General features: G+C 40.9%; 3 protein-coding genes across 8 annotated transcripts; 1 reads left to right on the top strand and 2 right to left on the bottom strand.

The window, feature by feature from the left end:
* Positions 1-2,024: 2,024 nt before the first annotated feature.
* CLTRN (collectrin, amino acid transport regulator) lies at positions 2,025-24,292 on the bottom strand. Its single transcript, XM_042037444.1, has 6 exons — positions 24,112-24,292; positions 23,682-23,740; positions 17,928-18,013; positions 10,131-10,247; positions 6,867-7,061; positions 2,025-2,841 (listed from the first exon to the last, which is right to left on the bottom strand). The coding sequence occupies exons 1-6, from the start codon at positions 24,176-24,178 to the stop codon at positions 2,691-2,693; spliced, it is 675 nt and encodes a 224-aa protein (XP_041893378.1). The 5' UTR covers positions 24,179-24,292; the 3' UTR covers positions 2,025-2,690.
* Positions 24,293-30,775: 6,483 nt separating this feature from the next.
* On the top strand, positions 30,776-49,635 carry ZRSR2 (zinc finger CCCH-type, RNA binding motif and serine/arginine rich 2). Its single transcript, XM_042037431.1, has 11 exons — positions 30,776-30,876; positions 32,649-32,728; positions 32,877-32,973; positions 33,269-33,377; positions 33,687-33,773; positions 36,028-36,066; positions 38,130-38,245; positions 41,090-41,303; positions 43,593-43,648; positions 43,822-43,931; positions 44,562-49,635. Exons 1-11 carry the CDS (start codon positions 30,830-30,832, stop codon positions 45,041-45,043), a joined length of 1,437 nt encoding a protein of 478 aa, XP_041893365.1. The 5' UTR covers positions 30,776-30,829; the 3' UTR covers positions 45,044-49,635.
* Positions 49,636-49,697: 62 nt separating this feature from the next.
* Positions 49,698-80,846, bottom strand: AP1S2 (adaptor related protein complex 1 subunit sigma 2). 6 transcript variants are annotated; one of them, XR_006017587.1, is made up of 7 exons: positions 80,685-80,846; positions 79,518-79,696; positions 72,236-72,344; positions 71,196-71,333; positions 63,400-63,492; positions 52,517-52,525; positions 51,574-51,656 (listed from the first exon to the last, which is right to left on the bottom strand). XR_006017587.1 is itself a non-coding variant. In XM_042037419.1 (7 exons), the coding sequence occupies exons 2-5, from the start codon at positions 79,694-79,696 to the stop codon at positions 70,791-70,793; spliced, it is 447 nt and encodes a 148-aa protein (XP_041893353.1). In that variant the 5' UTR covers positions 80,685-80,846; the 3' UTR covers positions 51,595-51,656; positions 52,517-52,525; positions 70,780-70,790. The 6 variants fall into 6 exon arrangements, 5 of the variants coding, with proteins under 5 accessions (XP_041893330.1, XP_041893316.1, XP_041893326.1 ...); XM_042037419.1 differs by lacking the exon at positions 63,400-63,492 and adding an exon at positions 70,780-70,811 and having other exon boundaries at positions 51,595-51,656; XM_042037396.1 differs by lacking the exon at positions 52,517-52,525 and having other exon boundaries at positions 49,698-51,656.
* Positions 80,847-101,298: the final 20,452 nt, after the last annotated feature.

Raw genomic sequence — 101,298 nt, 5'->3', positions numbered from 1 at the left:
CTCATTTGTGGTATCTATTTCAGTGAAAGAGCTAATACCTACACCGGCTTCAAAGTGTTGCTAAGTGTGGTATATGGCTGCTCATGTATCATTTGGTTCTCTCAAGCCATTTTCTGTCATAAGAGAGGCAAGTTAGATGTATGCTCTGGGTGAATCCCATATCATCAGCAGCAGAATATTAAGCCAAACTGCTGTAAAGTAATGATGCTAAAAGGTGAGCTGTAAGACACTGATTAAATACTTACCACCACAGTTAGCCCACATGGCATAATGTTTTGTTCAGAGGCTTTCAACCTCTTTTCAAACTGGTGGCCAGTGCCATGGGCTGAAACAAACCTTCACTCAGGCCTTAAGAGGTATGCTCAGATAAGCTTGGCCCTGTTTCATCTCAAGTGAATTTTATTTCAGTATCATATAGTAAAATACAGGATAACAGCAATTCTTAATCTGTAGCTTGAGGTTACTCTTGCACCACTAAGCTGTTCTCACCAAAATCTCTCACAGGTTTCTTGCAGAGGTGCTGCAGTCACAGCAATCCATTGTGGTCACACTGAGGTGTAGCTATCTTTCATACCAAGAATGGGAAAAGTGTGAAGGTTTAGAAATGATGGGATCTGAATTACCCCAATAAAACTTTTCCTGCATGAGAGACCTTGGTGCAACCACTGACCAAGTAATAATAACACTGTACTCTATATTCCCCCTCCAGCACTGGCAAGCTTCATCTTTGACATTCCTGTGGGAAATACACCCACATGTTGTGGATGGGAATTTTGATATTATATATTATATTTGATATATTATTACTAATAACCAACTTTATTAGTCCTTTTCAGAATGGAGCAGCACACACTGGGACACAGAGAAGATGCAGTCCTTGTGCAGAGGTACACACCAGCAGGACATCAAAGACAACTGTGACAAATGAGACCACATGATGAGACCAAATGATCAGTGGGTTCCATAGTTTTGTTTTACATTTAGCCTTACTCTCCCCTGCCTCCCCTAGCCTCAGGCTTCCCCTGCTCAGCTTTCCCCCTTCACCCTGCTGCTTTCCCTTCTCCTTCCCATTCCTCCCTGTCTGCTGACACCGGTCCTAAGAGCCAGTAGAGACAAGTCAAAGGTGCTCAATACAGCCAAAAGGCTGAAGGATTTCTACCCTGAGAAACAAGAAACCTTTGTACCTTCAGGACACTGGATGGTCCTTTACAAGCAGCTTTTACTCTGTTTAACCCTGTTCCTGTTGGTGAGGAGTCTGATGAAATAATTCTATTAAGCAAAGAGGTTTTCTAATACTGCCTCTAAACATGACACTGGAAAGAGGATGGCTAATGGTCAAATCCTGCCTCTAGTGATGTGGGCAGATGGTTGGTGACTGCAGATACTGGATTTTGCTTCAATACATTTCCATTCTTTTTTTACAATTACCCACACACAAAACTCCCCTTTTCTGTGGATCCGTACTTCTGAATTTTATCACTTATCCAGGTCAGGTGCACCAAACCCAGCAGCTGGTGTTTCACACCTTGAATCCTTTCAAAAATTATCCACCTGTCACATGAAGGTTCTTTTGACCCCAGACTGGCTATGCTGGAAATCTACTCTAGCTTTATTATTAAAAAATGTAAGGAAGATTTTTCCAGAGAGTTGTGAAAGAATATTTACAAGGGCATGTAGGGGCAGGACAAGGAGGAATGGCTTCAAACTGAAAGAGGGCAGGTTATATTAGATACTAGGAAAAATCCTTTACCATGAGGGTGGTGAGGCACTGGAACAGAGTGCCCAGACAAGCTGTTGAGGCCCCACCCCTGAAAGTGTTCAAGGCTGGACTGGATGGGGCCCTGAGTAACCTGGTCTACTGGAAGGTGCCCCTGCCCATGGCAGGGGGATTGGAACTAGATGATCCTTAAGGTTCCTTCCAACCCAGGCTGTCCTGTAATTCTATGATTTAATGAGAGCTGGGCACTAAACACTGACTACACCTGTGGAAAATCTGCCCTTTGTTGACTTTGAATTTCAACAAATTTCAGAGTTTTGCAACTTTTAATTTCCAGCTCACATGACCTGTAACTTTAACAGTTAAGTGAAAAACACTTCTAAGTACCAGATCTTTGCTAGCCCCAGAGCTATAGATGATCCAGCTATTTTGACCTGGTCTTACAGAGACTGTGAAAGCTTCTTTGTTTCTCAATAAATGAAAACTTTCATGCACTGATCACTGTTCCATCCAAAGGCATACAACATAGCAGCAAACAGAAGTAATTTTACAGAGAAACTTTTGCATATGACTTGAGAGAAAGCCCATCAAGGACTGACAATGATAGATGATCTCCCCTGTGACATTCAGGAATAATGCAGTTTCACATTTACGTCAGGGAAAAACAAGCAATGGACGTATTTAAATAATCATTAAAAATGAGATGCCTGACACAAGGCAGGTTCCAACCCTGTTCTGCCACACATCTTCTGGAGATCTTTTCTGGATATTATCTGAGGCCTTCTCATTTGTGTTGCTCACGAAAAATTGTAATGGAGGTTCAAGTGTATGTGTTATCAGCAAAAGGTTCTCTCAAGGGAAATTAAGTGAAAGGACATTTTTCTTGTCTTCATGTTTGACATTCAGGAGTAGTGATGAGAAAAGGTAGGCACAGGAGTCTTTCAGGAAAACACCAGAGAGCAGTGGCAGCATTTCATAGGGATGTGAACCGTTCATCATCTGCTGCAAAGACTCCATTAATGTGGCTTGCTTTTAAATCCAGTGCTTCACAAGGAATCCCATTTTCTAGTGTCACTTCAACTTTCTCTTCTAAATTTTCTCTCTCTGTTGAGTCTTTATTCTTTCTAAAAACAAGAAAGAAAAGATCATCTTATTCTGTTGACCTGCAGCACTCCACCATGATTCCACAGACAGAAAACTGCATATTTAGTTAGAAGTTTGTCATAGGTTATGCTCATAAAGGCACAATCTGGTGTACTTCCTTGCTGTAGTAAATACACCAGATGGATGTATCTAGATACAATAGCTAGGGAACCCACAGATTGGAAGCCCTTGTTTAGGTGAGCTCACAACTGGAAACCAGAAAATCTGAAGTAGACATGTTGTAAGTATGTTTTAGAAATTATTTACTCTTTTTATTCTGTAAAATGACTGGAAGCTGCAGAAGGAAAAGATGGGGCAAAAAAAAATTGAAAAAATCTCTAAATCTGTTTGGGATTTTTTACATCAAGAAGGACTGCACTAAACATCTAGTCTGACTCTGCAATGTATGTCATAGATTTCACCCCATGATCTGTACAAAAATAAAACACACTTTTTAGAAACAGATCAGTCTTAGACTAACTATAGCCTCCAAATGTGGAGACTTGGGTGCCCTTACATGCCTGATTACCTTCTTCAGAACATTCATGATTACCTTCTTAGGTAATCTCAATGCTGCAAATCTGCATTTTTTTTCTTCAAACTTCATTAGCAGCCACCTTCCTACCCAGTATTTTATACTTTTGTTTTCTAGATCAGATAATTGCATGGCTTTCACTTTTCCAGGCTCCAGTTGTCGCAAAAACATATTATAATAGTGGCTGAATAAAATTATATACATTAAAAAAAAAAACAACCCTAAAATAAATTATCTAAAATAAAATCATGAGAAGATGTAATAAAGAAATATCAGTCAACAGGTCATGATGTTCCTTTAATTCCAGATTTATTCTGACCTTGAGGACAACTAGTTCATAGTTGAAAAACTTGCTGTACTTTACGGCCTGCAGCATCAGCGGTTTCAGAGGATAAGAAACTCAAAGGTCAGCTGCACTGCTTCTTCCTACCCCACAACATGTCCTCTAACAGCCTGACTCAGGACAACCATAAAAATCTGACTCAGTGTAACTGCTAATAACAGAGATATTAACAAGAATAACATTTTATTGGCCTTTGGAAAATTCTTGGCATTACAGACTTGTTAAAACAAACTTGGGGTGTAGTAGCAGAAATCTCTGACCTCCGGCTGCTCTTATGCTGATAAAAAGGAGTGTTCTTTAATACAAAACTGTGGGGACAAAATATAAAAGTTACTAAGAAGGAGGTTCAAACAAAATGAGAGAAGATGTGTGAAACTCATCACCAGAGGAATTCAGAGAAGCTAAAAATTTCCATGAATCCAAGGGGTGACCCAACAAGTTAAGGGAAGAGAAAACATTGTGGGTTTCCCAATACAAGAAGACCAAATCCAGCTCAGGAAGGCCCACAGCTGCAAATTAAATGCTGGGACACGAATAGAGGGAAAGACTGCCTGTCTACTCTGTTTTCACTCTTCCCAAGGCAAATGTTTATGGCCTCTGCTGCAGATGGAATTTTGGGGGATAGGGGGAGACTTTGGACTCGTTCAGGACAGACAGTAGAGGATGGTCCTGCCCTGGGCATGTGGCAAATCTATTGCTGTAGAGGGAGGTGTCCTATTGCTGCAAGGACAGGAGAACAAACATAAGGGAGACAGTGTGTCTGACCCAGATCACTGTAGGCACTGCAAGAAGCAAATCTCAGTTCAATAAATGATGCATGAGTCTAACTCGATAGTGAAACTCCTGTATAGGCCAACTCCCCTTCCCTGACACCCTGAGCACAGACAGCCTGGAGCACGTGCTTTTGGTCTTATCTGAACCAAGGTATTTAAATGATACTTTAAAGAGAGAATGCCAGATTTATGAGAAGTCAACACCATCCTTGGGGCCAGATTTCCAACACAGCTTACTAGGCAACAGAGTTCCCATTATGTAAGCTCTGGACAAGCTCCCAAGAAAACTAATTACTGGACACACTGAAGTCTTTGAAAACCTGGTCACTTACTTCAGTGTCTGAAAAAGAGATCAGTGCTTTTGTAATTCTTTTCTCTGATGTCTGGCTTTTTTTTTTTCCCAAGAAGCCAAATTGCCCAGACCATCCCATTTACCTCTCCAGACCTCATGACAGTAGATAGAAGAAATATATGCTTGGTTTATCCTCTGTCTCACTTCCCTGCCCCTGCCTGCAGATGTTATTGATGTGAAAGGAGGGTTAGAGTTCAGCCACAGATGGACCTGCTCTGAGGAAAGGTTATATGTAATGGTAGAGTAGGGAAACAGAGGGACAAGTGAAAAAAGGAAAAAAGCATAGCAACTAAAAGGACAAGAGCATGAGACAGAGAGGGTGCCAAGTGCACACAGGCAGGCATCAAGAAGCCATATCAATGGCAGTGTGATGATAAAAGCATGGAGCTCACACCATATTGAGGGGAACTGCTCAAGCTCAGCTGAGTTATTTTGGAAATACAGGGGGAAATTCTGTCTTTCAGCGTGATAGGAAGCACAAGTGATTATTTTAGCTAGAAGAATCACAGCTATTTATCATAGTTTACTTATATTACACTTAACGTGAAATGTTTGAAGACTCCCTTTAAGTTAGGCACTATAAAGAAACAGAGAGCCAAGATACTACACAGAGGGCAGGTATGGGCTTCAGGTAGCAACATCATTCAGTTTTACAGAAGAGGTTGCCTATATTTGGGGCATGAAATAATTCAGTCCATACAACATGGTTGTGATAGGGCTTTAACTATCCACAGATTCCAAATACCTTGCCAGACTCTTTCCTCAACAGCATCTTTCATCTATTGTTTGCTGAATTTTGGGGGATTTTTATGAAAACAGAAAAGGGGTTTTGGAAATTCATACAATTCCTCTGAATGCAAAATATAACTGAAGGGATTCTGACTACACTACTAAAGGTTTTCTATGAGAAGCACTTAACCTTCACAAGTGTTGTTCTTCTTAGGTCTTTTAACATTCTTCAAGGTCATAAAAAGGCAGAAAGGAAGTCTCTGCAACATACCACTTTTCATATATTAATTCCCTGTTCTGATATATTTGGGAATACAATCCATCATAGAGTCAGTAATTTTGATATCATCTAGTTATCAGCAGGAATTTACCCTTTTTCAGTTCTTCTGCTGTTCCTGTATGAATCTATTGCTGAAGTCATAATTTTGTGTAAACCTAAACTCTGCGGCAGCCAAAAGCATGGTAGAAGCTGAACTTCTGTGGCAGAATCTCAACACAGCTGAGAAATTTCTATTCCTTATGCTAAACTCCGAGTCAGCAGAGATGGGAGGATCAAAACTCCACCTGCTCCCTGTGCTCCTCCCACATGCTCACACTAGGGAAGCATGAATAGCCTTCTCTTTTTCACCCGTGCCACCAGGGCAGAAACGGAGAAGAAAAGAGAGTCTCCCTCTCCTACCCTACCACCAGAAAAGCTCCTAAGCTCACGGGGAGATCTGCCCATGAACCTGTGAAGGGCTGGGTATTTTGGGCTCATCAAGTCATGAATGGTAGGTGAAACCCTGCACTGTTCCAGTGAGCAGGTCCTCTTCAGCCATACATTAATCATTACTGTGTGCTCTACTGAGTCTTCTCAAGCTGCAGAAGCACAGTTTTTTTAGCCCTGCCAGCTTTTGACACTACTGCCCCGGAAGGGATACAGTCACTGCCAGCTCCCTCTTGGTAGCTATGTGGGTGGTCTGTGGCACAATAAACCTTCACAAGAATGACATCAATTGTCTTTTTAAAGCTCATCTCTAGTTAGGTGGCCTCCAGGATCATATTCTTACACTCTCCATTTCCTCATTACATTCCAAAATTACTAAAGCATCTATACTTCACAGCTAAAAATTTTAAGCCTTTTCCTCAGAAAAGGAGACATGGGTTACCTTTACCTAGTTAGGGAAGGGAGCACAGCATTAATCTGTCTGAGGCTGCTCTGAAACACAAAACCAGCCCAGCTGACCTAACTAGCAAGTATTTCATTAAAACAGAAGAAAGACTAAGCTGCTTACTTCTTGTGTTTCTGAATCCCTGAAATAATGAGGAAAACAATCCCAGCCACAATGAGACAAAGAACAACACCAAATACAATAAGCCAGACAGGTGTAGAGGGTTCAACAGGAGGTGCTAAGGTTGAGGTTATCTTCAGGAACTGCAGTGTTTTGTCACTCAGTAGGAAGGCACTGTTGATTCTGTTCCGGTTCATCCTTCAGGAAAATAAAACAGAAAAACATCACAACTCTTTATAAAGGTATTTTACAAGTTCAAAAGGTAGTAGAAAACAAAAGGATTTTCCATGAATGTGCTGCAAGTTTGGCAGGGCTGAATGTCATCCACCATAATGAAGAAAAGGATGTTGTCTACCTTTAATGGGGGGTCAGCCTCTTTTCTCAGGAAACAGAACAAGAGGACATAGCCTCAAACTGCACCAGGGGAGGTTCAGGTTGGACAACAGAAAGAATGTTCTTCACTGCAAGGGTGGTTAAGCATTGGAAAAGGCTGCCCAGGCAGTGGAGGAGTCACTGTCCCTGGAGGTGTTCCCAATGGCACCCAATGCCATGGTCTGCTTGACACAGTGGTGTTCAGTCAAAGGTTGGACTTGATGACCTTGGAGGTCTTTTCCAACATAAATGATTCTGTGATTCTATGATTTTGTGATTCTGTGATTCTATGATGTTGTCAGGATTACACAGACCTTGGCTATACCAGAGACCTCAGTTAATCCATAGACACCCACACATTCGGAACATTTCGAACACCAGACTTTCCTATGCATTTATCTGAAAAACTGGGAAATACAAATGAGACCTGAAGTACAGTATTATTATTTATTTCTGGTTTGAATCATGTCCTGAAGACATAGTAGCTTGTAAGCAGTAAGGCTGGCTCTGTTACCTTGCTCATGTAGCATTCAAGACTAGCACAGGAGTGGCAGATCTACCCTTCAATGCTCAGAGGATTTACTTACAGTGCCTCCTCAAACTGAACCATCCTGCATGTTATGGGCTGGTACATGTGCCCCTGCTGCTGTAGATTTTCTTAGGTCCATGAGGCACAGGATACAATTCGTTCTGGAAGAATCCACACCTATTGGCAACATGTCCTGCTTCCCTGCAGGATGCAGCTAAAGGGATTTGTACCTTGCATATTTTTCCCATTATGAGAAACTGTAAGTCTGAGAAATATGCTTTTTCACAGAAGTAATACAACTGCTACCCTTCAGTGGATATCTCCACCCATTTTCACTGCCTGTAAGCATTTCACTGCCTGTAAGATATTTCTGGATCTAAATCTAAGCAGGCTTAAGGGGCTTTAGAAGTATCTTTCATTAGCTTTTTCAAAATGTTAAAAATTTTTAAGCAAATGGATTACATATATTGGTCTTGAGAGATTCTTTTTGATAGCCGTTATGTGAATTAATGCAGCTCTTTTTTGTATACAATTCAATTTATTTACCAGAGAGCAAGTATTTCCTAAGAAAAGATGTATGTGAAATACAGGACAAGTTAGCAAATTTCACTTCTTGGAAATCATAATGTTTGGCTGTCCCTTAAACAGGAAGTTCTTAGCCTTAATGGAAAGTCAGCATTCCTGGACAGGACTGAAAGCCATGGCATGTTTTAAGACTCATAATACCGTAAGCTGTCTGCCATTTAGAAAAGATTTCCTTACTGATGTGAAAGGATCATTGTGAACAGCTGAAATAAGCATTGTTTACCCTCATCTAATGGCTTGAGTTTCAGAATTATGTGCTGAAACAGGCAACTACAAGTGCATTTCATGTTTGTATATGCATAGCTACATCTTGTGTATATTTATGCAAAATCTTGAGTATCATACAGAGCTCTGACATGGTTTACCTCCCTCTTTATTCTTACTTTGTAGGAATCTCATACAACAAAATTCTAGTCCATGACTAGTGTTATGTGCTACCATGGTATGAAGAATTATGATAAAGGTTTTGTATGGAAGCCTGCAATCAGAAGCAATTGAACAAAAAGCATTGTAGTTTTATAGACCATTTTATTTCTTGCTTTTAAACTAGGTAGGAATTAAAACTTTTCATAAATAGCATATTCTTTATCAAGTGACAGACAACAGTTAAAAACCAAACAATAACAGCATCCAATTTCTGTGCCAAACAGGGCACATAAAAGACTTAAATAAATCAGCTTATGCTACTGAACGTATCAAAGAATAACAGAAATGCAAAACCCCCGCATTCCAGCACTCTTACAGAGAGCTTCAGTGAATAAATAATCTGTTTGCTCCACTAATGCTATGAAGCTATTGTTTGGTGTCTCTGTAGGAAATAGTTTAATCTGCTCATAAGCTTAAATTAATCTTTCCAAAAGAACGCACACTCATTCATCAGGAATTAGGCATTACACCTCCATAGAGATAACATGAATTTTCAAGACAGAGCACAGAATGCCTGAAAACAAAGAGATCCATTTTCCACTCCATGCTTGAGAAATGTATGTGCATTATGCTGCTTGAGGGACTCATCCCTATAAACCCCTTGTGCAGGTTTTTTTGGACCATTGAAGTCAGATTACCCATTTTTTCTTTCACACCAGAATGTGATGGTAGAAAGTGAAGTGATTTGTAGTGCACTGTACTTTGTACAAGCACTGCTCAGCTGTGATATTAACTGGCATTCTAGAACGAGCTGGTATGAAAAGAATGTGAGCACAAAATTGTTTAAACCAAGCTGGAACACAGCCAGCTCTGCTCATGAGGAGTTCACAGGAGCTCTTCTCATGTGAAAGCTGACTTCTAAATTAAGTCAGATGAAATGTTAGTGAGAAGCACTGAAAGGGAGCCTATGGTCATTAGCCCAGGTGTAGATGTGCATGTAGCATGCAGTGAAAACTAAATTATATTAATCCCACCCAGAAAGTGTGCCCTTCCATCATCTGAGGAAGAAGGCTATCTCACTGGGAAATGCAGCAGCTGGATGAGAGCAATGTACCACACACTGGACAGCACATCACAGGCAGGGCTCTGGAAAGGGACTAAATTTCTTCTGAGTCTCAGCATCAACAGAGATTCTTTCCAAAGTTATAATCCCAAGGCTCACATGCTTTGCATTCTGTGGGACTGGTAAAAATCCTCTTATCTCACATTCATTAAAGAGTACTGATCCCTCAGTATTTTAGCAACTTGGATTAGTTCATCCTTAAAGAGGCAGAGTGCTCACTCATACAAGGCCCAGAGAGAAAAAACATCCCCGGTAAACAAGGAAGAAAGCATTGCAAAAGCAGTGACTGTACCTGATGGCTGCTTCTACCTCGCTTCCAGGAACAGTTGTCACATTTTTGGAAGAATCTGTGACCACGAACCAAAATGACACTCGATCTGTCACATTGCAGAGCAGCACATTGGAAATTCTGCAGATAGTTAAAATAAAAATCATCGTTAAAGAAGCATGGAAGGAATTATTTAAATATTTTAGATTTTCATAAAATATTGCTCTCACCTAAGGGGGGGGGGGATTCTTATTTTTTTTAAAGTTAACAGTTAATACTCAAGAAAGAAATCACTCACTGCATTTCCCATTTCCCAATATGATTTTATAAAAATCAAGCTTATGAAGACCAAACGAGTCTTCAAAAATTTTTCTAAATCTATTACAAACTTGCATGGTCTTGGAAATATATTCAACATAATTAAATGGACAAATACATATTTGAATAACAGTCATCACTGGCTGTGACAAAGGCCATATAATGAAGCAAATGCTTTGGTGAACTAAGAATTCTGGTTTTGACAGCAAATACCACAGGAACCGGTCATGGAGAATTGCACACAGGATTGTCAAGTGAGTGAGTTCTTCTACAAGATACATTTTTTGAAGGGAAGTTGATGTTATTCCTTTTGACATCTTTGTTCACAGAGCCAGGCACAGAGTGGAGGGAACAAGCTAAATTTAGTCCTTCTACTGGCATTGGCCTCTGCCCTTTAGCAGTGTCAAATATTTATATTATGTATTTTAAAGGAAGATTGCTCAGCTTTATGTGAAGTTAAATGTGGAGGGGCATGGGCAGGCAGCTTCTCATGGCATACTACGTAAATAGTGTGAAAAATGCCTTTTAAGCGCCATTTTTTTCATATCTCTCCTAGTAAATGGTGGAAATATCAGAAAACCCTTATGGAATGACACAATCACGGGTATTTAAAGGAAGGGAGGGAAAGCCGATAATGCAGGGCCGCGACAGGGCCCCAGCGCCCCGCGCTCTGCTGGGCAGCGCCACCTGCCGGCCGCCCGCAGCACCGCCCGGGCCCCGCGGGAGCTGGCAGTGGTGCGACTGGGGGCACTGGGGGCACTGCGGGGACTGGGGGGACTGGGGGGACCGGGGGGACTGGAGGGACCGGGGGACTGGTGGCACTGGGGGGACTGGAGGCACTGGTGGCACTGGGGGAACTGGGGGGACTGGAGGGACTGGTGGCACTGGGGGGACTGGGGGGACTGGAGGGACTGATGGCACTGGGGGAACTGGAGGGACTGGGGGGACTGGAGGGACTGGGGAGACTGGACGCACTGGGGGCACTGGGGGGACTGGGGGCACTGGAGGGACTGATGGCACTGGGGGGTCTGGGGGGACTGGAGGGACTAGTGGCACTGGGGGACTGGTGGCACTGGGGGGACTGGGAGGACTGGAGGGACTGGTGGCACTGGGGGGACTGGAGGGACTGGGGGGACTGGTGGCACTGGGGGGACTGGTGCGATTGGTGGGACTGATGGGATTGGGGGTAAGAGGGGCAGGAGGGAACACTAATACCCACCAATATCTTGGCAGTCCCCATCCAGCCAGGGAGTTGCTTGTAAGGCAGATCACAGTACCTCATTACGGGTATTTTCTAGAAATGTTTTACTTGCTGATTAAAGCTTTTTTTGACTGATGTTTCAGGTGCCCTGGGTAGTGCAATACCTCGTTTTACAGAGGTCTATCTATCATCTATCTATCTCATGGAATCATAAAATGGCTTGAGCTGCAAAGAACCTTAGAGATTTGTTCCAACCTTCCTGCCATTGGCAGTGAACCTCCCACTAGACAGGTTGCTCAGAGGTCCATCCAGCCTGGCTTTGCATACTGCCAGGCATGGGGCATTCATAGCTTCTCTGGGCAACCTGTGCCAGTGATTCACCACCAGTAAAGAATTTCTTCCTAACATCTAAACTAAATCTACTCTCAGTTTGAAGACATTCCCCCTTGTCCTGTCACATGCCCCTGTCAAAAGTCTCTTTCCATCTTTCTGATAGGCTCCCTTCAGGTACTGGTAGGTGCTATAAGGTCACACCAGAGCTCTCTCTTCTCCAGGGTGAACAGACCAAATTGTCTCATCTTTTCCTTGCAGGAGAGGTGCTCCAGTCCTCTAATCACAGAATCACAGAATATTCTGAATTGGAAGGGACCCACAAGGATCATTAAGTCCAACTCTTATGGGAGTGATCCATACAGGGATTGAAGCCACAACCTTGGCATTATTAGCACCACGCTCCAACCATCTGAGCTGATTTCATGTTGGCTCTTTAGAGCTCGCTCCAATAGGTCCGTGTCTTTCCTGTGTTGAGGACCCCAGAGCTGGATGCAGCACTGCAGGTGGGGTCTCACCAGAGCAGAGCAGAGGGGCAGAATCCCTTCCCTTGCCCTGCTGGCCACACTGCTCTTGGTGCAGCCCAGGATGCAGTCAGCTTTCTGGGCACATTCCAGAGAGATGTGCAATAAAATGGAAAGCAATGATTTTACTGAGCCAAAATGACCACTTTTACTTCTCTAGAACAGTATCAATTTTGCAAATACAGAGAATTTTTATGCATAAAAGAGGAAAGCCATCCTCTGGAATTTGAAAACATGTTCACATCAGTTTGCTGGCAACAATCAGAAGATGAAAGCAGCTTTATTCTTTGCAAAACAAAAGGAAAGCACAAAACTTACAGAAGAGGGGGAAAAAATGCCTACTTTTGGCTGGTGGCTGACAAACTCTTGCTGACTTCACAGAATATCTAAAATTGTAACTGCAGAGGACGTTTTCTATCTGGGTGTTTATAACAGTAGGACCCAAAACTTCATGTTGCTGAAGTTCCTAAAGCTGCAGTTTCTGTGGTGCAATCAGAAACTGGGCCAGGTGGAAAATCTGAGCCTGGTGTTGCCCTACAGATGTTCTTGAAATGCAGTAAGTGAAGAAAGATTGATCGCCAAAGAGAAAGATAAAGGTAGACAAGGACTGGCAGAAGACCCTGACTTTCATACCCTCATTCAAAGACTCTTCAAGCTAGGGTCTTCTCTAAAGTGCCAAGGTTTTAGCATGAGACAAGGCAGCCAGTCACCATGTGGGTAACATCTGTGTCTAGACCAAACAGCCCTGAAACAAGGGGCAGCGAGGAGTGCACTAAGATACATAAATTTGGCTTCCTTTCTTCTCCCTGTTGTTTCTAAAATCCTTCTCGATTACAAGCCACCACTTTTTCATCAGTGGAATCCAAATGCCATAAACCCTTCCAGGTCCCAAAGAGAATAATCCCACTCATGAGAAGCTCAAAGAAGATGAGTAAACACCAAAACAGACTGGTTCAACAAGCACCAATGTGGCAATTTCTATGCAGTGGTGCACTTTTTTTTCTCCCATGCCACTTGCATTCAGGTTGGATTCACAACATGCAGAACCATTGCAACTATGACATCACACTGTATGGATCTGAGAAACCTGGCTTCTCCAGGCACCAATGAAGTGTATTTGTAAATATATATGTGGACATTTCTTTCTTTCCTTAGCAGCTGATAGACTTTTGACATGGGATTATATCAGACTGTTATCATCAAAATGACAAGATCCTGGTTCAGCCTTATGGCACCATGGCAAAAGTCCAAAACTACATTTCCTTTAATATACACAAACACTGGTGAGCAGAGTACAGGAAACCCTAGCAATTCCTTGGCCTAAAACACCATCATGGTTCCTTCCGGAGATTTAAAGGATTGTTTAGGGGTAAGATAGAGCTGTCAGAGAGTCAAAGGGAGCTGAGTGCCCACAATGGCTGTTAGCTCATGAAAGAACCACAGCCCCAAGTCTCAAGTGCATATCTCCAGCTCTCCCAAAAGCATCACGCCTCTTCCAACACAGGGCTCTGCAGCTGCTCCTGCAAAGGAACATTATTTTCTTCCCAGCAGCCATGGGATCGCCTTGATGTAACAGCTTTACTCCAGAGTCTTATTTTGTTGTTCTAAATGGTCACAATATTTTTAGTATCAAAAAAGCCTGTCTTAGGAAGATGGATAATGTTGATGAATTTTTTTCTGGTCACTTTGTAAGGAAAATTTCAGGGTTTTTTATCTATAAATGGGGGGAAGATGTACCAAAAGTAGATTCTGTTACTTGAATGGAAACAAATGTGTTGACATTCTTTTTGCTCTAAAGATTAACTAGTCTCAGGCCCAAAAGAGATGCATATTATTTCAAATGAGTCACAGATTAGAGAAACCAGGGTTACTAACAAAGGCTACAACAATAATTTTTTAACACTGAGAGACCAAAGGTTGGCTTACGTAGTTCATGACCATATATATTGAGAATCAATTGAAAGGCCACATATAAAGCAGGAAATAAAGGGGTATTAATTTTCCACTGAAAAAGAAGTGTTTCTATCTATATTATTAGTTACTGGGTAATTTGATTGATTGTGCCTTTCTTCTGCTTCACACAAACTTGAACATTTGACAAGCCTTTCAAACATTAAACACTGTTCCATGATTTTTTCAGTTTGGAAATTAACTGCAGAGAACTTGAGATGTAACGTGCAATCCTCCCCAGTCTACGCTGGGTCACTCAGTGGTTACACAAGGGAAACAACAGCATCAACTGCTGTTTGCAGCAGCACATTGAAATGCTTGTCATCACAGGCTGGCTTTTATCCAGCTTCAGAAGCCTAACAAGAGGTGACTTTGAATATCAAAAATGATGGGACAGACTGCAACAATAGTTATCCTGATCCACCAGACAAATTATTTTGGGGCCTGACAGAGCTTGTGGAAGTTAATAGCATTTGGGTCTCATGTGGAAGTTTGTTGTGGCTGTGAGTTACTTCGGGGATGTGGGTGTGTTAGAAATTACTGGGATGTAAAAGGGGAGGTTTGTCACATCCTGGCTATGGCCATGTGCATAATTCATACACTGACAGAACCAGTATTTAATTATGTAAAATAATAGTGATTTTTGACAGGTTCTATTTTGACAAAAAACTTCATTTAATCTGATACAAAATTTCCGTAAGTTTAGATGCTACCAGAATGCAGCCACAGGCAATTTGTTTGTTCTTACATGACAGAATAATTGGTCATTGGTCTTTTACATCTCCTGAAGAAAATCTGTTGGCATTTTCCTGCAAAATCTCCTGTAGTGAAATGTAATTTATTTGCCAGCAGTGCAGTGTAATTTATTTACTACAACCTCCTGCTTGTGCCTCCCTCTTCACCACAGTGAACTCTCTTTCCCAGCTCTGCCAGGGTGCTGTTCCTGTGTGCAGCATGCTGCTGTACCTTCTGGGACGCTGGGTGCTCCCACACCTCCGTGCCCGCTGCAGAAGGAATGCAGCAGGACTACAGTCCTTCCTTACAGCTGCCAGACACATGGGTGGGGAGTGTGTTATTTCCGAGGCATCTAATAGGATGGAGACTTTCACAGCCTGCCATGCAAAAGTCAGATTATTTGAGGTATATTGGGAGGTTTATCTAGCCTTTCCATCACTAAATGGGGACTTCAAGGTCCCTTGGGATTTGGGAGAGATTTATGCATAGGAAACTCCTCAGCCTGTTGCCTAGGAAGTTGTGCCAGAACTCAGAGCTGCAAAGCTCTCCTTCAGGCGACATGCTGTCTGTAATGACCCCAAAGGAGTCTCTAAGTCCTAGATGAGTTATCAGTTATACCTGCAATATACACCCCATGAGGGGGGTACCCAAGTTACACCCCACGAGAAAATCTGATACCATATTAAAAAGAGGTAAAGATGCCCACAGTTGGCTGATTCCAAATATTATACTGACTTTTCTGGCCAACTTAGTAGCAGGGAATTATTGATGTGTGCAACACCACCTCCAAACTGGAGTTGATGCCTTTTCCTGGTCTTAAAATCAAGAGTCAAACACAGTTTGAAGGGAAAAAGGGATTTTACCTTGGTATTTATTTTAAGGATCCTTAGGTGCACTACGTCCGGGTCGAATGCACCTCAATGCACTCCACAATGCACACCCCCAAAAGATCTGGTATAACATTATAGGTCTTACTAATTAGCATATCTATCAAAAATTCCCCAGTGAGAGGCTCGAATGAGCCCCCCTCCCCAAGGAACCTTCCTCTGGATGGTTCTATCTTAGTTTACAGAATGTGTTCTGGAGAAGACCTTGGTGTCTGAGGCATATTGATCCCTAACTACAAAACCTCTAAAATGTTGAGTCTCCTAGCTTTACAAACAAGTCCAAGAATGTAGGCAAAAAACACTAAAGAATACAGAAGTTGTAAAAAGGTATAAAAAGAAAAGGCAAAAAATCATCATGGCATCAGAGTAACACTGACATCATCATATTTGTCCATAGGGCAAATTCTCTTAGCAGGAAACTGAATTAATGAGTATAAATTCTATGATTGCCCAGAGTGGGTACAGATAACTGCCATTAAAACTTCTACTCCTTCCATACCGGCTTGACTTTTTCCCATTCCTGCACCAACCTTATTTTAATCTTCAGAAAACCACAGTGCTTGAAGAGGAAAAAGATCACTGGCTTCTGACACAAGTCTTTTGCTGTATGAAAGTACCATGACTTTGAAGGAAGAGAATAATTTTAAAAAAGGACCCAGGAATAAAATAAGTATACAAAAGTGAATCTTTATGGATCAGATGCTGAATGAAAACTCTGCTCCTTTGAAATCCTGAGAGAAAGTCCTACATAATCATCTCTAATTAGCTTGTATTTTGAACTCATTTTTGAAAGTGTCATTTTAATTGGGTTGAGTAGCACACTTGGCTGTTTTTGTTAAGCTTGACGTAACAGCTCTCTTGCTCAAAGGAGACCACTTCTGAGGAATAAAAATGAAACAGCAGGAATCAAACATTCCTGTCACATGGAGGGGGAAATCCCCTTTTACTTAAGAGAAGTGCAGCAGCCACAATAATCATCATGTTACTAAAGTTAACTAATATCTTTGCAAATGTGGAATATGCTTCACCTGATGCAGTGACTGCCTGAAGCAGTTTTATTTTTAAGTAAATTGAAAACCTTATCCTCATTAGCCTACCAGAACCATCAATCTTTCATTTCAGGTTGAAAAACAATGAAAAAAATAATAGGTCTATGGAAATGCACTTACAAGGTTTTTTATTTAAGAAAGATAAGAACATCCTGAAAATATAGCTTGCTAAATGGTCTGTCTAATCTGGTATCTAATTTCATAGAGTAGCAAGGATCAGAAGCCTGAAAAGAATATTCAATACTTCAGGGTAGATTTAATCCCAAAACCAATTACAGGCTGATTTCTATCTGCACTGCAACATCTGAAACTTCTTGATGGTAGGTAACTCAATCGCTGTGATATCAGGGATAGGAACGCCCAGCAGAGCACAGCACCGGCATACCCACCTCCCAGGGCTCTGAGTCAGCTCATCTTCAGCACATTGCTGAAGCTGAGCTCTAAGGAATCATGCACCAGAGCTGCTTACTCAAAGATCTGTGCTGCCTTTCCTGACCTCCCAGTGTGTCCCTTTGCCTCCTCCCAGTATAGTCTCCAGAAGGTGTCAAATCGTCCTGCCGCATTCTGCTTAAAGTGAACAGGCACCATCCCACTGAGCTCCACAGCTGTGTCACTTCACATCCACAGGGACACTGGTTCAAAGATTGAACATTGCTTAAGACAGAGACAGTGTGATGTTGCATATGTATGTGGGTGTCAGAAGTATACTGCAACAGCCTGGTTTTAGAATCTCTATATAATGATTTCTACAGCTCAGTACAGCAGAGGAAAGGTCACTACATGCAGCATTGTTAATATGTACAAGGCAAATCCAAGCAGATGCTTACTGAGTTGTGCTCTTGCTGGAATATCTTCTCATTGCAAAAGCCACCATTGCTTTGAAGAGGTACTCTTCATTAGCATCCCAGGCATACTGTAAAGGAAGATGGAAAATAATTAGTTTCAGCACCAGTGCTGGCAGTACAGAGAGGGAAAAGAGTTGCTGAACTTGAAATGCTGTATTGATCAAGAAAATGAATAAATTCTCTGGTTGTGCTAAGAAAATAAATGCCCATTGTTTAGTATGGACAAAGGACTTTTTCTAATGGAAAAAAAAAAGTGCAATATAAACTGCAATATAAATAATATAAACTGCAAAGAATGTTTCCAAAAATTGAATTAACTTAATATTTCTGAAAGCTGACCAAACTGGAGATGTAAAGTTTCTTATACCAAAGACTAGAATTCTCCCCACACAGCTGCTTTCATGGCCTTGCCTCATTGCTGGATAAACTCAGTAAAAGGTTTAAAACCACCCTCAAAGACTTTTGGCCCTGCCCAAAAATAACAATAAAAAAACCCCTAATGTTGAATGTGGTCTCTGGGAGCTGGACATCAGGACAGCAGGAAATAAAATGAGATTGCAGCCTTATTGCTGCACACTGTTCTGATTACAAGAAGACTCAACTATATTACAAATTATTATATTGCATGTGAGATAAAAGAAAGAAAATAGCATCCCTACTACTTCAATAAGGAGAACATAGGCTCCAAAAACTGTTCTCTGTTGTCTTGACGAAAAATCATGCTTTCATAATCTAAGTTTTCTGAGACGGCTTCACTGGGTTCCCCTGGGCTTTCACTCACATATGCAATTCTAATGACCTGTAAGAACTGCATCTATTACATTTTTATAACAGGAGCCATGACTGAGGCATACCGATTGAATTTCTTCCCCTTTCAGCAGATTACAGAGATTATTAGTTTCTTGGAATTATATTAAGGGAGGTTAGAAACAGCTGTCTTCAGTCAATCAGAACACAAATCTAATCTTTAACTTTCAGCATTAAAAAAATCTGCTCTGTAATCATCCAAACCAGACACCCAGTGGTGCGGACACTTAACTCTGTTGTCAACTTGGACCTACTTTTTCATAGTCCTTTGTAACACATTCAAAAAACAGCAATGTACATCAAAAAGAAGTAAATAGCATTGCAAATTCGAAATCTTAATTCTGGTCTTTAAATTCTGATTTTGGGTGCATGGAGATGCAACCTCTCCACAAAAAAAGAGAATCCAACTTTCAGGTATCTGCAGCCTTCATGTTGTGCTGGCATCCTGTGGACTGGGAAACTAAACAGGGAAGGAGACAGTCATTTAAAGAGGAGAAAGTGATTTGTTTATCATCCCTAGATGAATGTTGAGTGAAATGGGCTCCCTGAGATGAGACAGGACAGGGTCAGCAAAGCTGAGGCAGCAGTCAACTTGAGCAGCATCGAAGTGCAGCTGCAGTGCTGAGAACCTGGGTTCTGACTCACTACTCTTGCCTCATGAATGAAGAGGGTCGTGAGCATACCGTAATAATGCCTGCCAACCTGGGAACTTCAACTGAAAAAAAAAAAAAAAAAAAAAACAGAAAGAAACTCTTTGGAAAAAATTTATAAAAGCCTGTGTTTTGATCCCACTGCACTGATGAAAATGTGACAGTAATGAGAGCAACTAATACTAAAAGAGATCATGCAGTAAAGGAATTAATACAGATTGGAGCCATAAAACTATTTATCATCATTTTAAAGATATCTATATTTAAACCATGAAGCACAATTTGCAGTACTAACAGGGAAGATCTCTTTTTTTCTGTGTATGGCACTATTGACTGAATCCCTACATGCCATCTGCAGTCTTTGAGAACAGGTCTAAGAGGACAGAAAAAAGTCATTTGTTAGCCAGTGGATTAAGCCAGCTGTAGAGATAATTTAATCAGTTGTCTTGAAAATGGATAATGATGAAGCACACTCCATTTCATGCTTACATGGACACAAATACAATGCAGCAGTACCAAGTACATGTTTATGTTTAGTGCAATGCATATATACATGCACAATTTGTCACAGTTTTCATAAATAATGCAGTAGCCTAGCACTTCTTTAAGTCAGAGTAAAAAAAAGGGTATCTCAAAACAGGGAAAATAATTTGTAGTGAGGAATTCCAGGCCCAGCTGAAAGAGTAAGCACTTTAAAAGAGACAGAATAAACAGAAAGAGGGGGAGAAGGCTGGCAGAGAAAGCTCAGCAGAAGTCAGGGGTCTGCCTGAGTAAGGAGAAGATACTGCAGACAGCCCTCTGGGCCAGAGGGCAAGAAGCCCCAGGAAAATGGAGATTAAACAGGAAGTAGTGGAGATGGAGATTGCTGTGGGCTCCAGGTGAACAAGAACCTCTGTCCATGACTGCATACAGGAATATACAAGGTGAAGGCAACATAATGAGGAGGAAAAGTAAGGCAAGAACTTCAAGCTAAAAAACTGTATGAACCAGGACAGGTGGGCATGAATTTCCAGAAAACAGTTTCTAATCACCAGCTTTCTCCAATCAGAGGGATGGATGCAAAGAAACCTTGAATGATTTGGATTGGAAGGACTCTAAAGATCATCTAGTTCCAACTCTCCTGCCATGGGCAGGGACACTTCCGCTAGACCTGATTCATTCTACTATGGGGCTTTATCAGCTTCATCTTTACCCTCCAAATGCAAAGGCCTGGCGTGCAGCTGATGACTGAGGATGTTCCTATACAGAGCAGCTATTGATGCACACTTTCTGCTGCTGTAGAGGAAACATTAAATATTATTTGCAACCACACACTATAAACATAACTGTTAACAATGAAACACTACATGACGCTATCAGAACTATTAATGTTTACATCTTCCTGGTGCTGCAAAGGAACCAACACAAAGACGTTGGCTCAGTTGCACTCACCATCCTTTATATTTCAAGGAGGAGCAGAATTGGACACAGGTGACTGTGAAAGGCAGTCTTAACTGCCTCTTACTGAACGAAGATGATGAGATAATGCATGAAAGATGATGAATGCAGGTTGCTGATGGGGTGAAATGCTGTAATAGTGCTCTAAATGACAAAATTTAAGATATGAGAATATAATATTACAAGACTGCTCTGACCTGATTTCAGTGTGGACCTGGCTTGGAGCAGCAGAGGACTAGGGACCCTAGAAAATCTTTTCCCTCCTAAATGGTTCTGTGTTTAACTGTACAGCCATTCAGACTGCAGAATGGCTACAGACACACAACACTTCTGGATCCCATCTTGTGGCAAGACACAAGGTGTATGTTAGCATTCCTCCTCTTCATCCTCTACCCTGGAAGCAGCGTGAATACATGAGCCAGAAGCAAGTGCACTTTCGACTTCACCTGGCTGCACCCCTGAGGTGCCAACTCTTTGACTCTTATGGTTAAAATGAGTGGTGACACCAAGTTACATGGACTTGTCAGTGCTCATCACTTCTCACTCTCTAGTTGCCTCTGTTCCTTTTGAATTAACTCTCTACTCCTCTGCTGACTCCATGAACAGAAAGCAACCAGTGACTAGCAGCTATTCCAGAAGCCACTCATGAAGTCAAAACCATCCTTAGAGAGACTCATAAATCACCTTCCATTTAAGGCCTACAGGCACCGTGTTTCCTCCCACGGATCAGCAAACATCTCTGTCAAGTACACCCATTATTTGCAAATAAAATGATAACACCTGAATATCTACTGCATCTGAACTGCTCTGTCCAGCTCCATTGTGATAAGAACTAAATAAATACACTAAATGGAACTCTCTGCCTCAGAGTACAGCTTAGGTGATGAACAAATTAAAAAATGGTGTCCCGTTTTCATCTGCTTCACACACAGTGGATGGCGTGCACTAAACCATGTGAAAAGCTGCACCAACCTATTTCCTATGCCCTTGCATGTACACTGGAATTATCCTGCCACTCCTAGAGGAAAATTCCCACAGTATCAGGGCTTTCTGTTATCATGGAGCTTGAAGTGACTTGGAAATGAACAAAGCTGACCGTCTCCTGCTGTGACACAATGAGAGTATTACACTTTTCTTTGCTAAAATACATAACACAAAAAAGTAAAGTGTCCCAAATCCTTTAACCAAAATGAATTTCAGTTTCATAGTAGTTTCAGTTTTCAATTTCAGTCATTCACAGAGAAGACTGCAATGGCTATGAAAAGTAACTATTACTACCTGTGTACTAAATAAATTGTTTATTATTTGTGGGTGATTTTCTATGGCATCACACCAGTTTCAGCAAGCTGTTGTTCCAAAATGCTGCTCTCAATTGTACCATTCTTTGCGCTTTCACACACTTTGTTATATGAAATAAACGACTACAAAAAACAATAGACTCCTCAGTTGTTGCTTTTATCTTGCAATATAAAGTGCCTTCAATGGTAATGATTTGTTTCATATCCTTTTTGAATGAAAAACAAAAAAAAAAATAAATGATCAAACAAGCTCCCCTTATTTTACTACAGCTGGAGATGGAAAAGGCACTAAAAAAGGTCATTACTGGGAACTGCAATTTTTGTTCTTTGCTACAATGTTGAACCAAGATTAAACCAAAATATTAGCAGTTGTCATCAAGGAGAGATTTAATAATTATTTTGATGTATTTTCAGCCATAGTATTACACTATTTTTAATAATTAAAAAAAAAAAATCTAGGCTCGCACTACTGTTTAATTAAAGTCTCCCACCGAAGAGAATTGACTTCAGTATGAATTCCAGACATTTACTTTAGCTGGTATGTTGAATATTTCTTTGTACTTTGTCTGGTTTACGAAGTTACCAGTGAAATTTAGGTTCCTGCTAACGTTAGTTTAACTTACCTGATCTTTCAGGGTAATTTCAGAACAGCTTCTACACTCACAGGGAGTTTCTCATATCACCAACCTTTTATAACATAATACCGCTTTATTTCCCAGGGCTCATAACACAGTCAGACACCAGACTCACAAGTGGAGATGACTGTCCAGGATGTTTCATACCTAATTTTCTGCTGAGCCCTGTTAACATGCTGCAGATTTGCTCTACGTATTCAAACTAACAAAGTACTGGGCTCTGACATATTAAATAGTGCCTTAGATCAGGAAGGACCACTCAGTCATCTAATGTCCTGATCTCTTAGGTATCTCTCATTGCTCACACCAGTACTTCTACATTAAGCCCAAAGATCTGAATTAAGCCAAAGCATTTCAGTCCTTATGAGACAAGCCTGCGCACCACGAGCAGAGAAGAAAGGCCACTATCTGAAGCCCTCCATTAGCAGGGAATTGATGAGACATGCTTGAATGATCTCTACAGTTAATGCTTGTCTGAAAGCCTGATATAAAGCCCCATTTCATAAAGACCTAAAAATCTTTTCCTGCTTCTCTTTCCCAGACATGCTTGACTTTACAATTAGCACCCTCAAGCAGAAGTGCTTTTCCCAAAATACAGACTTACATTTATGCAGCACTTCTCATGCATAAAGTGTAACATCCCTACTGTTTTTCCAGGGGAAAAAAATCTTTGACAGAAAACTACCTTTATGAAAAAGCAAGCTTTATATTTCTTCTAAAGAATGCTTTTTAAGGAGTGGGCTAGTCAAATGTCAAGAAATGGATGCCTGGATCATGACTTGAGCAAACTATTACAATGAACACTGCAGAACAAATTGCTTCTATTGCCTTCAGAAATTTTACAGTATATATTACTTCTATTTTGGCAGATATTGAGTTAGGAAGAATATGTGAAGATACAGTACTTACTGCATTATCTCCCAAAGCTGTTTTGATACTAATTCGTACTTTGAAAGCATTCTGTGCATCTGGCACAAAGAGAAAAAGCAAACATATACAGATAGTCAGTCAAAATAGGACTTTAAATCATTTACTTCCCTGATTATTTCACAAACATCAGTTTCTAAATGTGTCTTAAGAGATGACCCGCTTAGGAGAACAGAAGTTACTTGCATGAAAAAGCCCTACAGAGTCTCAGTGAGGTTTACCACAACCTCTTTAAGTGACATCAACTTCCATACTTAATTTGCAAACTCATAAAAGATCTGAATGCTCAGTGTTTTAATCTTCAAACTGAAGAAAAACAGTTAAAATAAAAATCTGAGAAGTTGGCAGCTTTGTAATCTAAACTGATAGCTACTTTATTTAAAGAAGGATGGCAATCAGTTCCAAATCTTACCTGGCTTGCAGAGCTCAGCATGAGCAATGGCAACTGCAGAGAGTGTAAGCAGCAAAGCCCGTAACATCCCGTCAGCATGGAAAGGTTGAGGCAAAAAGAAGTGAGTCTCCCCTGCAAAGCACTCTTAAACTTTCTGTGACCCAGGATTAAAGCATCAGGAGCACAAGTGAGCAACCAAGTAAAAGGTTTAATAATTAACCCCCATTATTTTAGCTAAAAACAGGCACTAGAAACAACTGTCTTCTGTTAGTTATTTACTAGTTTTCTCTGTAGTAAAAAAAAAAAAAAAAGCTGCAACAAATATTAATTTTCCTTCTTCCTTTTTAGAAAAATACAAAATTTTACAGAGTGCTCCAGGCCAATCATTTTTTCTCACAGGCGTAGTATCAGACAGACACACGAGGTGTCTGTGGGATGTCACACCAGAGCAGCTGGCAACTGTTACCCACAGCAGGTGAATCTGAAGCTTGGCTGACACTAGATCCCAAAGAAAGCCACCACCTGTCTTCCCTGGGAAACTGTCTGGCCCCACTGAGGGTCCTTGAGGATAAAGGAAGATTGGGCACCCTTTTCACCCCGCCAAAAGAAATGTGTGATGAACACCGAATCCCTGGACCCAAAAAACAGGGCTCAGGTATTGCCCCTCACTTGCCTTTGGACTCACAGCACTTGTGAAGGGCCAGTCTGATGAGCACAGTGCCACGTCCCCTCATCCCCACCCCGGTCCCACTCCCATGTCCTGGCTCAGGAGCTGGTCTGAGCACATCAGAGCAAATGCCTTGTTCTACACAAAAACATCCAACATCTGAGGCATTGCTTTGCATGAAAAGAACTGTTATGTGCATGGAGAAATACTTTTTTCCTGTTAGAGGCTCGTTACGGTAGCAACTAGAATAAGCAGAGGTGCAATAAAAGGATTTAGTAGGAAGCATGTTGTATAGGAACATATTTTTGTTTTGTAGACATGACTCACTGTGTATACATGTACACACACGTGTGGAAATATTTTAATGCACTCTACACTATTAATCAAATGTTTACCAAGACAAATAAATAAATGTGGACAAAAACAATTCCGAAACTGAGATGTATTGCAGGTATTTGAACAGTCTCTGCAATCTAGGCAGCAAGACAGGATTACTTTATTTCATTCTGTTGCTGTACTCCTCCTGTAGCCATTCTGATTAATGGTTAGTTCCTACATTGAAGATCGTTTCAGAATTACTTTCAGTTGGTCCTTTAGCACTACAAAGGGTGTCTTGAGACTGCAAACCCAAAGAGCTTCACACAAATGACAAACAGTGAGAAAATCTGACTTAATTGTTGGACTGAATTTACAAAAAACAATAACCAGTATTTACTACAGTCGATATTTGACTTTGGGGTAACAGAGAACTTACTGTTTCAGTAATTTAAACCATTTTTAGAAGCCAATGTTAAAGGATTTGATATCCCATCTTTGAAAGTCATTCACCAAGCTGATTCCCAGGTACCTCTTTACTCTTACTAGGCAACCCAGTCTGGGTACAAAACTATTGGATACATTATCTGCTTGAATGTTTAATCTCTGCCTATGAAAACAAAAAAGTGATGTATTCATTTCTAAAGACAGCTTAAATTAACCTGCTGTATATATGCACATCAAAAGGAGCGAACTGAAAAATGTACAGATGTATGAAGGACTGTCAGGTTACTGGAACATCTGTAACTTTAAAAAAATCTTAAAACAATGTGAATACAATCAGTTTCGTGGTAAATTCATGTGCATTGCTTCAATAGTGAACACGTGAACTTTTTTGTACCTTAGGGGGAAACACTGAAGAAGTTGGGAAGAGAGGAGAAGAGCCAAGCACTCTTTCCCTGCTGCCAGAAGGCAAATGGAACTGAGTGTGATACGCAGCATCACCACTTCTCCCTGCTGTAAAACACCACAAATCAGTTCTTCCCCTCAGAATTGCACAGGACCGGTGTCAAAGTACATCGAAGGCACACGACACCCAGCAGGAACAAACTCAGAGGACATGACTGGATTCCCTGATCAGAGCTGCTGAATTCCAGCCAGGATGGCTGATTTTCCCCAATTTGTCTTGCTGGCAAGAAGCAAGACAAATGATTTTTTCCAGCAGAGAGGGGAGGAGGCCAGGAGAAGAAGCAGTGTGATAAACACCCCAGCTCACAGCTCACAGGGAGAGCACCGTGCACTTGATATATATGTGCACAGCAACGTGGATGTGTGCCAAATGTATCCAGCTGAAGGCCCACGTGCTTATCCATTTGTACATGCACAAAGTGCTGCACATAAGCAATCAGTTGCTACACATCTATAAATCTTTTTCCAAAGCCAGCACGTTTTTTAAATAAGCCAGGTGGACATGCAAGACTACACCAGGTGTTAGCAGGAAGATAACTTTGCTCCAAATTAATGGTATTTTTAAATACTGTCTTAAAAAGCACTGCAACTTTTCAGTTTACAAATGGGGTATATCTGCATAATCTAAAAAGACAGACAGACATTCTGCCACTCTGTATCTTTTAATAAATCTATATGCATGGATAACTTTCTGTTCCCATTTTGGCCAGATACATAGCACTGTTTAAGCATGTCTGCATTTGTTTACCACTGATTAATCAGTCAGGCATCAGTTTGTTTGAACAAATTACAATCTTCATGCACATATGCAAGGTATGTTTTTAACTGACTACTTTGTGAGGCGTTAGACTTTTAAGTAGCTCCTCTTTTATAGCATCTTTTTTTTTCCTAACTACTGTGGAGCTACAGATCATAGCCATGCAAAATTTCATGCACGATCTGCATTCCAGAAATATCACTGAACTAGTGCAAAGAATTATTTCTCTTATTGCACCAAATGAATTTGTCTGCCTGGTTGAAAATAAGAGTATCTCTGTAATTTTTTTCAATGCTTTTGGTCTACAGAAGCTAATGTATTATCTGTACATATATATTTTAAAATACATCAAATTTTGGACTACCAAAAAAATCAGGAGAGGACTGAAATTTCAAGGAAGCATATGACTTGGTAAAACGAACAAACCCCTTCCATCTTCTCCATGTGATTAGCAATGTACTTTTTCTGCTCCTTTTGATGTCTTTGAAATGGAAAATCCCAGGGAAGTAAAATATTGATAGCTATTGTATAAGTTAATTAACAGCTATGGCTAAACTTAACCTCAGTTTTCAAATTTGACAAATTAACAGTTTTAAACTCTGAGGAAGTTAATCTTTAGTCTTAAATAGTTGTGTCGAACTCTTATGAGGAAAGAGTCAATGTGTGACTGTCAGCATTAGTCACTCATGGAAATGTACCTGGCGAACTCCAGACCCAGTTGTGCACAGCGCTGCACGGTTCCCTGGGTGCAGTGGAAATTACAAACACTGCAGATCTTTACCAGAAGGTTTTGGGGAAACAGGGCGTTGGATGAGGGCTGCCACCACTGTCATCACTGTAACAGTGCAGAACTGACTTGGTTGTCTCCGAGTTTTTATCAGTGCTCACAGAAGCAGACAGTGTGTGAGAAATCATTTAGCTCTCGAGACAGTCATGTAGCTGGGAGAAGGATGCACTCTCCAGCATTCCCATGTATCGCCTTGGAAAGGGCACTTTGCAGTGGAAAGCACCAAGGACAGCCCACAGTGGGGATGGCACTGAGACTGAGAACACAGAGACCTCCAGCATAGAGGGGGTGGGAGGATGGTGCTGCTGCCGGCACTTCATCATCAAACAACAAACAACAGCCCTGAAGTATCAATGAAAACTGACCCATCCCAAGCCCACACCTCCTGGATGTCTCCTACTTAGCATGTATTTTCTGGGTCCAACAAATCCAGGCTAGTGATTGACTGCCATTTCCCTCATGTTCTCTTATGTCCATTTGCATCAACCATGAAAAAAAAAAAATGTACAATTCCATGAGGGAAAGTGCCACTCTTCTCCTGGAGCATATGGCAAATATTATGGTGAGGACAACTTTTACATAATCTGTATGTTTATAAAATGTATCTTTCTTGTTTCCACGGAGGGCTTGGGCATACTACAAAGAGAGTGAACCCTTCTTATCTGCTTGTGTCAGTCTACAATGGCAGAAAATACACGAAATGGAAACCAGAAGAGCCACAGTGAAAGGAAGTTCAAATGTGTGCCAAACAGAGTCACTGCACTTCGACTCAGAGCTGCTCTACTGTGCATGCACAGTTCTGTGCAGACATCTGGAAAGGCACAGAGAGATTTAGAGTGCAACATGGTATGTAACTCATGGTATGTAACTAGAAGTTGTAAGATAAAAGTTTCTCTGTTCTGGGCTATTCCATGAAGTATAATCTGTGCATCCAATACTGACCTTCTCATGATGGGGTTCACATGGCAGTAGACCATGCAGGAGTACTTTTCTTTACAAAATATGGAAAAGTGAGTTCCACAACCTGAAGGTTGACACAAAAATAAACTCTGCTTGTGAAGGCCCACAGTCTATAATTCCAGTGTAAGGACTAACAGCTACTGACTGGAATGCAATATTACTTTGGATATGTGAATGGCTCTTGCCTGGAATGGCCATATTTTTTTCTTTCTGACACTGTATTAATTAAATTGTATGGAAGTCTGCACCCGGACGTGAAGATCAAGTTGCTGTATGTGTATAAATTAATAGGAATAAACAAAACGGAGAAAAACACAACTATTGTATTCCTGCTTTGAAGAGAATGACTGCTTTTTCCAGAATCATTATGGATATCTGTAATAGCTGTTATATTTTGTGTTTTCTTAAAATGAAATCCTACTTTTCATTGCTGAAATAGATAAGCTTAAGATGGTGCCTTCCCTAAGAACATTGGAAAAATACCATGATGAAATGTAGCATACCAAAGAAAGAAATGATTGAATTTCTCAATTTAGACTTATAAATAGTTTAAAGGAAGGTTAATATTATGGCACTTCCTCTCTTGAAGGGAGGATGAAAGTTATAGTTATAATTTCCTAATGAAATAAGATTACAAAACACATTTGGCTGTTTTTTTCAAAACTTTCACAGGTGTCATGGCTCATCAGTTGTTAAATGCACAATACTGCCATCTTCTGTATCCAAGAAACAGCAAATTATGTGTTATTTTACATGTATGTTCTGCACAAGAACAGTGAAAGTACTACTGATGACAACTCCTTCATTTTAAAAGAGAGTCTAGGATCTGGCACATGGTTAAGTAACAGCAGAGAGGTCACGGTCTGAATATTCATTGGTCAAGTGGCAAATGTAACTGCTGACTGTAGCAGTCACATGCTCGCTTTGAATAACTTCACTGAGCTTCAACCTAAGAGGATACTCATTATGCTGTTAACGAACAGCACAGTCAATTAGTCGGATTTTGATGGAGCCTGCTGTGGTGTGCTTCACCGTCAGCAGCTCTGGCTGTTTATGCAGCGTAGTACCTCTAGGATACAGGAAATAAGCTCACACATTGTGGTTTAGGAGAATAATTTAGACCTTAATCAACAATGTACATTATTAATAACTATGCAAAACATGCCCAAATGAAAGCTACAAATACACTGCCTCCGAAGGCTGCACTCTAGCACTCGTGTCGCAGAGGAATTGATTACTGACAACTTGCGTATTTCCATCCATCATACCATGAGGGTCTGTGTGGAGTAGTTTCCTGCCATGAAATGCGTTTATAATCAGGTCAGGTACTATGCCTCAGAGACGATGATGGGAATACATCAGCAGTGTGAGCTAAATTGATCTATGTACCACTCCGGTGTGTTGCTGCTACTGCTGCTGCTGCACTGGAACTGTGACTTCCCTCAACTCTGAGAGGCTGTGGGCCAGGGCAGCCATGCTCACAGCAGCCAAGGGACACACTGATAGCTCACCTCATGGCAGGCACCGAAACCCCCGTTCCCACACACAGTTCCCAACACAACCAAGCCAGCTCCCAGAGCACAGGCTGTGGGCAGCCAGTCACTGCCCGGAGCATCACTCAGGCACTGCCATGAGCAGCAACACCCCAGGCGAGCTGAGACTGCACAGGCACCCAGTTACCCGGCAGGGCTGAGGACATTACACAGAATCAGGAAAGGCCGAGGGAACTGGGCCTGTTCACCCCTGAGAAGAGACAACTGAGAGACCTCATCAACACATTCGAATATCAAAAGCGGGGTGCCAGAGGATGGATCCAGGGGTGGACCATATTCAGGGGGTGCCGAGCAACAGGACAAGAGGCAATGGGCAGAAACTGATGCAAAGAAGTTCCACTTGAACATGAGGAAGAACTTCTTTACTGTGCGTGACCGAGCACTGGAACAGATTGCCCAGACAGGGTGTGGAGTCTCCCTCACTGGAGATATTCAGGAACCGTCTGGACACAGCCCTGTGCCCTCTGATGGCCCTGCCTGAGCACGGAGGTTGGAGCAGATGATCCACTGTGGTTCCTTCCAACCTGGCCAATTCTGCGATTCTGTGACAAAAGAGCGTTCAGTGCACTCCCTCGCTTTTGGTCTTTGAGAGAGTTCGGTAAATGGGACTCCGCAGTGCCGCCTTTCCGTGCCCTCGGTGCCTCGGCAGCGCTCCGGACGGAGCGGCCACACGAGCCCCCCCCCCCCCCCGCCACGCGAACGCGACGCGCGCCCTGCCCGCGCGCGGCTGCCGGAACCGATTGCGCGCCCTTCCGCCGCGGGGTCACGTGACGTCCCGTCGGCACCGCAAGATGGCGGCGCCCATGTTGCTGCCCGAGCCCCCCCTGGGGAAGCCGAGGTGAGGCCGCGGCCGGGCCGGGGCCGGGACCCCCCGGGGCAAGGGGAAGGGCCCGCGGGTCCCTGCGGAGAGTCGCCGCCTCGTCCTGGCTGGGACCGCCCGAGCGCACGGCGGCCGCGGCTGAGGCCGCCCCGTGGCCCGGCCCGGCAGTGGCGCAGCTCCGCGCGGCCGGGGCCCGGTGGGGCGAGGGGAGCCGGGCTCGGAGGTTCGCGGGACGGGAGCGCGGCCGCCCTGGGGGCGGCGAACGGGCCCGGAGGCAGTGGAGCCGCGGGCGGGGGGCGTTGCCGGTCCCGCCCCCGGCCGGAACCGGGGGGAGCGGGGCCGCTGTGCTTGCCCGCCCGAGCTGTGGAGGGGCGGTGCAGCGTCCCGAGCCCGGGAAAGCGGCGGCCGTGGGTGGTGCGGGGAGCGGCGGAGGCCGCGGCGCGGAGCGGCATGTGCGTGCCCGGGCTGAGCCCCGTCCAGCCCCGGCGCGGAGGCTGTGGGCCAGGGCAGCCATGCTCACAGCGGCGTTCCCCGGTCGGGGTGTCCAGGTGTTTGCCAAGGCCTCGCTGCGGTGTCGTGCGGCTGGAGGGAGAGGCGAACCCCGGCACTGCAGCGACTTGGGCTCCGCTGCTCCTCCTCGCGTGCTAGCCTGAGAGTAAGGGGAGTTCCTCCGTCCCTTCCTTGGGTGTCAAGAAAGGGAAGTTCCCAGGGAACTGGGAAGGAGGTTATCGCTTGTCAGCGCCAAGCACCTGCTGAGGGATGCGATCCGTTTCAGGCAGGGACACGAGGTGAGAAGCAGCCGGGCTGGCCGGGTCAGAGGCGGAGGGCACAGGTGGGGACATTGGTCTGTGCGGGCAGGCGCTGCTGCCAGAACACGCACCGTGGTGTCACCTGGGCACGCAGAGGTGTGCAGGTGGTGAGGATGTGAGCAATCCTGAACAGGATTGGAGATGTGGGTGAAGTTCTGAGTTACGCTTGTGGAATCTTTAAAATTATACGCTCCAAAAGGGGAAGGTTTTGATCTCCCGTCAGCATTTGGTGTGGCACAAATAGCAAGAGCTGAAGATCGTCCCTCCCTATTTATCCATTATGAACTGGCTAGGAATAGGAAAAATAGAATGAAACTTGAAAGAAAAGAGCCTGATGTGAAAAGGCTTTTAGACATTAGAGGCATTTTAACCATAGTGAAAACATGGTGCTGCTTGTAGGCAGCTCTTCAAAGCTGTCAGACAAGCAAGGAAGACTCTGGCCAAGCTTCTGTAGCAGAAGAGCAGAGCTGAGCATTGTCTGTGGGGGCTGTGGAGTGTATTTTGTTAGCTGTGCATTGAGACTGCTGCCTGTGGAGAATATCAAAGGAGAAAAGAAAGCACTTGAAATTTCATGTCCTGTAAATAAAAGACTAGAATGTGCTGAAAGGTGTGCCAAAATTGTAGGGTAGGAGATCTCCAAGCTTTTCTCCCTGATCTTATCTAGTGACCAAGTTTTAGAAGCTGAGTGAGATTTCATGGAGTTGGTGATGATGTCAAATACTGCACAACTTAAATAGGATTAGACCCCATGTGCGGTGTCTTCTTGCTGCTGCCCACATGCAAGTCTTAACAGCACAGCCACAGATTTACAGATGTCCTTGTCACGTCAGATGCTGCCGTGGAGTTACTGTTTCATATAAGTGCCTGTTAATTGTGCAGTTTGTGGGATTTTTCTATTGCTGAAGGAAATTAAGTGCACATATGACAGTAAAAATTATTTGTTTGGCTGTTTTAACATAAGGAATGTTCTCTCATCTTCAGCCATCAGAAGTACAGAGCTATTCTAAAGAAGGAGAAGAGGAAAAAAAAGCGGCAGGCACTTGCCAAACTAAGGGACTCAGGTAACTGAATTTGGTACTGTCAGTGGAACTAGAAGTGATTGGGGGTTTTTTGTTTCTTTAAAAGATATCACTTTGTGTATCTTTGTTGGCTGTAGCATCATGTAGATGTTATGTAGATGCATTGAACTTCTCATGCGTTTTTTCTCAGAAGCTGCAGAAAAAGATGAATCTGTGTCAGAGGAGGAAGAGGAGGAAGTGGAAGAAGAGGAGGAAGAAGAGGAAGAAAAAAAACTTGAGGCAGAAAGGTGAGAAATCTAGAAAATGGCATATATGCAGTAAACACTTGTAATCAATTCCATTTTGGTACTTTGAAAAGTTTGAATATATTCCATGAAACACAATCTTTATTGAGTATGTCAGGCTACACCGTCCTTTTCTCTAAAGCCTGAATGATTCCTATGGAATTTTCTCCTTTAAAGAAGATTAGATAAGTTGCAGTTATTACTATAGTAACAAAGTTGAGTTGTATTTATGACAGTTGCATCAGTTATGGGTAGTCATTAAGTGGGTGGTCTAAGTGGTGTCTGGTTTCTTTGGTAGACAAAAACTGCATGAGCAGTGGTTGCTGAGAGAAGAAAAGGCCCAAGAAGAGTTCAAGCTAAAGAAAGAAAAAGAAGAGGCTGCAAGAAAGCGTCAAGAAGAAGAAGAGGTATAAAGATATAAAAACTTAGAGTTGGGCTTGGCAACAAGGTAGACTTAGTACACTACCTTTTATTATTTTGTGATGGACTCACTTTTCTTGATGCTGTTGTGTTTGGAAGCATAGACTCTACTGTCTTTTGTATAGAAAAGCACAATGGAAAAGAAAAGAAAACAACTCCTAAAATGGTTTTTGTCAGAGATTTAGTTGCTTCTGACTGGATGAAAACTTAATGGTCAAGGAGTTGTAATGCAACATGGTAGTTTTGACTTTGACTGATTGTAAAACCTTGTTCCTTAATTTTTTTTTATTACAAAGAGGAAGATCAAAGAAGAATGGGAAGAGCAGCAAAGAAAAGAGAGAGAAGTGGCACAGCAGAAGCAACAGGAGAAGAAAGAGAGAGAGGTGATTCCTGGTGGTGGGAGGATATACATATTATATATCCTGTGACATGATCAGATGCAACAGTTATGCATGTTGAAGAGGGATTTTGTTATAATTAGCAAATGCATTAGTTAACCCATTCTGTCTAAGTTACTAAACTATTGTTCAGTGTTAAAGAGCATCCAGGGGGTCCAGATACCCTGAAGTAACTCTTGGTAATGCATCTGGTTGTTCACAGTATGTAATTGTTTACATCAGGTAAATATGAAGGCACTGTGCCAATGCAGGTTCTGATAAGTGCACTTTCTGCATCATGTGTTAAAGATAATCCTTCCTTAATGTCCCAGTTGAACACAGTCAGTGCTGAAGAAAATGCTCAAAGAGGATATGGAATATGGAAGTACATTGCTGCTGTTCCTTAACACAGTTCTTAATCAAAAGATGTGTTACAGCTCTTCTTTACCTGACTCATCCAACAGGACGTATCTTTTTTTCAGAGCTCCTTGGGTGGAATAAAAAATGATATTGAAGATATAAGTCATTGATAACATTTCTGTTAACAATACATTATTCTTAAACTTAATATTCTAAGTTTTAGAAGTTCAGTGACCTGGATATAAGATGTCCTGTACAGTAATGCAGTGTGAGGACTGGTCTTATTGCCACTGAAGAGTGACTGCAGCTTTCTAGGATCTGGTCATTTTAGATTCTCCACAATCACAAAGTTTCCAGTCATTTCACTGGGAGGTGTGTTGTGGCTGTGTCTGGTAGCCATGGCAGGAGAAGAGCCATGAGCAGACAGTTCTGTCTCTCTGCAGTTAATAGTTGGTTGTGCCACTGATTATGTAACAGTTGAATAAGAGATGCCAAAGAACAGCAGTTGTTGTATTTTCTGTCTTACTCCCTCAGGTACTGAGTGTCCATTTCTCTTTTTGCAGAGTAGGGAGAGAAAATGATGCTCGTGTCCTTTATTTAGGGTTGAGATATAGTTTGAAGAGAGTTGAACCATGATAACAGCAAGATTTTATTCCTCCCCTCTGTCCACGTGTCTGGGTTTGCCAAGCCTTCAGTGGGATAACTTGTGTCCCTGAACTAGATGGATGCAGCTTTCTTTTTTGCTTGGTTGTTGGATTCTTTGCTTTTTGTTTTTCTGGGTTATTATTTACTGGGATAGTGAGTTGTTGGCTCATAGAGGGCATTGACAGGCACCCAGAGGGAAACTGATACCCAGCTAAGAGTGGAGTCACCCATTTTAGCAGCAGAAAGTTAATTGGTTTTGCCTGTGTCTTGAAACAGCAGTTTATTCAAATTGTAACAGTGATAAAAGAAAAAAAACTAATTTTCCTCCCTAAAATGAAGAAATAGATTTTCTGGTTTGATGGATGGTGGTGGTTTGAGGCTTTTTTGGAGAGGGTGAAGGAGTGGTTTTGGCTTTGGATTTTTGTTTGTGTGGTTTGGGGAGTTTGTTTGTTCTGTTTCATTTTTCTTTATTAGGGTGGATAATATCTGACATCCTTGGTGATCAGTACCAGATGCTGTCTGAGTCCTCATCTTGAATTACATTTTTAATTTTTATTTCCTCTTTTTTAATTTAATTAATTCTCTTTCAAATTAAATTGGTCCTAGCATATTTTCTTGTATTGATTATGTTTAAATGTCTTTTTCCTAGGAATTTCATAGAACAATTTGTTAGAAGTAGTGTCCAGCCAGTTTTGGAGAGTGATACTGTTTTACTCAGCCCGCTTAGGAAGAGGAAGGGAAAGAATATCCTCATTGCTTTCCTGTATTTGGAGAGCTAGATGTGGTTAACTTATGATGTTTAAGTTTCTTAAGAGTTGCATCTCTTGTTTCAACAGAGGCTCACTAAGCATTGTGTTTTTCTGTGTGTTCCATAAAATGTGTAAGTTAAAACATTTAGTGCAACTAAACCATTATGGACTTAACTGTAACCAGGCTGTGTACTAGAGCAGGAGACAGATTTAAGCATCGATAGTTCAATGATAGTTTTAAAAAAGAAAATTAAACTTTGACATTGTCTATCATTTAGTTTGGAAAATAATCTCCATGAGGGTCTTGTCTGATGTATCCTTTAACAGCTTTGTAGTACATGAATTGCTACAGAGCCAAAGTAAATCTCTTGTTTTTAAAGCAAACCCCATCACACTTTCATTATACATAATCACTGAGCATTGTAAATTAGGTTCTTAACTAAAGAAACCAGATGTTTTGCGTGTCCTCAGGGTTTTCACTAGTCCTGTGTTTGCACCATTTATAGGCAGCTGTGCAGAGGATGCTGGATCAAGCTGAAAGCCAGGTATGCTCAGAGACTTTTTGAAAAAAGAACTGAAAAGTAATTTAATTTCCATCCGGTGTTTGCCTTCTAGCATGTTGTCCATCTGCTCTCGAAAACCTAAGGGCCTGAATAAATTTAATATATAGTGGCTTGCATGAGCTGTAAACAATTATTTACTGGGTGGAACATAATTAAGCATATTTCTGGCTGGTTGGTGGCAGTGCAGTTGTGCATGCTGATGACTGTTCAGGAGGTCTGAGTCAAAATGAACCTGGAAATACTGCTGGGTGCTATTAAAAAACACTATGCATGATGGTTTATTTGTGAATTGTAATTCTAAATAAATCTGTCTGTCCTGGGTGGCCAGATAAACTTGTCTTTTTAAGCAGATGTCAGGCTGTAAATAAGAGGATTCAGTGGTAGAGGAGGGCACAGATCTTTAAGGAAAAGATAAAAAGGTGGGGGAGGGAGAAGCTTGACTGCTTGGATGTCTGGAAGAGCATGGATCTCAAGCTGGCAGTGTGTAGCAAAAAAACCTGCAGTTTTCATTTGAATCTTAGAGATTGCCTTAAAGAATAATATGGCTTTTATCCCTGTCATGTGGTTAAACTTGTGAAGATTCTTGCTCTGTTTAAACCACTGCATGAATCTGAAAAAATGTTTTAACTTAGTTATCCATTGCTTATTGACTGCCATAGCTACACTGGAGTTACATTTGGTTCCAAATCATGTTTAAACAGTTCTTTAGGGAATCTGTTTCATAAGATGGGTAGGAAAGTGCTCTGAACTGCTGCCTGCCCAGAGCTCAAGATGCATTAGCAGTCATGTCTGTGAAGGAATAGTCAGAAATGTGGTATGTTAGAGACTGCATTAGAGTATCAGTTCAGGGTTCAGTTACTGCTGATATAACAGGGCTGTTCTGGTGATAGAAAATTATGGCTGCAAGTCATGAACAGAACTGGTAGCTAGGTCAAATGCTGCTTGTGAATAAAAAGAGTTCTCAGTTGATTTAAAATGAGAACTTAGGCCAGTCAGCTTTACAGATTATTTGGTTAGAATGAAAATTCCCTTTTTTAAATATGTGTCTGGGTTGTAGTCATTCAAGGCTTGCAACTTGGTAAAGCCATTTTGAATTATAGAAATCTTAATGATCCAAGATGATCAGTGTGGACACTTTTACTTCCAGTTTTAACTATGAATTTAATTTTTTTAAGTTCTGGCCTTTAGCAGGTTACTTTTATTTTAGCCTTTTCTATATGCAGTTATATACTTAACAGTGATAATGCTGAGCTTTGGGCTGTTGCAGAGAAAAATAAGTAAATAGTTGTAGCTTTCTCTCTGCCAGGTTATGGTGGTTTTGGCTGGGGTAGAGTTAATTTTTTTCATGGTGGCTAGTATGGGGCTTCGTTTTGGATTTACACTCAAAATAGGGTTGAGAATGTGGAGATGTTTTTGTTATGGCTGAGCAGGGCTTACACAGAGCCAAGGCCTTTTCTGCTTCTCATACTGCCACGCTGGTGAAGAGGCAGAGGGTGCATGGTAGGTTGGGAGGAGACACAGCCAGGACAGGTGACCCCAACTGACCAAAGGGATATTCCAGACCATTGATATCATGCTCAGTATATAAAGGGGGGAGAAGAAGGAGGAAGGGGGGGGAACATTTGGAGTGATTGAGTTTGTCTTCCCAAGTCACTGTTACACATGGTGGAGCCCTGCTGTCCTGGAGATGGCTGAACACCTGCCAGCCTGTGGGACACAGTGAATGAATTCCTGGGTTTGCTTTGCTTGTGGGCCTGGCTTTTGCTTTCCCTGTTAAATTGTCTTTATCCCAACCCACGAGTTTTCTTTTACCCTTCCATTGTCTCCCTGATCCCACTGGTGGGGCTGTGAACAAGTGGCTGCACGGGGCTTGGCTGCTGGCTGGGATTAAACCACAACACAGGTGTACAAGGCAGAAAAACAATGCTTTAATTAGGTTCAGCCTGCTTTGTAGAAACACAGTGCTCACAACTGCATGTGAATTTAGTTAGTTCTATTTCTTTACTTGTCTCTAACTTCTGTGTACTTTAATGTTTCTTCCACAGTTGGAGAATGGTGTGAGTTGGCACAACCCAGAGCCCCCAGAGAATCTGGGAACAGAGAAGGACAGAGCGAACTGCCCATTCTATATTAAAACAGGTTCCTGCCGATTTGGAGACAGGTAATCCATTGAATATATACCAGGATAGAAGTGTGTTAGGGAGATGAAAGGGAGGCAACTTAGTTAGGTCATAAGCAAACGGAGGAAAAATTGCCACATAAAATACTTCTGTGGATGTGGATTGAGAGCAGAGCATTGCCTGGCTGGAATTGAGCTGTTTATTGTTATGGCATGTTATTGATGGTGCATTCTGGCTGCTTTCTGGTTACACTGGTCAGAATGAGTTTTCCTTAGCTTAAACACCTGCCAGAATGTATATGGTCTGTTATTAGTACAGGTTTGATATGTCATATGTTAGATTTTTTTTATTTTCTAATTTGCATCTGTTCAAATCCCAAATGGACTAAAGTAAATTAAGGTAAATCTGCACAGTTGGGAAAGTTGTCACGTAGCTTCCAGAGTTCTCACTATTTAAATGTGCAATACATTCATTCATGATTCTGGTACGCTGACAGGATGCCCTATCTCAGGAGGGAAGTGTAGTAAAAGGCAAGAACAGAGAAGCTCGTCAGGATGATGGGAGATGAGCAACACCCCTGTAGAAGTGGCTGACAAGTCCAGATTCTGCTTTCAAAGAGGGAGATGGAGGAGGGCTGTGGTAGATGAACAGCAAACTCAGGAGTAGGGTGGGAGTGATTATTTGCAGTTTAGTTAGGTGTCTCTGAATGTTTACCAGCTTTGAAAAAGAAAGGATTTTCTCATATGAAACAAATGGCAAACGTGTTGCCAGAGGACGTAGAGGAAGCCAGAAGTATAAATGAGTTTGTGGAGTACATGTTCATCACCGACCAGAGACAATGATGACCCAAATGCAGCTTCTGGCTGGAAAATCCCTGATTTTTTTTGTGCTAAGGAGAAACAACAGCTTAGCAGAGAAGTACTCTGATATTTATTACATGAATCTTCAGCAAAAACTTCTGAGGTTATTTTACTAACTTGTATCACTGAAACATGTGTGGTCCAGCTATTGTAGTTTTCTTTGTAGTTTTCTTTATCCTAGGAGTAATTTGTTCCAGTGTGATGTATACTGTGGATAATTATAATTCAACTATATGGAAGCTTCAAGTTAACATCTTTTTTTCTATTCTTAAATATGTGTTGAATTCCATAATAAAAATTTCACCAGCTATGTCACTGTAGACAGCATTCTTTTTCAAATGTCTAGGTCTTTGTAATCTTCACAGTGTTTTTGTTTCAGTGGTCTTTAATGGAGATAGCCTCCATGGCTTATTTATGGATTGCATAAAATTCAGTTTTGCTTTGAACTTTGCATTTGAACTATGAATAACCCTTGGAAAATAAATACTGAGAAACATACTCTGCCCTTCTTCTTTTAACCCCTGTTGATCTCAGCTACCTCTCTTTCATCTTCTTTCTTTTTCCTCACATACCTGTTTCCTTCATAATCTGGTCATTGTAATGTCTAGTGCTGTCTGTGAGTTGAAGGACTGGTACAGCTAGGGTAGGACTGGAAGGATGGGTTGGAAGGAGTTGTGCAAAACTAAGAGCCAGTGTTATCAACAAATAACTGCTGAATCTTGTCTAAGTTCACTATGTCTTGAAGAAGCTAAAACCGGCTGAGTTTGCTACTACCAATTTCCCCAGTAATTCAAAACCTAACGTTTTGCAGTAATGTTGGATTCTTGAGTCATTCATTTTCCTTGGGGTTCCTTTTGTTCTGTCATGTGAATGTATCGTTTTATGTACAGACAATATTGGTTGGGTTTGTGTTCTATTGAAATTGAACAGCAAAAGGAGGCAGCTTCTAAAATGTAAAAAAATAATAAGCATCAAATTAATTGTCTTCTGGTTTAGTTTTGGGTTTGGAGATTGGATTTTTTTTTGTTGTTTGCTTTTTGAAGTCTAAGGTGTCAACCAGAAGGTGAGAGTCCACTTCTGACTGACTGGGTGCAGAAAAGCTTCCTAGCTGGAGTCTAGGTTGTAGTTGCCCATTTTGAGACCTGACCTCCCTGCAGTTTGTCTGTGCTGTCCAGTGACATAAAGAGACTACTAGTCTGGATGTTCTTCTGATCATGTCATGACAAGGAGAAATGTGTTGGAGAGTGTATGACCCCGTTGCTTGGGGACATATTGCATGGGAATCATAAAGCACAGTGAAATAAACATGGAGAACATCTGTGTTCTTACTGAATCTAAAGGTGTGTAGGGGAGAACTGTATTTCAGCATGTTGGTAAGGTAGCCTGAATATGATGCATGGTGAGGGAGACCTAATACTTTTATGGCTGCCAAGAAGATGCAGATCAAGATAAGACTGACTTAGAAGAACCTTTGTAATTGTTTCATGTGGTTTCTTGGTTTTTTTTGTTAGAAGTGGAAAAATACCAGTCTTGTACTCATCCAGGTGCAGGTCTAAATGTGCCGTTCTTCCCTCACTCCTGCTTTCCATCCCTATATGATGAAAACAACTTCAGTAAAAGTTGTTCAGTTTGCAAAAAGAAGAGCAGGGACTTGCTTTAAAATCTCTTTATAGAAAGACTCCTGACAATCTTTTAAGCCCTTCAGAAAATGGGGACACATTAACCCTAGTAGCCTAAAAGAAATTACTTCAGTGCTCATTGTGACACTGATATTGATAGCTTTTGTAGTTGTGGTTTCTTAAGCAAGAACGTGTTTGTTAATGGCATTAAGGAAGCATTAAGGTTATGTACAAACTCACTCCAAAAGATTTGGTTTAGTAATTGTAATATCTTGATCTTCCACTAATGGATTTTCTTTTATAGTAACTGTAAGTGAAAATGGCAAATGTTTGAAGCTTTCACAAGTGTTTTTTCTGCTGAAAGTGCCAATCTTTCCACTTCTCTTTCTTCACTACACCTGTCCAGGTGTTCTCGCAAGCATAACTACCCCACATCTAGCAAGACACTGCTCGTGCGAGGGATGTTCATCACTTTTGGCATGGAGCAGTGCCGGAGAGACGACTATGACACAGATGCCAGTCTCGAGTACAGTGATGAGGAGACCTACCAGCAGTTCTTGGAGTTCTATGAGGACGTGCTCCCTGAATTTCAGAATGTGGGGAAGGTGGTTCAGTTCAAGGTATGCATCCAAGTGTGGTTCATGAGCCTTAAGAGAAGTTCTGTCCAGCATGCCCCAGCCAAAGCCTGTGTACACTAGGGAACTATGCAGCATCCTTACAGCAAACTGCATCTCTCATGTCACCTGTAAACTTGTCACTACTCTTACAGAGCACCATCTTACTCTGGGTGAATCTTCTCTCCCATTCCCCTCAACTGTTACAAAAGCTTGCGCTTCTATATCGCAAGTTATTACACTGCTCAACAGTCCACTTATTCCATTGTTCTTTCTTTTCTTACCCTGTGCTAAGCCCCAGAGGGTCCACTAAGACTGTTAGACAATGTAAATACATCTGAGCTACTGTATTTGGGCCTAAGGAATGAAATAGTGGGGTATGAAATGTATTTGGAGTGTACACCCAAACAATGTCATTTTAGGACTGGCTGAATAAAATAAAATCAGATTACAATGAACTGAAAAGATAGCAGATATTTCAGTAGGATGAATTACAGAAAGGTAAGTTACATAAATCGTCTTGAGATTTGTCATCCATCGTTAGTTTGTGCATTTGGTTTGCTGAATGTTTTGTACTGATTTTTTTCCCATTTATATTATGATTTCTTATGGGGAAAAAGAGGGATCTGTAAATGGAGACCTCAGAGATGACAGATGTGTGTTGACAGTCCCATGTTGCCCCAAAATATGCAGCCTGGATGGTGCAATCTCCTTGTATCAGAATCTATTGCAGCATCCCTTTCTGTTTGCCATTGCTGAGTGTTTTCCTGAAGTCACCAGGAGGCACATAGTGCCTTTTCTCCTTTTGTGTTCATCTACTGACAACTGCCTTAGGACTGAGATAGCATTAGCATTTCAAGCAAGATGAAAAGTAGAAAGAGTGAGTTTTCAATAGTTGCATTATGAGCTTCATAGGTAAGAAACCTTCACTTGTTTGGAGGAGTGGAGTATCCCCTCTGTATTTTGACTCATGGGATATTAGCAGGCTGTCCTCTACTAGAACACAGGATGCAGATTTCCTATGGAGCATGGCTTGAAAAGCCTTATCAGCAAAGTCAGGTCCTTGGCTTTGTAGTGGCATTCTGTGCAGCCGTGCTAAGCTGCACCTGCTTGGGTCCCTGTGACTGTTAGTGTGGCATTTCGTGGCTTCTGAGACAATTGTGCAACAGCAAAGTGATTCTCATGGACATTTTAACTACATTAGAGATGCTACGGAATGACATGTTGGCTGCAGGAATCTTAACTGTGACTGAGCTGAGACTCTGTGACCGTTTAGAATCAGATTATACACACCTGTCTTTCAGCTGATTTCCTTTTCCAGTGTAGTCCAAGGTTTTGTTTTGGCTGTTTTTTCTGGGAAGCTGCTCCAGAATCTGGAAGATCCTGATAAAACACTACCCTAGAAGACTAGGGTTCTTCTCCTACCCAGAAATGGCTATGGCAAAATCATTCTCACTTGTTCTTGTCTTGACATTGTTTATCTCAAATAGTTTGACTCCTTACCCTGTAATACTTAATTGTACAACTGCTTGTTATTGTGGCTGAAGCCCTTTCCTGATCCAGCATACAAAGAGGTATTCCCTGAGGGTCAGCCAGGGTTCAGGGATGAAAGGAGCCACTAATCTAGTTTGCTGCGAATATTGGACAAGGCCTGCAGGCAACAGAGGCTGGAATTGCAGTTCTGCCCCGGAGAACTGGGTTCCACCTGCTTGGACGTGCCCATCTCAGAATCTTTTGTAACAAGCAGCAAGCTTTTTCAAAGGTAATTTTTATATTTTTGAGAGCTTTAGATATACTTTGAATGCTAAATCATTACAAAAAAAGGTTTTTCAGAACTGTACAGTGAAGGATGGTGTCTTCAGCTTTTCGAACCCAGTTCACGGGATGCTGTGAAGATACACTCCTCTAGAGTCGCTTACTGTAATGAATCCCTCATTTCCACTTGAGGATACTACTAACTGTTGTCAGAGCAGGATTTGGATGTTGCATAGTAGGGTTGGCCCAGACAAGTGCAAGACAATGGAGTACAAGCTGTCTTGTGGACTAAGTGAAGCCAAGGTCCCAGATTTAATCAAAGCATAGTGCTGGAAACAGTCAAACGTAAGCCAGAAAGGCTTTTTTTCTGGGTTTTTTTTTGTTTTTTTGTTTTTTGGTTAACACTGTATTCAGAAGAAAATCATCTCTAAATTGATATGGATGAACTGTCATAAATGAGAATTGCCCATCTCAGAATGTCTGAGCTGCTGTACAGCATAAACCTTCCACTGCCCTAACTTCCTGTTTCCATCCCCTCAGGTCAGTTGCAACTATGAGCCTCACCTGCGAGGAAATGTGTACGTCCAGTACCAGTCGTAAGTACTCGCAGTCTTACCAAACGTTAGAACTGAACTCCAGAGCTGAGTCATGAATGAGAAGTGTTTGTACTGTCCATCCACTTCATTCTCATAGTGTAATGGGAGCCCAAAATTGGTGTCTGAAATAACTGTGTGATGGTAATGCTGTCTGTTGTTTTTATTTTTTAAAGGGAGAAGGACTGTCAGGCAGCTCTGGCTCTGTTCAGTGGACGATGGTATGCAGGCAGACAGCTTCACTGTGAATTCTGTCCTGTGACGAGGTGGAAAACTGCCATATGTGGTGAGTCTTGGAAAAGAGAATATGTGTTATTGAAAGAGTACTCACTCATGGAAGTGAAAAAGAGGGATTAGTCTGTAGCTTTCAGATCTGCCTAATGTTGTATTCATTTCTGTTTGGAAGACAAAAGTGCTAACTTGCTTGTGTAGGTCCAGGAAAGAAAGGGAGTACTACACCATGTCATGTAAGTGTCTGAATTGTTCTAGTGGATTTACCATGGTCTAGAAATGAAGGTTTGGATTATAACTTTAGAAATAATAATCTTAGGGTGAAACTACAGGAAGTGCTAATTTATCTGTTGAGAAGCAACAGCAGTTTCTGGACTATCAACGGTTCTTAGCAGTAACTATAATATTTGACTTACCTAGATTTACCTTCTTACATTAAGGTATGAAAAATGAAGTTTGTTCTAAACTAAAACCAAATCTTCATAGCTGTTAAAAAGCTAATTCCAAGAAAAGTACACAGTGAAAATTAATCCTGTGTGAATTAAATTGATAGGTGGTCAGATGCATGTTCTTCTGTTTGGAGAAGCAAAAATTCCGATAATTAAGTTTCTTCCAGTAGGTACATAATGAAGAAAGAGATTTAACAGGTCTGGTTCATAAAAAAGCAAACCCTAATCTGTTGCAGGCTTATTTGAAAGGCAGAAGTGTCCGAGAGGGAAACACTGCAACTTTCTTCATGTATTCAAAAATCCAAACAATGAGTTTTGGGAGGCCAATAGAGACATACGTATTTCTCCTGAACGGACTCATCAGTTGTCTAAAAACTCTGAGAGGAGAAACAGATCGAGCCATCGTGACGACTATTACAGCCGGTCCAGGAGAAGGGGCAGCCCCAGCCCCGACCATTCCTACCGGAGAAACGGAGAGTCTGAGAGAAAAAAGAATCGCCGCAAAAACAAGAGGCGGCGCCGGTCGGGGAGGTCGAGAAGTCGAGAAAGGAGGAGGTCTCACAGCAGGGGCAGGAAGAGGAGAGGCCGCAGTCGCAGCAGGAGTCACAGTCGGACACGCAGCAGGAGCAGAAGCAGGAGTTCCTCTCGATCCAGGAGCAGGGGTAAAAAGAGATCAAGCAGCAGAGGAAAAAATAGTGAAACTCCCAAAACAAAGTGAGAATTATTTTCAGAAATCACTAATTGATAAAAATAGAGCTGACAAAGAAATCTTTCCAATAGGGCACCAGATATATTTGAATTTCAAATAAAGTGTTCTTGCACATTAAAATGTTTCTTCCTAATAAAGGAACACAGTTTACTGTGTGCGAAGCTTGAGAAAATTAAAAGTTTTACGTCCTATAGAAGGTGTGAATGTCAAGTACTCTAGCTCCTCTGTCCCTCTGAACTGCTGCAACACCTGGATGCACACTGAGTACAAATAGAGAAGTGAAGCCTCTTTGGTATATGCTTATTTCTGTTATGTGTGTGTTAAGTGTTTACTGTCCCTGTAAGGAGTTAGTACAGATCAGCCAGTGTGCAGTAAATTCACACCCCAGCACACTGCAGATCCAGGTCTGTGTAGATGACTGCCATTTGTATTTTTCATCTGTTTATGGGAAATCTCTTTCTAGACAATCTAATCGTTTTATGAGTTGGAGAAAAGGGATCTCAAAGACATCACTGTTTGATGGTACAATACTTGGCCAGTAGGAGCTTTTTGGTCATGAGTGTTGGATTTTTCTCTGCCCTCACTGAGCTGCTGAGCTGATTGTAGGGATTGCAGTAGACTAAAACCAAGTAGCAAGTACACAGAGAAACAAGCAGTTTATTCAGTACCTTAATCCCCAAATAAGAGTGGAGACCACGGAACTGTAATCCTCGAGTGAGGTTAGAAATACTTTGCATACCTCTTGGTTGCACACCATTTGTAGGTGAAAACAACCTGCCTAACCTGTGCTGGAGGGGTGGAAAGTGTCCATGTGGGAACCAAAGATGTGATTGTGAAGGCTCAATCAAGATGGCTGCAGAGTGGCTGAAGAAACTGAAGGGTTTATACATGAAAGAATACTTTTATGTTTTTGGGAGAGGAGGACTTGACTTAGAGCCTTTTAAAGTTTATTTTACGAACAGTTTAAGGCACTTTACTGCCTTGCTTTCCTACAGCCAAGGTGAAGAGTAGGGTACATAAAAATGAAATTACTGGGACAAAACCCTTTTGAAATGACAGCTATATTAGCAAAGTACCTGCAGTTAGATAAATCCTTACCAGTATTTTTTCACTTTTATTTAAAAGATTTGTGCTGCTAGATGTACTGTATTTCACATGGCTTATCTTCAGGTTTTTAACTTGGGCACCTCAGTGTCCTCAGACACTTGGAGAGAGTTTGTGGCACTGAAGGTGCAAGTGCCCTAATGGTCTGTAGAGATAACTCCCTTTAGCCTCTCCAAAGAACTGGGCTCCTGCCTTTAGAGAATCAATCAGACCCCATGTTAGAAGCCTAAAGCAGGCATGAAGTGCTCCCAAATAGGAATTCATTACAACTCCCAACACTGTAACATAAACTCCCTTAGAAAATCTGGGTATCTGACTTTTACCAGTAGCATTCCTCACAGCAAGAATGTTTTTCCCCAGGATAGTTAAGATTGAGTGAACATTGCTTCTGGATATTATATATATATATTTTTGCTTTTCTAAATGCATACTGCACCTAGCATGCTGATTATACATTTTTCCTTCTTTCTTCATGTGTAACTTGTCCAATATGGAGTAATCCAACAAAAGTGATGTTCAGTTCAAACCCGACTTTCACTATATATTGTCATAACTGTAGGCAGAGCTGTAGCTTAGTTAATTTGATTAAATGTTTTAGTTATTAACAGATGTAGGAGTTGCAATTTAATAGCGTAACTTTTGAAATAATAACTTTTTTGAAAGGCATATTTCAAAGGATAGACAGCACTAAGTTTTTGATTCCATTTGAGAAATTTGTGACCGCCAGTTTCTTACAATGTACCTTTTCTCACTACACCTTAGCAACCAATTTTCCCTAAAGTTTCTTATTTTTTTCATAGATGCTCAGTTATCTCGCTGGGTCACTGGCACAGCATGTAGCAAACTGTGGTTCATTTCGCCACCAGCAGGCTGGTAACATCTTCCATTCCCTGGGGCTGCCCTGCTTCCCACAGCTGTGGTGTGAGAGCTGACTTGTGCCCGTGCAGGTGCTGTGCATCCCGCGTCACAGGGCCGGACGGCACGGAGCATTATCCCAGCAAAATCGGCTGTCACGAAAAGTGCTGGAGGAGGTGGTGGGAACCTGTGACCAGTCAGGTGAAATAAGCAAACCAGGCCTCCGTGGGATTACAAACTAAGTGCCCAGTAACACCAATGTGAGAATGGGTAATTAGGCTCCTTGTCCCCACAGTTTTGTAACAGGATCTGGGAAGCCGAGTGGCTGTATTAAAAAAACAAACAAAAAAAAAAAAATCAAAAAACCAAACTTGCTCAGAAATGCATGTAAAAATTAAAATATACTTTATTTCTGCTACTACAATGGCTGAAGCTTCAGCTTGTTTTTCTTGAGGTCTGGACCCAAACGTGCTGGCTGTATCTGTGCAGTGTAGGACTGGTAGCTGTGATTGCCCTTCACTTTCACACACTGTTTATTACACAGAATTTGAGTGCTGTAGATCTGACATTTAGCTTGCATTTATTAGCATGAAACCTGGGATTCTACCAGTTTCCTAACTTCAGAGTTTGTATTTTTCAGTATTCTCTGCTTCATAACCTTAAGTAGTGTTATATGCATGGTTTTGTGTTTCCTTATTATTATCTGAGTGAGCTATTTTATTCTGGAGAGACAAACAGCCTAGAAGTTTTTTAATGTAAAGATTAATTATTTTCTTTCTCAAAGGGAAGAAGCCCCAGAAGAACACAGAAAGCATTTAAATTTGTAAGGAATAGCCTGTTCCTATTGCGTGTTATTCCACATAGTCACAGAAAAGGACCTTGTAAAGTGAATTAATAGGGGCCAAGTTTTGTTTTGACTTTAATGACTACTTAAAAGCAGCAGCTTTCAAAATACTTTTTTTCAGTTGTGAATTCTGCAGGGATCACAAAGGTGCTTTGGAGTAATTCTGGCATTTACACAGAGGTTCAGGGTGGCAGTGCCAGAGCCTGCCAGATGCCCCATTTCAGTCACGGTGGGGAGCAGGTGCTGCTCCTGCCCTTCAGTGGAGGAGGAACTGCCCAGCCAGGCAGCAACACTACCTTGTTCAGCAGCACAAGGGGAATAGTGGCAGTGCAGTGGGAACCCCTGTAGGCATGGGCACTGCTGCTGCTCAGCAGAATTAAGGCATCAGGGAACTGGGCTTGCCCCCTTGCAGCAGAGTGCCTTCCCTCCAACTATAGCTGGTGGCCACTTCTGTGGGATTTCATTCCCTGTCTGCCTGTCCAGAGTAGCCAACCCCCACCAGGGGTGGAGGAGGGGTGGCACATGTCTGTGTGTTGAATGCAAGGCATTTCTTAGGGACACCCAACAAAGCCTTCCCTCTCTGCCCTAGCCCTTATCTACGGGGTACATTGTCCAAAATGCATCCCAAGTGACTCCTCTCCCAGTTTTATGCCCTGTGATGGCAGCATGGCTGTTTTGCATCCGGTTTTGTATTAGCACGTTCAGTCTATCGGAAACTGCCCTCAGGTTTACCAGTGACATTCCTGTGCACTAAATAACTTGGTTTTTTCTAAAGACATGCAAGAGCCTGCTAAAAGATGCTATTGCTTCCTGTCCTGGATCAGCACTTCTTACAAAACATGAAACATGGACGTCTATGGTAGTTAATAACCTAAAAGCTTCATTTACTTTCTTACATCATCCAAAGAGTGCAGCTCATTTTGCTTTCACTATAAGCTTGCAATTAAAATAAACCCCAATTATTCCACATATACTCCTGCTCAGCACTGATGTATCAGGTGAATTCAGTATCTATGGCTGAAAACCAAAACTGATGTGACACGGACAGGGAATACTTTGTCGAGCCATGGGACAGACTGCAAAGCAAGCTGGACAACCATAACCCATGGTACGTGGGAACTTGACAGAGGCAGCCACAGGGTGACCATCATTGTGGCCTTACCCCAAAAGGAACAGCAGATGTTTCGGAAGGCCGCTTTGAGTTGAAGACTTAAGTCAGTGAAGTTGAAGACACTCAAGACAACAATCAACTTGCCTGAACAATCCAGAAGTTCTCACTTATTATTTAGCTCCCCTCCCCCCACCAAACCCTTCCCCACAAGACCAGAAATTCAAAAACCAGAATTTCATTTCAAATTAATTTCAGAAATGCCCAAAGATGGTAATTTTTCCCCATGCTTTTGCTGATAACATCAAGCAGCAGTTCAGTTCTTTTAGAAAGGTGGAGAACAGATTCATCTGACATATTTTTGGTTGAGACCAGGATTGTAAACGTTGTATTGACTTGCTCAGAATTCTATGAAAATAACTGAATATTCAGTCTGTATTATCTAGAAATCTCTCCCAACATGTGGTTTAATTTTCAAATGAAGTGGTACTACCCCATCAATTTAACATCCACTTAAATAGATTTCATGTTTAATGTGGCAAGCTTTCCAAAAACTTGCTAATTTATTGCTTTCTCTACAATTTAAATGGATGTAAATAACTAAACTTGGACACAGTATTCTCAACATTTTTTAATGAAGTGCTCAAGAACAGGTTAAGCACTGTAATAAAATACCCTTTTTTTAAGCCAGCACTGAGTAGCCTCTTCTTTCCTCTGCAAATACAGGCACTAATTACATATAAACACAGCAATGGTGTAAAAATGGACATTTATTACAACTAAACCAATGTGACAGACAGAGGTCAAACAGTTTGTCACAATCACAACGAAGCTTAATCCAGCCAAGCACATACAAGTGACAGCGTAAACTTTAAAAACGTGTTTAATACATATAAAATTGCTTCTGGTTTGACTTAAATCCATTTTACCACTTTAATCTCACACACAGGGTCCTTTTGCTACCCCTCTACCCTCACCTATCCCTGCCCGCTGTGCACTGGGGAAATGCCCTGGGACAAAAATGGTCTCTGGTCATCTGGCATCTGTGTGCAAATCCCGCAGTGGGCATCCCTGGACAAGTTCTAATGGCTTGAGTTCACAGGTACGGCCCTGGCACTGCCACAGGAGTGGCACACAGAGCCTGGCCCTGGCTGGCCGTTCTGCTGGCACAAGTACTGATGCTGCATCTGGATCAGGGGTCTTAGAAGTGGCAACACCGCACTCTTCCTTTGGCTGGGTGCTACTCAGTTGGCTCTCCAGCTGGCCACAGAAGTGCCAGTGACCACTGCCAGTGCTAAACTTGGTGAAAACATGGCACTAACTCAGGTGAACAAGCCAAAACTCCTAGAGGGAGGGATCTGGGACAGGAGGGCAGGGACGGCAACCCCTCCATGGGGACAGGCAACAGAACTTGGCTACTCCCAGGCCTAGACTCCCACTGTCTCCTCAACACCACATATGGATCATATTTCCACAAGTGAAACAGGCTTAGTTTGTAATTACTGAAAGTCTGCTCAGAAGTGTCAAAATACATTGGATATCAATTTACATGATTTGTAGTGAATATACTATGCAAATCTAATGTTTAAGAGCTCTCACTGCAAATTAGCTGGTTCAACTGTACATCACACAGGAGTTTTGTAAGGAATGTGGCACATATTTAACGTGTTGATCAAGAAAAGCAGTTAAATGACTTTGACACTTGATGTGTCCTAAAGGTACCTATACACCCAATAAAGCATAACTATAAAACACCAATGCATACAAATTAATTGGTAGACTTTGAAAGAAAATAATAAAAGGTTCCTTCTGTAAATCTTCTTCTTTCTCATCTCTGAAAGTATTCAATTTTCATTATGCCTCTCTCTATTCAGTTAGAAAGCTGACATCCTTTCCTGTGTTCATAGTCTAAGCAAGCTAATATCAGACCTAAAAACAGTCTCCTTATTCAGTCTGGGTTGGTTTTCCTTTTCCCCTACATGCACTCCCTTTTGAGTATAGTAACTTGCACAGTTTTGCTCAAGGTAGCTACACTAAAATACACCTTCACGTCTAGTGAGTTGATCAGTTTTCTTTAAAAAGCAGTTATCACCTTAACAGTTTTTCCCAGTTTGATATGCAGATCCTGGCAGGATTCTTTGGTATAATGACAAATTCAGTAGTAAACAGGTATTTCCAATCCTTATGCTACAACTGAAATAAGCAGAATAATCACAAGTGGTGACTAAAATGTAGATGAACAAATTCTTTGGTTGCATGAACAATTTCTACACTGTAATGTTTCATATTTGGAGTTGTCCATGTAGTTTCTTTTCATTTAGATAGACTATGCTTATGTCATAGTAATACATTTATTTCCTGAAGTCAAGTTTACTTATAAAAAACAGTAGACTTACCGAAGTCAAATGCAATTTTCCTATAAATGCAGTGAAGGGAAACACTGAGTCAATTTAAATCTAATTCCCTTTCACTTATAAATTCTGAACTTAGGTTTCTTGTTCCCTTTTCAAAAAAAAGTATTCTTCTTGTAGGCCTGAATGAAGCAGCTTAGCAAAACAGTAATACTGACAAACAGCATCTTACACCATTAGCTAAACATTACAATGAAGGCAGTGAACATTTACAGTATGAAACACTGAGATGGTATCAGCTGAAGAGAAGATTTATGTCAATCCAATTTCTTCAAGTACACTACGTGGGGTCTCTGCTTCCTACGGAGGGAAAATGTGAGACAGCAGTAAATGAACACTGTGTTTGTATTGAGCGGCACCGCACACGAGTTAGTATGGAAGATGCTGAATTGAAAAAGCAAGCTGAAAAGACACGAAAACATGGAAGTACTGCAGTTTGCAAACATGGTATTAGCTGCACTTTTCACAGAGCTGTTAAATAGATTGTCATGGTTCACAGGAATAGCTGGTAGATTTTATTGCCCTTAAGCGTAATAAAAATAAAACAATTCAGATGTACCAGCAGGGAACAAATCACAACCGAGTTAACAGAGATAGGAACTGGGGAGGGACTGGGGAAGGGTCTTGCAATGGAGTCAGTGAATTTTTCAAGGGTCTCAAAAATCTGTTAGGGAAGAACGAATAAATGGGTGAATCAAACTACTGATGCAACTAAGATACAGTATCCCTTCAGATCTTTATAAAAAGTCTTTTTTTTCTTTTTTTTTTTTTTTTTTTTTTTACAGTGATCACATGCTTAATTCATCAAACCAGGTCAAGGTACCTTGGTATGCCTGGTGTCAAATTGATCCCTTTTCAGAGCAGGAGGAGTTTTTTAGAACAGGAATTTTATTATTCCACACCAGGCATAAAGTTTTAGGTTAATTCTAATCTTAGAAAGCTTTCCTTAGATTCAGAGGAAGTTGTTTAGTACCAAATTCCAAAGAATTACCATCAGTTTTGTATTCATTACTTCCATAGCATCTGAAAAGAAATAGTTTAAACTGGAAACATTAGGCTGACCTTTACCATAACTATTAACAATGCCCTACTAAATAAAAGGGGATACTGTGTCCATATCAAAACAAAAGCTTTAATATCAAGAGTATAAATAAACTTACTTTAGCATCCTAAAACAAGACATGTCATGCAGCAGAAAAAAAAAGGCAGATAACAGTTAAGGCAGCCAACTAATTATTTTTCAACTGCTTTGCAAATATTTATTAGAAAAATAATGTTGGTAAAATACAAAATTAAACACCTCAAACCTTGCAAATAACATCAGAACACTGTCTCTATCAACCTTGATTATGTGGCATAAAATTATGAAGTTTACGATCGTCATTCAGCTCATGTATATGGTGATTCAGCAGTGAAGGAACAAGCTATGATACTTTAAGGCAACTTCATTTAGAAGTCAGAGCTTGGAACAGGCCACCTCTCAGCATTTTGAGATGACTTCTAAAATCCAGCAGCAAATAAGAAATTACAACAAAAAAGCAAGTTAAATCTGAAAACAAGATACTTGGTATATTAAAGATGTAGTGTTGGCTTGGCTTTTTTCCCCTCACTGATGCAATATTTAAATATTGTTAGAACTGCACTGACCTTGACAAAGCCAGACAGGATGGCAGGATTAAAGATTTACATGTGTATTTTACCAAATCCCCAAAAGGAGGCACTGACTGAAGAAATGGCTATGTAGCATTTTTAATATAACTTTTTGTGTTATATTCCCAGATTACTTTGTTGCATTCATTTTAGAAGAGACACACCTCCCCTATCCACCAAGGTAAGGCATTTTACTCAAGAAATCCTACACTGTTAACTAACTATGGCACCAGAACTCAAGAGCATTCTAAAAGAATACAACTTCTCAAGCATCTAAGGCTCTTCAAAATATTTGAAATAAATTCCCTTTTCAATTTTAAGTTGATTAGACAGCAGTGGACACTTAAGAGTTACTCAGGAGCGAAACAGGATATTTACAAAGTTACCTGAAAACAAAGTTCTTTATAGCTATGAAGAAATACAGAGCAGTGCTGCCACTGTCTTTAGAGCAGTTTAGTATTCCTGTCTTCACTGCCAATTCAAAGTCTTAGATGATTTTCAGCAGGCATATACTTAAACACTAAATTTCTTCAAGTACATAAAGGTCATTGGCTAACTATTAAAAGCAACCTATTTCAAGGACATTAGCTACTTGTCCACAGATACATCACTCATACAACTCAGACATATTTTAATTTTTTTACTACTAAAGCAGTAACCTTGAGGCAGATGTTCCTTCTTATGTGCTCATCAACAGTATAATCTCAAGGAACACCTAAGGCTAATGTCTTTTGCTAGAGGAATAACTTCACCAATTACTACTTTTAAGAAACAAATAGAATGAATTTTATTATGTTTTGTTCACATTATTTGTTTTAGTAAGTGTCAAACATTTTATGTAATTCTTATGTAAAACACTCTGCGGTGTTATATACTACCTGCAGCTCAGAATCACCCAAGGCAAACAACACAAATTTGAAATATCAGAACACAGATGAGGAAAAAAGTCATTCACATGAGACAGAAGTGCATGCAATACTTTATTTCAAACATGCCAGAAAAGCTAATTCATTACCTAGTCATTTAGAAGCAAGCAGCTGTATACAGATAACAAGAAAAACAGCATCTCATTACAGCTCAATGCACAGCATTTTAAGCCAACAGGCATGAAATAATGCAGGCTAAAGCAGCATTAACCAGACATCCAAACACATTGTTAATGGCTCACAGGAAAAAAAGGCAAACTTGGAAATGGAAAACCACTCCTATGATCTTATTTTCTAAGATTTCAGAATGCTGCAAATCCAATCCAAATCTTTTGTCTAATCCCCTAAATCTCGCACTTTTATGTCAGTTTAACATTTGGAAGGTAGTGCATTACCACATATAGTACATGGAAATAGTTTGTTTGTGGTTCATTTTATAATCACCTCCTTGATAATAATTCATGGAAACAGTTTTCAAAATCAGTATTGGTTTTAGGTTACAAACAGGATGCATTACATGCCCTCTCACTCTGCCCACTTTTCAACTGAATCCACTCACCCTCGTGGCAGTATTCCAATACACAAGGCAGCCTGCACTTAGAACTGGAAATGCCCATTTAAGAAGGCATATTGCAAGTATACTGTTAATGGACTTAGATCTTTCCAACCCTAACCATTAATGGTTGGACTCAATAAGCTTAGAGGTCTTTTCCAACCTTAATGATTCTATTATTCATTTGTAAAGCAATGATCCTGTTCTCGCTTTCAGTGGCAGCAACTGCTAAACTACTCAAGAGAGTGTTCTGAACATCTAAATACAAATGTTTTCATTTCAGATTTACCCATCATTCTCTTTGACCTAATCAATTCTGCCTCCCTCCTTTTTGTAAGGTCAGTCACACTATTGTGCCAGTCTTCAGAAAGGGACAGTGGTATTTGCACCTTTAATTAAGATGCATGGTCTACACAGAATTTCACTCAACATCATTTAATACTTGTGTGTATACACATTTCACATGATACTACTCCTTCACTACTTTCTCTGTAAGTCTTTTAACTTCACCTACAGACTTTAAGTGTATGTTTAAATATTACAACAACCTATTTAAAAGATAAACATGGGTTGAGTAATGTTACACTATAGGTGTTGCAGTATATAGATGTTTAGCTCAGAAAATGCTACAGAACTTTTAAGCATAAGACTTCAAGCTTACACACAATAAAAAAGTTAAACCATATGCCAACAAGCACAAGTTTTGTTGAAATGAGACGTGAAGAGACAACACTGTAAAACAGGGGGAAGAGGAAAGTACAACAGCAGAGAATGGTTGTGGCATTCTATTAGATTCAAGATGACTGGATTCAGCAAGCTGATGATAATGTTCTGTCATGAGTAAGTCACAGGTCTATCTCCTCTGAAATTCTGCATGCATGATGAATGAAGCCATTTAGTACACTGGTACATTAAAGTATTCATGACGTGGCTACAAAAGAAATGTACATATTCTTATACATAATAGAAAGATGGACAGATATGCAAGAAAACAAAAATATTATCTCACTATTGTATCTCTGACATTAAAAGGACATTTGATACAGAAATACAATATTGTATTTTTGACTACTCTAGATTTCCAGGGGGTGAGGGTAGTGGGGAGAATCATCATTTTACCCCCCCATACCTGCATGCTGTGTCCAACACCACACAAAACAACTTCACATCATAAATACTTGATTGCATAAGCTCAGAGTTTCTTCTTAGCCAAAAAATGTTTCAAGCAGAGATACTGTTCCAGAGATGGACCACCCTATCTATTACTTGTCTCTGCATCAAGCATTGACTGTTGGCTTCTGTCAGAGACAGGCACAGGGCTAAGTGGCACCTGACATCACCCACCACATCTGCTCCAATAAAACACACATTTAGAGGTACCAGGCCTCCAGAACACGCCTGTGAGCAGCACTGCACCAGGGTACTACAGCAGTGGCATTACTGGTGACAAAAATTACATTTTGTAGAAAGAGGGTCTGTTTAGAAAAAGGGAGGCATCTGATACACCTCTCAAAGTTTTCTTTGCTTTTGGATTATGCTGCTGAACTCAATACACTCTTGCATGATTGGCATGAATGTCAGTATTCAATTTGCTGAAAGATGAGCTAGAAAGAAAGCAACACTCAATTTTCTTATCAAAATCAGTGCCCTGAAGACAGATGACATTTTTAATGGAGTAACAGCAGTTTTGGAGCATCAGCCCCATATATGCCCATTAAACTTTTCCTGGGATGAAAGCACACAAAATCTACTCTCTGCATGTCAGTTTCCATCTTTGATCCTGTACCAATTACAATCTTCAATCTATTTTAGTATCCCACTTCCCAGAATGACAGAAGTTTTAGAACAGAACTGAGAGAGTTCCCATGGACTTCTAAAACTGTGTCCTCGGTGCCATCTCAGTTTATTCACATGTCCAAGCTTGCATGTTTTTAATTTCTATTCTCAAATTACAAAAAAAGCACAACAAAAATGTCCTAGAAGTTCTACAGTTTTTACACTGTTTTTCAATATCAGTAATCTGAAGATCATGTCACAGTAGTTTAAATTATTCTGACCAAGCTAACTACAAATCCAGTAGTTCACAAAATAATAGCACCTATACAACTCTTTAACATTTGCAAATAAGTTTTATGATGCATGCTATAACTTTTAGAATTCAAAAGAATCTGGTATATAATAAAGAATTACAAATGTGAATTTTAACACTTAACACCTCTTGCACGGCTTAAGTAAAAAGCGTCAGTCTACATTAAAAACAAAATGCTGAGGCATACTCCTAACTGGAAAGGCATTGCATGATGAGAGTGTATGTTATTAGGGAGTAGAAGTCTTGACTAAAAAGAATAAAGTACTAGCTTTAAAATTCCTGGAGCCTCCACAGACAAATATTCCCAGGGAGGTCCCTGCGGAAAACTCCTGCTTTACTTACACTGGTGGACTGTTCATGAAGACAACTGAAAAACAGGCATACTGGAATAATCTAAAATGCCAATTTTTATCTGGGAAATATTTGCATACACGTAATTCCCCTCTTTCTTGAAAAAAACTCATGCCTTCCAGTGTTCACCATTGGAAATGTGGAGCCAACATTTGGCGTTGGTGTCTTCACTGAAATGCCTGTCAAATCTTGCAACAAATTTCTCCCTGATTTTACATTAGATCTCTGGACAGACAGAAGGAAGAGCGAGAGCTGTTCATTTTCTGGCAGTCTTATGCGGCCAATTACAACCCACTGTTGTTGTATTCAAGGATTATGTGTGTACACAATCTTTAGCACCCTCTTTTGCCTGGAAACACTGACCATGTCCCATTTTACATAACTGCAAACATGAACAAATAAGGCCATGAAGTGTTCACATTCATTTCATGTTTATCCACTTATTACCTTTTCAGTACTTTCCACACTTACACAGTCCTGGGGTATTCCTCACCCTGGCTTGTACTTTTAATGATTTACAACTTGAGGAATTCACTATCTTTGATGTTAAAATCACGGTACACAAAATAAGATGATTGACTCAAATTACTGTTGTGGGATTAGTGCCTCATCTTCAAAGAAACTTACTGTTTACTGATAAAGCAAGATAGATTGTCAGGTAACAATAGGAAGAAAGTGGTTATTTCACTCCTGGTGGCTTTTTAGTTTACAGAACTAAACCACTAGTGTGGTAAACACTACCACAACTAGACTAGCAATGAACTGACCTTGTAGAGGTGAAACTAAAGGATTCAATGGAAGACAACAGTAATGGAGATACAAAGTGATAACACAGCAATGTAAGGAAAACAATGGAGTTCCAGTGAGGCCTCTGTACCCCACCAAGGACATCCGGGACCGTCCCACACAGGGCCTGGCACTGTGGGCAGCCTTACAAACAACCAAAAGGAAAATGACGTTTTGACAAATTGTTTGCCATCACAGAACTGCGGTGAACAAGGTTCAACTATGATTGACTTTTTTTTTGTGTTCCCCACTACACTATCTCCAGAGCAGTTGGCCTGCTAGTCTAAATACCAGAAAATACAATATGGGGAAGGAACAGTTGTCAAATTCCACAGTCAATATCTACACTACCTTGCCTTCCTTTGGTGGGAATGTGCAGACCTCAAGGACGTGCTCACAGGCTCAGATGTTGTCTAAGATAACAATCTACATCTAATGAGTTTATAAATTAGTTGATCTAGAAGCTAGGAGGAGGCAGTGATATCCTTACAGCACAATATAATGGCAAACTAACATGAAATACCACCTCTGAAAAATCATCACTGAAAAATTTGGATGTAAACTGGTTATCTGACTTTAACACATAGGTCTTAGATCCTAGTATTGCCAGAAAAGTAACAGCTCTACAACACAAGCTGCACACTGTGGAGTTGCAATATTTTAAAGTTACTAGAATTAATCTTTTTCAAAACGGCATCTGTGTTTACAACTCATTTTTAAAAGCTAATAATACTCTGAAATTGTCAGCCTGAGTCACTGGAGATATTTTAAATCAGAAAAATGGTACAGTTGATCTGAGTAAACAGAACTATTTAGGCAGTCCAACCCAAATGACATCTTCTCAGCCAACTCAGTCATGACCCAAACTAATTAAAAATCATAACCAAAATAAAATTAGAAGGGACTTCATTTAATCCAGTCCCCCAAATAGCATACCTGTAACTTTCCTGAGAGTTATTTCATCTATTAAAGGCATCCAGTAATGCCTTTTTATTGTGCTCCAGGCAATCTTCTAAAATGCTACATTATCATCTCCACTGCAAAATTTGCCTAACATCTACCTTGAATTATTTTCTTGCTGCAATTTGAGGTATTTTATGCCTGTAGTGGACAAGAGAAGTGTGTTATTTCCTCAGGCAAGATAGAGAAATTATTTGTGTCTACACCAAACTGTCTCAAGTTCAGTGTGTTGTAGGGCTGCCGTGTTACTGATGACATCTCATGGCAGTGACATAGACTTCGTGAATTCTTGGCACGACTTTTTTTTCAGGGGAAGTTTGCTTAGGTTATTGTTTTAACTTCTTTCCCATCAAAACCAGCACAAAGCCTATGAAGGCAAGGCATGTTAAACTGCAGACAAAAATTACAGCTGCCACCTTTTGATAAAGAGTTGGCTTTTTTCCTCAGTCAGCATCTAACAAAAGCCTAGCTCAAACAACAGACAAGATGTGGGACCATGGAGTGTACAGAAGTTTGGGAAGAAGCAGGCTATGGGGAAATCAAGAGTGGAGGATGAGGGTTTCCATTTAGAAACATGAAGTTTTTGCAGTAGGAAGAGATTAACATTTAACAAGCACTTCCTAAGCAATGCTTCAGAAGCAATTACTTTTACACTCTACTTCTGAATCGTTATTAGGAAATATTTCTAATGAACGGCTGCTTTAGGACATTGCTGCTGTTCACTTGCCTTTTCAAGGATTTCAAAACAGGAGAGTAACTGTTTCCCAATCTTTGGTTAGCTAACTGTTCAGAAACTTCTATTAGATAGAAGGGTTTGGGTTGGAAGGGATCTTTGAGATCATTTAGTTCCAACACTTGTGCCATGGGCAGAGACACCTTCCAACAGGACAGGTTGCTCAGGGCCCATCCAGCCTGGCCTTGAAATTTCCCACTAAGGCATTTTTGTTGTGAAATTCTATTTGTACTTTCAAAGAAGAGCAAAGTGTTTTCTCACAGAACCTAGAAATGCTTATGAGGTCTTGAACATCTTCAAAGACAAGTATTAACTATGATGCTCTTACAAAAAAAAAGAACAAAAAACCAAAAAAACCACAAGCAAATAAAAAGAACACTGTTTCATCAATGCTAACTCCTAGTCAAGATCTTGTCTGCAGCTTCGTATACAGAGAAAACAAACAATCTTCAAGATGGATGCAAATCGGTCAACACAATTCTCAACTGGAGTATGAAACAGCAAGTTGTCCTGCAAATGTTATTTAGCAAAACGTCCTAGCACATGCAGACTTCGGCTCTAAAACATCACCTCAACAAGGCCAGAGCAGAGGGGTATGACAGAAGGTCAGCAGCAGCCTGCCTGCCTCTCTCCCAAAAGCAGAAGTAGAAAGATCAGCTGAAGCTTTGTGTGCTATAACCGGATAATAGTAGCTGCTTCCTGCCTCTTAGCTGCTACTCTGATCTGCCGGCTCAGAGGTGATAATCGCTCTGGGAGGCTCTGCTTCTCATGTACCAATCAGTTGCTATGCAGCGAGCCAGGAACAATCGACAGCCCAGCCTTTAGCAGTAAGGATGGTTCTAAGAATCCATCAGAGGCTCCATCACCAAAACACAAATGCTTTAAGCACGTATTACAGCTGAGTACTTTGTATTGTGAAGCTAGAGCCAAAATTATTAAAAATCACTGAGTTCTCGAGCAGATAAGCCAACAGCGTCTGTATGTTTGGCAAACTGCCAAACTATGCACATAAGGATTCATTAATGTTTTCTTCCAGCACTGCAGATACAGGTTTGCATTGCTTATTCTCCTTTGCTAAAGGAAGCATTTCCTAAACTGCAGGGCTGTTATCTTTGAAAGGATGACCAGAATATGCTGCTGCAACAAGCCATGTCACATCCAATATTATTCAGCTTCCATGGCAATGGCATTTAAGCATCCCCCTTCCTTCCTGGTCCTGCAGCACTTTTCGTTCTTACAACTGTTTGGACAAATGTTTGCAGGCACAAGTTATAAACATGGAAAAGAAAAGCTGCTGACTTTATGTTTTTAGAAATGAGAAATTTGAATTGGATCAGTTTAAATGGATCTGAAATCCAGTTCTAGAACGATCATAAAAATAGTTTTTCTGGCACACAGGAAAGAGGGAGAAAAAGGACAGCTGAAAACTCCAAAAGTCAATACTGCTGCTGAAAAGCTCCTTGCTACACTCCTATGACTCAGGCCAACAGCAGGGGTGCAGCATATGACAAGCAAATTAGAACCTACCTATGCATGCTGACTTGGGGGTTCACAGCAGACAGTCAGCCAGGACAAGGTGTGTGGAACACTGGCTTTTTAAAACACTTAGATACTGTGATTTTTTAAAAATAGCATGTAATTTAAGCTGCACTATCAGCTTTAGCAAAAGTCCTGGCTTGCCAAAAGCAGCTGCTTTTTACTTCCCTTTTCAATGCCACTTTCTTCCTCCTGGCACTTCCCTCATGCTCCCCTGCATGAGCTCAAGTTTTAGCTAACAACCTAGGAGCCCCAGAACCACAGGGCAAGTGGATCAACACAACACAAAGGTGGCAGTGGGAATGGATTCAGCTTTCTCTACAGGAGTCACTGTCACCATGCATTTGGGTGATGAGCAAACTGTGTCCTGACTCAAGATCATGACTTTACCACTGTAAAATGCTCTCAGTAAAAAGCAGAATTTCTACACAGTACAATTTGAATGTACAATATAAAGATTTCACCTGGTTTTCCACTATTACACAAGTCTTACCATAAATTTCACCACATTCTCTATGGAACTGACTACTTCTGAATACGTGGCTTATTACAATTGCCACATGGAACATGTAGTACTCAACACCCTAGTTTACAAGAAACTCTCTCTAAAACAGCCATCCAAAAAAACAAATTCTACTCATTCTGGGCTTGGTTATGCCTCGTAGAGTAACAAGGATTAAAGTAATTTGAAGTTGTATAACCTATTAGTTAAATCTCAAGTTAATCCAAGCACCAAAGCTATGAGTCAAACTCCTCCCCTTGCCCGAAGGCAACCTCCTTTACCTCAGGAGATCTTTCTTTAACACAGATGATCTTCACTCCTATATACAAGCTGCAGCTCCTTACTGCAGGCAAACTATTCCCCATCTCTTACTATGTGCAACCATCTATTTGTCCCTCTCCACTCAGCCCAGCAAATGCCATCTCCCTTTCTCTATATTCTGAGGAACCACAATAACCTTGTAAATTAAGGTCTGAACACAGCAACTAGAATACTTCACTCCTTCCAGGGAACAGTACAGGCCAAGAAGTAGCATTCCATGGGCATCAGATAACGTCACTGTTTAACAGGGACAAAGCACATTTCTTCAACTGAAACTATGCCCATACACAGAATTCACCCAGGGACATACTGTAGACAAGTAAATTGGAGCTACACAGAATTCTCTAAGCCTGAGCTTGTATGTGCCAGAAGTGGTCTTTGTAGCCATCTGAGACCCAAACAAACAAACAAACAAAAGATTAGGACTCCTAAGTAACAGCTCTGTTTGTAGCATAGGTCCCAAACAATATAGGTAGCTTTTTAAAGTTCTAATTGCAAGGGAAGTTTTACAGGCACAGTTTAAACTCTAACCTCACCATGAGAATCACACTCTTTGTACATGAACTTGTTATCATGAAGAGCATAGAAAAAGCAATAGAATTGGGGAAAAAATGTAGGAAGTATCAAGCTTGAGCATGTAGGTTTTTCTCACAGCTGTTTCAGAGTATGTCCAAGCTCATACAGGAAATTGTTTTCAACAAATGTTGTTGGCTGCCCTAATTCTTCAGGTCTAATATCCAAGCAGGTTATTGGCTGCTCCCCTCTTCCCTACACAGATCAATGGCTGTATCATACACTAGGAAACTCTTAAATGGTGAAAATACCCATACACCAACTGTGAATTTGGTTTTGAACATGTTACAAATATTTTTGCCTACTATAATTATTTTCTTTTATCTAGAAACTAAGTCCTGATATTTATAAAGCTGCATGTGAAATTAGATCTATTACCACAGTTCCACATTACAAAAGCCAATTTGTTTACTGAACTACTTGTTTATCATTATATCAAATAAGCAGCAGAGGAATTAAGTTTTCTCCAGCAAATCATTTTCATGTCCGTTTTAAACTTGCTTTATGCAAATTAAAATCTTACCTTTATTAGTAGGACTGCCACAACGTACTCCACTTATGCTTTGGACAAAAATATGTTGCAATGCACTATATATGCAAATAAGCTTTGTTCTATCATGCAGCATCCGGCATTTGATATACAGTCAATTGCAGCAGCACCCAGTCTTTTTAGGGCCCATTTTCTTTGCACAGCAGATGTAAACAGCTCATTTTCCAATAAATACATGTTTACATGGGCTGATTGTAAGTAAACAAAGCCAAACATCTGTTTAGTTATTAGCTTTGGTATCCATTTCTCTAACTTGCATTATCCCACTTAATTATCAACACCAAAGAAAGCCAGTAGAAGTCAGACATTTCAAGTTGATGCGGTTAGTACATAAAAGGAAAATAAAAGGAAACAGTCAAAGCACTCTTCAAAGACCATCATGCAAGTGTTGCAGAAAGTTAAGCCCATCACCCATTTTTTGTTTACCCTTGAAAGGACTTAATTACACGTGCAGCAGTCTTTGCATAGCACCCATTTAATCCATGCCACCAAAATGGTAAACTTGGTAGTTACCAATCATTTAGATGGGTCAAAAGGGCTAATGCCTTAGATTGCTCTTAATCATAAGATATCCTCAGACAAACCTCCCCAATCTTCATTCTGGCTCTACAAACAAAATCAAGCAGCAGTGAAAATGTAATACCAACTACTAAAAAAAAAAAAAAAAAAGAAGCAAACAAAAACTCAACATCCACCCAATCATGTACAGCTTATTTACATTTAAAACAAGACTTAAAAATATTCTAAACTATATATAAAAGTAAATTCAGTTATTTCACTCAAATCTGTTTCAGCTATTGTTGTTCTTTAGGTTAATATAGTTTTAATAGGTCTTCCTAAAAGTCCACTGTTAAGAAAGCAAATAGAAATGCATCAGAAGAAAACATCTGTTCAAAGACTTCAAGTAGATGCATTAAAAAAAAAAGTTTATTTTTCATTTCTTAACCAGAGTAAAGGATAATGGTACCTTAAAAGAGTAAGTCGTAGAGAGTTCTTTAGAAAGCTTCAATTGTGCATGAAGGAATATTAATTCAAAGATTTTATTTTTTTAAAGAGACTTAAAAGCAGTTGCTCATTATTAGAACAGATTGAGAGTGTAATAGAATAGGATGATACCAAATTTACATATATTTAATTCAGTGATTAACTGTCACATAGTATTATTACTAACATTGTTATTAAAATAAGACTTGTTCCATGAAGAAAAGTAAGTTTCATTCAACCTATCATCCTTGAAGTAATTTAAACAATTTAATTCAAAATTCATATTTATTAAGTCACCATTGTTACTTGCTGGGCAGTCACTTTCATGTCATATTGCTTAGTGCAAAAAGTTCCACATTTTCACTTTAATCAATTCATCTGTTAATCAAACATACTCAATTCTCAAAGAGTTGTGAACAATAGCTCTTCTCAGCCTTTTTTTTTGCCTTTTAATATCAAATTTTCCGCATAGAATTTAATATACACACTTTCATTGTATCTTGATACCCATCACCACTTGGCAACAAAAAATATAGCTTCTCCCTTAAAAGTAAATAAAAGCCCTAAAACACATACCAGCAATGTGCCCCAACATCTGTACAACAACAGAGAAAACCACAAAGAAATGAAAATCTAAAACCAAATACAACAGGATGCCTCCTGGGGACATTTGTATTCTTCTCACCTAATATTCTCTGGCACTCTAAAACCATCTTCAAAGGAAGTGAAAATTTTAGAAAGGGTAGTAGCACTGCAACATGACACATCATCTCAGACAACAGAGTAAAAATGGAATTTTCTCCTCACAATCTCAAGATCCAAACATTAACATTGCTCTTTTCAACATTCCGCCACATCCAATGAAATTGTTCTACTAAAATGCAGATTAATGTGAGCATTCAAGAAAGAGCACCTGATTGTGAAGATACTCCTTACTCTCAAGCAGCCTCCTGCAATTGTTCACTGAGTTTACTGTTTATTAATGAGAAGCACATGACTAAACTCCTGAAAACAGCAATGGCATATGCAGCAGTGCTAAATATTTCATTGCATCACCCTGACACAGTGCGTCTAGTGCTAAGGACAGGAGAACATCCCTGAAAAAGAATCTATCTGTTCAGTGTACGGAATAAATATACCCTTATTAGAATTATGATCTACAAAGAGTTCAGTGTGTTGTTAATATATCCTCAACAGTTCTACAAGAATTGCTTATATCAGTAAATGATCAAGTTCACAGTTTGCAAACTGATCAGTATTGGAATTCTGAGGGAGTACTGAATAGTTACGAGACAGCAAGGACTGCTTATGCTAATTTGTCTTACTTATAATTGAAACTTTCTGATGTTTCAATTTGCAAAGCTTAATGAATGCATATTTAGCACTTATATGGAAGACTCCTTCCTCAACTTGTTGAGTCTTAAGATCATCTCGTTTTTATTTCTTTTGATTTCTTTAATGTAGTAGAATTAGCCACATCTTACTTGTATACACACTTAAACAAAGAAACAACAGCAACAAAAAAATCAGACTGAGCATGGGAAGAGGTCAAAGCATGATATGCTAACTTCCTGGATACTCAGCACCACCTTTTCAACAAGTTATTTAAATCTGCAAGCGTTAACCTCCTCTTCCCCCATTAGTACATGGGAAAAAAGAGATGCAGGTTCTACTATTCATTTTCTGGAATACTTCCTATTGCTTTAAACATGAGAGTATGATCTGATAAGTATTTGCAGGAAAGCCTATTCCACAGTGCAAGAAGGACAGTTTAAAATTATCTATTAAAAATACAGAAATACCAAGGTTTACAGAGCTGTCTGCTACTATTAAATTCACAATCTTCAGAGGGTTGTTCCTAAGAGCTGGATGCAGCACTCCAAGTGGGGTCTCTCCAGAGCAGAGTAGAAGGGCAGAATCCCCTCCCTTGACCTGCTGGGACACTGTTACCGATGCAGCCCAGGGTACAATTGGCTTTCTGGGCTGCAAACACACATTGCCAGGTCATGTCCAGCCTCTCACCCACCAGCACCCCCAAGGCCTTCTCAGCTGCTCTTGATCTGTTCACCCTTCAGCCTGTACAGATACCAGGGATTGCCTTGACCCAGGCGCAGCATCTTGCACTCGATCTTGTGGAACTTTGTGAGATTCCTATGGGCCCACTTCTCCAGCTTTGTCCAGGTCCCTCTGGATGGCATCCCATCCTTCGCATGTGTCAACTGCACTACTTGGCTTGGTGTCACCTGCAAATTTATTGCGGGTGCACTCAATCCCTCTATGTCATTAACTAAGACATTAAACAGCACTGGTCCCATTACTGACCCCGAGGAACACCGAGTCATTGACCACTGTCCTTTGGATGTAACTGTCCATCCATCAAATAGACCACTTGAATTTAGAGAGAACAATGTTATGGGGAACTGTGTCCAGATAAATGACATCGGTAGCCCTCCCCTGGCCCACTGATGTAGTTGCTCCATTACAGAAGGTCACTGGATTGGCAGGACTTGCCCCTGGTGGAGCCGTGCTGGCTGTCCCAAATCACCTCCCTGTCCTCCACATGTCCTAGCACAGCTCCTAGGAGGAGCTGTTCCATGATCTTCCCAGGTATAGCAGCGAGGATGACAGGTTGGTAGTTTCCAGAGTCCTCCTTTCCACTCTTTTTAAAACTTAAGCACAAAGCTTCCCTTTTCCCAGTCATTTGGGACTGCATCTGACTGCCATGACTTTTTGAGTATTATGTAGAGTGGCAAACACTAACAGCACTATAACCCCCCTCTTCTATAAATACATGTTCAGAGATTGAGTTCTGAAATGCATTTTACAAAAGCATCGCTACCAAAACACTACAACTTGCTCTTCTGTGAATTGGAAGGGATTTCAAATCCACAAAAATCATAGCTATTTCCTAATCCTTAAATAATGAACTAACAATCTATCACTTCTCATTCACAGTAACTCATAGATCCCCATATATGTACCTTCTAAAATGTAATTGTCGATCATTATCTGTGCCTAAAATCAAGCTGATGCACGTCTTTAAACTACAGTGACCTACCGACCAACAAAGCTGACCACCTGAAACTGAGATGGAAGTTACACATGAAGAGCACATGGCAGTCAAGGCAGTTAGATGTCCATGATCATAAAGATTCCATTATTTATTCTTGTTTCACATTCAGAGGAACACAGGTACAGCCAAGGCCAATAATGCCACTGCCAACTTAGGAAGTCTATTTCAACAGTCTATATTTAAGAAAGAACATTAAGTGAAGGCTGAATTAATTGTATTCATTATGGTAAGTTTCTCAGGCAAGTGGTAAGAAACAGCTGCTTACAAAGGCTGTTTCCTAAACCAGACAAAATTCCTTATACTCCCACCCACTGGAGGCTTAAATATCAGAATTTTCTTTTGTCAATGCTAATGACAAAATGAAGGAGTTTTGGCATATCTCAAAGACAACCTAATACCTACTACTATGCATACCTTCAAACCTATGGTTTCCAATAAGCACATTTCATCTCCAAGAAGAAAATTCTCACAGTATATGCAGGAAATTCACCAGTTTCATTTCCAAAGATGCTCATTCTAAAACCAAAAGCTTTAATCTATGAGCAGCTCTAAGCATCTAAGGCAAGTCAGACAACATGAACACTGTCAGCACCCTTCTGGATATAGGATGAGGCAAGGGTTTGAAATAGCAAAGAAAGTAAGGTTAATTGATAGCTTATCTCTTATTCTTCATGTGGAAGGACTAGTAAATACTGCCTGAGGCCAAACTGCAAGAGCCTAAGAAAAAAAAAAAACACTCACACAGCTTTTAGTTTTTTGATCATTAGTGAAGTAGTGACAGAAACAAACGAGTGATTTATGGACAGACTACTGGCCCTTTTATTTAGATACCTCTTAAAAATATAGATTTTTTTAGTATTTAGGTGTTCTGCAATCAAGTACTAAAAAAAATATACAAACATCCTACAAAAGAATAGTGGTGGACAAAACGGGGATAATTTCCAAAATACTTTTCTAAAATTTACATAGGATAATCAACAAAAGCCATTTTCATTCATAGCCAATGTTTAGGAAATTTTTCTTACTTCAAATGAAGATGAGCAAGTCTGTACAGATTTGCTTTAAAATATATACATGACTGCTTGGTTTAAATATTAGAATTATTAACTCCTTGATTTTAGTACAGTAAATGACCAAGCACCATACTGAATTACTCAAGCCATCAAATAAAACAAGAGCAATTAGACTTTTGAGAGAAATAAATCAAATCCTCTCTTTTGTATAAAAGATCTATCATTGGTGGTTTCATGCCTTAAAAAACTCAAGAGTCACAAAATCACACATAGGGTTATCTTTTAGCTGTTTCACATGTCACATGTATATATTTAACTCATGCAACAACACACTGCATCTGCTATTTCTTTCAGTATAACTGAGTTGCTCACACAACCAAAAACCACCTTTTCAGCAGTGCATGCCTCTGTAATCACCAGTTAAGTATTTAAAATCTCTCTAGCAAACAAGATATAAAATTATCAGCAACATGTAACAGCATTCTTTTGAACAGAAGCATTTCTACAACAGAGTGACAAGGAAGTATGGAAGTACTGGAGTTAATGACCTTTCACTACCCTTCATCTGGGTACCACTGCTAGTATTGATGACTGACTGCTGATAAGTTATCAGGTGGTAATAAACATGGGGGAGGGGTGAGGGAATGAATACTTGAACGAAACACATTCCTGAAGAACTAACAGGAATGTGAAGGTGAGAAGGGTTTTAAAAAGTTAGTGTGTTTCAATCACACAAACTGTAGCAGTTAGTGAAGGGACCTCACAGCACCAAGAACTTAAACTGAAGTAGATGCTCAGACATAGAAGTACATCCCGGAAAACCTCCACAGAAAATACAAGCAGGCAAGGCTAATGAGAATTAATTCACCACTCAGCAATTTGTGCCTCTGCATATTTCCTCCTAGCATTACACAAATAGTCACTTAATGTATCTGTAATGATTTTCTTTTGTGTAAGTATTCTGCACAGCTCTTCAAGGTACTTCATATACCAATGCATGTAGCATTACTAATTAATAATGTTGTATATTTAATTAATAATACTGTGTACTCAACTATATATATGTGTATATATGTACATACATATATACACATATACATTCGGCAATGAGTACTCCAGGCCAAATAAACACTTTGTTGCACATAATTAAAATCTGACATAGTCAAAAACAAATACATGACAACCCTGCTAGAAATACGTTTTCAATTTTGAATCACACTATGTTTCAGTCTGGTAGTTTTGAAGTATTCTGGGAGGCAGAGATCAACTCAAAGTACCAAAAATTCTCCAGATGTAAGAAACTATTATTTTAACAACTCTCTTCATGAAACTCAGCATTTACATAGCAGCAGTTGATACAAAACCAAACTTTTACTGGAAAGAGGCCAAATTTATTGGAAGCTCAATTTAAATAACCAGACTTTTTACAGGGTTTATAAACTGAAAGTCTGGTATAGGGTGTAGTTTTATACTAGATCAACAGTCAATATAATTAAGAACCAAACACAGACGTCCCAACATAGGACTCCAGTGGTGCTGTGATAAACTGCTACATTTCAAATTAATCAGAATTATTTCATAAACCTTTGCAACTGAAAATCTCCTAAAGATGGAGAAAGGAAGAGCTACCAGGGCTAGGAAAAAGTCTCACATTGAAAAAGTGGTATTTCCTTTTGCATAAGATTTTTAACTTGAAGTTATATTAATATGAAATAATATTCTCTGTAAAAAGAGAATGTTCATTGCTTGGAAAAAAAAAATTAGCAATGAATTCCTAGAAATAGAACTGATTTTTTCTTTAGAACAGCCCCACAAAAACAGTGAAAATAAAATTCAGAAACAGTAACAATGAGAAAGAATACAATAATTCTACTTTATGTACAATTAACTGCATTTGCAAGAGACAAACTGGAAGACTTTAAGACAAAAAACAGATTATTTTTCTCCCCTGTTTGTAAACTCCAACAGGACTTCTGGTTAAGATAATTCCTTCAAAGACTAAAGAAAGACTTTAAAAAATTGAATCAGAACACAAGAAGAGGTGGATGCATTTCCTTTCTAGAAAAACAGGGTAGCAAATTAGTGTGTAATGGCTGTCCTTGTTCATGACAAGAACTTTTAACGTGCAGTGGATCTCCCTGTACTCTGAAAGGATTACAAACACAGCTGCAAGGGTAAAGAACACCGTGTGTTTCCCCATCCTACTGATATTTTGCCCATCAAAAGACTACCAAGTGGAACACAGAAGGCTTGGAAGAGAATTAAGCAATTAATTCACAGGACAAAATACCAAACTGAAGGTTCGCATAGGGGGAAAAATAGAACAACTTGGATCTATACAGAATCTAGGCAGTAAACCTCAATCCACTTTAAAAAATAAAGGTGTACCATCCCTGTTAAACCATATGTTCACTGACTTGCACACAAGACTGATCATTCGCCAGCACACGAGAATTTTTTGATTTCCATTTAGACATTCAAGGACCTTAACAGTGTACAGTTCAGTAAGAAAAAAAACCAAACAAAATTAAATAAACCCAAAATAACCAGCACAGGATGGAGAAATATGGAGAAATGATATTAAGTTTCTCTATACCACTGAACCCCTTCACATCAAATGATTTTTAAAAAACAGTAGACATGCAATCTGTCATTCTCCAACAGCAGTAACAACAAAAGCATTCAAAGTGAAAAAACAATGTTCTTATACTTTATTCTGTATGTTTCTATGGCACAACTATTACTGTTTTGCCAGCTTAGACATGTTCCACAGTAAGCAGCCTATAGCAGAAAAGCAGGTCTAAGAACTAATTAGAACTATACCTGAATGAGTCTCAAAGAAGAGAGTCTAGCTTCTGGATTTCAGCAACGAAACAGTAAAGAAGTGAACATGCATCAGGTATGACAAAAGAACTAATGGTTAATTAATAAAAAAAAATGAAAGACACATGAAGAACACTAAGTTAAATTAGCATGATCTACAATTATCTAGGTATAAACATAGAACAGCCACTTGCATTTACTAGCAGAACACGAAGTCACAGTAGGTTACAACATACGCATGCCAAACCAAACAAAAAGAGCAGCTAACATCATCCTATTGCACACTTAGGACAACTAGCTAAAACCACATGCTAAGCATGCTAAAAAGTACCTTCTAGAAGCTTAGAGCAACAGGTGGTTTTCGAGTCACAGCCTACCATACTGACACTTTGGCCAGAGAAGCTGGATTTGCTTACCTCCTGTAAAAGATCTGCTTGTTCGATGGCTTTAAGGACATTTTTCTTGGAAGTCTCCTGAACTTCCCCTCCTAAAAGGAACTCATCCAGAATGAAATAGGCTTTTTCAAAATTGAAGATGATATCAAGTTCACATACCTAAAAGGAACATCAACCATTATTGCAAAGTGGGAGGATACTCTCACTTGAGGTATACCCTCTCACAAAACTTAATTTGTTCACAGCTTCACCAAACTTTACCAAACCAAGACATCAGGCTAAGGCTGTAACCTTGTAAGGACTGGGGCAACAATAAAAATCAGTCCTTGGAGGGAAAAAAAAATCCTATTTTTTGCTTGAGTTAAAAACAGCAACAGTAACCTCTGAAAAATGCTTTCACTGTTAAAAAGGGTTCCATTCACAGCAGTCTGTAAGACACAGCTCTTCAAGAGGCAACAGAATATTCCCTATAAAGCTCTCTCCTTGGCTGCAGTATGCAAAGGTAGCTTACACAATCTTACAGAAAGATATGAAAATGAATAATCTCACATTTCTTGTTCAGTCTGTGCATTCCATAGTCAGAAGGACTACAAATGAAGGCAGAATGAGCAGCAGTTCTTCTAGGAGTGCTAGTGTACATTACTACAGATGTTTGTGTTTGCTGTCTGGGTAAGCAGATGTCTCTCTTGTCTTTCCTTACCGTTCCTGCTACTTCACAACCAACTGCCTCCTTTGGAAGCAGATGTAAGAAGTGCTCACACTAGAGCAGGGCCAGGAAGAAGAAAAGCTTGCTGCTAAGAGTAAGACTTTATCTGACCCCAAGTGAGACTACTGTGAAATGAAATAAATACAGGCAATTAACACAGGATTAATAATAGTTCTTCTCCAAATCAATAATTTATTTTTATATTTTAACAGTTATAGAAGAGCATCAGTTTAGTTTGGCCAAGCAAGCCACCAAAATATATTAAATGCACCTTTTCAATTACTAATTGGTTATGTTCTTGTAAAAGTGCTGTGGGCAAAAAACAAAATGACAAAATATAAAGAAACTAACTCACACTGCCAAAATACTTGTCAAGAAGTTCTACATAGCGATGAATTATTTCCAGAGTTATTAGTTCATTGTCCTGATCTTCAATAGCACAGCAGAAATACAGGCTTGCATATCTGTAATAACAAAATAATCCTGATGTTAGCATACAAGCATAAGCAAAATGAATGCACTTGAGGAGTATCACATTCTCAGCAGTCCTTCATATTCAAGTTCAGCATATTGTTACTCCAAATCATAACCAAGCAAGTCCTACTAAGGAATGGCTGAAAGACCAGAAGACACACATGTACAAAAGAGATATATCTCCGAGTCAAGCATGACTTCACTCTTTGCCATCCTTCAGCTGACAGAACTAAAATAGCCAAAGAGGTGGTTGGAAAACTAAGTATCTTTGATTTTGTGGCATCATGGGAGAGTTCTGAGATAAGATACTTTCTCTTCTCACCGTAACATCCATACATCAGTATATTAATTAACTGATCCAATGTTAAACTTTCATCATATAAGCTATACACAGATATTAAAAACCATAAAAAATGCCTCAAGAAAGATGAACTGAATTAGCAATTAGGTTTTGGTCTATATAGAGAATTTTAAAAATTCAAGAAACTCCAAAACCAACACCAGTGACATACATCCCAATTACTACTAAGTCAACAGCTCAATTCCTACTAACTGTCCTGGCATCAGACTGATGAGAGGCCATCAAATAGTTTCTAGCAATCCATTTCCATCTAGGAAGACAGGGAATTCTTAACTTCAGCTATAATAGAGTTCCGCTCTAACAAAAAGGCCATCCAATTCTACTGTGCTCTACCATATATTTGTTCAAGTCATGTTTTAAAAAAGCTGATAAAAAACCAAAGAAGGAATGAAAGCTGAAAACCCCATTTAGTCCCTTCTAATGTGCCAAAACCATATGCTTTTCAGTCACACATGGTGCAAACCAGATTTCAAGTACCACCTGTTTTAACTGCTAATTTACATGAACCAGAAACAGCTTTTGTTTGCCTCTTTAGGCCACATAAAGCACTCTCGAGTAGCCAGCCCTACTGAAAAAGAAGTCATTCAGATGTGAGTGCCAAGTTTAAAATGCATATTTTGTTTCCCATACAGAGAAATCCATGCAACTTTTAAACATTACACATACTTTATCAGCTGGGACTTGTCAGACTTTTTGGCTAGAAGTTCTGAAAAAACCCCACTGTATTTTCACTTTATTGAAATTTGTCTCCTAGATGCCTATCCAGTACCATTTATGATCCGAAAACGTCCCCCCTGCTCCCACTCTGCTCTGAATCAAATTGCTATGGCTTCAACACGAAAGATTAATCAGAATAGCTTCTATACAAATCTTTAAACTACTGTAAAATATTACTGCCTATCCTACCCCCAAACATGATGGGGGAAGAGAGGAAGACACCTCCAGTGAAGGACAATACTTTTGTTCCCTCACTCTTTCATCTCTTCACCATGGGGATTCATCAGCTCATCAGAAGTCCCATCTGAGCACAGTTTGTTTGATTTTACGGGGTTCTGTTTATGCCTCACTAATTTTTCAAGGACATTTACAGTCATTGTAGTAGCTCGCAAGATTGAATCTGTATAAGGAACCTAAACTAATTTTAAAAGCATTGGAAAGAAATATTATAAAGAAAAAAAATGCTTTCAAACCTACTGAGGAATTTATAAGTCAAGCTCCATGTTGTATTTCATTGCATCAAAAAAGAGCATTGACACATTATTTCACATTTACACTAATCACCAGCACTCATGCCAAATCCATCTAAACAAGGCTTTCACCACCTTCAGATGAGCAGCACTGATTACGATGAAGTGCAGCTAAACTGTTTCCTTACACTGCTTAAACCCAAGTTGAACCACATACCAGAAGACCTTATCAAATCAAATTTGACTCAAATATTTGAAGTTTATCCACACGGGACAGTTCCTCTGTGCTCTCCTAGTACTTAAAGAGTCTCTCTTGATGCACAGAACTATTTTACAGAAAAAGAAGGGGGGAGGGGAGAGAGAGAGACCAACAAAAAATACTTCCCCAGAAAATGGTCTGCTCTCAGTGTCCTCATTTAAAAGAGAACACAACATACTTTCAGAAGACCATATTTGGCAGCTAGCAAGTAGAATGCACATTCAAGCTCTGCCAACTGCAGTTCTGGAGAAATAAGACCAATAAACAGAAATTACTCAGTGGGTATCAACACAAAATGGAGGCCTAGGTATCTATTATTATATGCAGAGAATATTTTTGTATTTATTTTTTAAGTAGCAACCATGACTAATAGATCGCTACTCAACAAAAAACCCGAAATGCAGATTTAATAAGCCTGAATGGCAAATGGCAGAAGAATTTAAACAAGTCATACCAAAGGGCATGAGCATACTACAAAGGAATGCTTCAGATCCAAATCCTCAGAGGCAATAGTTTATTACAATTTTTTTCCTCTGCAGGAAGGGCTTCAGAAAAAAAGTGTCCACTTATAATCCACAGCAGATACCGGAAGTTCTGCCAAGTGTAGAAGTTTACATGGACAGTATCCACATGAAGACGAGTAGATTACTTGGGCTCAAAAAGATTTCTGTTCTGCAGAAACAGTTTCTTCCTAATGAGCCTGACAGAAACCTTTCATATGCACCCAAATAAAAGGCAAACCCTGATAGAAAAATATATACACAAAAGTAAATGAAGTGCAGTCTGTAAGAAACATTCTGCCTTTTTTTATTCCTACTGCAATTGTGGTCTTTTTTTATCTCATTAAATATTATTAAAATAATCTTCAGACTCAGCTGCTTACTCTCATTTAGGAAAATATTTTATGATAAATGTCCTCCACTTATCAGAAAGGGGTCCAAAACCAGAGAGACCAAAAAAAAGTTTGGACAAAATCACCTGAAAATGCAATAAAGGATTGAAGAACAAAAAGGTAACACAGTGAGTATAAATACTTATGCAAACTGCTGCCTTCAGACAGATGGCCTCAGGATTTTTTTTTTATAGGAAACAAATCCATGTATCTCCCCCCAAGAGTTGCAATAATTCAGTAGTGGGAAGCCTCAAAACAGGCAGGCAATGCTTCAACAGAGTTCTCATCTTCTGCTCTCTGAACAGCCAGGTTCAGTAACTGCTGAGAGATCAGGTCGCTGGAGGCAGAGCACAACTTGCAAATCCTACCAGCTCAGTGGTGTTCCCCTTCTAGATGAGAGAACACCTGCTTGAAGTCATCCCTGGAAGTTTGTCACCAGGTAAACCTGCAAACAAGCCATAAGTCTGTCAGCATCTAAGTCACTTTGCATGTAGATCCTAACTGCAGAAGTTTAAAGCTTACAAAGTTTGGCACCAACAGAACCGAACTCTGAAGGACAACCAGGAGGCAGGTAAGTGCTTAAGGAGCCCAAGAATCTGTGGTTTGCTGATAGTTGACCCAATGAAAACTGGGACCACCAATAAGCTGTGTGTGACAAAAGATCTTTTCATTGTCCCACAACTTTACACATTGCTTTAAAAAACAGGAACTTCTGAGACTCCAGGACAGAGTCTACCAAAACAAAGCACTTTTCCAGTTTCTTATTTCAGCAAGACTATAGCCCCCAGCAGTTTCGAAATAAACAAGAATACTGCTATTTCTCTAAGAAAAAGCTGCTACTTCTTGATAGTGAGGTCCTCCTAGTGCCACACAAACTAGAACCCTGTACAAAGAAGACCTGATCTAATTAAAATTAGCAAGCCCAAGTATCTAATTCACCATAATCATTGAATTCAGCCAGTTTTACAAAGCTACCTGATCAACACCATAGTAATACTTTTAGGAGGTACAACTAGCTGCCAAGTTATATATAAGAAAAAAGAGGGATCATGCCAACGGTTGGGAACATCCCAGTGGCCACATGGCTGTACCTTCAGTTCACAGTACTTTAAGAGGCACAATACCAGCACAATAGGCTCTTTCATAGCTTCTTTCAGTGGAGGGAGGGTAGAAAGAAGGTTTTAAAACTTATTCTGCTGTAAGTCCTTAATATGACCTCTGATTATGGTTATGGCGTGCAAAGCAAAAGACAATTGCCACATCAAGAGCAGCAAAAGCTATGGTAGTTTCATATATTCCAAATACAGTTCCAAACTGACACATAAAAGCAAAGCCACAATCCTCAATCAAATAACTAATCAACAGTAACTAAGTCCCATGAATGCAGTTCACCAAATGCTAACAAAGTAAAATTTATACAAAACAAGTTTTTCTCCAAGTTCTGATTTTGCCTGCAACATACTACACAATGAAAATAACTTATATTGCCAGAAGATAAAATAGTGAACAGAAGAAGTCTTCAAAGAAAAAAAAAATCACATCCTAAGTTCCTTTTTTAGCAGAATTAGAAATGTTAACATTGAACACATTTTTTCTGCCACAGGGGGAAAGCTGCACGAACTTCTACCCTATATGCTCCAAACCAATACGTTACTTTTCAAATGACAAAATGTGAAGAGCAAACACATCAATTGTGTTTGTTAAGTTTCTAATCAGCTGTCTGCAGATGACTCCCCCTCTATTTTCATAAAGTGTAATTGTTGTTGGCTTCCCATATTTCATTTTTTATTTTCCCAGAAAGTCACTTCAAATCTCTGTGCTTCTTGAAGTCAGAAGCTCATGTCCTTTTTTTAATCTTCTGGTGTCTATAAGCCTGAAAAATATCTTCCAAACCAGCTACAGAATACTTATAAGCCAATTCACACACCATGACCAAAACTGGGCACCCCTCCATCTGTGTTTTGTAGTGCTGAAGGAAAAAAATTTAAGACAACAATGACTGAGCCTACGTTGCAACCATTATAAATGCTACAAGTATGAAAGCAAAGGGAAATAAAAGCTACATCACGTACGTTTACATGAATTTTAAGATCTATTTCCTTGAAGATTCAGAAAACACCCTATAAAGGTGAAATGCTACAGAGCAAAGGAGGCTAGTCAAAATAGTCCAGCAGTCTTAATAAATGTTAAGTATCATAAGGAAGCTAAAGCCACTGTCTTGCCAACTTTACATTTTAAGTTCATTTTGTTCTTGCAAAAAGGTACAACGATGAGACCTTGAATATACTTCTAATACTGCCAACTTCTGAGCTGCAATATCTAGGTTCAAGTCTCCTACATGTGAACAATAAACACACTCAAAAAAAAAAAACCAGCACTTAAATTTCAGCAATTTAAGACTCATAACAGAAATAGGCACATACTTTTATAATTTATACTGAAAAACATTTGCACCAGCAGGTTCAGATCCTTCTCAGCAATAGATCAGACAACAACAAATCTTAGCAGAGATCTTCTAAGATGAGATGCTCAAGAGGAATTGGGAGCACCTTTTGCAATTTCACAACCACAGAGTTCCTTCTGGTACGTTTCTCTTTTTGTAGCTGAAAAGGTGGTGGCTAAAAGTCACCCTTTACAAAGAAATCATACTAGTTGGTACTCACCATCTTTAACTATGGTGCAATGATGGGAACAAGTCCCACAAACCTAAGAGCTATTAGTGTTATCAGATACAGAAATTTAAACTATCATCCCTTATACCTAGTCCTTCTGCTGATGTTTTAGTCAAAAAAAAAGTTGAGATGTTCATTAGCTTGGTACAAGCTCATCTTTAGCAGTTTCATAGGCTCTCTGTGCCAGATTGGTCTGCAGAGAGTGAAATAAACTACTGCAGTCAGCTGTGCACACCAGCAGTCCAGCAGACTGCAGTATTTAGACCATTTTTAGCCAGACATAGAAATCTCCAAGCAAATTTCTTCATTCTCCTTGACCATGGGACCCACAACACACCACTGAGATGCAAGAACACCACGAAGTTCAGCAACTCAAACAGTCCTATCCAAATTTCCACCAGCTCCCTAGACACAAAAGGACGTGGCAAGTAGTTACTAACAGCAGTAAACAGGGAGGGAAAGCAGCTATGTGGAATCATCCCCAGAACAGCCACTGCTGTTCAAAGACTGGGTAAGGAAGGAAACAGATTGGCCTATTCATGCCTCATTTTTCTGATTTAGTCCCATGAATGCCCAGCTGAAAAAGCACTTGCAGGCATTATCACTGAAGGAAGCACAGCAAGTGTCTGAACAAGCTTGTCTACATACATGTTCAAGAAGTTTTATGAGGAAATCAAGAGGGAAAAGAAAATGTGTATGCTATCAGCACAGCCTCATGCATTGTTTCTCCTCCTTCCTCCTCATGTTGAATAACTACATGCATTAGATAGACCAGCAATACCCCCACACATGTATTTACACAAACCAATGTATATATGAGAGCAGGACTTAAAACATCTAAACATATTTGATACTACCCATTTGTTGTCCTGGAAAAGAGTTACAAACGCCTCATTTCTGGTCCAGTTCTTTCTGTCCTATCTAAAGGGAATACAACAATATTTACTGTAAGGCACAAATTAACTACCATCTCCATGACAAAAGAAGAATGAGTAAACCTTCTGAAGTTTACAACTAACCAGGAAGAGAGATAACTCAAGGCTTTGTGGCACCACCTTCAGCTGGAAGAGATGCAGCCTACCACATCAGAAGGAGGATTACTGTTATTTCTGGAGAAAAATTATGTTCACACCACTCCATTGTGATATGTTCTAAAGATCAGAAAAAGCTAAAAAATTATTGCCAAATACTCCTAGAAGGGTTAGGGAAAAACTAAAAAATGAAATTATTGCAAAAAAAATTATACAGTACTTCCACCAAAAGAAAACTAGCCATGATTTCTTTCATTATGAAAAATTCCGTTCTGTACTTAGCGAAAAAATAAAAAAATCCAAAAAAACAAACCAGGTACTTTGAAAAATTATTTCCTTATTTCTATGAGCCTTTAAAAGCAAGTTATATTTTCAGGTGATTAACGAAGCCACTGCTTGATGTAAATATTTGCAATATTTTTATCACTTATTACATCTGAACTGTGTACAAACATGAAGCATGTATGTACTGTGTGAACCTAAACAGAGTACCAAGAAGAACTGCCACTTCTTATGAAAGTAGGAGGAAAGCTCATTTCTTTTCTTCAGTACATTTCTAAATGCATGAGTGATTTTCCACACATGAATGATTCCTGCTTGGTTATCAAATTAGATTCAAGGGAAAAGTCAGTCTTCTCTGTAACCAACAGAGGGAAGGAAAAAAAAACCCAACAAAACAAAAACAACCTTCATTATTTTCTTGCTACTTTATACACCGTTTGTAATGTATGGCAATTACAAGGTTAGTGAGACAGAACCACCTTTTGTAGACAATCTTCAGGTCTCTCCATTCCAGGAAGCTGCACATTTTCGGTTTGCGGGCTAATACTGTTTGAACAAGTTCCCTTGTGATTTTCTTCTTTTCTTTGTCAGATAATGGGACATACCACTTCTGGAGTCTCAGTTTCCCCTGGCGACTAAAAAGCAACATAAACTGCATCTGTTGAATTGGAAGGAGGGGAAAAAAGAAAAGCATTAATCTCAGTCTCCGAGTTTCGAAAAGGTCTCTCTTGCGAAAAACCAAACAAGAAGAAAGACGGACATCCAAAACCCTAACTACATTATCTATTTCTATAGCACTGGCAGATGTTACACAAGATTTGGAAGTAGCAATAATACAATGGATTCTGCTGAGCAAGGTCAGCCGAGCCAAAGGCAGAAGAAAGCGCACACAAGTTTCAGAAAGGGGTGTCAGAACCATCGGCTGGCGAGAGAATATACCCCAATTTCAAACCAGCCACGTCCAGCACCAGTATGATTTCATTTGCGTTTTCTACCCAAAATGACAGAAAAACAACACAGCACATTTTTCCCATACTCAACCTCATCTACACTTCACCAGATTAAAGCCTTACAGGAACAATCTGCACGTAAAACCTTTCTGAAAAGCCTCGGGATACTTTAAAAGACATCAAACCTCCCAGCGGAGCGTCCTACGGCACAGAAAAGCCCAGTCTTTTCCCACGTTAAACAAAAGGAGAGATTAAGTGCTTTCCCTGCGGTCCTATGTTCCAGGTCTCGCTTCCCCTAAAGGAGTGATGTTGCAATTATATTTTAAGAGGAACTTGCCGGGCTCTGTTTTTCCGCAGCTGTAATATTAAATGAAATGGCTTGGGCTTTTTTCTTTTGCCTTTTTGCTCGAAGTTGTACGGGGCTGGGGAAGTTTCCCAGGCAATATGATAGACATGAAATACGATGCGAAAGACCAGCCTGGTCCCGGGCGACAAGCGTGACCAGCGCCAGCCGCGACGAGCGGCGGCCGCGCCCGCAGCAGCTCCGCGGTGCCAGGGCGGGGGCAGAGCCCCGCGGCCCCCGCAGCCTCCCAACATCCCGCCTCGCCTCCCCGCCGGCCCCAGCACCGCCCCGGCTACCCCCTCGCGGAGCGGGCGGCTCAGGAGGCGAGCCCGACTCCGCGCGGCTGTGCTCACCGTGCCCAGGGGACGGCGGAGCTGAGGCGGAGGAGGAGAAGGAGGCAGCTCAGCCCAGACCAGCACCCCCGGTGCTGCCGCCGCGGCCGCTGAGCGGGACTGAGGGAGGGAGGGGTCGGGAGGGGACGGGAGCTGCTGCTGCCGCCGCCGCGAGCGCGCGCGCGCCTCAACGGCCGCCCCCCTCGGGCAGGTCGGGGGCGGGGCCGGGCCGGCGGGGGGCGGGGCCGAGATGAGGGGGCGGGGCCCGAGCGCCTCCGAGCAAAACTTTATCAGCTGCCGCGGAGCGGGGGGACCGGAGCGAGCTCGGCCGCCACCCAATCGGAGAGCTCAGCGCACGGGCGGGCGGGAGGAGCGAAGCGGCTCTGGACCAGTGAGAGGCAGGAAAAGGCGGGGAAGGCGGAGCTGGTGCTGGCGGCAGGAGGGGCTGAGCAAGAGGCGGGGTTTAGGTGCCCTAATCCGCGTGGCCCGAATTGCGATAGGGCAACGGCCGGAGCGGCAACAGCCAACCAGGCGGCGCGGTGCAGATAGCGGTCCGTGAGCAGCCAATGGGCGGGCGCGGCACGGAGCCGGGGAAATGACATCAGTCAATCAGGCGCCCGGAGACTGAGGCTCCTCCCCTGGCCCCGCCAGCCCCAGCCGGGGGTAAGGGAGGGGCGGCAGGGCCGCGCATGCGCCGCGCAGTGTTTGCTTCCAGCACGTGCGTGCCCGGGGGGCGGAGGCTGAGGGGGCGGGAGCGGCGGGGCGGGGGCGCCGCCTGAGAGGGATCGAGCTTGTGAGGGGATTGTCCGTCTGAGGGAATTGTCCGTGTGACGGGACTGTCCCTGTGAGGGGACGGACCCTGTGAGGGGATTATCCCTCTGAGGGGACTGGGTCTGCGAAGAGGTTGTCCGTGTGAGGGGACCGACCCTGTGAGGGGGTTGTCCCTGCGAGGGGAAGTTTTTCCCCTAAAGTCACCTTGATTGCGAGCTGCAGTTAGATTGGCAGGACCAGCTGCCGACAGACTTAGCGGTGTTGTGTTTCACTAATGCTTGGTTTTAAAATTATCATTCATGTGTATCTACAGAGGCTTTGAGGATGAAACAGCTCCGTTTGGGGGTTTGGTTGGTTGGCTGGTTTTGGTTTTGTTGTGAATTGGTTTGGTGTTAAAATTCTAATGCAGGTGGGCTGAAAACACATAGCGAGGTGTTAGTTGAAAGAAACAGAGCGGTGTCACTGCAAGCCAAAGTCGGAGCACCTTATTACAAAAAAAATGTTTCAAACGCTTAAAGCTCTCGGCATCGTCACTGCTCAGCACCACCCCCCGGCACTAAATGAACAGCAAAGCTGACCTGACCGGGCAGATCCGATAGTGGTGTGACAGTGACCGACAGAACCCGCGAAAGGGTCGTGCTCCCACCGCAGCTTTCCGTCAGGAGCAGCTCACAGCGCCGCAGGATGTGTCACGCTTTTATTACTTTCTATTATTGACACTTTAAATAAGCGCCCATTCTTCTGGCTACGAAACGGCTATGGCAGCAGAAACCGGCGCTGGAAATGCTTTTGTGTAAAAATGTGCATGGTCTGAAAGGAAAGCCAATTTTCTGGCATTTCAAGGAATGCTATAGTCAATTGCACTTGAGGAAAACTGAAGATGTATTCCTGATTTTATAGAAGAGGTTATAATTGTAAGAGTAAAGTGGCATGAGGACAAGGAGGCGTATGTGAAACCAAGCTGAATGGATAAGGCAATTGCAGTATTAGAGGTCGTGTAGAAAATGAGAACTGCTGTTGTAGGGGCTTGTTCCTGTCACATTTAATGTTCGTTGAGCAGCTGTCCCGTTCTCACGGTAACCTGCCTTTCATCAAGCACAGGAACAGTTGTGCGTGGATCTGTTACCTCAGGGAGTCTGCCCTTACACCAGGGTGTTACTTTGTCCTCAGGAGTTGCCACACTTTGCAGTTCTGCTTGTTTCCTGTGAGGTTATTCCAGCGTCTAAAATACCCTGTTTTTCAGAAAACTTTTATAAACTATCTCTTTCCTAATCTGCACTTGCTTATCTTTGAATTCAGCATAATATATTCTGTGATTCTCTGAGTGCATACACACTTCAGGGGCTTTGAGACCTTCCAAATCATAGTTTAAGACAGCAACCAACTTTTATTTCTCTTCATCTGTGCAACTTCCAGTTTATTAGCATCGTTATGGTAGTGGGAGCTCCAAAATGAATTTCTGAAGGAGTCACACCAGACCTGTGTTATGATTTCTCACTTCCCAACTCAGTGAAATATTTCTGCATATGGATCAGACCACACATTTTGCAAACACATAGTTGATTGAAATCAGACGAACTACCCAGATGGTTCAAGAAATGTCTGTGTTTTGATGGCATAAAGTCTCGATTCGTTTTTTCTTTTTTCAATCCTGTATATTTTTTTCTCTTTTTTTGCCAGATTTTACTGCTCATTTACAGTGTATGATGTCATACAGTTATACAAGGGCAATTGTTCCACTGCTTTTCTCCCTTCTATCTTTTACTTGGATGGATTTCTTCAGACAGTGACCTGGTGTTTCTTCATTAAATTTCCTGAGCAGAATCACTCTGCTATATGCAGTTTCTGATGGTATGATAAGGCATGTGAGACCAGTGCTACATCAGGTGTGGTGGAAACTCTAGCCAGGTCCAACTTGGAAGAAGCTTTCTGTCTTCCACAGCCTGTCCTGCCTCCTCATTCCTGTTTCAGACACAGGATGAAATGGTCTCAAGCCTGCCGGGATTGCCACTCATGTGATCATTCCTTGATTCATTTCTCTCAAAATGACCCTGCTTGTTTTAATAAGTTTAAGGCAAGATTCCATGTCAGTTTTGGATGATCTAAATACCAACTTCTCCCACCCTCTCCTTCCATTCCCACATCCATGTTCCCATCTCTTTTCCTATGCTGGCACTTTGCTGTGTCTCGTATTGCCAAGAAGGCTGGTCTTGGCTGTACAGGTGACTGAGGGAGTTGGCTTCAGGACTGAGCACCTGTATTGGGAGGCAGTGACAGAGGTAATGCTGTCCCTTCTGTTAGTGCTGTTTCTTTCAGGAACTTCAGAAGACTGTTCACATTTCTTTTCAGTGTTGCAATTTGCAGTAATTGTCTCTCTTAATACCAACTGCATCATTTGTTCCTGTATGAAATTATCCTGTCACTTACCCATTGAACTAGCAGTATACTGAAATAGCTGTAATTATTAAATTGATAGAGATATATAGTGTGCTTACAACAATATCTTTGAATATTCCACAAACCAGTGACAGTGCAAATGGCAATGCAGTCTAATTTTAGACATGACACAGTGAGTCTTCTGTCCATTAGCTTTTGTTCATTGTCTTATATCCAGCTTGATGATAATCCCCTGATTTATTTTGGATGAATTTTTTTTTTTAGCTGCTATAGTTGTAGAATCCTTTGTATAGTTGCAGAATCCTTTGTATTCCATTTTAGATGTAAGGCAAGTCTTCGGGGGTTATGTTCATTGACCATAAGACATTTGGGGTTCTCAGCCAAGAGTTTGCTTTGTAAGTTATTTCCAGCATGACTTGAGACACAGAAGAGAACTGCCTGGAGCTGGGGGGAGGGGCAGGAAGGAAGCTTACAGCAAACAAGATTAAATTTGCTTGGGTTTGACTGGTATGGTTTATGTCAATTTTGGTGATTTTGGTTTTTTGTTTGCTTTTAATTAATTAGACTATAGTTGTTTTGTCTGGAATAGCGGATCTTATACAAAAATTAATAAGACCAACCTCCTGGCATTTGGCACTTCATGCGTGTTGTTATTGCCAAAACTGAAGCTCAAAAAGAATTTCTTGTGTTTTTGCTATCAGCCAAAATGATGGGTAAATCAAAAGGCCTTTATAACATGAACCATTCATTAAATTCCAATGGAAAATTTGCTTACTAAATTTTAACAGCTTTTTTTTTTCTCTTCACACAGTATTTAGTAAAGAAAGGGTTTGCTCCTGCCTCCCTTTCAGCCATCTCAGCGCCTTACAGAGGAGAACATACTTTAAGCGTACGTGCTGTGTTTTTGTAGTCCCCTACTGAAGTAGGGCATGGGTGTGTGAGTAAGACTCATTTTACTGTTAATTCATCTTCTCGATGCTCAATATCAGACTCCATTTTCATTGACTGAATAACTGTGGGGTCATTATGAAGGCATTAAGAACTGAGTTACTACCCTTGGAAGTGATTACTGCTGGATTTTTGCTTCTTATGCCTCCAAACAGGATGTTACGTTATTATATGCAATTCCCTTCCCTGATGTGCTGTCTGAGCACTGGCCAAGCTAACAGTGTGTTAGTGTCCCACTCTGATTCATGCAGAACACTAATCCCAGTTGAACCAATGGAAGTAAATATGAGACCATAAATGACAGTTTTCATTTCTATGCTCCTTTTTTTTTTTTACCTGGAGCAATCCCTCTTGATGAAATACTATTAAGCGCAATCTAGTAGCCTGATTACTAGATGCTATTAAATCATCAGTTCATGGCTGGTGTCCTTACCTCTCTGTCTTTTCTGTGTAGGGGTTACAGGTTTGCCTGTGGGAGTCTTCAGGACGTTGGAATTCTTTTAAATACAGCTGGTTTCCAGCAGACACATATGGCTCTCAGGAACACAGATGTCAGGTCACATGTGTGATAGGCACAGCTCCAAAACTTAGGTTCATCCCTAAGGCTGAATTTTCAGAGCTGAAGGAGTAGTTTGAAGCTGGAGTGTGGTCTTTCAGCCTGGTTAATGAGAATTACAGTCTAAACCATGCCTTACACAGGTCCTTTGCTTTGGAAAGTAAAAATATGCTTTTGAAAGTATCTGAACATGTAGAAATGAGGTAAGGGAGTATGGTCGATGCCAGTCAGTGAGGGCTTTCTGTTAGTTACCGTGTTTATTAGCCTCAGCCTGGTGCAAGACACAGCAGCCATTTGAATAGGACATGCATCAACCAGCCGGCAGCATTGAGTGTGTTGGGCTAGTGAGCAGCAGATTTCTCTCTTACTTAGGTCATGTTCTTACTTTTTGCTCGTCCATGTTTATGTTGGAGTAATGCTCAGAGGCCCCAGAAGTGAAGAAATAACTGCACTGCAGACGTTTATGAAGAAGTTGTTATGACTGCGAATGCTTCTTCCTGCTCCGCTTCTACAAACTCTGCCATAGTGCAGCAAAGCACTGAATGGTTTCTGAAGGAAATGTGTGGGGAAACCTGAATTTTTAGCTTCACAAAGAAGAGACTGGGAGGAATGGAGAGAGGAAAGGAGAGGAGGCTGGGATTTCTGAGACTACATCAATAGTTTAAGAGTTGTTGAACATGTATCTTGCTCATCCTTTGGCGATCCTAAGAACGCAGTTGCTGCCACTGCTGTTTCTGAAGTGGCTGATGCTGCAGGTTAATGTGCTTGCTGTATCCATCCCCTCATCTGAAGGACTATCTGGACAGGCTTGTGTAGAAGGACTCAATTTTTCCCAGGATGAAGAAATTTTTTTAATATACCAGAGCATGACTTTGGATAGGACACCTGGGAAGTCAGACATATTCAGAGGAAGACATGGCAGTAGGTTTTCTGGTACACGGTTTGGTCATCCTAAATCCACTGAAGTCCTCATTTAGGCATCTACGTCCACTTCTGTCCTTGCTATAAGACAGGCCCAACTGGTGTTCCTGTAAGGCATCTTGATCTGTGTGGAGACAGATCTAACATAGCTTAGGAGGTACTTCCTTTTGCACCAAGGAGATAATCCAGTTTCCAACTTCTGACTTTCCCGGATTGGCACATTGCTTTGTGTAGCCAGGAGATATGGACTTCCACAGCAAGTGTCTTAATTTTCAGCATGTAACTTTTCATGAAAACTTGGAAACTCTTCTGACTCTGAGATGGCAACCTGAAACCAGAATTTTTCATGTTATAATCAAACTCATAAATCTCCCAAGCTTCCACACTGATTCTACAGTATTACACTAAGCTTTCATTTCAAATCACTCTGGAAGATTCAGTATAACTTCCTCTGTTGTTTTAAAGAAAATGTATTGCATGATCTGCCACTACCATAAAGAGGTCACACAATCTGTAAGGTCTCCAATTACTGCCATTTTCTTCTTTGGCTGAAGTGTTTTAAGATTATGAAACTGGGTCAGTCAAGGCCTGTAATCCATTTACTGTCTAGTTTTAAAGGCTCAAGAAGAATTTAAATGATGCATAGACTTTGTGCTGGCTGTGTCCACTTGTGACAATTTTATCCATGCAAATTCTCATTCAAGCTGCCTGGACTCCCTCTATTGCCGTGGTTTTGTGAAGCCAGTCTTTGCAGTGCAACCGTCGGCCTTCCATAAAGCTGCAGAACAGCAATGCCAGCAAACATCTTTGCCAGGGGGACATGTGCATCATTTACCTGGGAACTTGAGGTTTTGAAGGATTTTGAAGATCTAAAGTGCATATGAAATGAGTGTGATAAAGCTCAGCATTATAAATGGGAATGTGATTTTATAAACAAAATCTCTGTAAACTGTTGACGTTTTCTTTTTATGCTTTCACATCCACATACTGAGAAATACCAAAATGTGTGTGTTCAATTGGTCTGGCCAAGATCATGTGTGTGATCACACAGAATAAGGATGCTGTTTGTTTTTCCTCATTGTGCCTCTGGGTTTCTTGGTTGGCAAGTGAACTGATTTTGAACTTGTTTTTTATATTCTCTAGGAGGGAGTGGTGTTTGGGATACTTCGCCTCACTATTTTGTTTCACTGTTCACAAATCAATGAATTTCATGAATGTGTGTTGCCTTTGTGTATTTTGTGGCCCTGGACTTGTTCTTTGTCTTGTTTGATACCTTATCTTTAGGTCAGTTTGTTCTTTCTCTTTGTTCACATATCTTTTTAACACATCCAACTGCTTCTTCTGGTACTTTCACACACACACAGAAAAACTTCCACTCACACTCCATTAATGCCAATCTTAATATTTTTTCAAATCACTGCAAAAGAAACAAGTAGGTCCTCCTATTTTCCTGAACACTTTGTTCAAGTGCAAGCCTCACTTTTTATTTAATCTATACAGCAGGATATTGAATATACTTAGAAGCCTGTGCCAGTAAGAAGGGACCCCATTTATTCTCTGAGTTTAGGATTCTGCACTATTCCAGAGGGTCATTAGTGGAACAGAGCCAAAAGGACATTCAATTATTTGCTCAAGTCTGAAAGGCCAGTGTTTCACAACTACAGAGCATGCTGTTAACAAGGATGAACCTTTTGGCAATGTATCCTTTCTATTGCAAAATACTTACTGTGTGGAACCTAAGACCCTTATTATAAATTCATTAATGGTTTAAATGCATCCTGGCAGCTTTCAGAAGCATTGCAATCATGTGGAAGCAAGCAAAGAAATAAAAAGATCATTGGTTTGTGCAAAATAATACAGCTATGCTCATATTTGATTGAGTTTTTTAGTAGAAAAGGAATACTTGAACTTTTTTTGAAAATTAAAAGAAATTTCTACTACATTACATCTCACCAGTTGATTTACAAGTCTTGTTCACATGAGATAACTTAGTATAGATCATCAATAACAGAAGAAAGATGTCTAAAATGAACATGGTCCTTGGTTTGTTGGAGGAGCTGTAAAATCATGTTGTAAAACATTACCTGTTGTCAGAATGTAACACTCTAACACAAAAATCTAGCTTTCAAGAAGTCCTGTTATTTCTTTATAATATTTTAAACACTCTCCCCAAGTTGTGGGTTTCACTTAGAGCACTCTTAGTTTGGAGGCAGTTTTTGTTACAAAGGTGTCAGAAAGGAAAGTGGATCTGAGAGTGAGCAGCATTTGTTTCCTTGGGGCAAAATGATAGTGGCAGTCAACAAGTAATATTTATTGTGGTAGATGCTTGAAGAAGTATCCAATAACAGATTTCTAGTACAGTTTTCATAATAATATTTTTCCCATTAAGCATCTGTTATGGAAACAAAAGAGATAGTATGTGATTACAAGTCAGAGAGAAGCATTGAATAGGATGCATTGAAATGAGGAGTGTTGTGAGTAACATGGTTGACCCTGACGTAATGCCAAAACTAAAGATTCAGACTTTCAAAATTCCATCTCTTATTTCTATAGAGCCAAACACAGCTGAGCTTTGGATAGGGCTTCCTTCTGCAAGGAGATCAACTTTGTCCCACTTGCTCGGATTTGCAGAATAAATTGATGTAAGGAAAGCTTATAATTAATCTCTCTAACCAGTGTTCCATGAAAAATTTAAAGTTTAACTGTTTGCTTTGACACTGATAAATGATATCAATAATAATCATCATCATCGTTGTCTTTAGAGTTAGGCATCTTCCCTCTCCATTCAGTCATGAGTAATTTACATGGAGGGGTACCAAAGAACAGTGTGGTGAAATCACCCCCAGGTAGCTAAACAGTCTGAAAAACTTAAGCCTTTGCATAAACTACAAGTAAATTAAAATAAAATTCCTCAAACAAGAGACCCATGCCTGAAACAGAGCAACAAGCCTAGAAATATTTAGGTTGGTTTATATTTATTTACGAATGTTTGTAGCAGATGGTTACCAGCATTTCATCAGTGTGGCTGTTTAAGCAACTTAAAAGCTGTAACAAACAGCCCAATTTATGTAGCAGCTCTCCTGCTTTAGCCCACTCTTGTGTTACCCAGAATGGCTCCCATTATAATTCATCACAGCTAAGTAGCTGAAAATGGAAATTGTGCAAAACCAGGAAAGCAGCATGGTTGTCCAAAGCTAGAAATCAGTGGTTTCCCCATCACAGATGCTTGCTTTGAGTGATACTTCTGTGCACAATGGTTTTCAGAAGATTTCTCACTCTCTTATGTACACAGTGTACCTGGGTTATTAAGACTTGTAGAGATTACAGATGCAGACACTACCTTAGCTGCTAGTTAGGTATAATTTACCTCACCACTTTCTTTTTAAGAGATCATATTTAGCAGATGAACTAAGCTAATCTGCTCTTTCCCTACATTACCCTCATTTTCATACAACAAGGTATGAAGGTGGCTTGGATGAGGTGATGGCTGACAGGTGAAGGTAGATAATCAAATGGGTGCTATGATACATATTCGTTAAAAAATACTGTCTGAAGAAAAGAGATACAAATGAGGGTCTCAGCTTAATTTCCCCCAAAGAAGGCCTCACACCTAAGAATACTGCATTTAGAATTGTCATCTAGAATATACAGTTTTGTATACCTCCCAATGAAACAGAGAGATGGGCTCCTCTCTCTTGGATACCTAATTTGTTCACAAATTCAAGAATAAAGATTATCTCTTCATAGGCAGCTGGATGAAACTACTTGTGATGCCAGTGTAGATAGAAGAAAACATCAAATTTATCACCATAAAAAGGATGGACAGTATGAGTAAACAGTGATTTAAAAATGGAAACAGGAATGTTTGCTTTGTAAACATTTATTGTGAAGCTGACTTTCCTCTTTCTTTTCTAGAAAGTGGTAAGGAAAAGGGTGGTTGCTGGTTAAGGAGAATGTCACTGCAGATGGCTCCGAGAAGAGTGTATCACCATCATTTCACTGTCTGACTTGGCCTCAGGGGCTGCCTGGTGTCAGAAACCTATGCTCAGCAAGAGTTCAAAGTGTGTGCGCATATCCGTGTCTGAGAAAGTGTTATTGACTGGACATTTGCAAATTGAGAAGTTACTGGTTGCATTCATTTGTTCCTTCCTGGGAAAACTCTATCTACAGTCACCATGTGCAACATCATACAAACCAGGTGGAATCTGAATGGGAAATGGGTGTAGTTTATGCTGATTTAGTTGATTACGTTAAAATTACTACAATGCTGAGAATAAAGGGGTTTTTTTTGCTTTTCTGTTTTTCATCTATATGTGTGCCCAAAACAACTTTTATGAGAAAATCTCCTAAATTAGGAGTGATGTGCTTTAAAAGGTTCTTTCTGTGTGACTTGGCACATTCCACAGCAAGTTTCATTTAAGACTAAGCTGTGCATGTTTAGAGCCAATGCTTGCAGGGTATATGCCCACTGTACACTTTGCTGAGGTCCTCCCTCAGAGCTGAGGAGCTCTGAGCTCACACATTAGCCCAACATGGGAACATTTCTGTTGGGGCCCTTCCCCCTGCCATGTAGCCCTGGGAGAGGGGCCCTGAGGGGAGGCACGGTGTTTCCCTGCCCCTGGTCAGCCTCGTGCCCCACTGGTTGTTTTGTGTTCCCCTGCGCGGGCAAGGACCCTCGGGTCCCGTGATTGCCTCAGTTCCTTGGCAGATCCCGGCCATGCGGCTGGAGAAATAAACATCTCTGAAACATCTATCAAGAATCCGTCCGTGTATATTTCTTTTCCATGGGCCTTGTTGTCTGATACATCGTGTTGCAGTATCTGCACTGTAACACATTTCCATGTCACAGCATGACTGATGCTCCCATTGACTCATTATTGCTGTACCCGTTCATGTGTAGTGGAGCACGGAGCCCGTAGCGCTCTGTGTGCCAAGACCTGCCATTGTGCCACCCATGGGAGCCCTGGCGTGCCTGGGAATGACAGGGCTGCGGGGCAGGGATGCAGGGCTACTGACACTGGCTTGCCTGAACCCTCACTGCAGATCCACCCAGTCCTAGAAACAGGCACTAAGTTAGTTTTGAGTCTTAAAGCAGCTCCAGAGTGAAATCACCAGACTGAGAAGGGGATGATGGATGTGTGCAGGCTGAAAACTGGCTGGGAGCCCTGAATGACTCTCCAGCGTAGACATCAATGCTTTGGAGGAGACTTTGGCAGCATCTCCACTTACCTTCTACCAAGTGCTGAATCATCCTGCTCAGCTGGGATGAGCAGCACCTGGCCAGGGGAGGAATGCCAGGGATGCCACTGTGCTAAGGGGCTGTGCCTGACTGGGGCTCAGGGTGAACTTTGACGTTCAGGGTGAATTCAAGGGTTTGGGACACTCTTGGTTCCTGGATGGGAGCACAGACGCTCTCCCACCCATGCAGGGCAGATGCCTCCAGAACCAGGCAGAGCCAGACGTGCAGGGTCTGTATGAGAATAAGGCAGATTCACCAGACACCAGGCAAGCAGATTTATGTGGCTTCTCTTTTCTCCCTGTGCTGCAGAGAGGAGCCAGCACATTGCCGTCTCTTGGGAAGCAGAAGCTGTGGGCCTTGCTGCTGGTGGATGCAGCCAGTGCTGTTAGACTTGTCTTAGAAGTTCTTGGTAATGACATATTTAAATCAGATTACATTTTCGTTAGTGTTGCCACTTCTGGAGAGAGAGGAATGCCGAGTACTGATCATTATTATTGCTTTAACAGATTGTATCTGTGCATGGCTGCCACCTGCCACTCTCAGTACTGTGCTGTAAAGAGAGCCCTGGATTTAAATCCTAGTGTTGACCATGTTATCAGTTCCGCATTTTTAAAGCCCACAGAAATCTGGACCCAAATTTTGGAATTTAGAAATAAATACAAAAGAGGTTTCCTTTGCCTTGTGGTTTGGTTTTTGGGTCTCTATAATCCATATTGGCAATTTTTCATTTTTCTTTCCAGGGTAGGCTAAGATTTTAGTTACAGGAAGAAGGGAAGGAAGGGGGGAAGAGGGGAGGAAAGGACATAAGAAATGAAGGAAAGGAGTGAAGAAGGGGAAGGAGAAGAGGGAGAAGGGAAGGGAGAAAGGGAAGAATAGCAAGCAAGAAAAAGAAGAGAAGAACAATAATTTCTATAGAACAATGCCAGGAACTGTATCTTTTAGAAAAGTAACCAGTAAAATAAGTTTCACATAAAACCAGAGACGATAATTCTGTCAGGATGTGACTTGCTGAACAAGTGCAAAAGGCAAAGGAAATGAATATATGTTATCTAGCAATAGCTTGTCAGCTCCAAATTATCCATGCCAGCATGGACATTAACAGGGTTGTAGAGCCATCCCATTCCCTCCTCATAAATTCCATGGCTTGAATTAGTGAACTTGAGATTTCTTGTCCCCTTAGAACTTATGATTCTTGGGACTGACAGCAGTCTACGTAATGGGTCACCTTGCTGTTTATTTTATTTTATTTTATTTTATTTTATTTTATTTTCTGAAATGAGAGCTGGGAATTCAGACTTTTGCACTCAAGTCTTACCTTTACTTTCTTGGCTATTGAATATGCAGATGCAGAAGGACAGAGTAATTTGGGATCTCTTCTGGTTTTCCTAGCTGGCTGAGGGTCACAGACATGATATCAGAAGAGGAGTGGGGATCCAGGAATAATTTCTTGGGTTATGCTATGAAAGTACAAAATTATTTTCTGGAAAAGACAGTGCTCTGAGCTTTGTCTGGATGCCCAATGTCCCTAAGACTTGTCCAGGCAGTCACCTGGGTCAGCATGAAATACGGCATAGATTGTTTGGAAAGTGTGGCTTTGAATCCTTATGCTGTGTAAATCCCTACATTCAGCAATTGAAAAAGGATGTTCAAATTTGTACCAGTGGCAAGTTTGTCCATGTCTTTAATTTATAATCCAAAATCTTTGTCACAAATCTGGAGAAAATTACTCCAAACTTTGATCCTCAACACTGGGAACTGTTATCATGTGAATCTAAACTGTGAATTGGCTGTGGTCAGAGGTTTGTGATACACATTGCTTCTATTTTAAATGTGTATGGAAAGAATGGATTTTGTAGTTGAAAGCCTGATAATGCTGTTATCCTTGTTCAGTTTTTTAGCACCATCTGTTCTTCCCAAGTGGAAATTCCTGACAAATCATATGAGCAAAAGCTTACTTTATTTCTCCGTGCAGTAGGTGAACCATTAGAATTACCAAAATCTGGTTGGGCAAAGAAATATGTTTATAAAATGATTGGTTTAAGTCTTTGTTGTCTGAGAAAATGACTTTTTAATGTACTGGCAGCTGTCTCCCTCTGGCATGTTTTCAGTTTAACAGTTTATGTGAGAGCCAGATCATTTGTTTCATAATTGTCTGTAGTGTAACAAACGGCACTTTTAAATCTCCCATCAGCCCACATACCATATAAATGTTATCTGTTCCAACTGGGATACTTTTCCGATCAGTGTTTTCTTAATTGTGCCTGAAAAATGCTTAAATAATATGGTCACATGATAATCCTCTTTTAGGGCCCACAGAGTCATCTGAAACATTTGGATGTTTTTATTAGGTCATTTTAATTTAGTCAAGGAAGCATTAATGCTGAGTAAATAAATAAATAAATTTATTTGCTGAAGCAGTTCTACAATGCTTATTTAAATCCTACCTAGAAAAAAAATAGCATTATTTTCTGGTCCCTAGACCTTCCAAAACCTAGTGTGTTAGGCACTGTGCAAATACAGTCTGGATGCTTACAGGCTAAATCAGGGTTTCATTGCTTTCAGATATGGGAGCACTGGGCTTCATGGTCTACTTCTTCCTTCTGTATCCTGTGGTGTTCAGCAGACCCAGGCTGGTTTTGTGAGTGCAGAAGTCTGCACAGGGTTAGCTGTCCATACTTCCATCCCTTGGGCATCATACAGGACATCCTCACCACCACTTTGGTGCAACACCTGCACCTTAGATTGAAAACCGCATTCTGAACACTGAAATGAAGTCATAGGAGGGGCAACTGGAAGGGAAACAGAGAGAAGCTCTCTTCTTTTCCATCTGAAGTGGTCTTTTGACATTATTTTATCTCCTTAACTATATGCTGTGGACATGGAAAAGCAATGTCAACCTCGGACTAACATTTCTGTTATTGGCAGTGTGGTGCTCCCTTTCCCTGTTCCATAGGGAAAAGAGAAGACTATAGGCCAATTGATCTGTAGCACAGTCTGATGCCACCAATACTCATTTGAAAAGGGTTCCTTACATCCTTTTGAAGAGATGTTACTGATTTTACTAATTGATTAGATCCACTCATTGTGGAACCAGAGCAATCCTCAAGCACCTTAAGGCTTAAAGATGTTCTTTAATTATAACAATAGGATTTGTACTGTCTCCTAAATCCCATTCTTCAAATAAACTTTGCAGCCAAGTTAGGAAGGATCTACTGTAAGTGGAAAATTTTCCGGAAAACCACACAGTAAATGTTGCCAGTCTCTGGTATATTTCTGAGGTGCATGTGTGTCCATGATCTGTCCCCAGGCTGTATGCATTTGGAACTGAAACACTTACTCTGTGTCACAATAATGTGCTTATGGACCATGTAAAAACAGAACAAATATTAAAACATTCACAAGTCTTGTAGCACAAATGAATAGATGCATAAGGAGGGGAAAATACAAGCTGTCCCTAGAAAGAAGTGTCTGGATAAAACATCTCTAACGGAAAATGTGTCTGGAGGGTGGCTTTTTAGGTGAAAAGCTGAAGCCCCATTAAATAAGTATTTGTTGACAGGCTGCTGCCATGGGCAGGAAAGGTGGTCTTCTGATGTGTGGCTTCTGAGATTTTCACTATAATCTGTAATAGTACTGGTGTGACACCAATATGAAAGGCAGGATTACCAAGGTTGTACTAGCTGTGCTTCCTTTCCCTTCCCTTCCCTTCCCTTCCCTTCCCTTCCCTTCCCTTCCCTTCCCTTCCCTTCCCTTCCAACAACTGCCAAATGGGAACTAACTCTGATTCAAGGCAAAGGCTGGATGTCATGACTTCGTTGGACCCTGAGAGTTCTCATTGCACTTAGTGTTGACTGTGTGCTGGTCACAGCTCTAGAGAAGAATTCAACAAATGGAGCCACATGAGGAGTGTGGGGATAAAGGGAGAAAGAGAGTCAAGAGGGCTCTTTTGGCAGGAGTTATGATGAATGGGAAGATCTTTTAACCACAGAACTCACCATGTCAGGTAGGCTGATACTCAGTGGCAAAAGAAGCATAATGGTCAGAAAGGGAGCTATGGGACTTGTGTGAATATCTTAGATGATCCAGTTTCAACTTGAAGAAATACTAAGCTGGGGAAGTACATGTTGCATCTGTTATTTAATCTATCTCTTCGAATTATTTGGATAACCTTAGTGAAGATCCACTCATTTTGGAATCTGAGAAGCCTGCATGTATTATATTCTATGTATGTCACACATTTTTTAGAACATGGATTCATGTTATTGAACTTCTGGGAAAACATTCCATGTAAGCTATTTAAACTGAAGTTGCACCTGTATTTCCCTGCAGATACATAGTAGCTCTCATCAGATCATTCCCTCTGTGGGAACCAGAGTGGAGGAGAGACACCTGTTCATCGTTGGTGCTTGCTCTAGTTCAGGCACCAGAACTCAGTGTGCTTCCAGATTTGGTAAAAGGTAGAAGCTGGGGTAATCTTTGGGGCTAAACAGTTTTATTGTGAAGTCCCAGCTCTCAAGTGTTAGTAAATGAAGGATCTGCTGCCAAGACCACATGCAAAGATCTCAAATCTGGCTCATTTTTGCTTCCACGCGGCTTGGAAAGCTCAGACTCATGATATATAGGCAAAACAGTCATGTCTACCTGAGCAAGATCCAGTTCTGAGGAGCTCTGCCAACATAGTGGCATTTAGTGTGGGCTTTTCTCCAAGTGTCAGGGGTTTGGTGCAGCACAAGATGGAACACAGCTCTCCTGGGTGAAAGCAATGCTGAGGAGAAAGCTGAAATTAAGCCACACTACTAGAAACAAAAATATTAATAAATCTGAGTGCAATTTTCATGATTAATTTTATCCAAAAAAAACAGTGCTTTGAATTGTGGAAGCTCTTGCAAGATGCTCTCAGCTCTGAAGTGTGTTCCAAAGTATTTTTTCTTCTATTCAGATGGCAGTGGAGTGTCAGGAATGTCACATTCTGTGTGTGCAGATGTGTAATAGCATTCGTGATCTTCCGTGATGACACAGGTTTTGTTGGAGCTCTCTGACTATAACAGATCTCAAATAAGTGATTGTTCTGAGTAAATTGTCTACACTATTGTTTTCCCACTGCAAACAGAACAGATCCATTTTTAAACAGGCTGGATAAAAACAACACAGAATTCATTGTGGGGAAAAAAGGACAATTTCAATTATATTTTCCCTGATATCTCCTGAACACTTCTCATAATTTTTTTTTTTTTAATTTCAAGGTTCTTTCTATTCAAGAACAGACAAAGCTTTGGAAAGTGTTTCCTCCCACTAATAAACATGGGAATAATACACAATCATTCACTTAATGTTTTGTCTCTTACACAGCTACAAAAGGGGCAGAGCTTGGGAAAACTTTGATAAGGCATTTCTCCAAGCCACAGTTGAAGAGAGCTGTGCTTTTGTTTCTTAGATTTCAGATGCTAATTGCAGCAGGATACTTGTCCAGTGCATTAGTGAAAGCCTTCAGTAGGACAAAGGTGCTTCAGCAGTCAATATTCACGGTTGAGCAGATGAGCTGAAGCCTCAGTATTTTACTGGGGGACGTGATGCTGTCTGCCTGATGAGCTGTTGTGGGGGGTTCATGACCTCTCATGGTCATTAGAGGGCCCATGTAAAATTTTTTGAGGAGGCACTGTCAATCCAATACAGATGATAGCAGCCTGACTCCTGAAACTCTCACTGCAGCTTCAACCATATGCATATTTTTGCTGTCTTAGATTATGATTTACAGGACATTTACAAGATGCTTCACTTCAGAGCAAGCAGAACAGCAGCAGCAAGTAGGGCAGCGCCTGAGCAAGGTCTCACGTACATGTGCCCTTAGAGGAACAGCCTTTGGAAGGACTATGATTTACAAGACACTCTTGTCCAAATAGGCTGATGTTTCGGGGGATTTCACAGGCCAGTCTATCCACCTTTCAGCTCATCTGTTTTCTGTGCACTTGGCCCCACTCCCTTGCTCTTGGGGCTGCCTGTAACCTCATCCACCACCAGCACAGACAGGCATGACCTAGGCCAAGAGGGAGATTTCAGGCAGCTTCTGCCTAAGCAGACAACTGCTTCTTCCTTACCATGTCCTTCATCCCATGGCTCCTGTTTAAACCCTAGCTGAAACCAGATCGTGGTGAATGTGCTGATGCTGCTGCTGCCATGAAGCAGAGGGCAGTCTGGAGGGAACCCTGCTGCCTTTTCTCTCCCTCTGCTCTTGGGGGCACATTCCCCAAGGCACTGTGGTCCCTGAGGTACTGCTTCTGGTGTAGTGTTACTCAGGGAAAAAGCAATGTCTAAGGTCAGAGAGGATCTGCACTCATGTCCTTAGTTAATACAGTGCTTTGAGACTGGAAAGGTTCTATTTAATAGGACACATAAGAAATAAAAGACATTTATTTTCTAGAGCCTTCTGTTGTAAACTGCAATGTCAGCTAAATTGTGTGTAATTTTAAATTTAGCTTTCGTACTATATCAATTCCAGAGCCAGTCACATTTTCCCTGTGATAATATTACTAAGTAATTCTCAGCTGAGCCATAGCTTTATTATGTGTCTCATCACTCTTTGGTAACTGGAAACATATCACAGATACTATGCATGTACTGGAAATGAGGAATTATAGGAAAGGGTTGTCTCATCCTTGAGAGTGACAAAGTATTTTCTTGTTAAGAACATTAGCCACAGACTGTCTTGAGGAGTAATTCACAGTCAAAAGGTTCTCAAACCAGTTTTAGTGATCCACCTTCCCTTTAATAGCCCCAAAGTGCCTGCATTATGCTCATGATGGATTCAGACTTTTTTTCTATTTCAATTGCAGCAATTAAAAACATTAGATCACAACCACAGTTTGGGTAGGGTGAGAGGAAGATATGCTTGTTGCTCCACATTTCACTTCAGTCTCATGCCAGCCCTATTCTGGGCAGCACTATGAGCGAATGCCCTGTCTAAAATGGTTTTGTTTTACTGAAATGCCTATCACTGTTTCATTGTGTTTTCAGCAATATTCCTGCCCATTGCTGGATGTTCCTGTGAGAACGAGATGCCATCTTGTGGTTGGATTTTCATCTCACAAACCTGACCTTGCTTTTCCGAGAAACTAGTTCAACCGTCTTGACAGCTTGAGAATGCAAAATAACTAAACCTGCATTTTTGAATTTCATTATGAGCTCAAGTCCTCCACTAAGACCTATGGACTTTTACAATAAAAACTGGATAGTTTTGAGGTAAAATTGACTGCTATTAATCATCATGTAGAATCTGACATTTGGAGATAATAATTTTTAAGTTATTGAAATAAAATGCTGATATGGGCATATTCTTTTTTTCCAAAGTGGAGCAAGCGTATTAATTTTGGAAAGTGTAATGATTTTGTGCAGCTGCTTGGAAAAAGGTGGTGCAAGCATTTTTCAAGAGAAAGCTTATGTTTTCCATAATTTAGAATAATATAAATAGCAGCTAGGACTACCTCATGTTTTCCACCCAGCTTCTCAACCTCAGGTTAAAAGCTGAGTAATAAGAATACCAAAAACCAAAATCTGCCTGGAGTATATAGTTTATAGACTTTGGGAATTCTTACTTAAATATAGATTTTTGTACAGCTGGTTATTCAAGAATTGCCCATAAAGTTAAGATCTATTGCTTTTGAGATGCTGCTCCCAGTGCTCTGATATATTTTGTGCAACATAAAGATCCACTTTCTTATTCCATCCTCTTCAGTAAATGAAGGAAAAGCCAAGGGTATGATTGTAGAAATCTTCTAGCAATAGAGGATAACTGCTATCAGGGTTTCTTCACAACAACTTTATCATGAGCTCTGTAGGCAGAACAGTAGAGCCCTAATTATGTCAGAAACAACTCCAGTCTCTGGAACAGCTGAGGAATGAAAGCAATAACATGGATATGATGCTGCTTTACCTCCCGCTCCTTTTGGGCTACAAGTTCGGTCCAGCTTGGTTCTGAAAACCAGTTTACATCTATTGGACCTGCCCTCAGGGTGCAGCTGCGCACAGTCTGCAGACAGACAGTGGCCGTGTGGGGGCTAAATGGACTCACGGGCATGCTGACCATGGACACGTGTCTCTACTCAGAAATGCCCAGAAACTTCCCTGGGAATCAGGACTGCCTGCTGTGGGACAGCCCATGTCCATGCCAGTATCACCACCTGGCTGGCAGATGGAGGCAGCTGTAGGCACACTGCCCACGAGCCGTGGCCACCCTGCTGCCTTCACTGGCAGACTGTGCCTGGAAGCTGCTCTGGGGAGCATCGCTCAGCCACAATGGGAGCCGGGGCAGATTAGGGTAGACACCTGTGGTCCTGTACTCAGGAACCTGCTTGGATTGACTGGGTGGACAAACATCGAGTAATAGAGGAGCTATGTATGCGGCCAGGGGAGGAACAGAGCGACATGGGAGTTTCACAGACTGTTTGTCATTTGGTGTAATTCTGTGCCGTGCACAGGAAAAAACCCCCAGACCTGAGGAGCTTGCAGGATGAGGGGAGAAAGGCAAAGGCTCAGGGATGGAAACGCCTGGCCAAAGCTGCCAAGACAGCCTTTGGCAGTGCTGTGACCAAAACCCACCTGTGCAAAGTGGAACATGCAGCCAGCACCTGCAGGTGCCCCGGCCCAATCAGCACCTGGCCTTGTGCCCCAACTGAGCAGACGGATGCAGGGAGGTCTTGCCACTTCCATGTCATGTCCACCTGCATGCTGGAAGGCGGGTGATCCAGACGAGTTAGGAGAGTGGAGGAGTGGGATGCTCTCCCAGGCTAGCCATGTAATAGCGCTAGACAACACATGCTGCTACGTCTTAACTGGTGTCAATTTGTGGAGGAACATAACAAGTAAAAGTGTGAGTGTAAGCAGAGGATACAGTGAAGAAAGAGCCTCTATGCTGCTGCAAATTGATTTTTTTTTTTTTTTTTTGCAGCAAAGAGGCTTTTATTCTTACTGCATTGCAATGAGGGCTTCAAAGCCCATTTAAGTGCCTGTTTGCCTTTCCTTTTACTCTGCATTGCAGCTGGCATGACCAAGGTAAACAGCTTGCTCTGAATGCACATTAACACTTGGCCAGTGTATGTGTAAAGCAGAAGTGCTACAGCACTATTTCATAGCCAGCAGACATCAGGATCAGAGAAGAAAGTGGAGGACACAATGGCAGTTCCATTTCTCCTGGGTGCATCCTTATCCATGTCAGCCAAGGCACAGCCATTGGCACTCCGGGTTTTGCTCAGACATGCCACATGAAAAGGGATGGAACCGAAGGAAATGCAGACTGCCAGAGCTGGGTTATTGAGATCTAACTGACCTCTTTCTTCTGTAGAATTTCTCTACATCCACATATTTATTTTGAAAATTTTACGAAACAGGCATGAAATTTTGTACTGGATGTTGGTTTTTTCCTCTCTGCTCTTTTTTTGGTTTTTTTGGTTTTTTTTTTTAAACTAGCTGCTACACTGATTGATATTATAGAAGAAAAGTGAAGAAAATGCATTTTTATTTTTTTGAAAGTGATCCATTCCCCTCCTCCCTTTAACTGTCAAATTTGACAAGTAGCAAATAGAGCAGCACTGCTTCCTGCCTCGAGTCAGCTCAGGAACACGCACTACTGCAAAATCAGCATGATCAGGAACTGAAGTGTCTATAAACATCAGGTGTATTTTTCACAGACTGTAGAGGTGAAAGGAACCCCTGTATTTTTCACACTGGTCTTCTGCATGAACAGGGCATAAAGCTCTTCTCTCCAACTGGATGAGAGCCTGTTTTGAAAGACACTTAATTTCATTTTCAGA

Source organism: Corvus kubaryi, unplaced genomic scaffold (assembly GCF_017639235.1).
Source record: "Corvus kubaryi isolate FWS band 111438036 unplaced genomic scaffold, C.kubaryi_AGA036_p1.0 133, whole genome shotgun sequence".
In the NCBI taxonomy this organism is placed as follows: domain Eukaryota; kingdom Metazoa; phylum Chordata; class Aves; order Passeriformes; family Corvidae; genus Corvus; species Corvus kubaryi.
Note: the sequence above shows the minus strand (reverse complement) of the source record. Positions and strands in the feature narration are given on the sequence as shown.

Coding starts and splice junctions, on each gene's coding strand:
- ZRSR2 (XM_042037431.1), top strand. CDS start 30,830: ATGGCGGCGCCCATGTTGCTGCCCGAGCCCCCCCTGGGGAAGCCGAG. Junction 32,974..33,268: donor AAAAAACTTGAGGCAGAAAG/GTGAGAAATCTA, acceptor TTTCTTTGGTAG/ACAAAAACTGCATGAGCAGT. Junction 43,649..43,821: donor GTGTACGTCCAGTACCAGTC/GTAAGTACTCGC, acceptor TATTTTTTAAAG/GGAGAAGGACTGTCAGGCAG.
- AP1S2 (XM_042037382.1), bottom strand. CDS start 79,696: ATGCAGTTTATGTTGCTTTTTAGTCGCCAGGGGAAACTGAGACTCCAG. Junction 72,345..79,517: donor CTGAAGATTGTCTACAAAAG/GTGGTTCTGTCT, acceptor TTGTTATTACAG/ATATGCAAGCCTGTATTTCT. Junction 71,334..72,235: donor TTGACAAGTATTTTGGCAGT/GTGAGTTAGTTT, acceptor TGTTCCTTTTAG/GTATGTGAACTTGATATCAT.
- CLTRN (XM_042037444.1), bottom strand. CDS start 24,178: ATGTTACGGGCTTTGCTGCTTACACTCTCTGCAGTTGCCATTGCTCAT. Junction 18,014..23,681: donor CAGCTTTGGGAGATAATGCA/GTAAGTACTGTA, acceptor CTTCCTTTACAG/TATGCCTGGGATGCTAATGA. Junction 2,842..6,866: donor GGGATTCAGAAACACAAGAA/GTAAGCAGCTTA, acceptor TCTTGTTTTTAG/AAAGAATAAAGACTCAACAG.